The sequence below is a fragment of the Manihot esculenta genome, chromosome 15, assembly GCF_001659605.2.
Source record: "Manihot esculenta cultivar AM560-2 chromosome 15, M.esculenta_v8, whole genome shotgun sequence".
NCBI classification, from domain to species: Eukaryota; Viridiplantae; Streptophyta; class Magnoliopsida; order Malpighiales; family Euphorbiaceae; genus Manihot; species Manihot esculenta.
The window spans coordinates 4194485-4311565 of NC_035175.2; the positions used below are offsets into that span (position 1 = coordinate 4194485).

General features: G+C 34.0%; 14 protein-coding genes and 1 long non-coding RNA gene across 38 annotated transcripts; 6 read left to right on the forward strand and 9 right to left on the reverse strand.

Moving 5' to 3' along the window:
* Nucleotides 1-3409: 3409 nt before the first annotated feature.
* Nucleotides 3410-6524, reverse strand: LOC110602060 (elongation factor 1-alpha). Its single transcript, XM_021739487.2, has 3 exons — nt 6377-6524; nt 5350-5832; nt 3410-4531 (listed from the first exon to the last, which is right to left on the reverse strand). Exons 2-3 carry the CDS (start codon nt 5809-5811, stop codon nt 3644-3646), a joined length of 1350 nt encoding a protein of 449 aa, XP_021595179.1. The 5' UTR covers nt 5812-5832; nt 6377-6524; the 3' UTR covers nt 3410-3643.
* A 4511-nt stretch (nt 6525-11035) lies between these two features.
* LOC110601548 lies at nt 11036-20044 on the reverse strand. Its single transcript, XM_043951115.1, has 7 exons — nt 19893-20044; nt 18762-19235; nt 17500-18384; nt 17178-17351; nt 13075-13108; nt 12490-12956; nt 11036-12143 (listed from the first exon to the last, which is right to left on the reverse strand). The coding sequence occupies exons 2-7, from the start codon at nt 19221-19223 to the stop codon at nt 11256-11258; spliced, it is 2910 nt and encodes a 969-aa protein (XP_043807050.1). The 5' UTR covers nt 19224-19235; nt 19893-20044; the 3' UTR covers nt 11036-11255.
* Nucleotides 20045-21721: 1677 nt separating this feature from the next.
* On the reverse strand, nt 21722-26667 carry LOC110601709 (pentatricopeptide repeat-containing protein At1g04840). Of its 2 annotated transcripts, XR_002485860.2 has the most exons (3): nt 25235-26667; nt 23956-25144; nt 21722-22293 (listed from the first exon to the last, which is right to left on the reverse strand). XR_002485860.2 is itself a non-coding variant. In XM_021738961.2 (2 exons), exons 1-2 carry the CDS (start codon nt 26496-26498, stop codon nt 24312-24314), a joined length of 2097 nt encoding a protein of 698 aa, XP_021594653.1. In that variant the 5' UTR covers nt 26499-26667; the 3' UTR covers nt 23843-24311. The 2 variants fall into 2 exon arrangements, 1 of the variants encoding a protein (XP_021594653.1); XM_021738961.2 differs by lacking the exon at nt 21722-22293 and having other exon boundaries at nt 23843-25144.
* On the reverse strand, nt 21722-38688 carry LOC110601708 (pentatricopeptide repeat-containing protein At5g62370). 9 transcript variants are annotated; one of them, XM_021738957.2, is made up of 8 exons: nt 35159-38688; nt 35019-35065; nt 34895-34933; nt 34259-34433; nt 29124-29219; nt 28492-28570; nt 28054-28191; nt 27484-27901 (listed from the first exon to the last, which is right to left on the reverse strand). In XM_021738957.2, exon 1 carries the CDS (start codon nt 38256-38258, stop codon nt 35250-35252), a length of 3009 nt encoding a protein of 1002 aa, XP_021594649.1. In that variant the 5' UTR covers nt 38259-38688; the 3' UTR covers nt 27484-27901; nt 28054-28191; nt 28492-28570; nt 29124-29219; nt 34259-34433; nt 34895-34933; nt 35019-35065; nt 35159-35249. The 9 variants fall into 9 exon arrangements, with proteins under 9 accessions (XP_043807389.1, XP_021594652.1, XP_021594649.1 ...); XM_021738953.2 differs by having other exon boundaries at nt 34259-34438; XM_021738954.2 differs by having other exon boundaries at nt 34259-34480.
* Nucleotides 38689-39088: 400 nt separating this feature from the next.
* On the reverse strand, nt 39089-43605 carry LOC110600781 (alkaline ceramidase). The gene is made up of 3 exons (XM_021737648.2): nt 43451-43605; nt 40733-41058; nt 39089-39901 (listed from the first exon to the last, which is right to left on the reverse strand). Exons 2-3 carry the CDS (start codon nt 40981-40983, stop codon nt 39388-39390), a joined length of 765 nt encoding a protein of 254 aa, XP_021593340.1. The 5' UTR covers nt 40984-41058; nt 43451-43605; the 3' UTR covers nt 39089-39387.
* A 1926-nt stretch (nt 43606-45531) lies between these two features.
* On the reverse strand, nt 45532-52639 carry LOC110601635 (probable methionine--tRNA ligase). The gene is made up of 17 exons (XM_021738847.2): nt 52368-52639; nt 51991-52135; nt 51413-51566; nt 51097-51252; nt 50439-50669; nt 50119-50262; nt 49196-49286; nt 48937-49043; nt 48718-48832; nt 48088-48206; nt 47930-47995; nt 47683-47811; nt 47449-47589; nt 47171-47282; nt 46745-46980; nt 46542-46643; nt 45532-46026 (listed from the first exon to the last, which is right to left on the reverse strand). Exons 1-17 carry the CDS (start codon nt 52507-52509, stop codon nt 45796-45798), a joined length of 2421 nt encoding a protein of 806 aa, XP_021594539.1. The 5' UTR covers nt 52510-52639; the 3' UTR covers nt 45532-45795.
* A 1900-nt stretch (nt 52640-54539) lies between these two features.
* LOC122721987 lies at nt 54540-56744 on the forward strand. The gene is made up of 2 exons (XR_006348821.1): nt 54540-54898; nt 56451-56744. It is a non-coding gene; the product is annotated as an uncharacterized LOC122721987 (long non-coding RNA).
* LOC110602239 (probable sucrose-phosphate synthase 3) lies at nt 55110-62375 on the reverse strand. 3 transcript variants are annotated; one of them, XM_043951457.1, is made up of 13 exons: nt 62356-62375; nt 61226-61602; nt 60057-60289; nt 59343-59406; nt 58537-59235; nt 58031-58162; nt 57813-57944; nt 57549-57725; nt 57414-57467; nt 57261-57323; nt 56029-56982; nt 55819-55946; nt 55110-55579 (listed from the first exon to the last, which is right to left on the reverse strand). In XM_043951457.1, the coding sequence occupies exons 2-13, from the start codon at nt 61505-61507 to the stop codon at nt 55300-55302; spliced, it is 3198 nt and encodes a 1065-aa protein (XP_043807392.1). In that variant the 5' UTR covers nt 61508-61602; nt 62356-62375; the 3' UTR covers nt 55110-55299. The 3 variants fall into 3 exon arrangements, with proteins under 3 accessions (XP_043807392.1, XP_043807391.1, XP_021595396.1); XM_043951456.1 differs by lacking the exon at nt 62356-62375 and adding an exon at nt 61787-62000; XM_021739704.2 differs by lacking the exon at nt 62356-62375 and adding an exon at nt 61721-62000.
* A 2234-nt stretch (nt 62376-64609) lies between these two features.
* Nucleotides 64610-71025, forward strand: LOC110601144 (eEF1A lysine and N-terminal methyltransferase). Of its 2 annotated transcripts, none has more exons than XM_021738176.2 (16): nt 64610-65114; nt 65270-65371; nt 65455-65521; nt 65636-65817; nt 66279-66539; nt 67243-67326; nt 67396-67443; nt 67525-67589; nt 67819-67867; nt 68222-68474; nt 69032-69153; nt 69452-69532; nt 69646-69720; nt 69816-70015; nt 70112-70262; nt 70457-71025. In XM_021738176.2, the coding sequence occupies exons 1-16, from the start codon at nt 64704-64706 to the stop codon at nt 70652-70654; spliced, it is 2349 nt and encodes a 782-aa protein (XP_021593868.1). In that variant the 5' UTR covers nt 64610-64703; the 3' UTR covers nt 70655-71025. The 2 variants fall into 2 exon arrangements, with proteins under 2 accessions (XP_021593868.1, XP_021593869.1); XM_021738177.2 differs by having other exon boundaries at nt 68222-68471.
* A 510-nt stretch (nt 71026-71535) lies between these two features.
* LOC110601145 (RPM1-interacting protein 4) lies at nt 71536-74825 on the forward strand. Of its 9 annotated transcripts, none has more exons than XR_002485773.2 (6): nt 71536-71778; nt 72387-72523; nt 72667-73320; nt 73580-73771; nt 73960-74053; nt 74535-74825. XR_002485773.2 is itself a non-coding variant. In XM_021738178.2 (6 exons), exons 2-6 carry the CDS (start codon nt 72479-72481, stop codon nt 74554-74556), a joined length of 945 nt encoding a protein of 314 aa, XP_021593870.1. In that variant the 5' UTR covers nt 71536-71778; nt 72387-72478; the 3' UTR covers nt 74557-74825. The 9 variants fall into 9 exon arrangements, 5 of the variants coding, with proteins under 5 accessions (XP_021593870.1, XP_021593872.1, XP_021593871.1 ...); XR_002485772.2 differs by having other exon boundaries at nt 74538-74825; XM_021738178.2 differs by having other exon boundaries at nt 73960-73991.
* Nucleotides 74826-75500: 675 nt separating this feature from the next.
* On the reverse strand, nt 75501-89536 carry LOC110601450 (beta-galactosidase 9). Its single transcript, XM_021738592.2, has 19 exons — nt 89243-89536; nt 88605-88700; nt 88385-88497; nt 88115-88181; nt 87619-87711; nt 87104-87247; nt 86766-86854; nt 82965-83070; nt 82357-82444; nt 82096-82217; nt 80455-80658; nt 79779-80011; nt 79546-79661; nt 78848-78945; nt 77690-77800; nt 76950-77060; nt 76606-76814; nt 76104-76452; nt 75501-75888 (listed from the first exon to the last, which is right to left on the reverse strand). Exons 1-19 carry the CDS (start codon nt 89432-89434, stop codon nt 75754-75756), a joined length of 2676 nt encoding a protein of 891 aa, XP_021594284.1. The 5' UTR covers nt 89435-89536; the 3' UTR covers nt 75501-75753.
* Nucleotides 89537-93149: 3613 nt separating this feature from the next.
* Nucleotides 93150-96177, forward strand: LOC110601452 (uncharacterized RING finger protein C548.05c). Of its 2 annotated transcripts, none has more exons than XM_021738598.2 (5): nt 93150-93508; nt 94089-94368; nt 94464-94545; nt 94636-94724; nt 95638-96177. In XM_021738598.2, the coding sequence occupies exons 2-5, from the start codon at nt 94111-94113 to the stop codon at nt 95842-95844; spliced, it is 636 nt and encodes a 211-aa protein (XP_021594290.1). In that variant the 5' UTR covers nt 93150-93508; nt 94089-94110; the 3' UTR covers nt 95845-96177. The 2 variants fall into 2 exon arrangements, with proteins under 2 accessions (XP_021594290.1, XP_021594289.1); XM_021738597.2 differs by having other exon boundaries at nt 93151-93508; nt 95602-96177.
* Nucleotides 96178-97246: 1069 nt separating this feature from the next.
* On the forward strand, nt 97247-102884 carry LOC110601451. Of its 3 annotated transcripts, none has more exons than XM_021738595.2 (12): nt 97247-97420; nt 97516-97627; nt 97723-97786; nt 98008-98109; nt 98195-98259; nt 98567-98647; nt 99054-99133; nt 99434-99650; nt 99847-99902; nt 101215-101307; nt 101505-101688; nt 102529-102884. In XM_021738595.2, the coding sequence occupies exons 1-12, from the start codon at nt 97371-97373 to the stop codon at nt 102652-102654; spliced, it is 1230 nt and encodes a 409-aa protein (XP_021594287.1). In that variant the 5' UTR covers nt 97247-97370; the 3' UTR covers nt 102655-102884. The 3 variants fall into 3 exon arrangements, with proteins under 3 accessions (XP_021594287.1, XP_021594286.1, XP_021594288.1); XM_021738594.2 differs by having other exon boundaries at nt 97248-97420; nt 101182-101307; XM_021738596.2 differs by having other exon boundaries at nt 97406-97420; nt 97703-97786; nt 101182-101307.
* A 1311-nt stretch (nt 102885-104195) lies between these two features.
* On the reverse strand, nt 104196-106710 carry LOC110601260 (inorganic phosphate transporter 1-4). The gene is made up of 2 exons (XM_021738329.2): nt 106509-106710; nt 104196-105969 (listed from the first exon to the last, which is right to left on the reverse strand). The coding sequence occupies exon 2, from the start codon at nt 105906-105908 to the stop codon at nt 104304-104306; it is 1605 nt and encodes a 534-aa protein (XP_021594021.1). The 5' UTR covers nt 105909-105969; nt 106509-106710; the 3' UTR covers nt 104196-104303.
* A 5593-nt stretch (nt 106711-112303) lies between these two features.
* LOC110601549 lies at nt 112304-112891 on the forward strand. Its single transcript, XM_021738720.1, has 3 exons — nt 112304-112518; nt 112598-112719; nt 112806-112891. Exons 1-3 carry the CDS (start codon nt 112304-112306, stop codon nt 112889-112891), a joined length of 423 nt encoding a protein of 140 aa, XP_021594412.1.
* The last annotated feature ends 4190 nt before the right edge of the window (nt 112892-117081 follow it).

A 117081-nucleotide genomic window follows, 5' to 3' on the forward strand; every position in this document is an offset into this window, starting at 1 on the left:
AACTCAAATGAGGGACCAAACATACACTAACATAACTCTAAACAACTCCCCAAAAACCCCCTAAAACACCTTAAAATAATCATAGAAAACATGCAAAGGAAGGCTGAACAGGGCACTTTCGGCGGCAGGTTTGACGGCCGAAAGTCCCTCCAGAGCCAAAACTCAGCCACTTTCGGCGGCCGAAAGTGGTTCCAGAGCCGAAACTTGCCAACCTTTGGGGGCAGGTTCGGCGGCCGAAACTCCCTTCCAGAGCCGAAAGTCCAAACTTTCGGGGGCAGGGTTCGGCAGCCAGAACTGCCTCCCCAGGTAGGTTCGGCGGCCGAACATGGCTTCAGCAGCCGAACCTGAGTTCTTCCAGAATGGGAGAACTCAAGCCTCTCATGCACATTTTGCCTTCCAAAACCTTCCAAACTCAAGCACAACACTCCCAAACATGCATAAACATGTACTCAAGCATATAGGGGTCTCAAATCATCCTATACCCCAACGAACATCACATAGCAACACATTTAACATGCATTTCATCATTTAACTCACATAAACCCTAACCTTTAACAACTACTCTAATCATGCATAAAACCCCCTTAAAACCTCTCAAAACTTACACAAAACATAAAAGGAGGTGAAGATCTACTCTTACCTCTTGAAGATCAAGAGGAGAGGCGATCCAATCTTGGAGTTGTGGAGAAAATGGGCTCTGGGGTCTCCAAGTTTCCAAACTTCGATCTTTGCTCAAAGATCTTCAAAACCAAGATGAAAGCTTGTTAAAAGCTTGAAAGATTTGAAGGAAAACATCAAAACTAACCATGGAAGGGTTTGGACTCATCTTTGCCCGAAAATGGAGAAGAAAACTCGCCCATTTTCGGACATGGGGCCTTTTATAGGTGGCTGGCCAGACCACCTTCGAGGGCCAAAGGTGCTCCCTAAACTGCACCATGTTCGGCGATCGAACATGAGGTTCGACGGCCGAACCTGACTTTCCTTTCTTGGTGCTTTTCTTTCAAAAACTCAATTTCTTTCTTATCTAAAACCTTAAAACACATGAAAACAATTTAGAAAAACATATTTTACCCTTCTAGAGGTTTCCGACATCCTAGATTCCACCGGAAAAATAGGAATTCCGATGCCGGGGTCTAGCCGGGTATTACACCTGCCGTCGAAAGTCCTCTGCCCAGCCTTCCTTTGCTTGTTTTATGTGCATATTTTGGTATGTTTAAAGGGGTTTTTGGGGAGTTGTTTAGAGTCATGTAATAATTATGTTTGGTATCTCATTTGAGTCCATCTGTGTAGCATCGGACCTAGGAGACCGTAGAGGTCTTCAGTGAGTTAGCTGCATCATTGTTAGGCGAGCGTCAGCCAGAGGTGAGTAAAATTGAACTCTCTTTTTAAAGTAATCAAACTTTTAAGCATGTTCATGCATCACGAATGCCATATTTATGTATTAGGATGTTTGCATTAGAATTCACGAATATAATGCATTGCATAATTTACTGTTGATGTGGATGGATATTGGATGACCCACTAGCCATCGAAATGATATGATATGATGCGATACGAAAGTCCAGGTGAGGCCCATTCTACGCCCCTGGCATTTTGGATATGTTCTGTTATGTTAAGCGAAAGTCCTGAGGAGCTCCGTCGAGGGCCGAGCACATTAGAATATGTAGAGGGTTACTGGTGACAAGTCCATATTGATGTGAATTGTTTGTGTTGTGACGCATTTCATACGAGCATACGTTTATTAAACTGTTTTTATGTTCTGCTCACTAGGCTCTTGTAGCTTATCCCTTTCCCCTAACCCCAGGTTTGCAGGGTCAAAGATAGCTCGAGAAGTCGGCATAATAGCTGGTATAGTTTAATGTAATAGAATAGTTGTGGACATGTATTGTTTTAATGGATTAGAATTGTGCTTGGCCCTAGTTTTCTCTACCCTTGTAATCTCGGTTAACATGATCTTTATGTAAAAACTTTTAATTATGAGTTATGTTTGAACTAAGTTTGAAAAATGTATTGTTGACCATACTAGAGCATTTGATGAGGGCTCTAGTATGGGTTTTATGTTTTCAGTATGATACATGTACAGGTTGAGCTTGGTTTTATGGAATATTTAAGTTTTTGTGATAATGTTTGATTATGTATTGGATTTTATCAGGTACACAAGATGCATAGTAGGCTTGCTACGGGTTCCGGCGATCTCAAGTCGATCTGAATTCTAGCGCCGGTAGCGGTCCGATTTCCGGGTCGTTACAAATTCCATCTGAGAGTTAGAATTTTGACGCTGCAGTTTAGCTAGATATTACATTCTTCCCACCTTAAGAACATTCGTTCTCAAATGTTCAACCAAACAAACAAGCAAAACATGCACATCAAGAAGACACATAAAACCATTTTAATAACTTACTTCAAAAGAGATGAGAGTATTACCTAAGCATCGACTCTCTGATCTCTGCCTTATCTTCGGAGACCAGATTGCGTACTGGAGGACAAACTTATGTATTAGGTTTTGATGGGGTTATGGTCTGACTTTTCATTCATAGTCTGGATATTTAAAATTCAATAATTATGGATAAGAATCGGTATTACACAATTTAATAAGTTTCTTTATATTTTCTCAAAAATCCAACTATATTATTTCGTATTCACTCTATTTATTTTTTATTCATTATTCATTGTTAAAGTAAAATACACGTATTAAGTAAAACAATAAATAATAAAGAATTATAATTCTATTTAATTAAATTGTCTTTTAATTAAATTGTCCATATAAATATGATAAATCTACTTAATATTTTAAAAATATAAAACTTATTAAAAATTAAATAAACAATTAATTAAACACGTTTATTTATTCTAAAACAACAAATAAAAAAATAAATTGAGTATTTTTCTTTGTATTTTTAATATATCGGTTACTGCAGTTTTTTAACATGTTCAAACGGATAATAATGCTTTTGTGTAATTTAAACTAGAATTGGGTAATTTAGGATACCGTATTAAAGGAAATGAGTGAAAATTAATCATAAAAAAATGACCAATTAACATGGAAAAATTAGATAAAACAGTGTTCCTCCACTACCTGTTCATCTGCCCCCAAAAAAAATGACGAATTTGTCATCCTTGTAGGGGCTTCAGAAGTCAAACATTATTTTGTGCATTTTTATTCTTTTTCAAACTTGCTTATCAGATGTAACTTATTATTTGCAACTTGTTTTTTAATTTTCCACATCAGAAAAAAAAAGACATTTTAGAGCATAGATTTCTACCATGAAGTCAAAGAGGCCTCCTCTAAACACGAACATGAACGTCTGCCAAAAAAGTAGCCAAGTGAATAAAAATACTTGCCATTGGAACTTGAAATAATTTGCCAACATAAACATGAACTTAAAGTCTGCAAAAAATAGCCGCCTCCTTGAAATCAGAAAGAAAATCTCTCATACATAACAAAAAGTAACTAGAAAATATAGTTTCAGCATAATCACCAAAACATGGTGTTATCTACTGCAAGCCACTGCCACTCTTCCACCAAACATGGGTGGGACAGCAACTACCAATCTCAGACATGGCTAAATAACTGAACAGAAACAAAACTACACGATAAATAAAAAACTCCACGCAGTATCAAAAGAAACTACGAACCCTGCGTTCACTTTCCTCCCTTCTTGGCGGCAGACTTGGTCACTTTAGCTCCACTTGGGTCCTTCTTCTCAACACTCTTGATCACACCAACAGCAACAGTCTGGCGCATGTCCCTAACAGCGAATCTACCCAGTGGAGGGTACCCAGAGAAAGTCTCCACAACCATGGGCTTGGTCGGAATCATCTTCACGAACCCAGCATCACCATTTTTCAAAAACTTGGGCTCCTTCTCAAGCTCTTTGCCAGACCTACGATCAATCTTGGTCAAGATTTCAGCAAACTTCACAGCAATGTGGGAGGTGTGGCAATCCAGCACTGGGGCATAACCATTTCCAATCTGACCAGGGTGGTTCATGATGATGACCTGCGATGTAAAGTTGGCAGCCTCCTTGGCAGGATCATCCTTAGAGTTTGATGCAACAAATCCTCTCTTCAGATCTTTCACTGCAACGTTCTTCACGTTGAACCCAACATTGTCACCAGGGAGGGCCTCCTGGAGAGCCTCATGATGCATCTCAACAGACTTAACTTCAGTTGTCAGACCAGTAGGTCCAAAGGTCACAACCATTCCAGGCTTCAGGACACCAGTTTCCACACGACCCACTGGGACAGTTCCAATACCACCAATCTTGTAAACATCCTGAAGTGGGAGACGGAGAGGCTTGTCTGAGGGCCTCTTGGGCTCCTGGATCTGGTCCAGAGCTTCAAGAAGAGTTGGGCCCTTGTACCAGTCAAGGTTGGTTGATCTCTCAATCATATTGTCACCTTCAAACCCAGAGATGGGAACAAAAGGAATCTTATCAGGGTTGTATCCAACCTTCTTGAGGTAGGAGGAGACTTCCTTGACAATTTCATCGTACCTAGCCTTGGAGTACTTGGGGGTGGTGGCATCCATCTAAATAAATGATGGAACAAAGGCTTAAATGTTAGAAAAAACGATAGTAAGATTGTCAAATGTATGGCAAATACAGCAACTATTAAACAACAAAGCCATATTCAGTTCCCCTAAGCAAGAAGGCAAACTGTAAGCCAGAGAGGTTAGGGCAGGGTCATTTAACACAATAAACACTAACAGCAGACAGACCACTTGCTATCAATTTAAAGCAGCCGTGGTAAACTGTTTATCTCTGAAACTTGATTCATTAACCCAAAAGAAAAAGCAAACAAAGAAACAAACATAAAATATACAGGCAAGGAGCATGTGCTCATATACACATATAAGGCACAAAGGAAGCATATAAAACATTTGTAGAAAGATAACAATGTGAGAGGAAGTGACATTTCTAGAAAGATCCAATGTGAAGTAAGTGAAAGTGCAAACTAATATTTTTGCACCCCGTCCACTATGAAACAAGCATCTAACAGGAAAACATAAAATAACAGTGTTTGATAAAAAAAAGATTATCAAACCTACTATATTGACAAGTGGGGAGAGAGGGAATCGAACCCTCAACAGTTCAATGTGCATAACCACCGGTTTAACATCCGGAGCCATCCACCATTAGGCCATCTTCTCCCCCAAATAGACAACATCACATGTCTTCTAATAAAGTAAACACCCATCATAGCTCTGGACATTATCCATATATGCGTCAAATAGTACGAACATTTCAACATTGCATTTGAGCTAGATGGGTGCTCTTTATCAGAAGAGGGGCCATAACAAACAGGATAATAAACAAGAGCAGAAAGTGTCACAACGTGGAATATTACCTTGTTGCAGCAGCAAATCATTTGCTTTACACCAAGGGTGAAAGCAAGTAGAGCATGCTCACGGGTCTGTCCATCCTTGGAAATACCAGCTTCAAAACCACCAGTGGTGGAATCGATGATAAGGACAGCACAGTCGGCCTGTGAAGTACCAGTAATCATGTTCTTAATGAAATCACGATGCCCGGGAGCATCAATGACAGTGCAGTAGTATTTGGTGGTTTCGAACTTCCACAAGGCAATATCGATGGTGATACCACGCTCACGCTCGGCCTTGAGCTTGTCAAGCACCCAGGCATACTTGAATGACCTCTTGTTCATCTCAGCAGCTTCCTTCTCAAACCTCTCAATCACACGCTTGTCAATACCTCCAAGCTTGTAGATAAGATGACCAGTGGTGGTCGACTTACCAGAGTCGACGTGGCCAATGACCACAATGTTGATATGAACCTTCTCCTTACCCATTATAGATGTTTAAACACTTAACTGGAAAACGGAAAGGAATAAAAACGAATAAGAAGTTGTTTTAGCTATAAGCAGCCAGTAAGAGTCGAATTACAGAGACAAATCAGCATCGTTTCTCCTCATAAATCCAATAGAAAACAGACATAGCATTCACACTTCTTAGATTCACAACAAAAAGAGCACGAAACGAAGAGCTTAATCTCAAAATCAACTAAACGAAACAAACAAAATAAATCAGATCTACTGAAAGAGCAAATAGATCTGGATATTAAACAAAAGAAAACAGGTAATTAGAACAAAAGCATGACGAGCTAAATCACAAAATTCTTTGAAATCTAACAAATCTGTCTCTCTACATCAGAAAAGCTAAAAGCTAAAAACTAAAAAAAAATCGGATGCATCTATAAATCCTAGTTTTAAAAAATTGGTAAAATCATCAAAGATTATCGAGAACACCAAAATCTGGACCTTAAGATTAATGCAAAGCTTGATACAAGGATGAATCTACATCCATCCATAGAATATAATAACCTGAGTGAAGAGAATAAGGTTCAGATCCGATTACCTGAACGCAGCCAAGAGAAATCTACGAGAACCTCGCGTATACTGTAACGAAGACGCGAAGGCAGAGAGTGTAGTGCGGTGTGAGGCTAGCTCTCGTTATATATAGCAATAAGATTAGGGTTGCTGCTTCCTAGTGGACGGAGCAAGACCTCATTCAGTTTATTTACTTTTTTGCCCCTAATGAGCAAGCCAAATATTTGAAATAAAATTACTACTTGATCTATATCTATATGGTAACTAGTTTCTTACTTTTAAAAAATTTATAAAAATATTTAATATTTTTAAAAATTTATTAATTAATTTTAATATGAAAGAATTAATTAATAAATTTTTTAAAATTATAAATAATAAAATATTTAAAATTAAAATAACAGATGAATTGATATGTAAAATTTTTAAAATGTAAAAAATATTTTAATATATTTTTAAAAAAATAAACGATTAATTAATAATTTTTTATATTATAAAAATTAAATAATAACTTTTTTATATTTTATTTTTATTTATATATTATTAACAAGTAGTGATTAATTATTATACAACATATTTATATATTTATTGCATAAATAGTAATTAATTTTACATAATTAAATTTAATATATATATTTATTATAGTTATTAAACTAGCTTTAATAATTTCAGTAGCCTATCAAATTTAATATATAACAATATTTAAAGATCGTTTTAATTTTAATTAAATTGCATTTGAGTGATTCAATATATGGACAATTGAATTCAAATATTATATATTTAATTAGAATTATGTTTTCAATCATTAAGATTAATTTTCTTTTTAAATAATGCACATCCCTTTGTGTAGTGTTTGTCTTGTTAAAAAATCGAGTTTTGCTAGCATTGAATGGGCTATTGCTATGAAATGACCAGCTGCTGTGGCCTTTGGCTTTGGGTTGTGGGTTTGTGGCTTGGCTTCGGCTTGTTTTTTCTCTATTATTTAGCCCGCTGATCTTTTAGAATGGCACTGTAAATAAATAAAACGCAATATAGGCTGATAAATCTAAAAACTAGGCAAATTAATAAAAAAATAATGATAGAGGAAAAAACCTAAGTTAAAGATGGTAATAATAAAATATCCACAAAAATCACGAACGAATTATTATCTTTAGTATTTGCAATCCGTTCTACCCCATCTAATTATATATATTTTAATAAAGTTTATATAAAATCTATATCTCGATAATATTTTTTATTTTAGACATTCATTTCTATTATTTTATTTTTAATTAATATATATAAAATAAATTTCAAACATCATGGCACTGTTTTATATTTAAATACTTATTTAAAAAAGATAAATAATACGCCTCATACCAAAAATAACTCGTAAATTAATCAAAATCTTCAAAATAAATAATAAATATCATGTATTTATTCATCTATTAAAAAATTTGACACAACCAATTTTGATTTTAGTCCAGTAAAGACTAACATAATACTCACATAAAAAATTCAGGTTCAAGTCTTCTTATTTTTAATTCCCTACTAAAAAAATGACACAAATATTTATTGAGACTATACAAAATATAAATAGTTATGACTTGATCTCTCATATTCAATCAAGAAATTCTCACCAATATAAAATTATATATTTATATAATATAATAAATTATTATAATCTTTATCATAAAGCGATTCCATTGAATTAAAATTAAAATTATCTTATATTATTATATATAGATCAATAAATTAATATTAGTTCGTATTATTTTTCATTGCATATGAATCAATTTAAAATAAATTTAATTTATATTATATCAACAATAAAATGAGTTAATTGAATTAAAATAAAATTACTTTATCACAACTTTAATTTGATCTAATTGAATTAAAATCAAAATCATTTAAGATTCATTACTAATTAAATTTAATTAAAATTAAATGATCCTGTATATGAATAATATGAATCAAAATCTATTCATACTATACAAATCATAAAATGAGTTCATTGATAAGATCGGTTCACTTTATGTCAATTTAAATTAGGCAAATCAAATTAAAACTAATCTATCTTATATATATCAAATATTATTAAAATTAAATTAAAATAAATTTTTTTAAAGAAAAAATAAAAAATTTTATATTTATAGTGTACAATTGTTCCAGATGTGAGAGAAATATTTTCGGGAGTTTTATTTCAAAAGGAGAAAAATGACGTTACATTTTGTTTGGAAGCTTCATTGCTTCCTTATGTACCCAGTCAAGTCCACGTGAACATCACGTATAACTTTACAGATTAGAAATAAACGAATTAAAAGAAATCATGTTACATTAGCTCTAATATAACAAAAAGGAGAATATTACAATGCGACATATCTTTGTTATTTACAATTACACACTTCAACACTCCCTCCCCAAATTGAAACTGGTAAAGTAAAAAAATTCAACTTGCAGACCAAACTGGTATGGCGACATATTGGCAATGCCTTCGTGAAGAGGTCTGCCAATTGGTCTTGAGTAGGAAGGTGATTAGGCAAGATAAATCCCTGTTGTAGTTGATCTCGGACGAGGTGGCGATCTATCTCGATATATTTTGTGCGCTCATAGAATACTAGGTTAATAGTATTGTGCATGGCTGCTTTACTATCACAGTATAGTGATATAGGCAGTTGAGTTGGAACCTGCAAGTCTTAGAAAATATAACTAATCCAGAGAAGCTTACCCACAGTGTTGGCCATTGCACGATACTCAGCCTCAGTTGAGAACTTAGAAACAGTGGTTTATTTTTTTCATTTTTCAAGATATGAGGCAAGGGTCCAAGTAAATGCAATACCCAAAGAGATTTTCTAGAGTATGTGCAAGCAACCCAATCAGAATCACAATATGTATGGAGAGATAAATCAGTACTCACAAGAGAGTAAAGGCCTTTGTGTAAGGACCCCTTAAGATAACGAAGCAAACGTAAAACAGTCTCCCAACGAGGCCTTCGAGGCATGCTCATAAATTGACTTAAATGTTAAACAACATAACATATATCAAGTCTTGTTAGATTGATGTAAAGAAGTTTGCCAAGTAGCCTTCTTTACATATTAGGCCCAGGAAGAGCCTCTCCTGAATCAGGAGTCAAGTGCAATCCTTGTGGCAAAGAGGAAGATGCAGGTTTATAATAAAATATGCCTACATCTTTATGCACATCCAAAATAAACTTTATTTGGCTAAGAATAGTTGGATAAGAAGATCTAGCAACTTCTAGACTCAAGAAATATTTCATAAGTCTCAAATCTTAAATAGTAAATTTTGAATGCAAGGCAAGTTTGCACTTATTAATAGTGTCGATAAAATTTTTTATCAAGATAACATCATCAACATACACCAACGGGATCAAAACCAAAGTGTTAGTATGTTGTGTAAAGAGTCAATGCTCATGAGATGACTGCACAAATCCTAAAGTCTTAAGGAAAGCAATAAACTCAATATTCCATTGTCTAGAGCTTTGTTTAAACCCATATAAGAACCTCTTAAGCAAACATACTTGCTTAAATTGGGCTTTGTGATAGCCCTAGGGAGGTGTCATGTATACCTCTTCATTCAAATGTCCGTGCAAGAAGGTATTATTGATTTCCAACCGAAAAATTGGCGAATGTTTAGAGGTGGCCAAGGCAACGAGAATCATCGTTGTGATAAGTTCAGGCACATGTGAGAATTTGTCCTTGTAATCCAAGCCCTCTATTTTGTTGTAGCCTTTGACAACCAAACGAGTTTTATACCTATCTACATCCCCATTACAATCTATAACTCTCTTATTCTCAGACAAAGTAATAAGAATCCGAGTATTATACAACCAAACGAGTTTTATACCTATCTATATTTTCTTTACAGTCTATAGCTCTCTTTATCCCTAGGCAAAGTGGTCAGAATTCAAATATTATTTTTTTCCAAGGCATGAAGTTTTTGTCCCATGGCCTCAATCCAGTGAACAAGACATAATAAGTGCAACTTTATTATTGACATTGCAAATATATGAACTATGAGATGAACAAAAGAATAAGGTGGTTGTTTACAAAGGATTCACATAATCCTACAACTAAATAGGTGGTTATCTATGCCCGAGTCCTAGGTAAAGGACATTTCTAAGGCCATTATTTCTAGGACTGCATTGGCAAGGTTGCGAGTCAAGACGGTCTCAACCACAGGCATAAGGACCACATAACATTCAATGTCATTATTCTTTTGAGCCACAAGCTTTCCCTAAATAATAAAGTAGTTGTCTATACAAAGTGTATAGATATTAGTCCAATAAGTGATTCAGTCCTACAGCTCAATGTACAAAGAGACTCGATGAATACTGGCACTAAACGCTAAGGACCATGCACACATTTATAGAAGGCGTACCAGGAAGAAAATATGTCACCGAACAAAGTAGGAAGATAAAAACAATAAACCAAAAACCATAAGTAGAAAAATGAGGAAACGATACGTGGGCCTTTTCTAATTCAACTGAACCAAATAAAGATAACCACATGATACTACTCGTATTCAGTACTACGAACCATTTCGTTCTGACCTAGAAAATCCATTCTGAAGTTAATGTTCTGGCAACGGGACAAGCTTCCATAACCCTCCCACCACTCCAGAAACCAGAACACAATCCATCAAACCACCAAAAAAACAAAACCATTAAACATATCAACAAAACGGGGCAACATAGACAAAACTCTGCAACTTGATAGAAATTATCTCAAACATCCACAGCAAACGTAATAATATCGCCACCGCCTATCTAGCACCCAATTCTGGGTGCTGTACGTAGACGTCGGGCAAAAAAAGTACAAAATAGAAACACTACCAAAACAACTTGAAAAACTAAGATAAATATAAGATGTCCTCAACAGTAATATTAAATGCTCCGCGCTCCCACGCACAAATCATTTCCCTCCCTTCTTGGCAGCAGACTTGGTGACTTTAGCTCCACTTGGGTCCTTCTTCTCAACACTCTTGATCACACCAACAGCAACTGTCTGGCGCATGTCCCTAACAGCGAATCTACCCAGTGGAGGGTACCCAGAGAAAGTCTCCACAACCATGGGCTTGGTCGGAATCATCTTCACGAACCCAGCATCACCATTTTTCAAAAACTTGGGCTCCTTCTCAAGCTCTTTGCCAGACCTACGATCAATCTTGGTTAAGATTTCAGCAAACTTCACAGCAATGTGGGAGGTGTGGCAATCCAGCACTGGGGCATAACCATTTCCAATCTGACCAGGGTGGTTCATGATGATGACCTGCGATGTAAAGTTGGCAGCCTCCTTGGCAGGATCATCCTTAGAGTTTGATGCAACAAATCCTCTCTTCAGATCTTTCACTGCAACGTTCTTCACGTTGAACCCAACATTGTCACCAGGGAGGGCCTCCTGGAGAGCCTCATGATGCATCTCAACAGACTTAACTTCAGTTGTCAGACCAGTAGGTCCGAAGGTCACAACCATTCCAGGCTTCAGGACACCAGTTTCCACACGACCCACTGGGACAGTTCCAATACCACCAATCTTGTAAACATCCTGAAGTGGGAGACGGAGAGGCTTGTCTGAGGGCCTCTTGGGCTCCTGGATCTGGTCCAGAGCTTCAAGAAGAGTTGGGCCCTTGTACCAGTCAAGGTTGGTTGATCTCTCAATCATATTGTCACCTTCAAACCCAGAGATGGGAACAAAAGGAATCTTATCAGGGTTGTATCCAACCTTCTTGAGGTAGGAGGAGACTTCCTTGACAATTTCATCGTACCTAGCCTTGGAGTACTTGGGGGTGGTGGCATCCATCTACAGAGACATTAAAAAACAATAAGTGCGACAAAAAATTGATCTCAAAGCACATATACATATAGAACTTAACAATACTAATACTTATATTTCCCAAATAACAGCAACCTCATATCAATATAACCTCTCTCCTGGACAGATAAGATCCAAGCATATCATTTACAATCAGCCATCGTGATCCTAAACAACTAGAATTTTACAGCCAACAATCACTCAACCTCTCAGCATTGCATTCTTAACACATTGCTCCTATCTTTTCATTTTTCAACAAAATTATGAATAGGAGGATAACATTCAGCACCAACACGAATGCACAGCCAAAGCCAGCAAGTAATTAGGTTGTTACCTTGTTGCAGCAGCAAATCATTTGTTTGACACCAAGGGTAAAAGCAAGAAGGGCGTGCTCACGGGTTTGACCATCCTTGGAAATACCAGCTTCAAAACCACCAGTGGTGGAATCAATAATAAGGACAGCACAGTCAGCCTGTGAGGTACCAGTAATCATGTTCTTAATAAAGTCACGATGACCAGGAGCATCAATGACAGTGCAGTAGTACTTGGTGGTCTCAAACTTCCACAAGGCAATATCAATGGTGATACCACGTTCACGCTCGGCCTTGAGCTTGTCAAGCACCCAGGCATACTTGAATGACCTCTTGTTCATCTCAGCAGCTTCCTTCTCAAACCTCTCAATCACACGCTTGTCAATACCTCCAAGCTTGTAGATAAGATGACCAGTGGTGGTCGACTTACCAGAGTCGACATGGCCAATGACCACAATGTTGATGTGAACCTTCTCCTTACCCATTGTTTAATCTGAAAAGCAAGCATAAAAGAAATTCAGTAATAAACAAAAAAAAATTAAGTTAAAATAAAGAATAGTGACATACTAAACAGTAAAAAACCCATTGATGGTAGGCAATAAACATACCATACAGAAACGAGAACAAGACAAGATACTTGAACTATAGATCCAAGAACAAAAGACTGATTAAAAAACTCATATGAAAACATTTTACAAGGTCTATCAGAAAAATATCCAAACGGAACCACAACCCAAGTACAGAAAACTGATTGCAAAGCACAGACCAACTTTACGACGATTTAAAGCATAAAACGGGGAAAAAATCGATATGAAGACTATGAAATCGCAAAATCAACTAAACAGTCCAAACAAAATATATTAAACTTATAGTTATTGAAAGAGCAAATAGATCTGATGTTAATCAAAGAAAATAAAAGGTAATTAAACTATATCGAGCAGGAGAGCTAAATCACGACACGATTTGGAATCTAAGAAATCAGTGACTGACCTGGAGAGACTGAGGAGAAGGAGGAGGCAGCAACGGCGGCGGAGATTAAGAAAGGCTTAGGAAATGAGCACGCACTATGGCAGCGAAGAAAAGGGGATGCGAACTGAGAGAAGCAGAGGCAATATGCCATTATTTATAGCGCTAAAAGGGCTAGGGTTACTCGTTACTCGAAGGCGGCGAATATTTTATCTTACGGTTTTGCCCTTGCCCTAACCTTCATGCGCATGACAAAGTGTGACGAGTTTGTCCCAATTGCTTGCATACTAAGTGTCTATGCCGTTGCTATTAAAACTGCAAATTTAAAACATAAAAATAAAAATAAATTATAAAAAAAGAAAAACAATTAGCTGTAATTTTTTCCATTTTTTTCTTGTTCAGCAAAAGGATAAGGACAGAGAGGTAACGAGTTTAAACAACGCCGAATTAAATTAATTATTACAAATAAATTTACTTAAATTTAATAATTTAAATTTTTTATAATCACAGACTTAACCTGATGATAAGTGCATCCGAGTAAACCTGATAGATCTCAGGATCGAATCCCCCAATCCCTAATTCAAAAAAAATAATAATTTAAATTTTTTAAATTTAATAATTTTAATTTTTAAATGATAATATAATTACATCTCGAAGAGAACATTTTAAAATCAAATTTTTGTAATAATAAATGAAAAATAAATATATGAAATATTAAATATAAAACTTTATGTATTTTTTACTCTAAGTGATAATAAAATAAAATGAATTATAATAGTTAGTCATTGGGCGGTAGTAAAAAATACTTATTTTATATAAATATCAAGGGCAATGATATCCTTGCTGCCAACAACGGTAAAAATTTTCTTTTGAAAAAAATTGGAATTGAACCAAATTATGATGTGGTTTTTTATTTAGTTCATTGTTTATAGGTTTATTTGTTCAAAAATATCAAATTTTAGATAAAAAATTATAATTTTTAAATTTATTATAATTATAATAATTTTTTAAATTATTTTTTTTCTAATTTAAATTAATTTACATGAAGTACTATATATTATTATTTTTATCATATACAAAATTTAATTAATTTGAATTAAATTTTATTAAAATTTTAAATCTTTAATTACTTAAAATTTAAAATGAATTTCTTATTTAAATAATAAAAAATTAAATCTTTCAATTAGTTAATTTAAAAATTTCATATAATTAAAGATTTATCATGAAAACTAAAATTTGATTTCAGTTAATTAAATTTTTTATGCGTTAAAAATAATGACACATAATATATTATATAAATTAATTTATATCTAATTAAAATTAATTTAAAAAATTATTATAATTATAACAAATTTAAAAATTAAAATTCTTTATTCAAAATTAAATGTTTTAACTATAAATATGAAAAATTATAAAATTAATAAACTTTTTTATAATAATAATTTTTTTTACAATTGAATCTAGTTAAATTTGAGCACTAAATATTTTAATTTTATGAGATAAAGTTTATTAATTTGTGTTTGCTAAATATATTAATTTTAATTGAAAGATTTTTTACACTATTTAAATTTATTATACTTGAGTTTTAACATTTAAAAATCTATAGCTATTAAAACATATCTCAATCTCAAAACACAATATATCAAATAATAAATTTCATTATATATATATAATTGATGAATTAATTATTAATTTTATATTAATATATATTTGATAAATTAAATAAGAATGTCAAATATTAATATCAAATGTATTCTGCACAATATTAACGTTATGGCTTAAAATAACGCATGGTATAACAATGGAATTAAAAAAAAACATTTGATATTTAGAAAAAAAAAAAAACAATGTAATTAAAAATTCTTAATTTTTGTAACCGTTAGATAATAGGATGATAATAACGGGATGAAAGGAAATTTATAAATTAAAATTTATCGAACAAAAAATTTAAAATTTAAAAGTTAATTAAAAGATTTTAATTTATTTTAATTATAGATATTAGAATTTTAAAATTACTTTTAACAAATAAAATTTAATTTATAATTTCAAATTTTTAAATTTAATAAAATTCAAGATAAAAAATATAATTTTTTTAACGCAATTAATTCTAACCGAAATTTAAATTTAAGATTCCATAACTGTAAAATGGACTTTAATATTATTGAGTTAAAGTCTATCAATATGTTGAATGTTTTTTTTTTTTCATAAAAATATTGATAGCTTTTTGGATGATTTTATTTTTCACAAATAAAATTATTTATTTTAGTTGTAAATATAGGTTTAATGTTTTAAAAATATGATAATGTTGTTACAAAATCACAACTTTAAATTAAAAATATCATTGTTTATAGATTTGATTTAATTGGTTTTAAAATTTGGTTTTTTGTTTCAATATATAAAAGTAGAAAAGGGATGATATTCATACTTAAATTTAATAACATCTGATTGACTATTATTTTGATCGGTTAACAAATAATATTAAATTATTATTATTTTGAAAATTTAAATTTAATTAGTTAAATTGATTTTATATTTAAATTCAATTTTTATTTTACCTATAATTTAAATTAGTTAAATAATTTAGGGCTTATATAAATTTAAAATCGCCCTACTTATATATTTAAGTAAATTTTATTATAATATAATTTTACAAAACTATCGCTAAACTCTAAAACCTTTGTTTAAAAAATCATTATTTTATGCTTCTTTAAAAAATTATCAATTTTAATAAAATTAACTAAAAAATAGATCTTGTATTTTTTTTATTCTTCTGGGTTTCTAAAAATATAAAGTTGCGTTTTTTAATAAAATTATGATGTAAAATTTAAGGTTGTTCTAAATTTATGATAATATGCCATGAATATTTTGATAATTTTTAAAATAAATAGCACGTTTATAATGCATGAGGTTCTCTTGCAAATCTGAAATTTTATAAGACATTATTATCTTATAATTGTAATTAAATTGTGAAATAATTAGAAACTAAATATATCCATAAGCATTTTTATTATCTAAATTTGAATCCAGTTTAAAATTTTGATTTAAATTATTGCATATATAGTTTGGGTTTTTTATTTTTATAAATAATACAACTAAATTAACTAATCTAATTGAAAAATAAACTAATTGATATATATTAATATTAAATAAAAATACAATCAAGAATATCATAATTTACTTGAATTCTTTATGTTGCCATGTATTTTAATGAACAGCACAGATATTAAAATTTACTTGTAAAATAAAGTTAAAGAACCCAAGTTTTCATTTCTTTTCTCTTTTTTGACAAAAAGCTACAAGTTATGTTTACACTGGATTAGTCACTTTTAAGTGTATATTGTTTCCATTTCAAAAAAAAAAAAAAAGTGTATATTGTTTTGCGGAAGAATATGATTTTTTTTTTCTTTTACTACTTTTACTTAAATATGGTTCACAGAGAGAAAATTTCTTATATTTAATGAAAAATAGTTCCTTTCAGATAAAAAAAAAAAAAAAAATTCAATAGTTAGTATTTTTACATGCACAGCTAAATTTTGCCCAAAAAAATACACACACACACAACTAAACTTTACTTGATATGTTTTAGGTATTTTCATAATTGTAATTTAAACCATTTAAAATTTTAATTTTATCGTATTATTATACATGCTATGGTAGAAAATCAAATGTAAAAAAATATTAGTAGAATTAGGGACCTCAAAGAAGAAATATTAGGACAGACACCCCATCACCAAGAATGTAATACATGAAATAATAACTGAGAAATCATCAAAAACATATCAACAGAACGGTTCAAAAACATATCAACAGAACGGTGTAACAGAAACAAAAACTTTGAAACTAAATAGAAAGTATCCCAAACATCCACCACAAAAGTGGCGTTAAGCACAACAACCACAACAATATCGCCACCGCCTATCTAGCACCCAATTCTGGGTGCTGCAAATAGATGATGGACATAAAAAGGTCAAAATAGTAGTACTAACCAAACATCTCAAAAAGCTAAGATAAATATAAGATGTTCTCAACAGAAATATTAAGATTTGTGAGCTGCTAAGCACAATTCATTTCCCTCCCTTCTTGGCAGCAGACTTGGTCACTTTAGCTCCACTTGGGTCCTTCTTCTCAACACTCTTGATCACACCAACAGCAACAGTCTGGCGCATGTCCCTAACAGCGAATCTACCCAGTGGAGGGTACCCAGAGAAAGTCTCCACAACCATTGGCTTGGTCGGAATCATCTTCACGAACCCAGCATCACCATTTTTCAAAAACTTGGGCTCCTTCTCAAGCTCTTTGCCAGACCTACGATCAATCTTGGTCAAGATTTCAGCAAACTTCACAGCAATGTGGGAGGTGTGGCAATCCAGCACTGGGGCATAACCATTTCCAATCTGACCAGGGTGGTTCATGATGATGACCTGCGATGTAAAGTTGGCAGCCTCCTTGGCAGGATCATCCTTAGAGTTTGATGCAACAAATCCTCTCTTCAGATCTTTCACTGCAACGTTCTTCACGTTGAACCCAACATTGTCACCAGGGAGGGCCTCCTGGAGAGCCTCATGATGCATCTCAACAGACTTAACTTCAGTTGTCAGACCAGTAGGTCCGAAGGTCACAACCATTCCAGGCTTCAGGACACCAGTTTCCACACGACCCACTGGGACAGTTCCAATACCACCAATCTTGTAAACATCCTGAAGTGGGAGACGGAGAGGCTTGTCTGAGGGCCTCTTGGGCTCCTGGATCTGGTCCAGAGCTTCAAGAAGAGTTGGGCCCTTGTACCAGTCAAGGTTGGTTGATCTCTCAATCATATTGTCACCTTCAAACCCAGAGATGGGAACAAAAGGAATCTTATCAGGGTTGTATCCAACCTTCTTGAGGTAGGAGGAGACTTCCTTGACAATTTCATCGTACCTAGCCTTGGAGTACTTGGGGGTGGTGGCATCCATCTACACAGATTTAAATAACAAAATAAATAGATAATATGCAACAGGAAATATTCATGATCTCAAAGCACCATACATGCATAACTTTACAAGACTAGTATGTCTATTTTCCAAACAATAAGAAACACAATTCACTGCTAACACACATCAGCCCCAAACCATTATAACATCTATCCTGGACAGACAACACAAGTATTATCACTTCCAATCACCCAACCTATTCCTCCACTTTACTACCACCTACTAAACACCCTCACAGTATAGCATTTTCAATACAATGTTAAGATCTTTCATTTTTACCAAATTATGAAAAAAAAAAGGATAAAAATAAGCAACGTTGTAAAGGCACATCCAAAAGCAACAAGTTATTAGTTTGTTACCTTGTTGCAGCAGCAAATCATTTGTTTGACACCAAGGGTAAAAGCAAGAAGGGCATGCTCACGAGTTTGACCATCCTTGGAAATACCGGCTTCAAAACCACCAGTGGTGGAATCAATAATAAGGACAGCACAGTCAGCCTGTGAGGTACCAGTAATCATATTCTTAATAAAGTCACGATGCCCAGGAGCATCAATGACAGTGCAGTAGTACTTGGTGGTCTCAAACTTCCACAAGGCAATATCAATGGTGATACCACGTTCACGCTCAGCCTTGAGCTTGTCAAGAACCCAGGCATACTTGAATGACCTCTTGTTCATCTCAGCAGCTTCCTTCTCAAACCTCTCAATCACACGCTTGTCAATACCTCCAAGCTTGTAGATGAGATGGCCAGTGGTGGTGGACTTGCCAGAGTCGACATGGCCAATGACCACAATGTTGATGTGAACCTTCTCCTTACCCATTGTTAGTTTAATCTGAAATGGAAGCATAAACAAAAAAAAAAATCAAGTTAGAAGAAAGTAGTAAATAAGATGAACGATAAAATGACCAAGTGGAAAGCAGAACAGCGATTAGTAGACAATAAACAGTGTAATAATTAAATAATACCGATTAAAAAAACTAAAAAGAAAATATTTGATAAGGCAAACATTAAAATCATTCCAAGTTTCCAACGGACCCGCGATCTATGTGCAGAAAACTAGCTGAAAAACGCATACTTAATTTACAAAGAAGTAAATCTAAATCACGGGAAAAAAACGATATAGAAAGACTAACAAATTGCAAAATCAACTCAACAAAATACATCGATAAAAACAAAATATAGCTATTGAAAAAACAAATAGATCCGAATAAAACAGGTAATTAAAACTCTATCGAGCACGAAGAGCTAAATCACGAAATGCTTTGAGATCTAACAAATCTCTCTCAAATCTACGTAAAAGAGCTTACAACTAGAAAATCAGATGCATCTTAAATCCTAGATAAAAACAATAAACCAATAAAGATCATCGAGAAAACTAAAATCTGGACCTTTACATATGAAAGCTCAATACATCACAAAATTAGAAATGGATCCATATTCATAGAATATAGTAAATTGAGTGAAGAGAGTAAGGTTCAGATCCGATAACCTGAAGGAAGAGAAAAGAAACCTATGAAAACCCTGGCGTATACAATAACAAAACGTGAAGGCAGGGAACTGAGTGCGGTGTAAGGAGACTACTTATACTTATATATAGCCAAAGGGATTAGGGTTACTGCCACCAAATGGAGGGAGCAAGAACTCATCGAGTTTATTTACATTTTTGACCCTACTGCGCAGACCATAAATTTTATTTCTGTTTATGTATTATCGTAATTATAAACAGTTCAAATTTTTATAAAAAAGTTGATAAGAATAATATTGAATATTTGCATATTTATTATATAAATTTTAATAATAATGTTTAATATAGTTGTTAAATTCGCATTAAATCATGCCAGTAGCTTAGTTGATTGAATATTATATAAATAATTTTTTAAATTAAATAATTATCAAAATAATACTAATAATCTCCTATCAACACAAATACAACGTATGATATGATGATAATAAAATAATGCAATTCAAACACACAACAGGGATTATGTGGAAAATAATTTTAATATTATTCAATTAAAGTTAATTACTCACATATTTATTTAATAATATATAGGCTAATAATATAAATCAGCTCAGTTTGAGTGAGTGACCATTCACCGGAAGTCTATTCCTGATTTTATTCTACATGTTTTATGTTTTGATGCTGCTTATTAATATATTCTTTTTCTAAAAAATAAAATTTTCTTATCTATTTATCTAACAATATTCATTGGTGTATATACATTAATAAAAGAAATAATTTTAAGAATAAAGCAAATTAATAAAGATAAACGATAAAAAGAGTTAAAACCCAAACCTGTCCGTTTCACGTTTAGCGAGAGCAACCAGTTTCCAGACCTGCATCCGTTTCATTAGGCTGCAAACGCACCCTCGTTTCAACTTTTTGGACGTTTCCTCGTCAACAGGCTAAAAGTCGATTCTACCAATGGGTTAAATATTCCAAAAATCATCTTATTTGAAATATAAAACCAATTATTGTTGTCAATATCCAAATCCTTTTTAACCTGAATTAATTTTTTTAATCACCAACGCCTTTTTTAAACTCAATTATTATTATTTAATAATACAAATTTTGTTTAATTTTATATACTTTAATCAATAATCTATATAAAAATATATATATTTTATAAATAATTTTTATTTTTTAAAAACTATTTCTGAAAGTATTTAATTTTTTTAATAAAATATATACAAATTTAAAATATTATTATAAAATATATTTATATTAAATTAATTGTTTATATAAATAAATTTGAATATATATTCAATATAAAACAGGAGCTCAATTTAAATTCATTATAAGTATTAATTTTTAAATTTAAATTTCTTTAATGCATCATTCTAATTTATTTTAATAGAATTGGGCTGGATCCGAATCCGATAAAATACCGATCCATTCCGACCCTTAATCAGACTACCAGACCAACCACAGTAGTAGACTGAATTAATACACCAAAGTAACCGCCAAAATGTTAACGGCTATAGGTAGACAAAAATGAAAAACAGAAATTTTTATTGTAGAAAATTGTTTCCGACTTTCAATGACATTTCTCTTACCAATAATAATTTAATATTTGCTGGATGAAAATTTCAAGCCAATTTTTTTTTTTTTTTCCTTTCCAAATTTGAAATTTAAGCACTACCACTTCACTTTCGAAAAAAAGAAGAAAAATTCACAGATCCTTCCTTGCATTTACCAAATTAATATGTCATGATAAATGTGTGATACTACAGCCAAGAGGTGCCTGTTAAGCACTCAGCTTTTAGCTGCTTCCTGATAGAAATCACTAGCATGCGGTAGTTAATGGATGACCAGGGTATTGTGACACACAGCTTACATACACTCAGTAGTGCTGCTCCAATTACAAGTTTCAACAATATACAAATTCATAAATGGCTAATCAATCTAATAAACTCGCCAAAAAGATTAACCTTACAACTCTGAAAAAACTTTGTAATTTCCTAAGGAAAAAGAATACATGTTTCAGCACATGAACATTATTTGAACTCAATCTTCAATTTTCTCAAAAATGCATAGCTCCAGAACTCAATTTCGGTGAACCAACTCTATCCTGTTTAATGCAAGTCGAATTACATTTCATAAAAGAACAAATAAAAGAGAATAAAGAAAACTAGAGGTCATCATCAAGAGCAGATTTATGAAAAAAGAGACAGAGAGAGATTTCAGAAGGTGGTAATTATTCATGATCAAATTATCCCAAAAAAAAAAAGGAAGAAGAAGAAAATTCAAGATCAATTTAGCAGGGGACAGCCGTTGCACCTGGTTCTCGCATCAGCAAGCTCCTCTACATCCATTGGTGGCTTTGGAACCTCCAGACTGATTGTTTTTGCTGCCTCAGAAGTCTTCTCTTTGTGTGCAAATCACTTCTCTTCATGACAAAACAAAATCAAAACATCATAATCTCTTCAGCTGAATAACTATGAGGAAAAGAAATTTCTATGATCTCACATTACTTGGTTAAGGTTTATATTCTTGACAAGCAAAACATCCAACTTCGCATAAATTCACCAAATACTACATCAAGCTTTAGACTGAACGTGCCATATTTGAATATAACTTGCAAAAATCTGATTCCCTTTCAATCTCCCAGAAGTCCAATCCCCACATAAGATTACAACATTATCAGAAATTCCAGAATCCCAACACACACAAAAACACACAAAGAAAAAGAAGAAGTGTCGCAGTAATTCCTTATTAATTTCAAAAAAATTATTTACCACCATTTCCTCGTCAGGGTCATTTCTGAATATGTGAAAAAAAAGGTGCCAGAGTTTCATTCATCCATTGGACATACCTCATTCCCGGATCTAATTTAGCAAATGCAATTAGTATTGTTTTCAAAGCCTCCTGAAGATGAAAGGAATATGTAAGTCAGTCAAACAATCTAATTTCTGCGTCCCAAAGGTTTTGCAAAGGATAAGTCCCCAGAAAAGAAGTGCACGTCTGGTTGAGTGCATCTCACATCTCTATCAATTTGCTCTATAATATATTTTCTCTTGAACGAATATTTATTTTATTTTTTAATCACTTGTTTAATTTGAGCCCTCCTGACCAAAATTTCTGAATCTGCCACTGCATGCAGGACCAGGAGCATCAATTAGACTACTTCAAACAGACCTGACCATTTTGGGAATCAAGCTCATTACATTACATTGTAAAAAATGTGAGAAGTTTAGTCATCTTACTCAAGTGGAAAATTCATTAGCAAGTGACAAATAACATGATGTTTGAGTCAACCTCCATCTAACCTGACCCAATACACAAAGAATAAGATGAAGATATTCTTCTTGTTACATTGTAAGCCAAACACTCAAAATACAATGCTTCACAGAACCGTGGAAGTTAAATTCACAGGAAACGGAACACGAGTTATTGAGCAACATGATTCTGTTTTTTTTTAAATTATTTATTTTTAACATAGAAAATGCCTGAGGTTCAAAGTATCACATACTATAAGCATATAATCTGATACCCGGAAGAACTGATTCCAGATACTGGTCTTCCTAAGGCTCAAAGGATGCTCTCCATGGGTTATTTGAGATCTTGATTGCATACAACGTCTTCAATTTTTGCTTCATCATCTTCACAAACTGCGGACTTCTCCAACCTCCTTGTGATTTCTGACTAACTAGCCACGAAACTTAAGAGATCCAAAACTATCTATAGGAACAAAGTACTAAAACAAATGCAAAATAGATCCTTATTTCATGAAAGCGAGTAATTCATCATCCATGCTAGTATTCTACTTCTGACGGGTAAAGCCAACTCAATTAATCACACGCATAAATCCAGTATGCCACTTAATTTTTCTTTCTAAGAGCAGGCTTTTATGGTTTAACTGAGCTGTCAAGAACTTCTCATAATCCATGATTTGAGGAAGTTACACCAAGAGACAAGATGAAGAGAATACTCCAATAACAGGACAAATAGCTACATAGTATCATGAACGTACAAATCTTTAGTTTCATAGAGTTCTCTCCTAAGCAACAAATTTAGAACATCAAAGATAAACAAAATCAACATCACTTACAGGATTCACTAAAGGGTCCTCTTTAAATAGCTTGTACTGAGACATCTTTAACAATTCCTCTTCATCACTAAAATAAAATGAAATTCGCTGGTTGTTCGACAAGGGCCAATGAACAGTGCTATAGCAATAATGCCGGCAAAAATGAAAAATTCATCCTCAGGATTATGAACGTTTATCAATCTCCAAGAATCAGTATCTGATGATTAAATGTCCATTCTGTCCCCTTTTTCTTTACTAAGATAATCCATTAACCACTAAACAGAATAACCTTATAGTGCTGCGATTTCAAGGAAAAGAATGACAGTATAAAAATTATCAGGAAATGTTACTTTACAAGATCAGCATCACAAACAGCACTACCAGTAATCTCCACATGAACAAACCCCACCCTTGAAATGATGAAATCGCTTTATATCTCTCAATACAATCTCCCTTTGACTCATCTTACTAGCATATTTCATCAGAGAATGACAATCCCCACAAACTCTAAGATTTTTCACAATTCTTATAGTCATACCAGGATAAGTACGAAGAAGGCCAAAAGCAAGTGCCAACTTTTCACTATGTCTTCCTAATGCATCTTCCTTCTCTTCTTCTTCGATATTATGAAGCACCCACTCAGTTCCAGGCATGTATCCATGTTCCCTTGCACCTGCCACTATTTCTTCTAATTTCAAGTAGATATCTTTCGCATCCTGATGAATATGATCACCAGCTACAAAACTATGAACTTGACCCTCCACCTCTATATAACTCCATCCTGGATCTTTCTCTATGCCTTTATTCTGCATCAGAACTCTCACTCTCTCTACATCTTCCCATCTGCCTGCAGCAGCATAAACATTTGATAGGAAGACATAGCTCCCAGGATGCTTAGGTTCAAGCTCCAGGAGCTTCTTTGAGGCTAATTCTGCCAATTTGATATTTTTGTGAGCCCTGCAAGCACAAAAAAGTGCTCCCCATATCACAAAATCTGGAGTTACTGGCATCCTTTCAATGAACCTCAGAGCTTGCTTTAGCAGACCAGCCCTGCCTAAGAGATCTACAATCAATGCATAATGTTTCATGGTGGGCTCGATAGAGTAGTCAAACTTCATGCTGTTGAAGAAATTAAGTCCAAGATTTACTTTGCCAGCATGTGTGCATGCAGTTAGTATGGCAAGAAAGACAACCTCGTCCGGTTGTATACCTGCAAATGTAGCAAAGTTTTAGCTCATTAAAAAAAAAAAAGACTATCTGAAAGTTGAATAGAGTAACACAGTGTAGTTGAAAGTATCACCTGCATGCATCATTTGTTTGAAACACTGAATTGCTTCCTCAGAATGTCCATGGACTGCCCAACCCCATATCATAACACTCCATGTAAGAATGTCCTTATCTTTTGTCTCTCTGAACACATCGTTTGCAGACTCAATATTCCCACATTTTGCATACATATCCACCAAAGCAGTTCCGAGTACTCTATTCAAACGGAAACCATTATTTTTCAGATAGCTATGTATTCTCAGTCCTGCTTCAAGGGCACCAATCTTTGCACATGCAGAGAGAGCTGAAACAATGGTGAAATCATTTGGCTTCACACTCTCTTCCAACATCTTAGAAAACAAGGACAATGCTTTCTCATGGTCTCCATTCTTTGAAAACCCATTAACCATTGTAGTCCAGGAAACCACATTCTTGTCTGGCATTCGATCAAAAAGCTCCTTTGCTTTCTCCAAATCTCCACCTCTTAAACACCCATTAATTAAACAATTCCAAGACGCTGTATTCCTCTTTGGCATGGCCTCAAAGAGCTCCACAGCCTTACTCATATTCCCAACCTTACAATACCCATTAATCAAAACATTCCACAGCAATGTACTCTCAGTATTAAATTTATGAGGACTTTCATCAAACAGCTTCAGAGCCAATCCTAATTCCTCAACTTTTACATACATATCGACCATAGCTATTCTAACGAATGAATCAAACTCGAAGCCACATCTCAAAATCATTCCATGCAGAGATCTACCAAGCCATTGTAAACACAAACAAGCAATAGACTTAAGTATATATGGGTAGGTGAGCTGGTCAGGTTTAAAGTTCGACCTCAACATGAGAATAAAATGGGAGATGGAATTCTCAAAACGGGAATTATACGTGAGGCCACGAATCAAAGCATTGAAAAGAAACGAGTTCTTGGGATGGTAATGGTTAAAGACAGCGAGAGAGTAGCCAACGGATTTACGTAAAGATGACGAAGAGATCAACTGGGTACTGATGAGGCTGCTGGAGGAGAGATTGTGGAGGAGGATTTGTGCGTGGATTTGGTGGAGTTGGAAAGTGGTTTTCGAGGAGTGAATAAGTGATATGAAGTGGATTTCCGATGGACTTTGAGAGGGTGGATTGGAGAAGGAGGTAAGCTTTCTGGAGGACGAGGTGGCGACGGTTGTTTTAGCGGGAGAGGCTGTTGCCTTAACCAGGGCATGAACAGCTCTCATAGTCTTTGATATAATGCGTGAAAGAACCAAGTTGTTGTCCACTCTTCGAAGTATTAAGTTCATATCCTAGGGGCCGCGTAAGAATAGATGGGTTGTGGAGGTAGAGTCAATTTATGGAGAGATGGCATAACATGGCTTACAAATTCTTGGTTTTTTTGCCAATTTAGAGTTGAGGATAAAAAATTTTCAAAAAAAATATTTACGAATTTAAAATTTAATCAGACTCTACCCGCATTTTACAAGTCCGCCGGAATTTGACACATTTTAAAAAGCATTAGGAATTTTTTTTTTTTAAATAAATGCCGGCCGATATTTTAATTATAGCATGACGCTATTTGCAGCAGCGCCAGATTAAAGTTTAATTTTTTATTTTTTAATTATTAATATATTATAATAATATATTTATATTAATATTTAAATAAAAAATATAACATTTAATGATATTGTATATATTTATCTAATAATAAATTTTTTTAATATATTTTATTATTTTTAATATATATATTAATATAATAATATTATAATTAAATAGCATCAGTAATATTAATACACGTTTAATTATATAATAATATTATTTCATAATTTTAAAAATAATTATCAATTTAATTAGTATCAATTATAAAAATATTAGTAATATTGTAATTAAATAGTATCTATTATAAATATACTGATACATAATTATTATATTTTATGTATTTTATTAATTTTAATATGTAGAAATATTATAAAAATTAATAATAAAAAAAGGTATAGAAAACTATTTAAAATTATGTTATTATCTTACTATTAAAGGTGTATTGTCGTTAAGTATTAATATTAATACTTTGGCATTTGGTGGACATACTGCTTATTGTCGTTAAGTATTAATATTAATAGATACTTTTTAAAAATAAATTGAATTTATGTTGAAATACCATCTTCTTTTAGTATACTTGTGGAGGCTGTCATTTATTTATTTATATTTAATTTGTAACAGGATATTTGGGATTTCCAAGACAAACCAAGCTTGAATTTAAACGTAACAGGCTTGGAAGGAAATAGAAGAAAATTCTTGAGAACCACGTTTCCTTTTTTTTTTTTTCATTTTTAAAGCAACAAGTCTTCTCATTCTTGCATCTCGGAATTTACAGGAGCATTCAAGGAAAAATGAGGTAGGAGATTCTCCCAGCATGCTAGCCGTTACTTTCAACCAACATTTACATCTAGTAATTTACAAACGCCACATTTTTCCAACACAAAAACAAGATAGAGATGAAAACAAAAACTTGTAATAAAAATTAATTAGACTAATGGTTGAGCATGCAACTTGTTTGCAACATAAAGCAAATGGCTGATGTTTGTAGAGGGATAATTCAGGAGTAGCTTGAGACTAGAAGTGAAATACCCTGCTAGTAAATGCCTCCAAATGAAAATCAGTCACCAGCTGCTAGACACATACGGGGAAATTGTTGAACCTGGTTTAACTCCTACTTCCAAATTACCAGCAAGAGAGAGAGAGAGGGGAGGAGAAAGATTATCATAAAGTGGTAGTCAGATCTCAGATGTCAAATGAGAGTATATAATACTTGTAGCCTTGATGAACACAAAATACATGAATATCTATACAGAAAGAGATTACCTCTTCTGGAGTCAGAGAGCACTTTCCAATAGCCCTCCTCTCACTCTAAACAGGTCTTTTCTCAGCAAAGTTTTCCTTGTGATACTTTACTCATTCTGGCGTAACAGCAGGTTTAGGAGCCTCAACTATGGTGTTAATCTGGGCAAAAAACATTCACAAAATTTAAATCAGAGAGAAGAAATGTTCAATCAGAAGGGGGGTGGGGGGAATGGTTTATATATATATATATATACATATATAGGCATGTATGATGTAACTTATGACTTCAGATTTTAACAATCTAGGGGCTGAACTAAATTGATAAGAAATTATTTGCATATAACAACTGAAGGTGTGCACGCAAAGGCACATACACGTGGACATAAACACTAAGGATGAGGTAGAAAAGGAAGTGAACAGGGAGATGCACATAATGATGAGAAAATGAAGGAAGAATACCATATCAAAGGCATTTCGTCTATGTCTGGGTCATTCTCAGCTCAACTATCCAATTTACTGCAGCTTTAACACCACTCGCCTGTCGAAACAGAAACCCAAATTGCCATAAAGGCTCTCAGCTTGTATTGTGATCGAGACAGAGCCATTCAAAAAAAATTCCAAAATATAGGCCATCTCTTCCCTCCCTTTTACACATATAGCATCTCAAGTGATGCTTAGATCATATGGAGTGGACTCATAGACCTTATCATTTCCATCATCAGCACCTAATTCATATGACTATGGATACATGATATAGCTATGAACAGACAGTTTAACCACCACAACTTGGGAGTTATCTTCTAAATATTTCTCTGGAAATGTCTCTTTTCACAGTATGAGTGGGTACTCAGGGTATGTAAGCAAGTGACAGTTTGGATTTTCTGATAATTATCAGAAAAATTTTCAAGGCATTGTGGATTGTTCTGAATTTGCTTTCAGTACTGAAAGTATCAAAATAAACAAACCCATGAATACACACACGTATGTATAAAAGACACATTTTTTCCACAACAGCCATACATTTTTTCCACTACAGCCATCTACTTCTAAATTCCAGTGAGGAGGAAATATCAAGGTAGTAATGGACTTACCAGAATAACGAAGTGCCCAAGTTGCCCGTGCCTTGGGGAAACCCATTCCTTCCAGTTCCTCGAGGAGCTTTTGGTCAACCTCTGGAGCAACCATTTCTAGAGATTAAACAGAAATGAACATCAATATGTTGCATGAAGCTAAACAAGTAATTAAAGAGATTATGACACTATAGTTAAAATGGCACCAAGGACAGACCAACAATATACAAAAAAAAAAAGATTAGCAAGAGAATTTAGAAATTCCAAAACATCATGAAAATAAAAGTAAATAATACACCATCAGCATAGCAAATTAAGCCATCCATATGTAATAGTAAAAAAGATAATGCTTGTCCTTCAATTGCACTTTTACTTCTTGCACTCCACGTCAAAATGATAGTGAGAGGTATCAAGAGTACTTTGATAAAAAAAAGAAAAAAAAGAGAGGTATTAAGAGTACAGCTCTTTCTTGCCTTCCCTAAAAGTATAAGCCCTGCATTTTTCTCCACCAAATCAGACTACAGCAACCTAGCCAAGGGCCAGTTCAGAACCAGTCAAAATCAGATTGATAAAAAGAGGGCTTTGAAACCAGACCTAAACCAGCTGTTCAGATTCCAGGCAAACTTTTTTTTTTCTTTTGAAAAAATTAACCGTTTGATTTATGTCAAATTGGAATTAAAGTGGAACTGGGCTAGACCTGCCCTTTGGCAAGGTCTAACAACAGCATTAACAAAAGTGTAGAAAAGATTAAGACAAAAAATTAAACAGATAAACTCAAAATAAAGCAAAAAGAAGGCTGTCAAAATAAGGGAGATACAAATAACCAGAACAACACCATAAAACCCATAATTGATAGTGAAGATTTTTGGAAGAATATTTAGTATTCTTGTATTTCACTCTTGATTTGTACAATATGTCTACATGGCTATTTATACACAAAGAATCATATCTAAACAGGAAGCAAATAATCAAATAATAATTACAGAGATAATTAAGGATCCTAATCAAATCAAATCAAATCCCTAGAATCAATTAGGATTAGCAAATAAGTCAACACTCCCCCTCAAGTTGGTGCAAAGATGTCACACATGCCCAACTTGCAAATCAGATTATGATAGATCTTGTTGTTAAGCCCTTTAGTAAACACATCCGCAAGTTGCTCAGTAGAAGTCACATGAACTAGGCTCAAGACACCGTCTGTTAATTTTTCTTTAATGAAGTGCCGATCAATTTCAATGTGCTTCGTTCGGTCATGTTGGACTGGGTTTTGTGCTATACTTATAGCAGCTTTATTGTCACAATACAAGGTTATCTTGTCTCTCTCGGACAATCTCAACTCTTCCAATAACTTCTGCAACCATAATAGTTCACACACTCCTTGGGCCATTGCTCTGTATTCTGCTTCCGCACTTGACCGAGCAACAACACTTTGTTTTTTGCTCCTCCAAGTGACAAGGTTTCCCCCCACAACTGTGCAGTAGCCAGATGTGGATCTCCTGTCATCGAGAGATCCTGCCCAATCTGCATCTGTAAAACTTTCAACTCGGAGATGACCATGTTTGGAATAAAGAAGCCCTTTCCCTGGCGCAGACTTTAGGTATCTCAAGATGCGAAGTACAGCTTGCATATGAGTCTCGCGAGGGTCATGCATGAATTGGCTGACTAAGCTAACAGCATAGGCTATATCCGGTCGAGTGTGTGAGAGATAAATCAACCTTCCTACCAATCTCTGATATCTTCCAATATCCACGGACTCACCAGTTCCTGCTTTCAGCTTGTAGTTACTTTCAATGGGAGATTCTGCTGGCTTACACCCCATCATACCAGTTTCTTTCAAAAGATCCAGAATGTACTTTCTTTGAGAGATGAAAATTCCTTTTTCTGATCTGGCCACCTCGATACCTAGAAAATATTGCAGTTTTCCCAGATCTTTGATTTCAAATTCCTGAGCTAACAACCTCTTTAGTTGAGCCATTTCCTCTTTGTCATCACCTGTCACCACTATATCATCAACATACACAATAAGAAGGGTGATCTTACCCTTATGATGTTTGATAAACAGAGTGTGATCAGCATTGCTTTGTTGGTAACCGAAGGACATCATGGCTCTGCTAAACCTGTCAAACCAAGCTCTGGGAGATTGTTTTAGCCCATACAAAGCCTTTTTTAACTTGCACACCTTTCCTTGTGTCTTCTCATCAGCGAACCCAGGAGGAATTTCCATGAATACTTCTTCCTCTAAATCTCCATGGAGGAAAGCATTCTTCACATCAAACTGTTGCAAGTCCCAGTCCAAGTTGGCCGCGCAAGATAACAGAACTCTGATTGAATTCATTTTTGCAACTGGGGCAAATGTCTCTTGATAATCCACTCCATAGGTTTGGGTGAAACCTTTAGCAACCAATCTGGCCTTAAATCGTTCAATTGTGCCATCAGCTTTATGTTTCACTGTGAATACCCATTTACAACCAACGAGTTTCTTCTCAGGTGGAAGAGTGACAAGCTCCCAAGTTTCATTTTTAGCCAATGCTTTCATCTCTTCAATCATTGCTTTCTTCCATTTAGGATCTGCAAGAGCTTTCTTCCAATCCTGTGGAATAGACACAGAGGAAATAGACAAGGCAAAGGCTCTATAGGAAGGTGATAAAGATTCATAAGAAACAAAGTTAGAAATAGGGTGTTTAGTGCAAGATCTGACCCCTTTTCTTTGTGCAATAGGTTTATCTAAGTCATTGAAACATTCAAGAGTTGTGGGTAACTCACCAGAAGAAAGAGTTGTGGGTAACTCACCAGAAGAAGATTCATGACTAGGTAACTCACCAGGAGAAGATTCTTGACTCTGAGTAGACTGCATAATGGCTTCTTCTGCCTTGTCTCTCCTTAAATACCTTCTCAAATCTGGTTTGTCCAAACGACCAGTTCTCTCTCCCTGATTGGACATCTCCCCTGTCTACTAGAACTCAAACTTTCTGGTTGAACCATATCACTCAAAATCACAGAATTCGGGATCACCTCTTCTTGCTCATTATTCTCCCCCTGAAGAGGTGAGGGGTTGGTACTGAAGTAGGGTTCAGTTTCTCGGAAGGTAACATCCATACTAACGAAGTATTTCCTAGAGGGAGGATGATAACACTTGTATCCTTTCTGTGTTGGAGAATATCCAACAAACACACATTTAAGGGCCTTGGGATCCAGTTTTCCTGCCGTCCTAGTATGGACAAAGCAAACACACCCAAATACTTTTGGTGGAACAACGTATGAATTCTTCCCTTGTAAAACCGCCAAAGGACTCATAAAGTCAAGGTTCTTGAGAGGCATTCTATTGATAAGATAAGCAGATGCAAGAATTGCATCTCCCCAATATGCTTTGGGTAGATTCATGGTGAACATAAGAGATCGAGCTACCTCCAATAGATGCCTATTTTTCCTCTCAGCAACGCCATTTTGAGCACTAGTATAAGGACAACTAGTCTGGTGTATTATCCCATTATTCTCCAAATAAGCAGAAAAGCTACTATCCATGTATTCTCTTCCATTGTCAGTTCTCAAAATTTTCACCTTAGTATTAAATTGAGTACAAACCATCTTATGAAAGGATTGAAAACAAGAAAAGACATCACTTTTAGCTTTAATCAAATAGACCCAAGTCATTCGAGTACAACAATCAATAAAGGTGACAAACCATCGATTACCAGACAATGAGACAGTTTGAGTAGGCCCCCAAACATCAGAATGAATAGTCGCAAAAGGAATTTGACTTTTATTATGACTCAAAGGATAGGATGTTCTAGTGTGTTTAGCATACTCACAAGCATCACAAAATAGAGAATCAAACTGAGTTCTAGCAAACAAATTAGGATAAAGTTTTTCTAAGGCAAAGAATGATGGATGTCCTAACCGTCTGTGCCACTGTATTATTTCCTGATTGACATCTTTATTTTCTCCAAAACAGGCTTGAGATATCGAAGAACCTGGATCACCCTCCAACATATATAAGCCATCATGCAGTCTACCATTGCCAATCCTCTTTCCTGTGTGAAGATCCTGAATAACACAATGATCAGGAAAGAATTCAATTTTACAATTAAGGGCATTGGTGATAGCACTAACAGATAAAAGATTGACAGGAAAGTGGGAAACATGGAGGACAGATGATAATTTAATATTGGATGTGCAAATAACAGAACCTGTTCCGGATATGGGAGTAAAAGAGCCATCAGCAATTTTGACACTATCTTTGGTTAGGGAAGGAAAATAATTGAGAAGGCCTTTAGACGAACCTGTCATGTGTCTATTCGCACCAGAATCGATAATCCATGGAATATTATGGAGAGATGAAGTATTACCTGACTTTACAACGTCAGATGTGGCACTAAAGAATGAGGAATCAGAGTTAGGAATCGAGATTCTTGTACCTTCTGCTATCGACACCCTTTTACCTTCTGCCATTGACACCCTTTTACCTTCTGTCATGGTAAAGGTTTATAAACGGTGACAGAATAGGAGGTATTCAAGGGTGTACACACAAGAGAGCCCAATCGATTCACCAAAAAGACCGGGTAGCAGCACGGGAAGGCCGGAAAGATGATCGGAATCGTTGCCGGAGTGATCGGAGCAGCAAAGCAGTGGCAGATGATGGGTCACGCGCCGGGAAGCGCCGGGTCACGCGCCGGGAAGAGGTGGCGCGTGAGCCTCACGTGCAAGCTTTTCCGGCGTCGGGGCTGGTCGATCGGCCGGCGGCAGTCCGGCGGTTCTTCTGGTGCCGGCGGTGAGAGAGTGAAGGGCTCCTAAATGGGTTAGTACCAAAAAAGTAAATTTAGGGTTTTGAAACCCTGAAGAGGAAAAATTGAATTTGAACCCAAAAAATCAGGAAAAAGGCTCTGATACCATGAAGATTTTTGGAAGAATATTTAGTATTCTTGTATTTCACTCTTGATTTGTACAATATGTCTACATGGCTATTTATACACAAAGAATCATATCTAAACAGGAAGCAAATAATCAAATAATAATTACAGAGATAATTAAGGATCCTAATCAAATCAAATCAAATCCCTAGAATCAATTAGGATTAGCAAATAAGTCAACAGATAGATTCAATCAACCATAACTGATAAAAGCTTCTTAAAACATTAGGGAAAAATAAAGCAACCAACCAATTGCTTTTGCATGACATTAAAAATGGTGCCTTCAGGCTGGTTAGTGGTGCTCACATCAGCAGGCTCCTCTACATCCATTGGTGGCTTTGGAACCTCCAGAGTGATTGCTTTTGCTGCCTCAGAAGTCTTATCTACAAACTCTGTATGCCCAGTTCTCTTTGTGTGCAAATCACTTCTCTTCATGACATACAAAATCAAACAATCTCTTCAGCTGAATAACTATAAGAAAAAGAAATTTATATGATCTGACATTACTTGGTTAAGGTTCACATTCTTGACAAGTAAAACATCCAACTTCATATAAAATCCACCAAATACTACATCAAGCTTTAGACTGAATGTGATAATATTTGAAAATAAGCTGCACAAATCTGATTCTCTTTCAAGCTCCCATAAGTCCATTGCCCACATAATATTATATCATTAGAAATTCTAGATTCCCACCATACACACACACACACACAGAGATAAAGAAAAATCAAAACTTTCATTCTCTAAGTGTCAAACTGAGGGGAAAAACAGAACGTAGAGCTAAAAAAAGCTACCTTTTCAATCTGAATGCTGGGAACATAGAGCTCAGATAATTAGGACAAGCAATGAAATTTATTTTGGCAAAAGAAAAGGTTCGCTTACTTTTTGCATGTCTGCATCTTCCAGAAAGCCGAAAGCATCCTTCACAACAAATATAAGTTTTAAAAATGTATAATGAGGCAAATTAAACCAAGTTTCTAAGTACCAGGAAAGTGAATGAGCATACTTGAAAATAGCATATGACTGGCCACTCTGTCACAGATATATGTATGGCTGAAAGGAAAGAAAAAGAAGAAGTAAGATTAGAGTCATCAACCCCATATAATAAGGAGAAGCACAAATAAAAAATAACAGAAGTTAACTTACAAGTATAAGCAATAAAATCAGCTAAGCAAGGGGGATAGCTCTGAGAATGCAAGGATCCTTAATTGTCTCATTCAAACTTGGAGTCTTTGAGCTAAAGAAATTTTGGTGCCATTTCTGGGGCATTATCAAGATAAGATGCTTGAACCAAGATCCTCCATGTCAATGCATCAGGAAAATTACCTCTCTTATGCATCATATCCAACAATTTATGGGCTTCATTCAGCTTCTTTTCTTTGCAAAGGATGCAAAGCAACCAGTTAGCACTATATCGACGAGGTACATAATTATGAGCAAACATTTCTTCAACTATGTTGAAGGCAGGAATGCTCAAGTAACAAGCACAAAAACAACGGAGTAAAGTTTCATAAGAGGCCTTGTTTGGGAAGAACCCCCTCTTTCGCATAGCAAAGACGAGAGACAAAGCATGTAACTCTTTACCAGCCTTGCAAAGGCCTCTCAATAAAGTGTTGTATGCAACTTTATCAAGTTTATAACCATCTGCATTCATCAAATTAAACAACTCTATGGCTTGATTAATTTGACCAGCTCTACTGTGTGCCTCAATAAGAATAGTAAAAGTCACTTCATTTGGGCATATACCCTCTTTCTGCATTAATTCAAACTGATTGTATGCGTCCTCAATCCTATTTGCCCAACACAATCCAGAAATTATACTATTATAGAGGGATAAATTGGGCATAAACTTGGTCTCTTTGATTCTATGCATGAGCTTCAAGACAAAGCATTTTATATGTTCAGAAGAATCAAAAGAAAATCGTAAAATGGTTTCCCTAGGCAAGAATTTTCTTTGAAATAGCAAATGGAGCAGCATTTCTCTCTCCCTGTCAGATTTTCGGTTTATCTTGCACCTTTTCTTGACACCATCAATATATCTGGAAACACCACTAACCAAGGCAATGTAAAAGACAACATCAGGTTCAATCTGGCTTCTGTCCATCAAATCAACAAGCCGAAAGGCAAAGTCAAACTCTCCCTTCCTCAAGAAGTGATAGATAAGAGATGTGTGCAAGACAACATTTGGCACAAAACCATCTCCCAACATCCTGTCAAGATACTTGCAACCCTTACCTGCCATGTTACTCTTCACCAAACCACTTATCAGTACAGTGTAAGTGTATGAACATGGTTGAATGTCATGTTTTATCATTTTTTCAAACAATTGGTGGGCTTCCAAAGCTTGTCCATTCTTGAAGTAGCCATTGATCATTGTCATGTAGACAGTTGCATCAAGATCCACACCAGCCTCAAGCATCCTCTGAAACAAAGTTTCTGCTTCAGACATTCTCTTTTTCCTGCTTAGACAACTTAGAATGGAGTTATAAATAGAAACACTAGGTTTCAGTCCCCTCTCCTCCATTTGATCCAAAACATGGAATGCTGATGTCAGATCCTTATTTTTACAATATTCATTTATCATTATCAAATAAGTTGCCAAGTCAGGGACTATGCTCCATTCTTGCATAATATCAACCAGAGGTTCAAAAGACTCCAGACACCCATCCTGGCAAATGCATTTGACCAAGGAGTTGAAAGTAAAAGGCAAAGGACTGCACCCAACATCTATCATTTTCCTTAAGCACGACAAAGCAGCATCTAGGTTTCCTCTCTCACACAAGGCAGTAATATAGATACCAAATGCCACATTAGCTAGATTCAAGTTGCTTCCTATAATTTTCTCAAGAAGGAATTCAATTTCTTGCTCCAAATTTATCATAGGATCTATATTAGTAGAACCTGAGAGCAAAGTGGGATTCAATCCACACCCATGCTTCAGAATATCCTGCAACATCAACAGAGAAAGTTGAAGCTCATTCCCTCTCTTGCTATTCTTCATGAGAATAAGAAATAACACATGGTCCGGAATGACCCCATGGTTCAGCATACTTTTGTACAATTCATCAACTTCAGTTAACCTATTATCCTTGTATAGTGCAGACATTAAAGCTGTATAACTGTGCACACTGGGAATCAAATTGCAGCAAGCCATGTTATTCAGAAGTGTTGTAGCACAAATGATTTTCCCTTCCTTGCAATAATTACTAATCAGAATATGGTAAGTGACTGCATCAGGTAGCATCCTGGATTCATTCATTTGACTGTACAAAATCCACCCTTTATTAAAATAACCCATCTTGACAATCCCCTGAATCAAAGCAGTATAAGTAAAAGTATCCGGTTCACAACCCATCTTTAGCATCCTCAGAAAAACCATCACTGCCATTTTTATCTTCTTATCCTTGAGATACGCATTCATAAGGGAAGTATACATTATCTTATCCAAAAAGAAACCACGTTCTTCCATCTCTCCACCAATCGACTCTGCCTCCACAACCCAACCTTTCTTACAAAGCCCATAGAATAGCGACTTATAATTATGAAGAGTTGGCAACAATCCAGTTCTTTCATGCATTATATCCAAGACTTTCATTGCTTCACGTACATGCCCTTTATAACTCAGTCCATCAATCAAAAAGTTATAATACCGCATGCCCAATTGTATCTTAGCCTTGCTTATGCTAACCAAACAATCAAACGCATCCAAAAGCATCTCTTGCACACAAAACTCTCTAATAACAGCCATACAAGCAGCGTGACAAGGCACAAAGCCACTACCAATAAGCTTATCAAAAAGTATACTTGCATCCTCTAATTTCCCCAACTTAACCAAGCAAATAACCATGGAGTTAATAATACTAGAGTCCGGGTCAATACCTTTAGCAATTACATTATCACAGTAGACTGCGTAAGCCAGCTTGGACTGACCCAATTCTATCAATCTCCTAATGAAAACACCATAAATACCAACACCAAGCTCCATCCCACGACCAGCAGCGAAATCAACAGCGGAGATAGCATCAGGGACGGTGGGAGAATGAGCAATAATTCTCTGAATGACTTGCTGGGCCAAGGATACGCGGCCACGACGAAGGAGGTCATCGGCTAAGGAGAGGCGGAGAGAATTATGATCGTTTGGACTATTGGGAGTTGGTGGTGTTTCTAGAGGGACAGTACATGTTACCATCGCTCTCTTTCTGGTTCTGAAGTAGAAGTAATAAGAAGTAGGTCTCTGTTTAATCATGGCGAGACGAGACTTGACATTTTTACTATTACTCTAGTTCCAATAACTGAAAAACGAAGGCTGACCCCTCAAACTAGATGGCAGAAGTGGATGGACTCAGCACAAGAACATCCCAAATGGCTTCCACTCGAGGCAAAAGGCATGAAGGAGACAACGTACATGATAAAGTTTTCTCCCAATGTTCCTCTAGATATCAGCTCAAACTGCCCGGCTAGGGCTAAGACAAACGACTGCCACGAAGAGAACTCCGGCACGCCAGCCGACCGACTAACATAGATATGTAGAAGAAAATCGAAGGCTTAGAAAAACCAGAGATGTCCACTTCACTGAATCAAAACTGCCTTTGGGTTAAGGCAGGGTTCTGCGAATTGAAACAGTAATACTAGTAAATGGGCCGCTTTGACGGTTAACTGATGTAAGCTCTGTAAATGGGAAACTGTAGTCAAATATAACTTTTATTATTAGTATTGAAATTTTAATATTTAAAAATAGCATATTAATACAATTATATTATAAAATATAAATATCACTAAAAAGTTAAGTTTTTAGAAGTAATATGGTATGAGTAGAGATTTACCCTAATTATAATAAATGAAGTTCATATTTATTATATATATATTATGCGGATAAGATATGTCAATGAAATGCCTATGGCTAAGGCACAACCTCAACCCACACTTGAGTTGATAACCTTGCTTTGATCAATCCATAGGAAAGTTTAGAGAGTTTTATCTTTAAAAGCCAGGGAAAAAAAATGTAATATATATATTTATCATTCTCGGGTGGAGTTGATTGAATTTCTCATATGGGCACATTCACACTAACCACGCTTTTTAATCACAAAACAAATACATTGAGCATACATTTTCAGGTTTACAGAATCATGGACCTATTTGATCTGAAAATAATATATGGTACACAGACCATACATTTTCTTTCTAAGCAAAACCACTAGTTATACAACTTAAATCAACCAAAATCCAACTCAAGATCTCAACATTCAACTATCATTTACATCCACTTTGAAGACAGGATGGAAAAATTGTGGCTGCTACCGCTTGTTTATCTGCCAAAACCATATAGCTACCTCCAAATGAGGCGAAACAAGACTGGTTAATTTCCAGCAATGTCACTTGGTCTTTGGTTTTCGAACTTTAACATATGGGAAAAAGCCCATGAAGTGGACAACTTTTGGATCCCATCCTAACTGCTGAGCACGACAAAACATCAAGAATGTGTTTGCAAAATATGAATTGAAACCCATGAAGACATGCCATAAAGCATGCCCCTGGGGGTTGAACAGCCACTGAGAAATTTCATCACAAAGTACGCGATCCAAGAGCCAACATAGACTCCCCAAGAAAATGGTGCCCACATAGAACTTTGCAAGCCGCTTTGCGGACACATCATTTGTGTAAATGAAATATTTGTACATCCGTGGTATGCAGAGAAGACACAGTATAGCATAGTGCACCTTAAAGCCAATTCCAAATCGAACCAATGCATGAACAACTGCAAATGCAGCTCCATAGAAGAACAAGAAGATGGGCATTGTACTTCGGTAGTGCCAATCGGGTGAGTAAAGGATGTAGAAATACAAAAGCATTTCCCATACCATTGGTGTTTCATCACCTTGTTGTTGCCTGGAGGTAGGTCCAAAAGAACACATCTTAAAAAATCAACTTAAGTTGACCAACAATGATAACAAAACCATATAATGAGGTATGAATCAGCTAAAATACCAAGCCCATGATTACTCCATAGGAGCACGCAAGCACAGATACTAACACGTCAATTTCAAATTTCCATTAAAAAAAAAAGATTCTTTGACAAGCCAATGCAAGCAGAACAAGGAAAGAGTGAACTGATTCCCAGATTATCTCAACATATTTGAACTAACACTTCAAAGGCATGTCCTAGCGTCTATAAAGAGTTACTAAGTCATCCGGTCATCATTGTCTAAACTCTTCCAAATGTAATATATAAATAAATAACATTTTCAAGTATAATACGTTTTGAAAACGAAGACTCTCCTCCCCTCCCCCAGCATTCCCAACCTTTTTGCATATATTTTCTGTGGGCGAGGAAGACATTTACCTAACGAATGGCGCAAAAAAAATGATCTAGTTATGAACAAAAAGTAATACAATTATCTCTTCAAGGGTAAAAATCTAGGGGAATAACTTAAATTACTGTTCAAGCATTTTATAAATGCACTCTATCTAAAAGGTATCAGAAAGAGCAAGATTTAATGGATGCCATGTGTGAACCTAGAATCAACTGATATAACGAGTAGCTACCTGGAAGCATTTCTTGTACCTTCTTCACAAACAAGGAAACTTAATATATCTTTTCTAATTCCAAGCACATAAATAGATAATTTTAATGGACCCCTAACACCAAAATAATGAGTAAAGCAGTTCAAAGAAATTGAAGAGAGTCAGAGATATCAAATTATACAGAAGACCTCTTACATATGTTGTAACGTGCTGTGGTACAGTATGCTTCCAATAGCAAGTATCATATTAGATATGTTAAGTACACTAAACCTCTTCTCAAACCGTTGTCTCAGTGCATTTGTGAGGCCAACGAGAGCCAAAAGAATACTCGGGATATTTGATATGGTATTGAAAAACTCTGCAATATAAGAAGAATAGACATAATTTTTTTCACACCAATCAACAGAGGTTACAGGACCCCAAAAGCTTGATATTCCTTCAGCCATTCTTCAATAAATATGCACAAGGTGTATAATAAATCAACTTATGCACCTTCTGCTAGGCTTTGCTGAGATCATAACCTGCAATAAATGCATTGCAAAGGATGAGATAATAAACTTCAACTGGAAGGAACAACTGTCACCTGTCACTCACTTTTGCATGTTAAAAGAAGTGTTTATTTTGCTATAACCATTGCCAAAAAGGAGAACAAATTCGATTGCACTTGGAACTTGACCAAGGAACAAATGTCAATAATATAGAAACTACAAAGGAAAAGGCTCAGAACAATGAATTAGAACACCATATGGGATTAACCATCTAAACTCATCAAGACAAGTTACACTAAAAGGAATAAAAGAAAATTTGGTCATCTCACTAAATGCACCAAAATGTGTCATGGAAGTCTCTTTGTTCCCAACTTCTTATCTATGTTCAGACCAAAAAAAACCCTTCTTATCTATGTTACCAATATCGCAAACACCCAAAGAATGGGACCAAAGAGATAATTCTCATTCTTGACTTCTCCTTCTAGATAACCACACAACCCGTACAGGGCATAAAGGAGTCCCAGCAACAACAAAAATAAATGAATTAGTAACAAGTTAGAGAATCCTAAATTTTTGCTTTTAAATGGCAATTTCCTTTCATGGTCTCAGCTAAAAAGTAAATGATGATGTTTGTTACGACATCCATATATAAACAACTGTAGAACTGCAACATAATGAGAAAACTTCCTCATGAGAACCATGCTAACAATGAGACAACCAAATTATTGGACGTAGGAATAGGTCAACAGAAAATCTGAAAACCAAGAATAGAAGAAGATATCAGCTGAATGATCATTACTAATCTTCTAGCAATCATAATAAGAAAGTTGAGATTGTATTTCTCCAACAAAGAAAATCCTATTTCCAGCTCCTTCTCATTTTATTATACAGGGTTAACGGAATTCCTGACAACTGACAAGCTTCCGTGCAAAATATAGAACTTCTGCAGGGACCTTCGCCTTTCAAAGCTTTCAACAAATGTGCAACATGTGGCATTGTTACATACAAGAGAAAGAGATTTAGAAAGACTCAAGAATTGGAGGGAAAGACTGTCAAAGATAGTTAGATAGTTACAAGTCAGTCAGTGTATAACTACCTCACTTCCAGCTCACTATAAAGACTGGTAGCTAAGTAGTAGGACATCTTCTAAAGATCAATGAAGAATTATCTCTCTCAAATACTTCTCTTCTTCTCTCTCTCTCTCTCTCTCTCTCTCTCTCTCTCTCTCTCTCTCTTTCTATTCTCTCTTTTCTCCCTAAAACTCTTCTTCTTTCTTCTAATTCTATGGTTACCGAGACCCACAATTAGGGTTTCTGTGACAGGCATCTCCAATGCAAAATCCCAAATTACTACTCCAGTCTTACATTAGAACAATTGCCAAGGATAAATAACCCACGTTGTAAAATCCTAATCCCACATCAGTGTGATAAGGAAGTTTTAAAGGATTTATAATACTAACTCAAACTTACTAATTAACTTGGTTAACCATTTTGGGTCAAATGGAAAATAGATATAATTATTTAGGCAGTTGGAGTTGTGTTCAAACTTCAAACCGACGCACTGCAACAAACTGATCAGTTCGGTTTGATTCAGTTCTTCACTTCTTCTCTTATTTCAGTTCAGTTTTGGTTGAAATTTTTTATAAATTTGGTTTTATAAATTTAGTTCAGTTCGGAACCAAAACAATCAAATTCTCACACCTATACTCAATAGTACAGTTTTCCACCACAGATCTCCATAATGCTCTCAGAAGAATAGATACTAAGGCAGACAAAACGCGTTCATAGAAGGCTGTCTTCACAAGTGAAGAAGTTTGGAAACTATGAACTAATAATTTAATGTCTGATGAAATATTTATTTTTTAATATTTGTGTTGAACCTGTGATGGGACATTGATTAGTGTAAACGAATCAATTTCACAGGGAATATTCAAAATGGTAAACATCAATCAGAAACAACGTAAACGAGGCAAAACGAAGATCAAAGAAAACATAATGATAAGCTTACAAAGAAAAACGAACATCTTTAGAATCATAACGACGTCCCCAGTCGGCAGACAATTAGAAGCAGATTTAACATAAGGTACTGGCAATATCTATTCAGTCCTACATACATAGACTACGCGTATTACAAGTATTAGCACCACGCAAAGTTATGCCAATAAAAAAGCAACTACTACATCAACTAAAAGAAACTATATCATTCGTCGATTAATGCAAAATAAAACGGTAATCAATGTACTTCCAAATCAGCCCACGGCGCCGTCGCCGGTAAACTGTCATCATCATTACCACCGTAACTTCCAAACACAAGGCCGAAAAAGAAAAAAAAAAAGAGAAGCTATGAAAAAAACACGCCACTACTCGCAAACATCAAAAATAATCATAAAAGAAAAACAGAGAATCACGCTGAGAGAGAAACTAACCTTTCGAGATCAGATCTTTTTCTGCAAAAGGTATATAATTTTCTCTGGTTTTTTTCCACCCTTGGGGTTTTCTCTTTCCTACAGTAAAATAGAAGAACATAGGGCAATACGATGAGGATTTGTGAACGGTGGAAATATTTTTAGGGCTGTTCACTGTTTAGCGCGTGGAGAAGGAATTTATGGTTCAAACGTGCGAATGTTTGGAGAACGTGTAGGAGAACTTAATCCGTTGGATTAAATTAGCGAGCGGTTGGGATTGTTTTGGTTAAGGCGTTTATTGGTTTTATGCGTGGTGGTCCTCAGTAGGACAATGAACTTTGAGATTTATTTAGCATTGTTATTAAATTTATCAGTATCAAAAATATACTTCTAAATATATAAAATTAAAAATAATTTTAACTTTTTATATTATTTTCAAAACAAAAATATAATGAGTCTCACATTTTTTTAAATATTATTTTTTTTAAATCAGTGGAGGATGTTGAATCATATATACAATAAATCAATATATTTATGTAAATAAGAATACAAATTTTCTATCATTTCTGAAAAAAAATAATATAAATTGATATGTCTATTTTAAATGCTTGCAAGAATTGTCCGTTTTATCATTGCATGAGTAGCACGGGACCCAAGCCATCAACCAACTAGGCACACAGATCTATGAATTTGTTAAACACGTAATCAACATATTTAAACGGCAGAAGCACGAGAATGAAAACGACCTGTCGTCCAAGCGAAGCAAGTAGAAAGAAATTAATGTCAACGGCATGAAAAGTAATTTTTTTTTTTTTTGAATTTGTTAGTCTAATCCCCTTGATCGTTTGAAATTGAAATGCTATCGTCTCCTTTATAGGGTTTCCTTAGTCCAAATCATTGTCAAAATGGGAAATCCTCAGTGCTATATAAATGGTTATGATCATATGAAGTTGAAGAAAAGAAAACCAACGCTAAAGGCCATAGATCCTGGTGGTGATGATGAAACGTTAAGGGAGTTCACCGTTCCTTGAAATTTTAGTTTTTAAATATCTAAATCCTTTGATCTTCTAAATGTTACTATTGCGTCAGCCATTAATTTAATGGGCAGTAAATATTTGATGTCCCCGACAAAGTTTTTCAACTTATTTGTAATCATGAAGATTTAGTGAGAGACTTCAAATGCATTCTGAAAGTTAAAGGAGAATGAGAATATGAGGAATTTTCGTGGACATGACCAACCTACTAGCAAGAAACGTTCTGTCGTTCTGCGAAAAAGTGAGGATAATTTTACATTTAAGATGAGTAGTTGCCATTCTTGAAGGGCATGTGTTAGGATTGGATTGAAGTAATTGGGGAGACCTGTCCGCGAGATAAGGTTTTGCCATTTGCTGCGACATCATCTCAAGTTTCTAGTGATTTTGATCACTTTACGGACATATAAGAGGAGGAGAAATCCAGTGCTTCAGGAGTTTTCAAGTCAAGGAAGAATCCAGCGAGAGGATATGATTAAATCAATTCAAGAACTGGACCTTTCTGACTGTTAAAATTGCACCCAAGCCACTGGGTTTTGCCACAGGACTATCCCCTTCCTCAAGCAAGCAAAAGGACTAAACTTTTTTGTTAACTAGGTACTGAATGGTCATTGCTCAGTTGGTTTGCAGACTTTCAATTCTGCAAGAATACTCGCTCAAACGCAAGCGTCAAAATAAACATTCAATCCTTTTCAAATGTGAGAATTACAGAGTGTGAGCTAGGCAGCATGGACGCGGTAATCGAATTTTGGAGTGGCAATCAGTTGAAGTCCAAGTTCAGAAAACAAGGTACGCATATTACGTTTAGGGCGAGCCGCGGGGACCTACGAGAGAAGGATTTTTTTTTTGTGGGGGGGAGGGGGGGGGGGGGGATGTTGAAATAATGGAGCTCTATTAGAGTTAAGTGTTACAAATGCTTGAATCTATGATTGTTTTTTTTTTTTAAATTATAAATTGAGGACTTAACATAGTATGCAAAATTGGCCGTCATACCACCTGACTGCAAACTCTACAAAAATAGTTCATAAAACAGAAGGTTAAGCTGATGCTAATTTAGGTACATTGCTATTCTGACCACCAAATAACATAATTTCATTACTATTTGAAATTTGAGAATTTTTTTCCTTACTAACCACAAACAGCGAATTCAAGTATACCAATATAAATGAGGCAATACACGAAGCACTACATGGTTGCCGTTAGCATTTCTACACGGTTCATTATGAAGAGAAATCATTTTTATATCAAATAAGAAATGAACTGACAAACTAAAAGAAAAGCAACCTAGTCAAAATCTGGGACTTTCTGGCGTGACTTTCCAATAACTTGTGTTATTTACCTTATTGATCCACTTTGGATGGATGCAACCTTGCACACACCAGCTGACGTGGTAAATGGAATATCTTTATAGCAGGCTACTAGATCTGTGTTGGAATGGAGATCCACTTGCAGCGTCTCCCAGACCTTCTTTTTAGGGTTTAGGACATCATCAGGCTGACCTTCAAATCCAGGAAATGTAACTCTCTCTCCCACAGCAGCGGATTCGGGTGGATCAACCAACTCAACCTGAAAGAAATCCAGGGCTCATCATTGACAGCAGATTCAGACCTTTTACATAATCATCAACATCTATGACGTGCTATCATGTCAACATTGAAATCTGAAACATCAACATCTACATATTATGCTAAAAGATCATCACACATCAAATACGTTTATTTTATGACTGGTTTAACACCGTTATCTGAAATGCTGCATTCTGTGAAACATGGTGACACTAAGCATAATCTTTCAATATAAGGGTGTTTAATACAAGTATACAACAGACTTTATTGCTTGAAGCTATCAGGTTAAAATCCCTAGGAATCACTAGGTACAGAGAGTAATCACCAATACCAGTTTCACATGTGGAAATATCATGCATTACTCCCACCTTCAACCCAGCATATGAGAATCATGTAGTCAACTATTTAAGCTTACATACATACAATACAATTACAAATGATTTCATGCTTAGAAACACGTCTTCTTTAACATTTGCATAGATGCAAACACAACTGCAAAAGCACCATTTCAGTTACCTTGGTGTGGTCGCTGTTGGAAGCAGCAAGAACCATAGCTTGTGACTTGATACCCCTCATGGTTGCTGGCTTTAAGTTACAAAGAACGCAGACCTTCCGGTTCTGCAAAAGCAGTCATAATCATGAACAACCTCATAAAAGGCACTTCCTGACAGTGGAAAATGGCATCACAGTGTTATGATCTATAAGAAAGAGATAAGTACCTGCATCTCTTCTAGAGGTATATACTTGACAAGTCCGCTAACAACTGTTCTAGTCTCTCCTCCCCCCACATCAATTTCTTCCACATATAATGAATCAGCATCAGGATGCTTCTGAGCTTTCTTAATTAAGCCAACACGAATATCAAGTCTTGTGATGGAGATTTCTGGCTCAACAGTGCCCTTTGGTTTTGCCTCTGCAGAAGGCTTTTTGGTCTGTTGCTTCTTCCCACTAACATCTGTTAAACCCCACCCCACCCCAAAAAAGAAGGGTTCTATTTGTGTAAGCAACTATTTAGAAACTAATAACCAATGACCAACCACTATTACCTAGTCATAATAAGCATTCAAGAGCTAATTAGCAATTGCTTCTGCGAAATAGAATAAAATTGTTAAAGTGAGAAGAAAAGGACATGAACAATTAGTGACCTGAAACTTTCGTCTTCTTCAGCTGCTCAGCAATTTTTGCTGCTTCAGCTTCTGCCCTCTCAGCCTGACTTCCAGCAAATTTCTGCCTGAAGAAATCCACTTCTTCATCTTTCTGCACATCAATGAATATTAAAATAAATTAAAAAAACATGATAAAAATAGGACCAGGCCCCACCAAATATGCCCACTCCCCCATTAACATCAAAGGCATGCACATGTGGATACCGCCCACCAATCAAGACATGCATGCTTAATGGATAAGCTACACAAGGACATACCAGTTCCTTGAACAATGGCTCTGGTGTCCCAATTTTATGGTTGGTAGATAGATATTCCCAAGGTTTCTTTGCCCTGTCAATATCTCCTTTTTCATCACAAAGTGAAGCCTTTTCAGGTGGCAAATTAAGCTGCTTGAAGACCTTGTATAGCAAAAAACATGTTTCAGCTCAAATTAACTTCTGACAAACCTTCCATGACTGCCATTTAGGTAATTTACAAAGCAACTAAATTACCTCAAGAGAGAAGGATGGCATAAAAGGTTCTAGCAAACATGCAAGAAGGTATACAAGTCCAACAGCAGTCCTCATAACAATATTACATGAAGATTGGTCTTCCTTGTAAAGCTTCCAGAATTGACTTTCCTGTAAAAGAGATGGAAGAGAAATTAGTTTTGCAGTAATCTAAAAACATCAAAACCATAACAAGATGCGCAAGTAACCAAGCTTCTGTATCTGAGTGATTTCAGAGTTTTAATTTTACTTGCAAATATGCATTCCCTTCACTAGAAATGCTCATTGCAGTTTTCAGTCCCTGCTTTAATTTGACCTGGAAAAGAAATTGCAATTATGAACATGAGAAAATTTCAAGTAATAGCATTGTGGAAATGTGGAACAATGCTATTTTAGTAAAGCTTATACCTTCTCCATAGCTTCAACATATTGCTCCACATATTTATGAACTTCTTCAGCCAATTTCTTTGTCAGGGGATGTGAATCTGCATTTGGAGCATCTGGAATAATGGAACCATATCCTGCTCCTGTAGATTAAAATTGTCAGTTTTCCTCAACATGCCAAATGCAACAGCAATCCAAAAAATCCTGTAACTTATGAATATTCAAAGGTCAAAGCACTTCAGACTGATGATTGGCCCTATCACAGATTTCTGCAAAGGAAAAAATGCATGACAGTTGAATCGTGCACTAAGAGCATCATTTTATGAAGGAGATATTTAAATTAAGAAAATAAAAAAAATAAAAGATGCTATCTCAATCTCAGTGCAACTGAAGTTGAAAAGAATTGAAAAGGGAAGGAAGAAAAGAGAAAGGAAAATTTTCTGCATTAAACGAATTAAGAAACGGGGGAAATGAATTTTTCCAGCGGTGAACTCAAAAATACTAAACCCTCATTGTGAACAGAAGTCTACACTCTACAACTCCTTTCCCACATTCGTAAATAATGTTAAGATGCAGGAGTTGCCAAGACCAAAAAATCCATCTGTCAAACAATAATTCAGAAATCTAAGGCTGAATTTCAAGCAGTTCATGTACCTGGAGGCTTAGAAATAAAAGCTAATACTCGATTGATGAAGTTGCCCAAATTATTGAGCAACTCACTGTTAAGTTTTGCTTGCAAGTCGGACCATGTAAATAAAGTGTCAGATACCTGATTAACACAAGTCCAAATAAATTTAGCATTTTACATATTGAAAGAATAGGATGAAAATTTTAACTACAGAGAGAAAATAGGACAGGAAAGAACAGGATTACCTCTGGCCTGTTAGTCAATAAATAATATCTCCACACTTCTACAGGAATTTTTGTATCCTTTACATCATTACCAAAAACTCCTATGCCTTTACTCTTGGAAAACTTTCCTGCAGTAAAAAAAAAACAAATTCACAATGCCAAAGGCAAAAACATTCATTTCCTTATAAATTGGGTTGTCCTCATAGTTTCTTTCCAGTTAAGCATGATAATTCACCAATTATTTCATCTTGGTGAAATCAATATCACATGGTTGACTAACCTGCCTCGTAGTTTAAGTATTCAGTAACACTTATGGTCTTCATCAAGGTCCAATTTTCACCAGTTCCCAGAAGTGTAGAGGGAAACATCACCTGAAATAAGATTAAGGTTACAAGAAATTATCAGCTCCCAGAAAAGTGCAAAAAGGCCTGATAAAGCTCAATTGCGATAACAAGTCCTTTCGTGTCTCCAGCTTCCCAAGCAAGATGTTGAATATAGGAACATTAATAAAGAAAAGTTGGCAAATCCTTAAGGAGCAACCTTAAGTTATAAGAAATATCTCATTACATTTAATCTTTTTTTAGGGAAAACAAACATCATAATGCTATTCAACTGCTAAATACAACATACTCTGTTTACCACAAATGTCTGTACAGCAAGCTAATGTTGAGAGAAGAACACAAAAAATAAAATATTAAAGAAAATTCAAGAGAAGGAAGGTCTCTACTGGGTCTGAATTTTTTAAGAAATAAGAAATCCAGCCAGTCAGATCAACTGACATCTGGCCAGACAAATGAAAGTAGTTATAGTTCAAAAGCTGATGAGAAGGCGCAGCAGACCACAAACCATACAGGCAAACTTCTTCTGCTGAATAAAATTAAAGATCCATCTCTTTTACAGTTCTAATTATGACAAAGAAAACAACAAAAATACTTTAATCTTGATATTTAGAATATGCAATAATTTCTCAGATGCATCTAGAATGAGCCACAACTTTACTATACTGCAACTATTACCCAAACAGAAGAAAGCAAGGAAAAGAGAGGACAAGAACTATGTAGACTTTTAAGCCCTGAAAGAAATGGCATAACCACGGATATAAATAAAACATTTACACATATTATATGAAATCTATAGTCTAATTTTAATACTTGATATCTCCACATAGGGTGTCAACAAAAACCTAAAGAATAGTATACTTACAGTGTGGAATGGCACATTATCCTTTCCCATAAACTGATAAAGCTCCACATTTTCAGGATTCTTCCACCATTTCTCCCAGTCAGGTGTATAGCATGCAGTGATTGAGACATATCCAATAGGGGCATCAAACCAGACATAGAAAACCTACAAAAAGTGTAATGGAAGCTAAATGAATCCCAAGTAGTGAAACTGACTACAGATATACCATTATTTACATGGAAGAAGAAGAAAAAAAGGATAGATCCATTAAAGCAACCATTCGACACTTGCTAGGACTTGTAACTGGAAGCAATGGCAGCATACTAAATATGTTCTCTAACCTTATCCATAAATTTCTCATGCGGCACTGGGACCCCCCACTTCAAATCTCTAGTAATACATCGTGGCTTCAACCCTTCTTTCAACCATGCATTTGTTGCTTGAATAGCATTCTGGCTCCAAGATCCAGCTATTGACATGCTCTCAATATATTTTCCCAGTTTATCCCTTAGCAGAGGAAGCTCAAGAAACAAGTGATTTGTCTCACGAATGTGTGGAGTGTTTCGACAAACCTGTTCAGGTAGTAAGGTAAATGCAAAGTAAAATAAGATATAGTAACATTTGTTGTAACATTATTGCTACATGTGAACAAAAATGTAACTACCATCACTAATCAACTTGAAAATTAAGGGGTGTGAAATAAGTTCACAGTGAGGCACTAAGTTAGCCGACCAGCCTATATTTGCGCTTCCACATTCAAGTTACTGATAAGATTATTAAGCATCATTGCCAATATCCTAGTATAAGGAAATTCACCTTCCACATGGATAAAGAATTGAGAGAATAAAAATTATCCAGTGTGAAGTGGGTCTTAAGATATTTAGGCTCAAGGCACTATGTTATTCTACACATTTTAGCCCATATATAATAATATATCATGCTGAATTGCTGATAGAACCATGCAACCGAAAACTACCAGAATGTCAGACACATCAATACCTTGCACCTAGGATCTTTTAACTCTGTTGGATTCAACAGCTTTCCACACTTTTCACATTGATCACCTCGTGCAGAATCATAATTACAACCTTCAGTAGGACAATTACCCTCTACAAGCCGATCAGCCAAGAACCTTTTGCAAGTATCACAGTATAGCTGAATCATGGTAAGAGTTAGTAAGACAAGCCAAGATCACCTCAAACATAAGATAAAGTAGGTAGTTGACAAACGAAACTGAATATAACAGCCAACTGACAATCATGCATAATATGAGAGCCATGTGATGTCACATTCAAAGCAAAATATGAATCCATACCTGTTGCATTGCGTTCTCAGAAAGCCAATTGTTCTCTAACAACTTCTTAAAAATTGCTTGGCAAACTTCAGTTTGCTGTGGAGATGATGTCCGTCCAAATTCATCAAAACTTATATTAAACCATTTATAAACTTCCCTATGAATTGCATGGTACCTAAAGAAGAAGTTACAGGCAATTATAAGATATTTAGCACCTAAACATTCAGCTGGATAAATTATTTTGTTGCTTAACTCTATAATGAAAGTTCAAACAAACTAAAATTGAAATGAAACAGAATGCAAGTTCATATCTACATATTTTGAGGACACGGAAATATCAATAGGACATGTGTGTGTGTGTGTGTATTTGAGTTTTATGTGTTCTCATCACTGGGAAAATGTCAAATGTCAAAACAGTGAGGCTTAATATTCACGATCCACTTCATGATAAACACATATGTACCCTTAATAAAAATGCTAAAATATCAAACCATCCATTAAAGCAACATAATAGATCCCTCAACATTAACAAATATTCATTAAACAACTAATACTTGCAAACATGTCAAGGAGTTGACTGTTGAGTGAAAAAAAGTTACTTGTCGCAAATCTCTTTTGGGGTGCAATTCTCCTCCAAGGCCTTGGTCTCTGTTGCCGTTCCATACTCATCAGTTCCGCATATGTATATGGCATTGTAGCCTCGAAGCCGGCAATATCGAGCAAAAACGTCAGCGCTCAAAACACCTGCCAAACAAAAAAAAATGTATACAATGGATGTACTAGCATACCCACCACCAGAGTTATAAAAATTAAACAGTTTTTCAAGTCTATTCATGCTTTAAACCCAAAAACTCCAAGTGGTTACCAAAGAAGTAACTACACGAACATAAAACCAAAGTATCTCTGCAAAATTCTAGACGAAAAACAAAAAGAAAATGCAGAATTCTCTAAAATTGCAAGGGACAGAGAGAAATACATCCGATTATATTGCCAAGGTGAGGAACGTTATTGACATAAGGCAAGGCACTAGTGATAAGTATGTTTCTCTTGCCAGGGATCGGGACCTTCGGGGCTGTCCGACCATCACCGGAGCTATTTGTGGATGAGAGATCTCCCATGGCTCCGGCAACTTCCTGGCTAGGTTTCTAGAACTCAATTCAAAGACTGGCGTTCTCTGCTAGCTTCCAGTTGTCTGAGGTAGAAATGACGAGAGAATGAGAGGCGCTTCAATTCTAGGCTTGGTAGGGTTAAGTTATCGGTCCTTAAATACCCTCTTTTTCCCAACTCAAGCTTCAAGGCTGTGTCCCTTTTTATTAAGTACTCCACGCTCTTTCAAGGTAAGTGTGGGTCACTTTTCATTTTTTACTTTTACCCCATCTCCACAATTAATTAATTAATTTTTTTTTAATTTGTGAATTACGTAATGTTTTTTGTCCTAATAATATTTCTTGTTTGTATAATTTATTAATATAAAGTTTACTTAATTATTTTAATGTAATTTAAATTTAATCTAAATTTAAAATAATTACCTACTTTCTAAAATTAAACTAAATTTTCATTTTAAATTATTATTAATCATTTTATTTTAAATATTTTTTGTAATAATTTAATAATATTACATTTTTACAGTATATTTAAAAGTATAAAAAAAACTCTCAACTTTATAAATTATAACAATTTTATCATAAACTTAAAAAAAATCCCAAATTATGGAATTAAATGAATTTATTCTCTGCTATCAACTACTTCTAAATTTCAGAAATGTTAATTGAGTTGTTAAAAAAATACAAATATTAAAAAAACAAAAATCCATGGCCTAATTATAAAAATTGAGATTTTTTTTATCATTAATCACCAATCATTATAATTTTCTTACTCTTTTATATTTTTTAATTTTTTTCTCAAAAAATAATTTTGTTACCATATTTATATTTTATATTTATTTTTAAGCAGAAAATTCATATTTAATAAATTTATGTTAATTTTTTATTCTTCCTTTTTATGTTCTCTTCTTTTCAAAATAAGAAAAAAAATGCATGTTGTTTTACCTTTTTAGAATAATTAAAAGATTTTTTTTATTTTAAATTTAATATAGATTGTTTACTTATAAAAGCAAAGGTTATAATGTTATTTATTTAAAATATATAAATAAATGTAATAATTTTAAAATTAAAATTAAATTTTTATTTAAAATGTAAAATAAATAGACTAATGTCAATACCTTTTTAGTTAAAAAAACATAATAATAATAATAATAATTATATTTTCAGAATATCAAAAATAAAGAAATTAAAAGATATAATGAATTTACTATATTAGAAAAAAAAAATTAAATTTACATTTTCTATAACTACACCTTAAATTTGTGTGTTTCTTAATAATTATACTTAACCGTTAACGAGATTGTGGCTGGTAAATTATTCAATAACTCTTGAATATAGTTATTAAGAAAAAAAAATTAAATGTAATTTTTTTCGAATAATTTAAATTATAATTATTAAAATCAATAAAGTCTGAATTTTTTTTAGTTATTATTTATAATTCAAATTACAACAATTATATATCATACATTTACACATACAAATAAATATTGCAATTTAATAATAATTTATATTATTTTACATAAAATGTGGGAAATTTCATTTTTTTATTATGTTAAAGTTTAATTATCACATACCATATTTTATATTTTGAAAAATATTTTTTGTAAATATTTTGTAATGAAATAATTTATTTTTTATTATTTAATTTAAAAATAAAATATACTTAAGTGTTTTAAATATTATAAAATATAAAAAATATTTTTCTTAAAAAAAATAAAAGTTTAGACTCTATTTACGTATTGTATTTAAAAAATATTTTTTATGAAAAAACATTTTCTATAAAATAATTTATTTTTATCATTTAATTTTAATTTAGAAATTAAATTAAATATATTAATAAATTTACATATAAATATGTTAATAAAAATTTTAAAATATAAAAAACTATTTAATTTGAAAAATATTTTCTATTAATTAATTCTTTAAATATTTTAAACATTAAAAAATATATAAAAAAATATTTTCAGTAAACTTTAAAAATTTTTTAAACTATTTTTGATGTTTGTAAATTAAAATTGTTAAGTTATAAAAGGTGGATAAAGAGAAATATACGAATCACGAAGTTATATAATTTAAAAAAAAAACATACAAAATACTAAATCACGCTCACGCGCTCTGCTCTGCAGCGAACCATATATCCTCAGCAGAATAAACGAACGCTTTAAGCGTCAAAGCCTTTCTATACGGCGAGTGCATCTGTATACACCAGTAAAATTAAGACACACAGATGAAGCGGTGGACGGCGACTGTGGCGTCTGCCTGACTGAATCCTCCATGGTTAGCTTCGACGGCCAAATTCCGGCGCTCGCAGTACACGTAGAAACAATTCACGCAGTCTGATTCTTCAGTTCGAGTAAAGTGAATCAAAGCTTTTTACGCCTTGGATTAGGCTTGGGTACTTCTGGTATTGCTTCACCTTTAATTTCCACTCATTATATTTTATGAATTTCTATTTTGTCGAAGTATTTTATGGATTATTACCGTTCAGGTTTCTTGGATAAATAAGTTAAAGCAACCAGGACACTAAACAAAAGAGCTTATTAATACTAGGATGATATAGGAATAATGAACTCTACAGTCTTGATTATCAAGATGCAGTGAAAGGGGGGGCCGGGTGGGGTTGAATTATTGCAGACTAAATTTTATACAGTGCAAGAAAGCAAATTGCTATAGTGGAGTGTCACTGTATGCTACATTGTGACACGTTAGAAAATGGAGAGGAATGGGAAGATACCATCTTTGTTTTAATAACAAAAAGGAATACAATAAATTTCACATAGAAACAAATATGAACTGCCATGCATCTCACATCCCAGTAGCTTTTGATACTTGCTTCAAAGCTTCAGCGATCTCACTGGCTGATGATTCACCACTCAAATGTGCAATCAAGCGACTCTCTTTAGGAACAAAGTCATCTTTTAACTCCATGGATCTTAGCAATTCTTCAGATCCTTTTATCACCACACCTTTCATTATTATGGTCTTATGAGCCCCAGCTACCATTTGCTCATAGTCAGTGTCTCCAGTTTCACCAAGAATTACATACATGTTTGCAACATTCAACCTCCAACGGACGAAAAGGTACCTATTAATCAGAAGCAAATGGAAATAGAAACAAATCCTCAACTTATTACAATCATTCTGTAGGACTCCTTAAGATCTGGTGGTTAAGGGATTTGGTTAAACAACAAGAAGCCAATTAATCAATGATCAAGAATTAGTATCAAAAAAGTTACATGTTAAGTCATGAAACTGCATTCCATAATTTTAAAACGTTATCACATAACAGGCCAATTTTTAAAAGCACCATTTATCTAAAAGTACCTCAGCGCCTGTGCTCGAGATGCCAAGAGAGGAATGATTTGCATCCTTGTTGAGCTCCTGCAGTACATTGGATGACAACGAAGACCCCGCATCCTTAGTTTTTGCCTCAAATCATGCACTTTCATAACCTGTAAAAGCACATCAGAGTGAAAATACATGTATAAAAACAACCCTTGTTAAATTAACCTCAAGAAAAATATCTTCTTTTACCTTTTTGCGATCCTTGATCCAGTATGCGACGCAATGGGCATTGCTTGATTTTGAATCTAACTCGATGAGGCTGGATGATCCTTTAGATTGTTCTGCACCTTCAGTTGTGTTTATTAGCTTCCAGATGGTTTTTTTAAGACCTTCACAACCCCAGCGGTAGTCTATATGTGATGCATAATCTGGATCCGGTAAAAGTTCTCCATTCTCTTCAGTATAAGTTCCAGGGTAATACAATTCACTACCACTGCTACAAATCAATGCATCAAACTCATTTACTTGAATCTTTGCCGATGCCAAGAATTCTACTGTTTCTGACAATGGCATAGCTGTAGCTAAAGCAATCCCTGATGTTCTTGCAAATAGTGAGTCTGACCTAACAGCTTTAATTACATATTGCACAACTTGAATCATCTTATTTTCAGGAGCCCCTTCAGCGCCATAGCAGTCAAGAGCTATTACAATCAACCTTCGTCGCCTCCTCAACATGGGATACTTGCTCATGCCAGTCTCATTCTTTCCACCTTCAGCATCTTTTGGGCCAGCCTCTGGTTTCTTGATCTTCCTCATTACCTGGTTTACTTGAGCTTGTATCTCCGGGTCACCTGCAGCTGCTGCTGAATAGTCGAGTGATTCATTTAATGAAGATTTATCGCCATCAATTGAGAGCCTAAGAGACATATCTTGCACATCCTTCAGGGAATCATTGAGAGATGACTCTTCAGCAGCCATCTCATCTCCTGGAGTATCAGTTTGCCACTGTGGGTGCCTCATTCGGCATGCTGCTACCCTAGTCAAGTAAGTGCGGCAGTGTTCTGGCCATGAGAAAAGGTGTATATTTTTCCAACCATTCTTTCTGCACTCATGCCATAGATTCTTCTCTGATACCAATGTAAGTAGTGCATCAGCAATAGCTTGCTGATCATGAGGATCCACAAGTAGACCGTTGTTCAATGCCTACCAATCAAATCAAGAATAATAAAAACTTCAGATTTTCAATCATCAAATTCATAGTTCCATTACATCCATAATAGCTAAGAAATAGGAGAGTGAGAAAAAGAAAATAAAAATCCTACACAAATTTCCAACAAACCGATTCATTCTAAAGTTTACTTTTATTTCATCTGGCTATCATTCAATCAGATGGGATAGACATAGAACATGAAAATAAGACTAAAGCACATCCAAGAAGCTGGCAGTCTATATGCTAGTTAATAGATGGGGATTGTCTTTACTCGATTGATGTCAACTGGGCCACCATTTTTAGTTGCCACCATAGGAAGCCCGTGTGCAGCAGCCTGAATTTTTTGAAACCAGTATCAAAATATCATTATTTGAGCAAAGGAAGATGAGAACATGAAAATTCTAATTTACTAAGATAAACTAACCTCAATTAAGGTAAGGCCAAAAGGCTCGACCAATGCTGGGTTTATGAAAACTCCCTGGCAGATACCAAATCACTTAATCAATAATTAATGTGAGTTTCATATAGATTTACTTCTAAAACAGTATTTCCAGTAAACCTTTGTCTTTGCAGCAAGCCGATAAATATCTGGAACTTCGTATTGCTTGTGATGCTTTGGATATGCAACTAGCCCATAGAGATCATACTTGTCTATCAGTTTCAATACTGTCATGAGAACACTTGCATTTCCACCTGTCATCTCATCTATATCGTCCCTGTTTCCCATGATTAGTGTCTGCATCATAGAATATTAGTTTTCTTAAGTGTACCATATCACCATGTTAAAGATTACTTTAACTGCCTAGTTATAAAATGTTCGTACGAGATTGGCAAGCTCTCTTAATGGACGGCACTCTCCAAAGGCTTTCAGTAACGTAGTAATATTTTTCTTTGGGTCAGGCCTTGACAAGGCCAAAATCATTGGCTTGTGAGGATTAGTAAGGAATCTCATCACCTGCCATAAGAAGATAGCACAAGGCAACAATAGTTCATACGCTTAATCAAGTGGAACAACAATCAACACACAAATGGGACACTCACTTCAGACCATATTGCAGGGATTGCTTTTGGGGAACCATCAGAACCACCAATAAGTGATGCAAGTTCCCCATCAACTTCTGGAGCATCTTCTTGAACCACAACATTGCTGAAGTCCATACCAGGAGTGATAACCTGTAAAGAAATTTTGCTTCATTATTCCAACAGAAGGTCCAAAGGATAATTTTGTTGCATTCATGATATATTTTGGATTATAATTTACTGCTTAGACAATAAAAACAGAAAGCTAGAAATTAAAGTGGCAGTAGGGAACAAAAATGATGCTAGCGTAGCAGCCTTAAGCAGTCAGAAAGGAAACATAAAAACTCTAAGTTTGTATGCAAAGGGAGTTCTGTACTGTGTGAGCAAGAACATATATTGACATACAATTTTCACATTACTTTCAACATTCCATCCTATATATCTATTTACGCTGATTCACATATAAACACGGTAAGGCAGCACAAAGCCAGGGAAAAACAAACTGAAAAGAAGAACCACTGTCTTACCACCATCCTTGGCATGTAACGGCCATGGCAATTGACACCTCTTCTAGAGCGAGCACGCAAAACCTTTTCAAGCTTCACATCAAATCCATCATAAAGTCCCCATTGCTCTTCAATCTCCTGTTTGGTACTTGTGATCACTAGTTCAGCAGCATCAAGTGCGAGCTCTTCTGCTTCTATCCTCCTCATTATTTTATATGTTGAATTGATGTCTTCCTTTGATTGCCGACCCTGCTTAAGAAGCTGTTCAAGCTTGTTTCTTCCAAGTGAATGTCCTGTTAATACCATTGGCACATTTAAAGCACCTGATAAAAGTGCAGCACTATCGCCTGCATCAGCATAATGACCATGAATGACATATGGCCACACAGGGCCATCCCCTCCAATCTGCTCACCCAAAACTTTTGACATATTAAGAATATGAGCAAGAGCCCCATCCACAAATTCCTGAATATAGGGCCAAAGTAATTCTTTCCTGAGGTACTTATCACGGGGACCAAAGGGAATCCTAATAATATATGCCCCACTGCTTTCTCCAACCTCATTGCCATCAGCATCTTCAGATCCTGAAGTTAGCATCTCTGTTGGCTCACCATAACTCCAGTCAACTTCATGAGAGGAAACTTGGCGAGTGAAAAGGTCTACCCTATACACCCCAGGCATTCTAGCAAGTGCTCTAGCAAGTTCTACCACATATTTGACCTGATAAATCATAAATGATGTATAAAAGCCTAAGACACAGAATGAAGTGATAACAGGTGCACTACCTACAAGTTAACAATTCAATGACATTATAATGCAGCATCTACCTGTCCACCAGTGTCAGAATCTCGACCAAGCTCCATATTTTCTCCACGTACCAAACCATGTAAACTGGTCAAAAATCATATAGCAGGAATGAATCATCAGAGGATTCTTCCACTTAAATATAAATAGATACGCATTGAAGGAAAACAAGGTACTCTATGTATAAAAAAACTTGCAGCTGAAGTTCAAATTTCTCAGTTTACCTAATTGACACATTCAAATTCTCATTTACCTAAATGACACATAAGTTAACCATCAATCCAAACAAATTAAGTAAAAGAGCACTAAAAATGTTCATTCCATAATCATGCCACAATTGAATTAACTAACAAAAGAAGCTATCACCTATTAAGCCATTTCAAGATCAGATTGTCAACAGCATAACAAGCTAGAATTCCAGTTCAATCACTGAATGTGAATTTTTTTTTCTTTTACTTATAATGTTTCAGTAGCCTGAATGACTCCAAAATTTTTTTCCCTTCCCTCCAACTTCACTATATTGCAACAAACCAATAAAAGGAGACAAAGAAATTTGACATAAAGCCTGATTTTGAGATGATAATTGAAGTCATCATCCCTCACCGTCACTCCCAAATGCAACCTTAAAAATTTTGTTGCTACAATTGAAAGCCAAATGAAAAATTAAACTGAAAATAGCTGTCACATTACATTTATATGCATGTTCCAATTGTAATATTCTGCTAAAAATAAGTAACCTGATAAGGACAATGTAGAGTTTCTTTTCATTTTTGTCCTCCGACCAAACTTCCAAGTTGGAAAAGTTTCTCTGGAATTTTTTCCTTGGGGTCTCACTTAGCAACATCTCTCCCACGATATCCCCTTTCTCTCCTTCTGACAAGTCCTCTGACAGATCTTCGGTTGCGTCCCTTCTTCCTTCTTCCCGTTCCCATCTTCGACTTGCCTGTCTTTGTTGTCCCTCCCATTCCAACTGTTCAAGAATCAGAAAGTATTAACATTTAAACCTTGGTAAATACATAATAATAAAAAGAAAAACAGATAAGATTATCATAATTGGTTCAATAGCATGTCGAGTGATAGTAAGGACGGCAAGAAAGCCACATTATACCCTTAGGAAGATTCTGTATATTCTATGACCCAAGAAAGAGAAAAAGCAATATAGGTTCTCACTCAAATTTTACACACCATAACATCAAGTGCTTGAAATGAATTAGGAATAGATGGCAGGGAATCCATATTATGGCTGATTTTGACAGGGCAAACATAAGAAGCAATAAAGTTAAGGCATTACTCAATAGAAACATAGCCCAACTTGGTGACATCATTCAATTTCATGAACATGGTAGATCCCATTCGTGTCCAAATGATGTAAAAAATTAATATAAAGAATTTCGAAAGGCAACTATCTGATTCTCGGTCATGACTGACTGACTGAAAAGGCTCATTTAATATTCATGAAAATTCTCTCTCATGACTGACTGCATCCACATTGAATCAATGAACATTGATTCTCGGTCACTAAACAGAAAAGAAACAGAGACTAACAATAATAATAACTAAAAAAAAAAACAAATATAATATGAAAATGAAACTAAACCAATCGTCCATGAAAACTACAACATCTTAACGAAACTCGAAGCTGTTGAATTTTTATTCAATCCTCATCACCCATTGATTAAAATCAATATTAGTCTCTAAACTGAAGACACGTAATATCACAGATGACGCCTACCTCCAAAAATCAATTAGCATAAGATTATGTATACACATATAAGCATCCAAACAGAATTTGCCAATGTTGATTATCCGAAAACTAGGACTTATACTGATAGCGACCCATCAATTTGAAAAAGCAAGAGTTACCAAATTTTACACACACAGAATTACACATATATACGGCAGTGACCTGCTTCTTCTTGCGAGTGAGGTGCCAAATACGCCAGCACATGTTCTCGAGCCTGGAGCTTCGCTCGCGGGTGTTGCGGGTGGCAACCACCTTAATCCACGTCCTGTGCAGATCAGTCTCATCGACTCCAGTGACCACCTCCTCCACAAAGTACTTAGTCGGATTAAAATGCCCCCTGTCGCTCAGATTTACAGGCGGCGCCGGCTTATGCTCTTCAATAGCACCCGCCCCACTATCCAGTATCGCCTCCAGGTACCCATTAATCCATTCGTTTCCGGCCATTATAGCACAATAAAATCAGCCTCGGCGTATCCTTTGTATTGGTTAAGCGTTATAGGCAATGCTAAACGGATTCTTTAAATTGGTTAAGCGATGCTCTGTAAAACAAGAAAACAAAAGCTTTCTATATCAAACAAGAAAGAAAATATCCATTTTCCCGGAAAAAAAAATTAAAACATATATATATTTCAGGGGGTTGTTCATGCAAGTAGAAACCAAGAAAGTAGAAACCAAGAAAGTCGTCCTGTTGGCTATGGTGGAATAAAAATTCCGTTTTCTTGCCTTGAATGTGAAATTAAAAAGAAAGAAAAAGTTGGGATTTTCCAGGAGAATTTTGTTGCGTTCTTGGGATTTGAATACAATAAAAAGGTCAGGCTACGGTAGGAGCGTAGAACTCTGCGAGAAGTCCTGATGAGTAAAAAAATGAAAGAAGAAGGAAGAGGCGCAAGAGGAGGGAAGAGGAGGGAGGAAAGAGGTGGGGCATAATGTGGGGTTAGACACGTGTAAGAAAAATATAGTAGTAGTCATGGGTCTACTTCACACTTGGAAGGCAAGGTGTGGAGGAGATGATCGTTTTTCTGGGTCATCTTTTTCAATGCTTGTCCGCTTCCCAATGCGAGCTTACGGTTTGTTTTGCCTTTCTTCCAATTAAGCCTCCGCCTCGTCTCTGTTACTCCTCCCTATTTCAGCGTTTATATAAACAAATTTTTTTTCTACCAATTATGATATAGAAGTTAAAGATTAGTTTCTTAATAAATTTTTATTAATATTTAATTATAGCCCCTTAATTTTGAATAATTTGAAATAACGAGGATTTATATTGTATCTTGAAATGTGGGAGATATCTTTACCTCATACGAACGTCTGATTTGTCATTCGTGAAGTGTTGAGTTTTACACTTTTACGTGAGCCTCCACTTGCCACTTTGCTCGCTTGTTCACATGCGTATATATCCGCCGGGTCCGGAAATATATATAGGGCTCGTACAATGGGTCTTTTGCTTCTGGTTGCTTCTGGTTTTGCTTCGGTTCCAACCAATCCCTATTCACAATCCAATCGTGACATTATTTATTTAAATAAAAACTATGCCATCCATCGAATTATTTTTATTCTAAATTTTATTAAATATTTTGATAATTAATGAAAGATTATTTTTAAAATAAAATATAATTATAATAATTAATTTATATATTAATTATATGGCAGCAAACCATCTATTTTAAAAAGATTTATTTTTAAAATAAAAGTGTATGGCAGCAAAGCCATCATCCCACATTGTGCTAACCACAATCGACCAAACTTTATCCCTTGCCAATCTAATTTTTCTTTTATGCCTTAAAAGATCAAAATATAATACATCTTTTTCACACAAGTAGCTTTCCAAGTTTATAATTTTGTTAGGAGTTGCATGCAAATGCTTCAATTTGGTGATTGCTTGACGCCTTCTGAATCCAAACAAAAACCATGAGAGTGGGCGCATCTAGCCAGCTCAATATTTTTGTGTCATATTGGCTTTCTATCACCTGTTTCTCACTATACTTTTTAACACTTTTCGCAAATATTAACTGTTAATTATTTTAACAACCAGTAAATGATTTAATAATAATAATCAATAAATATAAAAAATAATTTTTTATAATTCATACTGTGTTATTTATTAAATAATAATATTTTTACAACATTAAAATACTAAATACTACTTTTAATTTAGTATTAGAGTTAATAGCAAAAAAAAATAATTATTATTTTTAATTTTTATAATTATATTATATATTTTTATGATTTGCCAATTAAATTTTATATTTTTATATTTGTTTCAATTATATTTTAATATTAAATTTTATGTTAAAAACTAATGAAATTATCATAACACATCACTATGCCATATCAGTGAAGTTGAAGTAGAATTAATTACAATTTAAAAAATTAAAGTTTAATTGATAAAATTTTAAAATTTATGGTGTAATTATACATTTTTTTAAGGGTTAAATTTTTGTTATTATTTATTTTAAAATTAAAATGTATAGTATTAAAAAAATAATTTATATTATTATTATTATTATATTAATTTTTTAATTTTATTAATAATTTAGTATATTAATTTATTTTAATTTAATCTAAATTCATCCATATTCTAATTTTGAAATCCATATTAATTATCATTGTAGTTTAAAGAATATACGATTAATAATATATATTAATTATATTTTATAATGTGAAATATAAATTATATTTTACATAATTTATTTTTAAGAATATAAAATAAAATAATTATTTTTAATATATTTTTTAAAATAATATTTTATTTACTTTTAATCATATTATTAATTATATAATTTTTTAAATTATAATAATAATTAGTTTGGCTTAATTTAAAATTAAACTAAAATAAAATTAATATACTAAATCATTAATAAAACTAAAAAATTTATAATAATTTTATAAATTATTTTTTAATATTATCAATTTTGGCTCCTCACATGAAATCATACAAAGAATCCCTGCCCTGGCCGGTAATACGGGAAGCAGCCTTGTATGTATTTATTTATTGACATATACAAATGAATATATGAGCGGAGCGAGAGCGACTAGAGTTCACGTCAGGTAATGTAATTGTTGATGTAGTTGCTTGTGCTTTTTTTTCCGTTATATCTTCGAGATTGGGTTAGTCAAAATTCTGTTTATCAACACCCGGCATTCTTTGACTTTAACACCGATGATACTTCTTTCTAAAATAATTAAAATATTTAATTTTTAAAAAAATTTTAATTACCCATAAATTATAAAAATTTATTAAAATTCTGTTTATCAACATAATAAAATGATGTATTAAATCACGTAATAATTCTGTTAATTTTTAATGATAAATTTAATGTTAAAATGTAATTAAAATAAATATAAAAAATGAGAATTTTAATTGATAAATTATAAATAAATAAATAAATAGTGTAGGATTAAAAAATGAAAAAGAACAATTCTATTACAACTCAGAAGTCCAAATCCAGATGTGGCCAGACCTACCTACTGAGTAATAAATTTTCTCAATAAATATGGGGCTCATATTACTCATAAATTGGGCTAATCATGGGCCGGCCGTTTGGATAGTTGCATTGTTGATTTGTGCGGACAAAACCTCTGCCATAAACCCTAACGAGAATAAACTAACTTCGTTACGGAACCAGTGTAACCTCAATCCAAAATGGGGAAGAGGGACAAACAACCATCGCAATCATCCTCCGACGAGCTTCTCAAAACCCTAGGAGACTTCACTAGCAAGGAAAACTGGGATAAGTTTTTCACAATTCGGGGCACTGATGACTCTTTCGAGTGGTATGCTGAGTGGACTGAGCTCCGCCAACCACTCCTCGCCCTTCTTGATGGAGCTCCGCCCACTGGAAACCACGACACTTCTCTTCATCCTAACTCTCCGCTGCAGATTCTCGTGCCTGGTTGCGGCAATTCGCGCTTATCGGAGCATCTGTATGATGCGGGGTTTAAGGATATTACGAATATTGATTTCTCGAAAGTTGTGATTTCCGATATGCTGAGGAGGAATGTGAGAGAAAGACCTGGCATGCGTTGGCGGGTCATGGACATGACCGGAATGCAGGTTTGTTTTGAAAATGTTCCCCCTCCCCTCGTCTTTCTTGGATTTAGGAAATTCTTCGAGAAGTTTTCTCATTTTACGAATGGTTATACTTCGTTTGTTTGGTAAGCTCTTGTTGATTTTACCTTCCTTTCGGTAACGGTTACTATGTTCACCAGTTCGCAGATGAGACATTTGATGCTGTTCTTGATAAAGGTGGATTGGATGCTTTGATGGAGCCAGAGCTTGGGCCTAAGCTGGGGACGCAATATTTGTCAGAGGTTCTTGGAATTTATTTCAGCCGTTTTGTGTGCATGATAGTCTAGTTTGATTGGAATTTATTTCACCGGTGGATTATTCTCAGGTGCAAAGAGTTCTGAAATCTGGGGGCAAGTTTATTTGTCTTACCCTGGCAGAGTCTCATGTTTTAGGTACCATTTACTAGTTCTAACTATACACATTGGACATGCTGTTTCTACTTGTATTGACCTACAGTTTTCTGCTTATGGTCGATATTATATGTTAAAACAATTTGCCCTTTTCAGGTTTGCTTTTCTCTAAGTTTCGGTTTGGGTGGAGGATGAGTGTTCAGGCGATCCCACATAAACCATCTGCCAAACCTAGCCTTCGAACCTTTATGGTGATTGCTGAGAAAGATATTTCTACTAATTTGCTCCCGATAACATCATCATTTGATCATTGTTCTCTTGATTGCAGTGGAAGCCAGGTAGCACCAGTTATTTCCTTGTTTATTCCTACATAAAAGATTTTTCATTGGCAATAGTGTAGGGGATACTCTATATCCACAGCTACATTTTCCCTATTTTTTTTGGCATTTTAATTCATTATTTACTTGATAGGGAAGGGAAGATGTTTGTTGCAAAAATTTTGAAATGTAGTTATATCAGTCGTGTTGATAAAATAAGGGGTATAGTTGCCAATGTATTTTATCCTACATTCTAAATCTGGAAATGTGCAATCCCCACTTTCCCAGCTTCAACTAAGGGATCACATTTGCCCCAGATGGGGAAATTGGGGATTCATTGGAGTGTGAGTTTACCAGGTATTTGATATCATATGTAAGCCACCCACATGCCAATAACCTAATGAACATTAGTGTAACCTTTTATAAGTCTTGGTAGAGAAGTCTGATAGGTGCATGACAAAACTTAATGGATACATTTTTAGGCTGCTGGTCTGCATGAAGCTGTTGAAAATGAGAATCAGATTCGTAGAGAATATTCAAGTGGTTCTGACATATTGTACTCTCTTGAAGATCTGCAATTAGGAGCTAAAGGGGACTTGACAAAGCTTAGCCAAGGTCGTCGTTTTCAGCTTACTTTGGGTGGGCAAGGAGGCTCTCGTTTCACTTACAGAGCTGTCCTTCTAGATGCCAAGGACAATTCTGTCCCATTCTCATATCATTTTGGTGTTTTCATTGTGCCTAAGGTGTGGCTACTATTTATTTGGTTCATATGCATTGCATGGATTATTGGCTATAGGTTAATCTATAATAAATTTGCTGTTTAGTTGCTTTTGTAAGAATTATTCACAAAAATTAAAATAAAAAATCAAAGGAAATTGGTGATGTTTTGTACTTTAATCATCATGGCTTCTATAAGAATAATGGCTTATGCCAGTCGGTGGTATCTGTGTCCAACCGTATTTAATTTATTCTGAACTTTTATTTCACATTATTGTTGTTCAACATCACCAAGTTTATTCTATTAGTATGGTAATCAAAATTGAGAAACATTTTTCTTGACTTTCTTGTCATTTTGAAAGGACGAACTGTTCCCTCCCCCGAATTCTTGCCCAAAATACAAAAAAGTTGAATGTGGCTTGTTGTATTAATTTTTGGATTCTTAATGAGCCTTTTTTAAATGGATCACTGCTTCCCACTTTTGCCAATTTGCTTTGGAGTTATGTTATTAGCAAAGGTTGGCAGCATTCCCTTTTATTGGTCAACAAATGATAATGGGGTAGATGAGTTGCCAAATGGGAAAGAGAAAAAGTAAATAATTAAGTCATTGTGTGTGATATAAAATTGTGTTCTACTTTCTGTTGCTCCTTGGTCTGTATGCAAACATGCATGTGTAGATATAAATGTATTTGTAATATAGGATGCATTCTTAAGCCTATGTTGTTTCAGACGCGAGCTCATGAATGGCTGTTCTCTTCAGAAGAAGGACAGTGGCTGGTGATTGAAAGCTCAAAGGCAGCTCGTCTCATTATGGTATTTTCCTTTGTGTCTGTAACAATTATATCTGTTACATTTTCTGACCAATTTATATCCTGAGTGAAGGTTATACTTGACAGCAGTCACGCTAATATTAGCATGGATGATATTCAGGTAATGCTTTATCTACTCTTAATAAACGTATTCGGTTTTGCAATTTTTAGCAGTGATATCTAACATCTGGTTCTCTTTCAGAAGGATTTATCTCTGCTGGTTAAACAGTTGGCACCTGGAAAGGATGACAATGGATCACAAATACCGTATGTTATTCATATCATTTATACCATTCTTATTCACATCATTTACTCCCCTTAATAACTCTGTCACTATGTCATCTTGACCAAGATGTGGCAAAGTTGTTATCTTTAGTTTATAAGTGGAAAAGAATTGTTATCATACTAAAAAACTCTACATGTAATGTGTGGCATTTTATTTCTGTTTGACTCATAGCCTCAGTATGTTTTGTTTAATGGGATATTTTGTCTACAGTTTCATGATGGCGGGTGATGGAATCAAACAACGGCATATTCTGCTCAAGGTTCGCACTTCGCACTCTCTTGTGATGCTATTTGAATCTTTCTGAAGTTAATACCCCTTTGTCGCATTTAGCTTTTCACCAGAAACAGTGGGAATCCAGTGGATACTATGTAATATAAAAAATGCCATAGATTGTCTTGTCTTAACTATTTGGTTTGGATAAGTTACAAGAACTATCCTTTGTGGTTACTATTGTTTATAACTTGACTTTGGTGGTCAGATATTAGTATTGCTCCTTTAATTGAAGAGGATAGGGTCATGTGATTCCACAATTAAATTACTGTTTTACTCATTTGAATTGCAAAATTGGCATATTTTATTCTTATCCACTTCAGTTGTTGCTGGCATTTGTTAGGTTACATCTTCATTAACTGGCACAATAATTGTTGAAGATGTGGTTTATGAAAATGTTGATGGTGATGTTAGTCGGCTTTTTCCATCTAAAGATTTGATATTCCGTCGTCTCATCTTCCAACGAACTGAGGGCTTGGTGCAGTCTGAAGCTCTTCTTACCAGGGATGAATCTTCCCCTAAAGCTGTTGAAATGGAAAGGAAAAAACCTTCATCTTCAAAATCTAAGAGAAGAGGATATCAGAAACGAAATGGTGGTATCATTTGATCTATTATGATATTCGAATTTCTGAATCATTCTGATGCTCATTGATTTTACCTGAATTCTTTAATCAACTTATATTTGATTCTTTTATTTATTTGGCTTTGTCTGTATGCTAGATGCTTTTGTTTGAATAAATTTTCTGATGCTTGATTCCATGGCAATATTGGTTGGATAAACAATCTTCAGGCTTAATAGTTGAACAACAAGCCTTGCAACAAAAAAACTTTTTTCTTTGCATCTAATGCACTTTTTTGCTATATTTGTATTGTATTCAATTGGTGGTTGCCAAATACATGGTTAGAGTGACTGAGAAGATTTGGTATTCCCTTCATTTTCGATTCTCGAGGTTTTCTTCTAGGCGTCTTAGTTTGCTCTTTCAGTAATGGTGCAATGTACTCGTAATATTTTGATTTCACTGTCCAAATGAAAAATGCCTCATAGTTATTGTTCTTGTGTATCACCTGTCCAGATAAAAATGCATCATCTTTTGTAGCTTATATTGTGGCATTTCATTTACCTCTTCCTTTAATCTTTCCCTTAATACTGCAGAACCAAGCAACAGGCTGAAGGTTTATCATGACTATTTGGCAAGTTCTTACCATACTGGGATCATTTCTGGCTTTATGTTGATCTCATCATATTTGGAAAGTGTGGTATCAGCTGGAAATATGGTAAGAATCCTTGTTCTTTATTTTTCCTTATAATGTTTGTGGTTACTTACTAATGCACACTTGAAAGATTTTTGTTTATTTTAATCATGAGCTGTACTTCAATGATGTAGGATGCAATGCAAGTGCATTTATGAATTTGTAAGTCTGACTGGGTTGCATGCTTTAAAAGGAACTTTAAACAAATGCTTTTGTGCTGAAGCGAATGCGTCTATGTTTTTCTGATAAACTGCACGCCTTCCATCTGTGAGAATATCATGATTGTTCTTGATATTGCTGAAGTTTAATAATTTGTTTTCAGGTTAATGCGGTTGTAGTAGGTCTTGGGGCTGGTTTATTTCCTATGTTTCTCCACGGATGTATGCCTTTTTTGCAAATTGAGGTAACTATAGATTTTGAAAGTGGTCCCACCATCCTGTGAGGGGAAAGTGGAAATAGCATATATATTATTTGACCTATTGTCAAGATTGATTTGGTAAATTATCCAATCCATAGGTGGTGGAGTTGGATCCCGTGATACTTAATATAGCAAGGGACTACTTTGGTTTTGATGAAGATAAATACTTGAAGGTAGTTTGCTGGGAACCCATAGGTGATATATCTGGATGGCCCGAGTTCTGAATCTTCCCACTTTATTTTGTTTACATTCTTATATGAAACTGCAGGTGCATATTGCTGATGGAATTAAGTTTGTTAGAGAGTTTAATAACCATGCACCAAGTGATAGAATACTCCACCAACATGAGGATACTTCAGGCATTTCAAAGTCATCTTCAAAGGGAAGTTGCATTATTTCTCATGCAGATGGCAACATGAGTCCTGGGCTTGATATACTTGTTATTGATGTGGATTCCTCAGATTCAAGGTACTTGCAGATATTGTATTTTATGCAACTGAACGTGGGTATTGAGTGACTAGGAGTCATAATTGGATAACTTTCGTTTATCTGGTTTATGAACAGCTCTGGGATGACCTGCCCAGCTGCAGATTTTGTGGAAGAGTCGTTTCTCCTAACTGTTAAAGATTCCCTTTCTGAGCAAGGTCTGTTTGTTGTTAATTTGGTCTCAAGGTCCTCGGCTATTAAAGATATGGTTATTGAAAGGATGAAAACGGTGAGAAAATTAATTTTGTTTATTTATTTATTCATCATATTTATTCACCAGATCTTCATTTTTTTGACCTGAAAATTTGTTTGATGTTTTACAACTGTTCTTTTCTCTCAAAATTTTCATTAGATAAATAAATTTGATGCACTTTTTTCTGAAATTCCTAGTTCCTAAGTGTATATTGTTGTATTCATCTTTAGGTCTTCTCCCACCTCTTCAGCCTTCAGCTTGAGAAAGATGTCAATATAGTCCTTTTTGGTCTTTGTTCAGAATTTTGTGTCCAGGAGGACTCCTTCCCTGAGGCTGCGCTTCAGCTTGAAAAGCTACTGAAATTCAAGCACCCAGAAATAAGTAAAAGTATTATAGAACCCTCAAAGAAGATAAAATGTTTGAAATGATAGGCGTCCAAGTAGATATTCCCAATTGAAATTCCTGTCTAAAGATGAATATGAATACAAACCAAAGTTTTTTGGTTCCGGCAACAAGGTGACGGGGAAGGGAAGTTGTCGTATGGAATGGAATGGAATGTGGACCGTCTGATTGATTCCTGGAGGGAGGCGGAAGAAGTGGAAAGAGTATATGCAGTGAATCTGATAAAGATTGGTATCCTTTTGTTCTTGGCGTTACAGTCATGTCTGAGAGATGATGGATATATACTTGCTTGTTCTCTGTGGTTGTCTTTATTGATAATTTAGTTTGAGTGGAGAATGTTATTGATGACTTTTTTTAAATTTTAATTTCATAGAAAATGTCCTCCATGCTCTTGAAACCTTGTAACAAATTTCTTCGTGTTTGATGAGAAACAACCTTCATGGTCAAGCCATGCAGACGCTATTCAAATAACTTGGTCAACACTCAAGAGCCTCCGCTGGATTGCTTTGCACCTTGATTGGGACCGTGCAACTGCATATACTATAATAATAATAATAATAATAATAATAATAGAGATTGACTTGTTTCTGTACTCAAGTCAGAGGAGAAAATTTCATAAAAAATTAATACTTAATAATAATACTCAGGAACATAAATAAATAACCTTAATAAAGTAAAGATACGCCTATTAGCTTCCAATGTGCGTCAATTGATAACCATTCGATCAAACTTGATCGGATGGTTAATAATTCGTGCGTATAGAACACACTTTCACATCAAATTATTTTTTTAGTAAAGTATTAATATTTTATCTAAATAATTAAATAATATAAAGGAAAAAGAAAAATTCAGAAGTCAAGAACTATCGTAATGAAGGAATGACGCAGGTAAACTATTAATGGTCTGTATATCCTTTTTCTTTTTCAATTTTTTCTTCTTTAAATTATTTCTAAATTTTCTTGTTAAACTCTTTCTCGGCGTTGCGAAGGAACTTTCCAAATATATTTTTGTTTGCCGGATTCTTGGAGTTAAAAGAAGAAGCACCTATCAGTATCACTCCTCCATCTTCTTGCTAGCAAGTTGTCTTTTTATCTTCTGGGTCTGCATTTTTCCAATACAATCTCATAATCTAGTTTGAAGACCAATGGAAGTGAGTTCTTCTCTCTGTTTTCAGCTTGTTCTTGATCTTTTTTTTTTTTAAGAACTACTTAATTATACATATGATTCTTGTCCTGTTTTCATGGTATGTGTACAGTTGGGATGAATTTGGACTTGTGTACGTTTGTTTGCAGCTTTCCTTTGTTTTTGGTACTTTATATATCTGGGTTCCTCTGATTTGCATCCTTTGATCTGTTAGTGCTATTTTAGTTTCAGTGAGTATTTTGATAATCCATGGGTCTGAGAGAATTATTTGGATTCCATTTCTTGCAAATGGATAATTTAGGAGATGCAGCCTTCTTGGAATAGTTTGCAATTGCATTATAGTGGAGGCAACAGTAGCATTAGTGGAAAGCCTAGTCGTCCTGACTTTTTTTTTTCCCCTTCTTTCTTTTTGGTAACAAAGTGGAGCAAAAGCTAAATATCCCTTCTGAATTTAAGACATATAATTATTGAGATGAATTATCTTTCTTTCATCAGTTGGGATCTGGGTTGTATTAGTCAGCGTTTGCCTGAGTGAGTTCTTTGGGGTAAAAAAATTACATGGGTTTTTGGCTGATCGTTGATCACAGTCTAAAATGATCTTTCATGCTAGAAAAGTCATGGATGGAGGGATCAAAGGCGGATGGGTAGAGTAAAAAGATTAAACAGAAAGAAAACTGTGTAAGACTGACATATTCAGTCAAGGGGATATGGTAATTCCTTTGGATGGAGGGGATCAGTTCCAAAAGTTTAAGGTATTGTGCTCAATCATTGACAATTTTTGACAGGTTGAGCAAAGTATTGAATTCTGGAATTGCTTGTACATGATCCAAAATTGTAGTAGAATCTGAGCTGCCAATGATGTGCTAATTTTTCATCTCATAATTTATCCTTGCAGCAAAGCTCTACTGTGCCCAAGTTTGACAACTGGGAAAGTGAAGAGAATGTGCCCTACACGGCCTATTTTGAGAAGGCGAGGAAGGGAAGAACTGAAGGCAAAGTGAATGGAAGTTACTCTGAAATAAACTCTCAAATTTTAAATACCAAGCCTCAAATTCATGCCTCCTCTTTCCAAATGAAACCAACAGATGTGCTAAGAGCGCAAGAAGCCGTGAGGTCAAAGCATGAACATTTAAGCCAAGAAGAGTTTGATTTAAGGAGATCAAATGATGATGTTGACAAGATCGATGGCGCAAAGGTACTAAGGGCAAATCATGAACATGGGGAAGATGGTGAACAGAGGAGACCAGCAAATTCTCCACTGCGCCATGATAATGCTCAGAGGGTGGCAACTGACTCAAATCTTCACCATTATGGTGGTGTGAGCTCTAGCGACACCCATAAAAGGTTTATGCGGAGGAGTGCAGCCTCTGATCTCAGCACTGAACAGCCACAACTACACCCACATAACCAGGCAAAAATTGGTAGCAAAGGTAATGTAGTATCTTCGCCGACGTGGGAAAGAAAGGGTTCATCAGAAGGTACTCATGGTCTAGCTCCCATGACCCCTGGAAGATCCCGATTGAAATCAGTCACCCGAGGCAATGATTGTGTAAATTTTTTCTCAACTTCTTGTTATATTTTTAGATTTACATTTAGAGTAGTCATTAAAGAACCATATATATTGGAAAATGCTGGAAGTTTTAAAGTAGTTTAGCTACCAGTGATAAAAGAAAAGAAAAGCTCAAGTATATTAGGTTGCTCAAGTAAAATATATGTTATTTTATGGCCTGCCAAGTTGTATAGGACAATTACCTTTAGTATAACTCAAATGAAATTTCTGAGATCATGTTGTTATTCTGATGTGGCAGCCTGATGACAGTGCTGCTGTTCCAAAATTTGGGGAATGGGATGAGATGAACCCCGCATCAGCTGATGGGTACACTCACATTTTCAACAAAGTACGAGAAGAAAGACAGGGTGGAGTGGCAAAGGTGCCTGTCCTACCGACTGAAACTTCTCATTCCAATGGGCACAAGCAGTATGGCAATGAAAATTCCAAGGTATGTTGGCCATTCCAGTCAGGTTTCAGCTCCCCTTGAGTTTTTGCAAGACAGATCAGTGATGTAAACCACACAACTTTTGTTAATAGAAATGTCTCAGTCATCTGCTAATTACAAGATTAAAGGATCAGAACCTTTTATCTGGAACTTTGTTTTCTGAAATATTCTCTCTCTTTCTCTCTCTGTAGCAGAGCTGTTGCTGCTTTTCCTGGGGAAGAAGGTGATGCTTTTTGTCCATTTGATCAAATAGAGTGCACAAGACACGTCATATATGTATTTATGGTAAAATGCATACTTGCATAGTACTTTAGTATTTTTACCTATCAAACACTTAACTTTAATAAATACCAAAATTTTTAAAAATATTACTTTTAAATACTTAATTTTTTTAAAAAAATATTTAATCTACTTTTAAATACAATTTTAAAATTATGTATTTAAAAAATTACTTTTGAATCCAACTTTAAAACTATGAATTTAACTGTAGATTTGAAAAAAATTACTTTTAAACACAACTTTAAAATCATGAATTTAGTAAAATAATATTTTTTAAAATTTAAGTGCTTATTAAGTCAATATTAAAGTTAAGGTATCTAATAGTGTGAAAGTATACATTTAGGCATGTAATTATAGTCAAAGTATAGAAATCGTAGGTGCAAGATTTTGCTTACGTGTTATCTCTATGATGAGCAAAGGATGATGTTAGAGAGGCAAACATCACTTTTTTATATTTCTGGTGAACTATGTACCTTATTTTATATAGCAGCAATTTCGCCAGAAAGTGATTTTGGAACTGTCCAGAAGCCGAAACAGGAGGCTGAAGAAATTTGCGTGAGCTGCTGTGGACTTCTGACATATTTTACCACCTAACTGTTGTATGACTACCTGTCATTTGAGGACAGTTCAAAACTGTCGATGTAAGGGGAAAAAAATCTTACAAGATTCACCGATGTTTACCTCCTTGAGAGACATTGGATAGATTTCTATTTATTTGAACTTCTTATCATCTGAATTCAAGAAATAGAAGGAGCACTGACATGACAGACTTGAACCATGATAGCTCCTTGGAAAGAAAATTTCGAGATGCACGACTTTTAAAAGTGTGACGAGAGCTGCAGGCTTAATCAGAAAGTTTGATATGGAAATTTCATCCTTTAAGGGATTAATTTTGCATTTTAATTACTTTTTTGAATATTTTAGATATTTTAGATATTTTTATAATTTCACTTATTAATGTTTTATTTTCATTATAAATAGCGTCTCTTGTTATTGAAAATTCACTTTTTTTTTATGAATTTCAATAAAATTTAGTTTTTTAGCTTATATTTTCTCATATTTCGTTTTAGTCAAATCATATTGGTTAAACTTTTGACGGAATTTAAATAGTCATTTATCAAGTCAAGTTTTAAAATGTAAGAAACATATAGATTTTCTAATTTTTAAAAATTTTTTTTGAGTGATTTTGAGTTGGTATCTCTCCGTTCAAAACCAGAGATTTTTATTTTTTTTTTCTTTTTTCCGAATGAAAAGGCGGGTAATGTTTTATGTCGTGTCCTCTGATAGGAAACCTTTCCCTTCCCTTCCCTTCCTCTATATAAGTTTACGTGTTTACTGGAACGACCAGTCGTTTCCTGGTTCAACTCTGTGTACGACTCCTCATTTGGGACTTGGGGGTCATTTCCAGAAGATGACACAGAAGCCAACCTGATATAAAAGGTACATGATTTAATTTGATCCAAAAATTCTCGTCTGAATGCTAATATCTTTTGAGATTAGTATTAAATTGCGGCTCAGATCAGATAGTGGCAACTCGGAACCATGTATTTAATACCAATAAATGGCTTCCTTGTTAATTTTATGGAAAATTACACCTATACACGCCTCCAGTCTCGGATAATCCAATAACGTGGCAGCATGAAAACATTTCTGTCACCAATTGACTTGAAAATTCGACAGAGCAGATACAACGACAGCGTCTGATGTCAATACTCAGAGATATTCATTGATGAGGCGCACCTTGCCTCAACAGCCAACGTTTTAACAATGCCACGGCAAGGATCATCTACAAATACTGCATTTGAAACTGTAACATTGCATTTGTTTCGTCCTTGACAAGCCTGCAAAATGTAATAAAGATATAAACCAGGTGGTAAAAGAGCTAGGCCCCTAACCTTAAACAATGTACGGTAATTCCATTTCATCCTAGGAATTAATGTTTCAGAAGCTGCAAAATGTTTGTCTGCTTTACATATACTCACCATGAAAACTAGTTTTTCAGCACCCCTACGTAGGGGTTGTTTGGAAGTGAAATCGAAAAGAATACTACACTCACCTTGGCCACAACAGACAATGAATCGGGTGCATGGCAATTTCCTTTAGAGAACTTTCGACAGCTCCCTTGAGGAGTTCCATAGCTAGCAAACTCTATGGATGAAATTATATGTCCATCTTGACACCGTAACTGCATTTCAGGTGTCATATCTTTAACTGAAATACTTCCATCAATAAAATCTTGATGGACCCACTTCTCAAGAGGTGGATAGTGGGTTTCTGATACTTGAGCACAGATTACACTGTCCGAACGCAACTTTACTGAAATATCAAGGGGATTCCCTCCTGTCTCCTCAAAGATGACAAGCAAATTATTTGATTCCAGTAACCATGACCGTGGGACGTGGTACCTGGACATTGATCAGCAGCAGCAAGTGGCATTAAACATCTCTTTTTAGTGATCATTGTGTCATAGATCAAAGAGTGGTCTAATAATTCATGTAGAGGAAGCAAATTGAGCCAGTGGACAGCAAGCATGTGTGAATATGTGAGTGGAAGTATACCAGGTTTGTGTAGGCTTCCCACAGTTTGTTGTACATTTTCCAGAACTGTAAGCCCCCCGATAATCACAATTTCTTTGGCATCCATCCTCAGGAGCAACCAGAGTCCAGTATCTTCCTATGTGGTGGCCATTGACCCATGCCTGACCCTTTCCCATGCTTCTCAAATCAAGAGCAACTGGGTCAGCACCACCTGGTGCTCCAAAGTATGTCTGCATAAATTGGGAGAAAATGCTTCATCAAAACAAGGCTTTTGACATCACGACTCCAAAAAAAATAAAATCTGTCATTTGCAAGTGAACTACTCTATAAGCAACAGTTTTACCTAAATGAAAAATGGGATTTACCTTGTACCATGTAAATGTTGATGGAATATCATCATGTGTCAAATCAGTCCATTCTACCATCTCACTATTTTCCTGTGTGTATATCTTTAGATACTCACCCAGAAGTCCCACCTGAAAACAAAAGAAAACATCTCTCTGAAGAGAAAAAAACCATCTGCATAACTACATAATTAAGTAGAAATACAGATAAATAATGACCATAAATTTTGTTACAAATCCATTACAGAGTACACACAAAGAGACATAAGAATTGGAATTTTATATTAATTCATCAGAAGTATTTGAAGTTTTGAAACGTTAGATTTTAGGCATCAGTTCTCTCTCTTTCTCTCTCCAACGCAGCTGTCCCCTTTCCTGGAGATTTCCTGTTGAGCTCAAACTTTAATAGTAACAACAGAGAAAATAGAAAACAAAGTATAACAACTTCCCACAATGATGTATTATAATCCCGTATTTCAGATGGAAACCGGAATAGGCTCTGACACAGATTGCTTTCTTTTTCAGTTCAAACCATAAGCATAAGCCTGAAGCTTGTTTTCCAGATTTAGCTGCTTTTTGATGTAAATTAATTTCAGAGGACATGTGACACCAGGCACACACCCTAGGTGTATTCAGCAATTCCTTCAGATCCCGCTTGTGGGGGGGGGGGGGGGGGGGGGGGTGAATAGCCCACTCCATGATTTTACCATGACACCAAGAGAAAAATCAGAGGAAAATAACTTAAATTCTCAAGGACAAACCTGGTAGGTCCATAATAATTTCGAGAGGTCTATATCCCCGTCCTTAAATCCAGTAAGCTTAATTTGGCCTCTAAACCCTGCTCCGTCTCTTTCTAAGAAGGCACCACCATTCTGTATCGTTGAGCAGAGTATGGAATCAGTAATTACCAAGTAAAAGGCTACAAAATAAAACTGGACAACAGACGGTTACAACCAAAAAGACCTAAATCATTGTTTAGGACATTTTAACATGAATCAATAAAATGAGAATCTAGTGAAATTATGCAGAATAACCATTAATGAGTTGATATTTATGGATAAAACTCTTGAACTGCAGAAGCAAACAAAAATACTTTCTTAACCTCTTGTTATGCTTTTATCCAACAAACTGAAATAAATGATTAAAGGAGAGTTGCATATTGATTTAGATTGGAAATTGGCATATGGCCATCTGGCAGATACAATGAAGAGGGAAAAAGGAGTTGAAAGGGCAAAGTGTGACTAGAGTAGCAGAGTATCCAATTCTAGGTTGGTAGGGGTAATGGGGACGCATGAAATCGTTCAAGTTTAGAAGACCAACCTTGCTAACCATATCGTCAAACAACATCATTCTGATGGATATTATTCTGATGTTTCAGAAAAAAAAAAAGCCACCAGCAATGAGAGAGAAGACAATTTCAGAGATAAACTTTTTTTTTTGGCTTTTGTTGGAAGCTCATCACTTTCTTGACAGCATCCTATATTACCACTGAACTAGGCCATATCAACAAAGGCAGACTTTTTGAGAGAGGTGCTCTGAAAAAGTTAGTGGTGGATTGCACTTGTCAGGCAGTAAAGCAGCAATCTGATCCACAGCTTTATCAACAGACTTTTTTACAATCCAGGAGAAAAGAAATGTAGGATAGAATTGCCAGGTTGAAAACTGTCCGTAGCATCAACTTCACAACCATGATCATTTGTAATAAGAGGCAGTTTATTATTGATTCTTCCCTTGGCATTGGAAAGACCTGATAAAGAATCCTTAGATAGGGAAATGTGCTACAAGGAAGGTTTTCTGTTTGTAGATAACTCTTACATTATTTGACTATTAACAGAAGATGATATTCGAATTTTGGCAAGAATATTAAACCTTTTACATGCAAACCCACTGTATGAGACAAGAAGACTTGAATCTTTTACCTGCAAACCCACTGTTTGAGATAACAAGACAAAGTCATTATATCCCTTCTGAAACTTAACTGGCTGCACAACCTTGTCCCACCGACCGATCATACTGCCTAGACTTTCAAAAGAAAAGAAGCATAAAAAAATAATGAGGATTAGTATCTCTTTTTTTTTTTCAGAAAAAAAGTACCTAAATTTAGAAGACAAAAATGTTCTCTCTTTAAGGGAGAAAACGGCCAGCACAACAGTCATAAATACTGAAGAAACAGGATAGCATTTGATTCTCACATTATGACAACATTCTCATTTGTGTCTAGAACATAAACCATAAACAGAGGGAAAGGAGGTAATTATGAAGAAAGACAACAAATGGAGTGCACCAGTTTACACTAGGGCCACGCAATTTCAATTTCAATAAAGAGGTGCAAAAAATTCTGAAAGCATTATTCTCAAATTAAGCATTTTGTGAATACAAAATTTAGTTGTGTAGCCTCTTTCTTTAGTTTATCTAAACAGGATGTGTTTCAAAAGCACTTACCATCTCTCTCCAAATTATCAACAAACACGGAAAGGTCGAATGGGAACCCAAAAGAAAAAGTCCACAACTTTTTAAAAAGCAATGCATTAAATGTTTATATACTAGAAAGCAATTTCATTTTTGAGTAGTCAAATTTTACTGTCACCTAAATAAGAAGAAGAATCTGAGGTATTACTTGTAAGTTGGCCGTTAATAAATATATGTAACACATCACGCATGCTGTCTATTGAAACTGTGGGTCTAACTTTGTTTTCCTCCCAAAATGCAATGTCATCATTTGAAACATATATTCTGCATCCAAAAAGAGTTATAAAATGCAATAATATATATAGAAACAAAGAGTGAACCCATTAATTTCTTAATACTTTTGTAATTTGTAGCCATGTCCAAGACTGGATGACCGTGTACCTGGTGAAATACCAAAGATAGTCTGATTGATCCTTTGTCACATTCAAATGCTCCAGTATTCCCTCCACTGTAAAATTGTTCTCACTCCAAATACTAAATGGCTCTTTTACAGCCAACCAGGACAATTGTATATGGGAGTCTTCATTCTGAGCCATGAATTGCTGAGGTGCAGAAACATCTGAGATATAAGGCAAAGCAAGCTCTATAGTTTTGATAGAAGTCTGTGCTGCAACCTGCTCTCATGGAAAAAGATGGGGAAGACAAATAAAAAAGGGAAAAAATAAGGCATCCCAAACTAAACTCCTGGAAGAAAAGGAAAACAATTAAAATCTCACCATTGGCTGAAAACTAAGCATTTATAATCCACAAATGAATGTGTGTGCTTGAGTGAGAGCGAGAGAGAAAGAAATTGACAATTTTTCAAAAGCCACTTAGTAAGAAAGGAAGTTGCACATGAACATGTTTACATCTATACATTGCTAAACGCATATTAAACTTTCTGACAACAAATAAAGGTGTAACTTTATAGTAGGCCTCATATTAGTATTTCAGACTCCGGTAATCACAAGAAAATAAAAGGAAAAGCCATGTGCATAGTTTCCAGGCAAGTATGTGCCCCATAAAGACAAGTTCCATATTTCCCATAAAGCATAGTATTCGAAAGTTGGAACCATACCTTGGCAGTGTTGAACACAACATTCCTGCAGTCTGGCAATATACTCACTGACCATGGTGGTAAAGTATATGATTGACCAAGAAATCTCACAGTAGCTGCTTTATGTTCATCGATATTCGCAAGAAATGCAGAGCACCCACTTTGACTTCCATGCCAAGTTGAGTTCAAGGCATCAGTGTGAGCATCTGTACGGTAAACATGAGCCTGGCAACAGTAATATAAAAAACATGGTTAGACTTAAAAAAATGATATCAATTAGTTTTTCTTTTAAGAAGTATTTTTTCTTTTTTTTTAGTTTCTTTACGTCCACATACAACAAATGTCAATAAATAACCTTGTTTCCCACTTATAAGATGACTATGGTTATGTCAATAGCTATCTTAAACTCATTTGAATATCAACTGTCAGTCTTGTTGAATCCCACGTTAGGCACTCCTCAGCTAGCTTTTGGGATGAGTTACGCCTGCCCCAAATTTAACATATTATCATACTTTCACTGATATTGGACCTCTCATAAATACGCTTCAATCTACTTAAATTCCACATTGGTTTGGAAAAGATAATGTGTCCTTATAGGAACCTAGACACTCCTACTCTTCAACTAACTTTTGGGTGAGTTAGATTTGGTTCAAATTTAACATGGTATCAGAGCCTCCATCGATGATGTTAGGCCTCCATAAATGTCTCCAGTGTACTACTAGGCGTGAGGCGTGTATTGCATGAGGGTGTATTGAATCCCACATCGGTTTGGAATGCGTGAGGAGTGTATTGAATCCCACGTCAGTTTGGGAGGTCTAGTTTGGAATGAGTTAGACCTGGTCTAAATTTAACAAGCCAAAACACTCTAAATGAGATACTTCTGCCAAGAGAGATTCAAACACCCCTTCAAGTTTTTAGGGTGGATAAAATAGGCCTTCGAAATGGTGTAAGAATTTTCTTTAACTTCAACTCTCAGTTAAAAAAAAGAGCAGGCTCACATTTGAAGTATACTTAGTAGAGGGTGATGATCGTTGCAATACTGCTCTCTCCCACTTCTCTTAAAAACTTTTAGCGACATAGATGAGCAACAGAACAAGGTTAAGGCCAACATGAAAATAATTTTCACCAGAAAACATCGACACAAAGCAGAATCTCTTGTAATTGCCTTACTGTCTTAATGCAATCAAGCTCAATGCAATCAAGCTCAATGCAATTTACAGAATAAATTAAAATTTTCTTTGTTTAGCTAAATACATTTAAGAAACTGATCTTGCCAAACAAAAATAATAGTAAAAAAGCACTGGAAAAAAAATGTCAAAAACTCTTTGATTATAAATGATGAGAAAATATGTTTTCTTAAAGCAGAAGAGAAAGGTTTCAGTTAGATTTACTGTTTGATAACGATAGTAGATGGGATTATATTAAAGAACAATAAAACTTTCATATAAAGGCCATTGAGAAGCACTAGACCTATAAATGTTTGTTTTTCAGTTCACACTGGAAGCAATGGCATCAAAACAAAATGAGTAAGGAGATCAAAGTTTGCAAACTGAAGTAGCCCCACCAGCAAGAAATTAACATGCCATTCAAAATATAAAGTCCAGGAAAACATCAACCTTGAGAAAACTTATATTGTAAAGACTTAGAAAATACAGGACAAACCTCTTGCCTGGATCCCAATTTTATGTACTGAGGTGAATCTGAAGCAACTAGAGCTGGTTCACAAAGCTTTATAGCAGCATGCAGATCTTTCAAATGCCCCCACTTGGGCTCACTTAGTAGCCCTAGATGAAGAAGGAGATTAAGAGATTCAATGTTATGTTATATTTTGACAAAACATGCATAGGCAAGAACCGTGTGCCTCAGACTGATGTTGATTACAAATTAGGGAAAAAAAAATCATCTGAGAACAACTTCACCTACCATATTCATCAATTGGAGCATCATAATCATAACTAGTTATATAGAATGGGCCTCCAGCAGTCCGACCAAAGTTTGTTCCACCAAAATACTGCAATCAGTCAGGATGCTTGTCAAAATAGCATGGATACATCAATGGGCTATAATATTATTGATTGAATCTGACATATAACCTAACTAAGATGTTTTCTCCAGAATATAAAGATATTTGATGTAATAATATTACATGCCACTCCCTGTTAAAAATAGTTCATTTCAGCTTCTTTGATCAAATTATGTAATTCATCAATTTTGTTCTGCTCCTATACTTGAAAAAAGAAATTATGTCAGTGAATAACAAGGGAAATGAATGGATGGACATGCTGAATTACATTAACCCCGACAACTAAAAAACTAAAGATCTAAAATTTTCTCATGATGATACTCCACTGGGCCCTTTGTAAAGTTTTCACTACTAACAATTGAAACCAACAGGAATTTGAACCATGTATCTAACATACACCAGCAAAATCACACAAGCAGTAGAATGTCATAAGATTTTGGACAGGATTGTATTACCATGTATATTTTTATCAATCAAAACACGCATTCATTTCAGCAATCTACTGTACCATATAATAATTCTGGAAGCTCCCTCCACGTTCAAAAAAACGTGCAACAGCAAAGGCAAGGTCTTCAACAGGCCTATGAGGCAGTCTTCCACCCCAAGTTGTAAACCTTTAAAAGCCAACTTAAAATAAAAATCCTTTTGATAAACTTGCAGCACGATTTCCAGAACAGGAAAAAAAACACAAGAAAAGAGATTATTCAAAACAAACATGCACAAATGTCAGGAGATGAAAGCACTTTATCCTACTAGCCTAGTGAGAAAGAGTTGTTCTGGAGATTAGATTGTCCTCTTTCACAAACACATTGTTTAATGAAAAAGGTATCATAGAATGCCTGTATTAAATATACCCTCCTACCCCCCACCTCACCCCCAACAAAAGAGAGAGAGAGAGAGAGAGACAAGGACATAATGCACTACAATATCGAGAAAAAAGTGATAAACAATTGACAAGTCAAGCAAAAGACACAGAAAGAGATTCTAGCAGGAACAGATTTATTGCTGGCACTCAAAGCAGTGTCCTGCAATTACAATTATTGTAATACTTTCTAAACAATATAATATATCATGAAGTCCTCACCAACATAGTTTCACGTTTAAGATTTTTACCTTATAAACTAAAAATATAGTGAAAAAGTGCAGAATTTTATGACCAAGGAATAAAGAAGTGGTGGACTAGTCTCTTCAGTCAGTTGTAACTGTAGAAAGTAGTTATGGGACTCAAAATAGTATAAATAGGAACTTACTTGTAAAGTGAAAGATATCCAAGATCATTAGCAATTAAAGATAAAACTCTTTCTCCCTATTTCTGCTCTCTACTCTTCTCTAATTCGCTCTGTTGAATCCCACATCGACTGTGGAAAGGGGTAATGTGCCCCTTATATGGGCCATAGGCACTCCTCCCCCTTGAGTTAACTTTTGGGTAAGTTAGACCTGGCCCAAATTTAACATGGTATCAGAGCCTCCCATCCGATGTTGGACGCCCTATAAATGTGTCACGCACCAGTAAAAATTCTGGACGTGAGGGGTGTGTTGAATCCCACATCGGTTGTGAAAAAGGTAATGTGCCCTTATATGGGCCATAAGCACTCCTCCTCCCTCTTGAGCTAGTTTTGGGGTGAGTTAGTCCTGGCCCAAATTTAACACTCTCTATTACTTCTCCCCTTTCTATTTCTTTTCTCAACCCAATCTACTTCTATTTCTTTCTCTCCCTATTTCTCTGTTTCAAAGGGAATTACAGGTTTGCTATGCAACAAGTGGTATGAGATCTCTATTCTGACCTGGTCTTCCTCCAATCCTTTCTGCTGGCATTGCAATCCTGAGCAGATTTATGGGATTCTTTCAAAATTTCCAGAATTTCAGGTTTCTCTTTGTTCTTCTCTTTTTTTCTCTTCTTTCCCTCTATTCCATGTCTCTTTCTAGGGTTTGGACTTCTATTTCTTTGTTTTAGGCTTGACCAAAGATAAAATTCTAGATAGAATATTAAAGGCACAAGAGTTGCTGGAACAAAGAATTGAAAACCTGATTCAGAAAATGGAAAGATTGGATCAAAAAATTGGAAAAATGGAGCAATCCACTCAAAGACAGAAGATTGCAGTCTTTGTTCATGAATATCAACTTTTTGAAAACCATAGTGAAGAACAAGATACCTTATATGAAACTTCCAAAATGAAAGACAAGGGTACTGTATTGGAGCAGAATTTTATTGCTGATTTGTCTAGTGTAAATGAGGCCATCTATGAGAAGGAGAATAATAAAGATGGTGACGACAGAAAATTAGAATCTGCAATAGGGAAAGCAGAAGCTACAACTGGAATTTTTGCTATAGAAATTAGTGGGAATGTTCTTGAAAACAAGAAAGATAAAGGAGTTACAAAAAGTGTTAATATTGTAAGCAATTGGCAGAATTTCAGAAAACAAGATGGGGAATTCAGTTGCTGTAATCCTATAAGTCTCTTGGAAGATGAAACGGAAATATCAAGAAGGGAAAGGAAGAAAGTTCAGCCATCAAATGGAAATGTGATTTTTAAAGAACAGGCATGGGAAATTTGGAGAAGAAGAAGGAAAAAAAATTCCTTGTCAATCAAGTCCATACTATCACCTACAACTTTAGCTCAATTCTCTGGAACATTTCAGCTGAAGAAGGTGCTGGAAGTTAACATTTGGGATTCTAAATTCAGGGGATTAACTGGCCAGAAAAAGGTGCTGTGTGGAATTTTCACATCCTCCCGACCAAGTCTGAGGAAAAAAGCACCAGATATTCATTTCAACTTTCAGCATTTTCTTCATTCTTGAGGACAAGAATGATTTCAAGGGGTGGGGAATGTTATGACCAAGGAATAAAGAAGTAGTGGATTAGTCTCTTCAATCAGTTGTAACTGTAAAAAGTAGTTATGGAACCCAAAATAGAATATCAGGAAACTCTTTCTCCCTATTTCTGCTCTCTCTTCTTCTCTAATTCTCTCTATTACTTCTCCTCTTTATGTTTTTTTTCTTTACCCACTCTATTTCTATTTCTTTCTCTCCCTATTTCTCTGTTTCAAAGGACAGGTCTGCTATGTAACAGATCCTAATGAAAAATTATCGACATCAATGACAGAAACTCTAACTTTGAAGAACAATATGCAAACATAAACAAGATTTATAAAATTTGGCAAAAAAAAAATTATAAAATATGAAACAAAACCCACAATTTAGAAACTGTTGAAATCTAGAATGAAAGAAAAGATAGAAGAAAATAACAAGAGAAGCATTTGCATGGTTTGGGTATTAAGACTCAAGAGCCTGCATCCATGGGCATAAAATCTCAAACATTTCATTCACTTGTGTGCTTTACATAACATATAAGAGTTAGTCCATATATATAATGGAAGATACATATATGGCATGATATTGATAAACCATGAATCTCTACTATTTTGCTAATGAAATCATGATATTCCCATAACCATCAGATCCTTCCAATATGAGACATACCCCATGAATTAAAAGAAAATGTCATCAATTCCAAAAGAAATAATGAGATAAAGATTTGAATTAACATGATCCATTATATTAAAGTACAAAGAACCTCAAAAGTGAGGATATTTGGCACAAGCAATTAAAGAATCATATGCAAAGAATTTCATTTTCTGATGAGTTGGGTTAGGCAGCCTACCCTAAGCTAACCAGTAACCATGACTATCACAGTATCACTACTATTTTCTAACACCTTCCTGTAAAACCCACTTTCACTTGCATAGCACAATAATGGACAATATGGTAAGTACCATTTATGGCCAAAAGGATTTGGCTGGAGGACCTAATATTAATCTTTAATTTCTAATTAATTTTAAGATTTATTAGTTTCTTACTTTTTATAACAAATATCAAGATATCAACAGTATCTCTATTCCCACTTCAAAAACTCTTCTTTGAGTTCTAACATTTTGAAGCAGATGTGCAATGAGACTTGAAAAAAGTACTTATCCAAAATACCTGTTCTGTGCATTGCAGATGCAGATCCCCTATGAGTTTAGTACTCAATTTCACGTTCAATTCCAGAACCATATATGTTAACATCAAGATTGAATGGGAAAGGAAATATCTAGCACCTGTGCATCACCCTCTCTAAACTTTGATTCTAAGTTCCAGGTTAATTTTTTAAAATACTTCTAATTGGTTTACAAACCTCAAAATGCCTAAATTTTCAAGAGGTATCTACATCTTCTGGGCTAAATGCACTAGAAATTTGAATACTAGGGGGTGGGGGGGAAACTGTAGAACTGGCTAAATTGAATATGTAAATCATAAGGCATTGCCATACCATCCATCCCAATCTTCTGTCCAAAGTATTGGTTTATTATGGGAATTTGGCTTAAAACCGTCACAATAATATGCATTGCATGTGTCTATCTGCAAAAAAGGTAAGCACAACATAAATGAACGACAATTTAATGATTCAAAACTCAATGAAATGTAATTGAAATTAAGAATTTTAAACCAGATAAAATCAGTAAATTGTTTCACACAAAACCTATGATTAATATAAACTATTTTTCATTATCATTTATATACAACACTTACCAGAATTTCGCATGGAAAAAAAAATCATAGCTAAAGAAACTTAAAGGTCATGTCATACGTAAAAGGTAAAGACCTTACAATGTTTTCAGGAGCATCTGTTTGCTTGCACATTATCCAAGGAACCCCAGCTCCGAGCCCTAAAGCCATCCTGGCAGCCCACTTAACATATTCCTTTCCCCCTGGCCCAAATGAGTGTTCAACGTCTCCATATTCATTTTCAATCTGTCAAAATTTTCTTCTAGTTATACCAAGATTTGCATCAAAGAATAAATTTCATTCTAGTGTTTAGATCTATGATGTTGGTTTGGGAGCCTGAGTCTGCAGTATCAAAAACAAGAGAAAGAGCATGTGATGCAAATAGAAGAATGAGAGTCCAAATTTGAGCAATTCTCCTTTTCATAGAACCTCCACAAGGTGCAGGAAATTGTGAGAATTAAATGGAATGGAATGGAATGAAATGTGATTCTAATTCTATCCCCTTGTGTCTTGTAACCAAAATCAAGCCATCAAAATCTTAGCTAAATAATTCACCCTCATCTAAAATGGCTGATCTAAGTTAGGTACAAAATTAAATAACAAAGTTCTCTTACAACCTGCAACAAGATGATTGGACCACCTTGCCAAGAGAATAGCATTTCCTCTCGCATTAGATCCACAATCCTTTTAACAAACCGTTGCATCTCTTCCTGTAAACATTAACCATCATCAGGGAGTCATGATCACCTCTACATAGTCTTGACACCCTAAATTTGGGAACCTGGACACCCTTGGCTCAATTTCAACAATAAGTTTGAAAAAATTTCAGTTGTCAGCATGAGTAAATTACATAGATTCTGACATCCATGGAGGAGTTTTGCAGCAAATATAGAAATAAACTTCTGGATTCTAGTATAAGGTGATATGATCAAACATGAAAGTGTAAGTCCAAAATAAGATTACTAAATCTGTATTATGAGTCCATATACTTGAAAATATTCAATAGTATTAAATAACTTTAAGAACCATAAAATCACCTATTAAACGTGCATATCACAACCAGAAAAATAAGTGTGCAAGTGCAGATGTCCATTCTCCATAGGCCCATTATACCTTAAAAGGAGCATTATCTGTTCGAAATACTATGCCAGGGATGTCACGCAACCATACTGGGAAGCCCCTGCAACAGTGTTGGCCAAAAAATAAGGAGAAATTTTGAAAGATAGCCATCTTATAGGCAGAGCTCAGAGCAAATTCCATAAAGTAATTGATTCATTGATCAAGTCAAGATGTTCTGTGTCAGAATAAGGAGCCGTCATTGTCTAGATGGAATTACAATCAGAAAAGAACTACAAAACTATAGAAGGAAAAAGAGGGTCAGACCCAAAATTCCATTCAGCGCACACATAAGGACCTATGCGAAGATGAAGATAGAGTCCAGTAGCTCCCACTAGCTTCACAAACTTGACAATATCAAATCTTCCTTCAAAGAAATACTGAAAGCAAAACAAGAAAAAAAAATTGATGTTTGAGGAAATTAATAATAAGTGGTAAATTGCAAAAGCTAAGTAACTTTTGCCAATTTTCAGCTAAAAATTTTCACCTGTCCTCTAACTGGTTCATGCCCATTCCAAAACACATAAGTTTGGATAACATCAACCCCACCTTCCTTGCTCTTTGCAATCAGATCAGGCCACATCTGACATTACATAAAAGATGTAAGACATGAAAATAGGATGACAGGAAGACATGAAAAGGGATGAAAAGCCACCAAGCACGAACAAATAGACTAACATGAACTGGACACATTCCTAGAACAAAGGAAGCAAGCACATAATCATGGCGGTACTGAAGCTTAGTTTCCAATAACCCAGATCGATAAAGAACAAGTCTCGTGATAAACGAAATTCTTATATTGATTTTGTGATTTCCTGTGTAGTTCTTTTAGTAAAATTATTAGGCCAATTAAATCAACATATCACTATAATAAAATTAGTTCGATAAACATGTTAACTTTTCTGCAGTGATCACACTCTCTACACTTCTATGAATCTCCCGACCATTGTGAGTGGAAGCCAAAGTCCTCAGTCCTCGGCCATCCCAAAGCCGACGTCCTTATTGATGTTACCAAGAAGTAAGGATCATCGGGAAGACCAAAAAATAACACAGAAGTCGATAGTAGAATACTGAAGCTAGTAAGCAATGATCGAGAAGCAAAAGAAAAGAGTGAAAATCAAGAACCTCAGGAGTAGCACGAGGGTAGTGAATTCCGCCGGAAATGAGCATGCGGCGGTGGCCATCGATGATCAGCGCGCGGTGGTCATACGTAACGTTGAACGGCTTAAAGAAGTTAGCAGATGCGAGCAAAAGGTGAATTGCTATAAACAAAGACAGACGTTGAAGCACAAATTCTCCTCTTGCTCTTGTAACCATTCTGTTTTTTTACTGGAGAAGGAATGAGTGATAAATTAAAAAAAAAAAAAACGAAATTGCTTATATAGACAGGACGAAGAAGGGACACATTTCAGTGGGAGGAGGGGGAGAAGAGGACTGAGTTTGTAAGAAAGCAACCAACGACCAATCAAAACGATGTGTTTGGACAGTGATAGGTTGTCCGTCGGGTTGTGGTCCCAATATTTTTTTTCCCCGTGTCACGCCATCGAACCGCAATCGGGTTTTTTGAAAACTGATATGCAGTACCCGCCAAAACCGTCGAGCAAAAATAAATGTGTCCGTTTTAAGCTAACCGGCATGATCTATGTCTATGTGGTGTCCTTTTATCAATTTGGGTTTTTAAACTTTCCTGATACATTGAATTTTTAATTTAATTACTTTTAATTAGGCTAATAAAAATAAAAACTTTGGGGGAGGGGGGATTAGGATAATAAAACAAATCTTTTTCAGAATTTGCATCCTTTTATCAAAGTGGGTTTTTAATCCTTCCAGATATATTGAATTTTTAATTTAATTCACTGTAAAGCACTGCATGTTCTAAGAAATCTGTGCATCACCTCTTAATACAATCTCTTATGAAACTTCCCACCATTTCAATCTGGATTACAATTGATACCAACTGCCCTTCTCCCTCCTGATTCTATAACTTATTATAAATCTTTTTTCTTCTTGGCTCCCTGATGAGTCTAGTTTTCCTCTTGATCTATCATATGGGTCCATCAAATGGGTCTCTCAATATTTTATTTGACGAAGAGACCTGCAAAATAGAGAAAAATGGTCAGGGGTTTATCGGGGATGCCCCCGATGAAGACCCTCCGACGTTCAAATCAGATTTTACGAATTAGAGTAGTATGAATAAGCAAGAGTTGCCGAGAGAAAATAAGAAAAATGGAGTTAAGGAAGAAGGAGCCGGGATCCCCTTTGTTCCCCTTGCCCGTGATATATACATGTCTCTATGTTATAATGCTAACTGTCTCTGTCACCCAGCTCCGTACATACAGATGTGTCAGACACTTGCTCCATGCGTAACGGCCATTTAATTTACTCGGACACACATGCGAACAGGGTTGGTGGGTGATTGGCCTACTCCCCTACTGGACTTGTGCTCGTATCTGATCCGGATTGCCCTGAGTCGTTTGGTTCAGACTCGTAAAGTCGGGCCTTCTTTCGAGCGTACGATCTGATGGGTTTTGGACCTGTGGCCTTCTTTTGAATCTGACCTTATTCCTGACCTAGGAAAGATCTGGAGGTTATTACTTTATAATTCATTATGGATTTTAAAAATATGAATCTTAATGAATTAAATGAAGATGGACCTTATAATATTATAATTAATTATTTGGTGAAGATGGACCTTATAATATTATAATTAATTATTTGGTGAGATTTCATAATGTACAAGTGTCCAAGGCTCTGATAGAGAACTAGAGATAGAAATAGAGGTTTCTTTTCATAGTTGCATATATGCAATTTAATGATCTCATGCACATAATAGCTTCACATTAGTTTAATGAATTTAAAAAATAGCTTTTTTTTTTTTCCTTTTGTCACAAGATAGAAATTTATTCATTAAGAGAGGGCCAAAACCCATGGATTAAGTATAAGAGTCTCAAATGGATCAAATATATAACAGTTCAAAAATAATACAATCCTAAAAATCTAAAACTCTGGTGGCTCATTTTTTTCCACCGAAAATTCGTAATTGCTTCTGTCTATGAAACCTTCAATGGAGTGGATTACTCTTCAAAAATAGCCTAAACTTAAAAAATTAACTGAAATAGTAAAGAACAAGATAACAACAAATGAAGTATTATCAGAAAGCTTCCAGAAAAATAAGAAACAATATTAAGAACAAATAAGATACATACAACTCTAATTGGATAGAGACAAAGAAATCAAACGCATGCACTTCGAGGTTTAGCCTGGTGGAAAGTACATCATTATAGTTTTGAGAGGTCTAAAGTTCGACTCCCCCAATCTCCTATTTCAAAAAAAAAAAAAAAGAAATCAAACGCATAAAAGAAAAGACATTAAATTAATGACTCTTGAGCCAAGATTAAAACCTCCGGATTACAAGCCAATCAGAGAGGAGAGAAAAGAAGAAATTCACCCTCCTTTCCCATGATTTCTACATGTGTATCATATTTGAAAATTATCACTTAAAAAATAATAAGAAAAAGGAAAATACAATAAAATTAAAGTGAATTAAAATAAAAACTCTGGCACTTGAAGTCTAATTCATCCCAAAATTAAGAAAAGATAAAAAAAAAATTATATATAATCTCACCTAAAAAGGAGAGACAATTCACATCCAAGTGAGAGAGGAAGAGTCACCCATCCGTAAATAAGTTTGTTAACTAAGAATAAGAAAACCATAAAAATAATATCTCTCTAAAAAATATAGAAAGAGTATAAGAGCTTTAGACCAATTTAAAAGATGCAACTACATGTAACTTAGCTTGCAATATTTGTTTGATAATGAAATAATAAATGAATTTTAATAAAATAATACACAATTTTAAATTGTTTATTATATATATATATATATAAAAAGAATATCAAATTCTAACAAAAACAATTTCGTATTCCGGTGTCTCATTTGTGTCGGCGTCACTGTTCCTCTGGTGCTGTAGATCGATTTCTTAATGAGCATCATTCTTACTCATTTCTACATTTGCCTTTATCAACTGTTGTTCATAATTGTGGTGATGATTAGCTTATTTTTTGGAGGATTAATTTATCATAATCTTGATATTACAAAATATAAAATATAGTTAGCTTCTTAATCATTTATCCACAGTGTACTAACTCATTAAATCAAAGTATTAAATAAATCTATCTTAGCAATTTAGTAATATTTCTAAATTTTTAAATAAAAAAAATGGGAACAGTACACATTAAAGTATGTATTTTATTTATTAAACAACTAAATTTATCGTTAAATTATAATTTTTGTTCATATTTTTAGTTTTAATTATTTCAAAATTATTATTATTATTATTTATATTATAATAATATATACATTAATTTTTATAATTCTATTTTATTTTAAAAAAATTTTACAAAATAATTTTTAATATTTAATAAAATTTAATATATTTAAAATAATATAATTAAAAAATTAATAAAAAAAATTATTTTTTTAATATATATAAAAAAATAAAATAGATAAAAATTATAAAATAAAAAGTATTAAATTACGACTTAAAATTTAAATTTGATGTATAAATTATCATTTAAAAGTTAAGACCTTCATCTTTTAATATTTATAATAATATTTATTTTCTTGACTAAAAAAATATATATAAGAGATGCGGACATCCAACAAAAATTAAATACTTATCAATATTTTAAAATATGAAATATATTATATTTAATATATTTTTTTAATAATAACTTAGACTAAATTTAAACTAAAAAATAAAATTTAAAATTTTTCATCACTATATAATTTAAAAATAAATTTAATTTTTTTCCTTTTAAAAATCAAGGCATCTTATCCACAAGACTTTTTTTTAGTAAATAACATAGCAAGTAATGGGCAAATATCAACCCTGATATCTTATTTAACATTTTGAATTTCCGAAAAAACTAAAAACTAATAAAGGAAAAGCACGCACGCAGAGTCTCACTACAGTAAAACGATATCGTTTGCGGTCGGGAGGGATAAAACGGAAAATATGTTTATAAGGAAACAGCAAAAACAGCAAACCAACATCAGCGAGGCAATGGCAATCAAAATTGGCGGCAGAAGGAGCAAGAAAGCAATGGGAAAAGGAAAAAAGAAAATTAAATCGAAACTAAAAAGAAGGGGACAGGACAACGATTTTAAAAGGGATTTGGTTTCCAAATAAAAAGAACAAATAAAATTTTTTCTCGAATAAAAATGGAAACCCGGAACGCTCTCCCCAATTCGATGAACCATAAGATCTTCAATTTTGTTTTTTACACTCTCCATTTCTTCTCCTTCTTCTATATATTTCCAGCCGCCAATAAGTTCATTACTGGTTCACATCTCAGAGCATCATCCCCAGCTCCAGATTTTCTCTGCAGGCGCGTTCTCTTCCTTTTCTTTTTGCCCTTGTTTTTAATTTTGATCGAATTGTGAATCCAATTTTTTTTTTTTTTTTTAAATTTCTGGTGTTGCTGACAGAGAAATGAGAACTTGTGCTGTATATGTTTATTTATTTATTTTTGTGTATATAATGATTAGATGTTGCTGTTTGGCTATTCTTGATATCACATTGAGTGCATAACGGGGATTTGATAATTGTACTAATGCGAGTTCTAACTGTTAATTTACCAGTCTTTGAAAGTAAAAAATTTTCTTAGGCAGTAATTTTCTTTTACCAAAAAAATTTCACATACTGCTTTGCCTGCATTTTGATTCCCCGTTTCAAGACGATTCTTTCATTTTTCTTGAGTAATTGCATGTTGAGCTCAATTTTTCCTTCTTTTTCTACCTCAAGCTCTTATAATGCAGGTGCCTCTTCGTGTTTGTATGTGTTGAGATAGTGGACGTGTTTCAGTTTCTTGGTTTCTTGCTCTATTGGCGTGCAAAGTGCAGTAATTGAAATAAAGGTTTTTCTTCCATTCAATAATGGCATTGACATGTTCTTTTCATGTTATTTAGGTTTGTTGTGCTTTGATGTAACATGGATTCATGGGGACTGAACTGTTTAGAAGGGAACATGACTAACTCTCAGAGAAGAACATTGGATCTAGATTTAGATCTTAACTATCCCCTTCCTCCTCCAATGAGGGCTCTTGACTTATCACTTGGGTTATCCATTCATTCTAGTTCTCAAGAAGTTCAAACTCAAATGCGTGGATGGTCTCATCATCAAACTACAAATGTCATCAGGGCCATTGATGATGAAGTTACTATAATCTCCCCAAGGACATTTTCTCAAGTATGTCATTGTGGTCACTATTGTATATTTCATCTTTTATAACTTAAAATTTTCTTCAACTTGTTCGCAGCTGATGGTTTCACCTATTTTGCTAGGCGAGGGAAAATTCTGAAAGAAACCATTCTCATGGAATGCATGAAGTGATTGTTGAAGATACTGTAACTGTTAGGGAAACAGGTAATTGGCCCTCTTATGCTTTTATTCAATTTGCCTATTTTTCAGAAATTTAGCTGTAACTTATGCTTGTATGTAAATTGTAATTAACAGCTATGACCAGTTTATGCACCGATTGCAAAAGAAGATTATCTGATGGATGTGATCCTTACTTGAAACCAGGAACAAGTAGCAAGAAAAAGGTCTTTGCAGAAAAATTCCCTAAGCTAATGATGTGCTTGTTGCTTGGCCTTGCTGTTTTTACCTCTTAATTTGTTGTCATTTCATGACATATCTTCTCTATAGGCTACTTCCTGATGGTTTGAAATCTCAAATTATTTCAGTTATTGATTGCTCCACTGCCTTTTCCTCCAGTGAGATATTTGTCTAATTGACTTCCCTTGGTCTTTCATTATAAAACACAGATGGAATATCAGTTATTTAAGCTTTGACATTTTCATCCTTGACACAGGGATTGAGTAATTTAATAATATTATTGGTTATCACTAGTCTGTTTCTTTTTGTCTTAAACTAGTTGGTGATACTTTTTTCCTTTATTGTTTGCTGCTTGGCATTTCATTTCTCTGTTCTTAAGTTGCTTAATTGGTTCTGGCTTTAGCAACCATGTAACTGCTATTGTTTTTCACAACCTGTTATACGACATCCATTTATTCAAATTTTGTTAAATTAACTCTGGAGTCATTCATATGAGGAGCTTGGTTTTCTGTCTATTATTGTCCCCCCAACCCCCTCCTTTTTTCATACTTGTTCTTTTGAACTTCCTTCCCTGCTGGCTAAAAGGTTCATTTTTACTGATTCTTTGGTTACCACAAATTTGTTGAATAATTTGACTTTTGTTTGAGCCTTGTGAGGAATATTTTATTCTTATACACTTTTTTATAAACTGATAGTACTCTGCTTTTTGGGGGGCTTTGAAGTTCTACTTTCATATTTCAAGCTTTGAGACAAAGCAGTCAAGTCCCCTCTTTTGGGCATGGTGACTGAGTGTAGCTATTTTCATATTCTTAAGAAGCTTTTATTTTGTTTCACTGTTGAACTCTTATGAACTTTGTTTGGCAGGCAACTAATGTTTCTATGATTCAAAAATTGTCCCAGTCTGTTCCTATGCCTGACGAACCTACATTCAGTTGCCCAATATGTATGAGCCCCTTTACTGAACCAACTGCAACAAGGTGCGGCCATATCTTCTGTAAGGAGTGCCTCTTGAAATCGCTAAAATCATTACATAACAAATGCCCAACCTGCCGGCAAAAGGTTGGAAAGCGAGGCATCTTTAGGATTTACCTTCCTTCAACCAACTGATTGAATTTTATGAAGGCGTTAGTTATTTTGGCTAGCTGTAAAAGTGCTTCATCATTGTTTAGGTAGATATTACCTTTTAGGTGATCCTTTTTATTTTTATTTTCTTTTGCTGGGTATTGTGCTCGAGTATTCATCATCAATGGAGAAGGTTGACCGTTAGTCTGGCTTACTTTGTAAATAGTCTGCCTGACTTGTAAAAACTTCTCCTTTCATATAGGTTATAGGTAAGGGAGATTTAGGAACCTGGGGAATTTCTATTGCTTTGCAATATAAGTAATAATGAAAATTCATGCCTCTGATAGCATATTTAAGATGGTGTGCTCCATTTTGATCGATTTTGTTATTATTTTTACATAATTTAATTGATTACTCTCCTACGCTAACCGTTGTACTTATTCTGTTCCATACGTTTGGAAAAATCTTGTGAAGTAGCCTATAATTTTCCATGGAAAATCCTTAGGTCGGTCCACTAAATCCGAAACAACAAAGTGAGTTTTATTTATTTTTTTTAACAGTAAAATCTATTTATTTATATTTTGAAATCTCTTGATTCATAATGAATTAAATAAAGTAAAATTCAATTTGATTGTTTCATTTAGCCTGTTTTAATATTGGGCCGATTGGATTTATTTTTAGTGATTCTGGTGTAATAAGTAGTCTTCTCATAAGCACATTAATTTTTTGTGGAAAGAACATATATATAAAGAGATTTAGGAGCCATCTTGCTCTTTATACTGGTTCAAAAAATATATATATATAATTCAGACTTGTATATTTATAACAGCTATTTTTGAATCCATATAATTTAATAGTTAACATTGTACAGGAAATATTTTTTTAAATAGCATAAAAAATATTGAATGATAATATAAAAATTATAATTTTAATAAGCTATCAAATTATTGAAAAAAAAAAGAGCGCCAGCTTTTTCTTATACTCCTGTCCCTTTGTCCATTCACAAAGTTGGGTATAGAAATAGCAAGAGGAATTCATCGGATGGAAAATGCATATCAAAGTAAGAGATTCACTATTAGTTGCTTAATTTTTTATTTTTAAAAATATATTAAATACGTATTTTTTAAGCTGTTAGTTGTATATCCAATTTATTTATTGAGCTGCGAATACATGTGAAATTATTAAAATAAAAATTGTATAATTAGTAACTATAATTTTAAAATAAAAACTATTTAATTATTACAATTAATGAGTTGATTAAATAATTAACCGTTTAAAAAAGATATAAATTATTTAAATATATTTTTAAAAACATAAAAATTGAACAACTATTCTTAGCGCAACAGTGTCACAGAGTTGGGTTTGGCCCACATGAGCCAACCTATTACCATTAACCGCGAGGCCCAATCCGCCATTCCTCATTTTAAAATTTTCGTTCGAACTTATTTACGCTGATAATATTTTCCTGTCAGTGTGTACTCGTCTCTGTCACTGTCACTGTCTCTGTCACTGTCACTGTCTCTGTCTCCCTCCATCGCATCGCTTGAGCGGGAGATTGGATTTCGCCAGAGATGGATTCAGTTCCCTCTTCAGAACCTCTTGATCTCGACACCATTCGCAGGTCTATTTCCCTCTTCTACCTATAATCGAGTGTTTTTTTTTTTTTTAACAATTTTGTATATGATATGGATTTTACTTTTTCTTTTTCAAATTCAGTGAATTAAGAGAGCTCGAAGAAATTCGCAATAATTGCAATGACGATATGGTTTCTGAAATGTGCCCTTCAGATTCAGACCAATTACTGAAGGATTGTGCTCTTCAGCTCGAGGTAATTTTGAGATCCTCAATGGTTCCTATTCCAATTTTTCCATTTTACTTTTGTTTTTAATTTTTGGCGCCGTAGTGAGAATTTTGATTATGCAGAGCAAAGTTGAGCAAATTATGTGTGATTGCTCTGACTTCAGTTTCTTGGGAATTGAAGATTTAGGTAAGTACCTTTTCATTTCTGTTTCTTTCACTAGAAAATGGAGTTCAAAGTATAGAAAATAAATACATATACTGTGAAACCGAGCCTGTTTTGAAATTTGTATTCTGTTTTAGTATGGGTATTTACCGTTTGTTGGATACTGACATCTTATGCTGAAATTTTTGTTACCCGCATGTTTACATCGTGTAATTCTGATTTTAGATTTGTTCATGCTCATGCAGATGCGTTTGTAGAGCATCTGAAAGAGGAACTCAACATGGCAGAGGCTGAGAGTGCTAAGATCTCTAGTGAAATTGAAGTTCTTACTAGAAACCATGTGGAAGGTAAGATGTTATTGTTCTGACTTCTCAAGTATGGAAAAGCGTGCAGAAATATTTATCCAATGCCTGGTTCATTTTATTTTTCCAGATTTTACAAAATTGGAGAGCGATAATGAATTGTTGAATTGTTCGTTGGATTTTATGTCATCACAGGTTGGTTATCTATTTGCTAGAGATGTTTGTAATTTTCAAGTGAAGCAAGAAGGGTCTGTGACCAGAGCTGGGTTGTTGGATTATAAGTTTGTCAATATTAAATTTTTCTTAAAACAAAGTGAGATAATGTTCTCAACTTGTTTCATTATTTTATGAAGGGAAGATTTAATTTAACTGCAGCAGTCAGAAACTGAGAATCAGAAATGAATATGAACTTTTGACATCTGTGCATTGCTTTCTGGGTTTTCTTTTCTGTAACTTTTTCATGAGGTCTTTGGCATCCCTTTTTTCTTTACCTTTTTGTTAGGATGTGGAGAAAGGAAAAGGACATGCTTGCAGAGAAGAACAATTAAATTCAACAAATTCACTTGGAGAATGTGAGTTTGAGGTATTTAATTTAACATGGTCCTTCAATTTACTATTATTTTCACCCTGGGTGTTGTTATAGTAAGCTTGCATGAACAGATTCATAATATTTATATGCTTTGCTTCAGGTTGTTGAATCATATGATATAACAGAAGCTTGATGCATATAAATAGGAACTAAAGTTTAGTTGGTTCTGTATGATGATTGTGTTAGCAGTTGCACTATGACACTGATGTATAGGCTGATGTATGCATGTGTGCATGTCTACTATTGTATTACAGTTACAAGGCCATTATCTAGTGTATCATGAATGTAATATAGAAATTATTTGTTCCATACTTGCCAATTATCTGAATTTTTTTTTCTTGAGTTGTTTGACTGAGCTACTGTTCATACCAGTATATGAGATTGTTTTTACACCTTGCAGGTTCTAAAACTTGATAATCAGGTCGAGGAAAACAAAGTAATGTTGAAGTCTTTACAGGACCTTGATTCCATATTCAAAAGGTAACTGAGTGTGAGTGATATTACACTTATCTAATTTGCATAGCTAAAGTGATGCATTTTATAGTCCTTGTCGTAGCCGTAGCCATAGCCTGAGTCCAAATTGTGTCTCAAGCTTGTCTTGATTCTTGAAGAGACAAGCATCCTTGCTACATTTTTGCTTCTTTATATAAGATTGTAGCCTCTACAGGCATATTTAGTTTTCTGCTGAATTAAAGTGTTTTGGTTATGACAACCTAGGTTTCTACAGCATAATGTCTTTTGCATGAGTCTCTTTAAATACCTTTTCATTGTTATTCTCAGGATTGATGCTGTAGAACAAATTGAAGATGCATTATCAGGCCTAAAAGTCATTGAATTTGATGGGGTCTATATTAGATTGTCATTGCGGACCTATCTTCCTAAACTAGAAGATTTATTGTGCCCACAAAAAATTGAAGATGCTGCTGAACCTTCTGAAGTAAATCATGAATTGCTGATAGAAGTAGTTAATGGATCAATGGAGCTTAAGAATGCTGAGGTATGGAAACCTTTTTCGCCCAAAATATATTTCATTATTCTTCTCATTCATCTTTGGAAAAAAAAATAGTAAATTGAGGAGAATAAAAAGGAAAAAGAATAGGATACCTGATGGTTCGTAGGTCCTCTCTTCTCTCTACTTATTACTATATGATAGATCTTGGGATGTTTTGCTGACACTCTTACATATTTTCCAGATTTTTCCAAGTGATGTGTACATAAATGATATTATTGATGCTGCAAATGCTTTCAGGTTTGTTTTTATTTGTATATTTCCCTTCCAGTGCCAAATTTGTATTTGCAAAAGTAGTGCAAGGAAACTCTTTTCCCATTTTGGATAAAACTATTCACTAATATTTGATATGGTTATCTGCATCTTTGCAACTCTGCTAACATATCTAATAATTTCATGGACCTATTTATATAATCGATAGTACCTGTATCTTCCCTAAGCCTAGGACTGTTTCAGAATACTGCTAGTGCTAGGAACTATCTTGCTATTTTCCACTCCTAATGCCAAAAGATGAACTATGTTTTTTTTTTTTAAAAAAAAAAAAAAATTATGTACATTCTTGGAATAAGACACGTCTAACAAGTTACTATCTTTTGAAACTATTTTTAGATATTGAATCCTATTCTCTATACAGGCTGCTGATTAAAAAGAAAAGGTTTGTCAGCATCTGACAATTATAGCTATGAGGTGACATTAAGTTAGTGAAGAATTTTCTGTTGTAAGCTGTTTCTGTGATGTTGTGGAGATGAAATGTGATATAACTTTTCATACGGGACAGCTTTAGGATACAAGTTGAGGGCAGGGTTAAAACTTCGTAACTTTTTGCTACAACAGGTAGCATTCTGCTTCTTTATGTAATTAGACTATGAATCTCCACGAACCAGAGCAAATAGACCAAAAAAGTTACGTATGTCAAAGCATGATTACCCTTTAGTCAAACTTATACTTTAATTTCCAAAAGAATTATATTCATTCATTCCTCCTTCAGATGGCTTAGCTGATGGTGGTCATAATGTGTCTGATCATTGCTTGCTTTCATCAAAATATGATGGGATTTTTTTCGTCAAATCTTTCTTTTATTGACTTATCAGTGGGGGAGTAAAAATGGCCATCTAGAGTTGCTTCAAGATTTGTTGTTCATTTTTGTGCTTTGCTTTGCTTGTGGGGAGTCCACTGTAATCTCAATGCCATATATTTGTCCTTTGGAAGTTTAATCTGTACTTTTTATTGCATGCAGTTTGTTTCAGTATTTTCGTTGCTGTCCTGATTGTGCAGCAGATATCTGTAGTAGCTTTGTGATTGATTTATTTTATGTTTGTTATGCTTCAGAAATACTGGTTGCTACATTTACATTTTTCTGCAAAACTTTCTTATCTCCTTTAACCATCTTCCAGTTATACTTCAATGTGAAAACTTTCTTATGATTATGAGAACAAGTTGATTATCCGAGACTGTTATATTTACTTCGCAATGCCATTGCTTTAGGTTTACAGTAGATTATTATTTTCCAATGTTGCAGACAATTATTTTCACACTCAACTATGGAAACCAGGTCTTCATTGGAGTGGTTTGTGAGAAAAGTGCAAGATAGAATCATTCTGTGCACCATGAGACGTGTGGTGGTGAAGCATGCAAATAAATCAAGGTAGCCTTCCATGTTTAAGGCCAACTTTTCAAGTGTTGACTTTCTGAAGTTGACACTGATCTATGTGATATGAACAGAATAAATTGATGCAGAATCCCAGATACATGATAATCTATGTGGAAAAATGTGATTAGCTTTCAAAATAGCGCTTCTATTCTGAATTTGCAGATTCTAGAATAACTTATTTCCTAATGCAGGCACTCCTTTGAGTACGTGGATAGGGATGAGACAATTGTTGCTCATTTGGTTGGGGGAATTGATGCATTCATAAAGCTAAGTCAAGGTTGGCCCATAGCAAAATCTCCATTGAAGGTTTTGTCCCTCAAAAGCTCAGATCATCATTCAAAAGAAATCTCATTAAGCTTTCTTTGCAAAGTTGAGGTGCGCATTCATATCTACTGTCTTGCTTTTGGATAAACTGAAATGGTATCCCATGTTTTTTTTTTTTTTTAATTATAAATAGGTGCCTTGGAATATATAGTTTTCCAAGTCTTAGTGAAAATAATGAACCTCCAGTCAATATGTTCTATTGGCGTATCTATGCTTTAAGAAAATCATTTAGATTAAGGGGCATAAGTCAGTTGTCGCTTGTCAAGGTGGGAGTTATATATGTGGGTGGAGGATTTTTCAAATCATTCGGCTAAGATTCTTTAATTAATGCAGATGAAACTGTGATGTGTAACTTGGAAATTAGTATTATTTAAATTATTGTGAGAGAGTTTTAAATCTAGTCCAGTGAATTTACATTGTATAATCATGAATAAAAACATCAGGTTGACATTGAAGACCACAGATTTTGCTCAATTCATTGACATTTTGACCTGGTGATGGAGATAGTTTATACCATGTATTTTTCATTTTCTTTGAAAATATTGGTAGCTAATTGTCTTGCAGCTAGTCTAATTTACATTGATAGGAAGTCTTGTTACTGTGAGAACAACCTTATGTGTGCAGGCACATCTAATCACATTAGGCTCATTTAAGTGATTATGCTTCGTATTATCTTGAGTTCTTAATAAAGAGATATAAGAAATACCAATAAATGAATCTTAAAAGCATGATAAGAGAAACTTTCAGTGGCGATGTATGCATGTCTGCAGTTAACATTCCCATAAGTATTTTTGTTGGAATGTCTTGAAAAATGCTTGTAACAAGGTACATATATGATGGTTTACGTATTAACCTTTCCTCTCCTTCGGTTATGTAATTGCATTTCATTAGGAAGTGGTGAACTACTTGGACATAGACGTGCAGCTAAACTTGTTGACCTTTGTGGAAGCTATCGAAAAAATACTTGTCGAACAAATGCGCATAGAACTGCATTCTGACAGCACTTCTAAAATATGACTATAGCTGCTCTATAGACCGCCATGGGCAATTATAGTTCAGATTGTATGGCAGTTGGTCGAGTTTAACACGATTATGTATATATTTTTTGAAAATGTTATCCTGCTTCAGATTACTTTGTGATGTAGCAGAATGACACCCTGACAGCACCATTTTGATTGGGATTTTATTTTAAATATCACAGTTCATTTGAATTGAAATAGTATTAATTTTGTTGATGTTGTTATTGATGATGATTTGTCAGAATCTGGCATAAGGAACCCTGACAGTTAAAAAGGTTTTGCTTGCTTGCACGAAACCTGCGACATTAGCCGGTTCTTATTAAAGAATCCTTGCCCCTGCTTCAAATTTACTGTTTTGATTGTTGAGACATGGAAATTAATGATATATTATGGATATCATTATGGATTGTGTATCATATTTTATGGATTATTTTATTTTTTTTATTTTTATTAGAAATATAAATATGAAATATTTTTCCAAGTGTAATTTGAAAATTTCACAGCAGTGGATGAATTACGTTAAATCTTCATTTTATTTTTTAAAATAAAAATGATAATTTTTTTTTTCTTTTTACATGAAATTTTGGATCCATTATGGAAAATTCAACTGAACTCACAATTCAACGTTGCAATAACTCACAATACTTGTTTATTCGTACCGAAAGCCGACTAAATTCACAGTTTAAAATTTTGTAATAACGTAAAGAAAATTGTACTCGCAAGATATATATGTGTCGGAAGTAGGGTTTCAACCGACGGATAATGTGATTTTTTTTTAAAAGCATCAAATCCTCGAAATTTGAATCTACCTTTTTTTATAATATTTACTAATTTTGTGGGTGTTGTTTTTTTTATTATTATTATTATTTACTATTAATTTTAATACATTTAAATTCAAAATTTCTTACATCTAAAAATTACAATCAATATGATTTGGATTATGCATTTTTAATTTTCTTAATTTATAATTAAAATAAGAAGTTGATTGTAGCACCTAGCACAATTTCTCCAATGGGCATTTAGGGCCAAATTTTCTCAAGTTAGGTTTACGTCTTTTATTCTTAGATCATAGATTTGGACCAAATGCTATAAACATCATGCCTAAAGACTATACATATTATAACTAATAAAAAATAGTGTGACGTATTGACATTGTGGGATCAACTTCCAACAACTGCCCTTAATTTTCAATTGAGCAAATTGGTGTAGATTTCTCTGACCATGCCCACCTATATAGCCAATGACAGTATAACAAGTGTAAATCGAATCCAAATTAAATTATTATTGAAATATTATTACACAGGGAAGGTTGCTGGACCTTGCTTTATTGATGAACCTTCCATTGAAGTAGTACTCATTGAAGCAACTTTCCACCTCCTAATCTTTGTAAGATATATTATTTTCCTTGCTAATCACTGTTATGAAAATTTAAAAAATTGTTTTCTTATGTGATTACCTCTGCAACCTAATTTCAATACTGAAGATCTTGTGTAGTGCGTTATTTAAACAAGGGCTTGATTAAAGGAAACTTTTAAATATTGTCAATAATTATTTATTACCCTAGAATTTAGAACCATGCTTATATTATATTTCACAAATTTTCTTACAACATAATTTCATCTGGTGAAGTTTTTTTGTGAAGCCAAATCAGGCTACCGGCACTGTCCTACTCCAAGAGGCTTCTTGTGGTTCATCTTCATTTTCTCCTGTAAGCTCTTCCAGGGACTTTCCTTTCGATTCTGGAACCAATAAAGTGAACAAGATTCCAAAGAAGTTGATCACACCGAGCACAATAAGTGAATTTTTCACTCCAATACCTGTTGGGTAGCCAGCATCAGTCTTTGCCGGATCTGTGCTCTGTGCAGCATACAGGAACCCAAAAGAACCGACAATAGCCCCGGCCTTTCCACAAGCTGCAGATATTCCATGGCAGGTTGACCTTAGCCTTGCAGGGAAAATCTCTGCTGGAACAACAAATGTGGTGGCATTTGGTCCAAAATTGGCGAAGAAAAATGTCAGTGAGTACATGATCAGAAACCCAATTCTGTTATCCCTCAATGTCCAATGATGGTAAGGTATTGCCAGAGCAAACATAAATACAGTCATGAAGAAGAAACCCATCACTTGGATGAAAAATCTCCCTATACGATCAATGAGAGCCACTGTGAACCAATATCCAGGAACTGTGCCACACAAGGCGATAAGTGTTTGTGCTCTGGCAATCACATATACTTCATGAATTGCATTCATGGTCTGTGCAGGTGGAATCCAACCGATTGCGCTAAAGATATCCTTCTGGAAAAGATTTGAACTGTAATAAGCTATGTCTAGTAAGAACCAGCACACGGTGGTTCCAAGCAAGTGAACCCCATGTCTGCGAGCAAATTCCTTACTAAAAAGTCCAAATGAATTGGATGGGTCCTGAGATATCTGCTCTATCTTGTGCTCTTCTGCTTCAAGCTCAACCTGCAGTACTCTAGACATGTCTGAAGCTGCTTGCTTCGCGTTCTTCGCAACGAGAGCTGTGTAACGAGCTGTCTCAGGCATCTTCATTCGCCAGTAGTAAGTCATAGCTGCTGGTACGGCTCCAAACATCAAAATGATTCGCCAAATATAGTCTGCTTCCGGCACTGTTGAGCCTAACGGATCAACTTCATAAGTAGGGGCACTGTAGGCATGATCAAAGGAAGCAGACACAATCAGAGCAACGATCCCACCAGCTAGAATCCCAAATCCTTGCATTGCAAACACTGCGGCGATAAATGCCCCACGAGTCTTTTTATTAGCATATTCAGACATGATTGTTGCAGAGAGAGGGTAGTCACCTCCAATGCCAAAACCAAGCCAAAATCTGAAGAAACAAAGTGTGGCTATAACACCCTTTGCAGAATGTCCAAATGAAAGTCCTGAGGCAACAGAACAGACCACCATAAGCATGAGGGTCATTCCATACACTTTTTTCCTGCCTAATTTGTCACCAAGCCATCCAAAGAAGAGCTGGCCTGCTAAAGTACCACAAAACGCCACACCATTAACTGCAGCTGCAACGTTGGGAGGCAGCGTGCCTGGCTTTGGAGCCCCATCGACATGATAATATATGCGGCCAAGTAATTTAGTAACTAGTGAAATGGAGAATAGATCGTATGCATCTGTGAAGAAACCCATTCCAGCAATTATGATTGCAGTGAAATGATACCATTGTGTCTTTGCCACATCAAGTGCATTAAGCACTCCCAGCTGGTTCCTAGCCATGGCTAGATAGAGTTTCACAATTAATTCTTGTGCTGGCCGTCTTCTTCTCCCAGCCCAACTACTGCAAAATAAGACATAGAAAGATATGAGTGATCACATGATCTTGTTGATCATGGTCAATTTGTTACTTGATGAACCTGTGATGAATAGCTTTTTGTAAAACAAGAAATCAAAATTCTAGAAAAGGTGTACCTACTATTCACCAAATAAAATCATAAATTGCTACCATTCAATGATTTTTTATTTCTTTCCTTTTTTTTTTTTATCAATGATCTTTCTGAAATCCAAAAAGAGAATTCTGCATGCATGGATTTATTTGGTTAAAAAGGAAAGGACAGATTGTCATCATAAAGTACACCAATTTATTAGTGTCCTCCATTCATAACATTACTTTTCCTTTTTTTTTCCAGGAAAAAAAAAAAGAAACTTTTCCCAGAATGTTCTTAAAAAGCAAGCAAAGCAGCACTAACAAGGAGCTGCCTAACTAGCAAAATGAATTGTCCTGGGTAGCAAGGAACTGACAAGTATCATTTGGGAAGCAAACAGTAGTAGTGGACTAGTAACTATATCAAACACTTGTTATGCAAGAGAGAGGCTTACCTCCTGAATTGAAGAAAGAGGAGAGATAGAGAAGCAGAATAGTTGGGTGAATAAAGGTGATGGATATCTCCTATTTATGTGAAGAGCCCATAATTGTCTCTGGCATCTAATGGGGATATCATAAAGCATATGCCTGTCTGAAGTCCTCTCTCTAATATAGTAATATGAAGTCAATGGCTTTGATGTTTCTTTGCTTCTTCGATCTCTAACATTAATGGCGTCCCACCATCTTAAACTAGCTCATCATCAATATGAATGTAATTTTCACTTACGTGGATAAGTGGGATTCTTTAATGAAATAGTCATCACCTTAACTAAACTACACGACTAAGAAAAAAGTATTAAGCATTTATTTAATTAAAATGTTTTTACTATTTGTTCAAAAAATATTCGTTAATTCATCTTATTATTTTAAAAATATTAAAATATCTCTATATCTCACAAAATCTATTAAATAATCCTTTCATAAATTTTAACCAATAAAAAAAAATAAAAATGCTCTAGATCATAGAAATTAATTAATAAATTTTTTATAAATAAATTAATTAATAAATTTTTTTAAAGTAAATGTACTAAATAATAAAATAATTAACGAATTAAAATTAATAAATATATTAACTCGTAGACTTTAAAATATTAAGATCATTTTATTATATTTTCTAAAATTGAAGGGTAAATTAATGAAATATAGAAACTAAATAATAATTTTTTTAATTAATAATAAATTATAATTTAGTTCGGGCATTCTAAATATTAATTCTTATACTTTTTAGAAAACAACTATTTATTCTTTATAATTTTCAAAACCAACTTATAAATTTATTTATTCACTACTATAGTTTAAATATATATATATAAAAAATTAGTCCTTAAAATAAGAAATAATTTATTGATTTTTTAAAAAAATATAGATCACTAAATAATTAGTTTTAGAAAATATTAAAACTAATGTGTAGGGTTTTATTAAACTGCAACAGCTAAAATATAAAATTATCCTTTAATTGCATTAGAAGTCCATTATGTGTTATTCATGTTAATAAAAAAAAAAAATTCATGATCATTGCTTCAGCAGTAACACTTTCAAACTTTTAGAGTTTGAATTAGCAATTATTAATTATTCTCCATTTATGAACTCTTGATATCATCTTCAGATTTTTTTTTAAAACTAAAACATAGTCAAATTAAATGATTCAGTTGATTTTTTTTTTAAATTAATTATTCCATTGAATTGCCTAACAATTAAAATACATTTTTAAAGGAAAAAGGAGGATTCAAGATTTGCATAATGATGACGGACTACATGATGTAAAACTATTATGATATGAATCTATTTATTATTCAAATCAAATTAAAATATTAATTTCGCTCACAAGTTTAATTCACGATACGTGTGTTTGAATAAATAGGAGAAATTTCAAATTTTACTCTTTAATCTTTAATTTTTATTTTAAAAAAAATAAAATACCAAATAATAATAACTTTTTAAATTAAAATAAAAAAAAATGAAATTAATTTAGATTATTGTCATAAACATCGGCTCGGCGCAATGGTGTTCAATGAACCAGCTAGCCGAGCTGATTTTTTTAGTGAATTGATGCTTGCATCGATAGCCCTTTTTTTTTTTTTTTGCCAGAAAACGACAGCCCGTTTGACTTGAAGATATTGACACTTTAACATTTAAAATATTGAAAGTAAGAAAAAATTAGTAATATTATTTAAATTTGAACTTTTATAATATTTCGTGTAAAATTTAAAAAATATTAATGACATTAACCTAATAACTATTTGAAGTTTAATTTTAACAATAAATTAATCAGATTTTATTCTTCGCCCTTCACTCAAATTTGGAGGACTTTTCTGAGTTTGCGTTATTATTTCGGATTGTAAAGATATTCTGCTTTTTTGTCCAAATATTTCATTATGCTGGATTAGACGTAGTGCGAATAAGGCCGCTCATCTGTTAGAAAGACAGTCTATTCGTTTTGATCGTTTTAAACTCTGAGTTGATATGTTTGAATATCTGTTTGAGCATTATAGTTCAAGATAATAATATTTATTTTCTTGACTTAAAAAAAAAATTTTAATTACTAAATTTATTTATTTAGAGTGTTAAATATAATTAAATTGCCAATTGCCTTCTAGTTTGATGGTTACGAGCATCACGTTTAATCTTCCTCAGGTTTGTGCCTTCCCTTCTTAAATATAATATGATTTCTTCTATACCTATCATGCCGTTTTAATTTTAGGACGATTTTTTTTAAGAATTTAAATTAAAATTAAAAGTTAACTTTTAAAATTAAAATTAAATTTTAATATAATTTTGGTATGATTTTATGTATTTTTAATTTTAATTTAATTTTAATATCGGTTCTTTTTTATTCTAATTTTTATACAATTTTTTACTTTTATAATAAAATTTAAATTTAAACGAAATAATTAAATAATATTAATATTAATTATTTATATTAAATTAACAGATTTTCTAATTGTAATTTTAAAATAATATTAAATATTCACAATATTATATAATATTTTTATTTAAAATATATAAACACTAAATAATCAAACATAATATAAATTTTTTATTTATAATTTTTAAACTCTTAAAAAAAATATTTCAATAGAGTTTTCAAAAATTTTGTTGCAATATTTTCATAAAAAATAAATTCTATCTAAATAAGTTTTTATTTTTTCTATGATATATTATAATGGTATTTAATTTTATTTCTTTTTATAATAAATTTATATAATTTAAAGTAAAACTATATAGTATCTAAAATTATATAGTTTAATTTAATATTTTTTTTAAATAGTCACAATTATTTTATTTTAATTTATTTTTAATTTTATCAAATTATATTTTATTATTATATAATTTAATTAATAATTATATAGATATAATAATAATAATAACTATTACAATTATATATATGTAATTAATTTTAATAATTTGTATTCTATTAATATAAATTTTATTAATATAAAAATAGTGTATAATATAATCTATAATAAAATATAATTAAGGAACTAAATTAGTTAAATCATATTCTTTTTTTTTAATGGTAATTAAATCATATTCTTATAAACCTTTAAAAATTAATTAGTGATTAAAATATTTAACAATTATATATACATATTGTTATTAATAACAATTATAAGTATATATACAGCATGTCATTTTATATATAATTATTTTAATAATTTATATTTTATTAATATAATTTTATTAATATTAAAATAGTGTGTATATATACTCTATTTAAATAAAATAAATTTTAGTTAATTAATTAAATTATATTGTTATAAATATTTAATAATTAATTAATAAATAAAAGATATAATAATTTTATATTATTATTTTTTATATATATATATAATTTATATTCTCATAGTATAATTCTATCAATGTATATATTATGTATATTTAATTTATTTAAATAGAATAAATTATAATCAACTAACTAAATTAACTAAATAAAATAGTAAAAATTATTTAATAATTAAACAATATAATTTTATTAAAATTATATAATATATAAAATATTTAAATATAATTAGTTTGAAAAAAAATAAAATAAAAATAAAAATTTAAATCAAATAACTAAATAAATTTAATATAATTCAATTTCTATACCATCAATTTTTTTTTTAATTTCAATTCGATTCAATATAATTTTTCAACTTGATTCAACGCCTCCGACAACCTGCATACCTATTCAATATAATTCTTTTTAATTTTAAAATTTACCTATCATATATATATATATATATTATCTTTCAAAATAAGATAAAACAAAGGCCCTTCTTACCCAATCTCCAGGCCCAAGCCCATTAAAACAATCAATCCTAAACCTAGATGCAGGGAAACTCACCACCGTTTCCCCCAAAACCAAACGAAGCCGAACACAGCAAGAGCAGCCAGCTCTTGCGCGATCATTGCTTTGTTTTTTTTTTTTCTTCTTTTTTTGGCTGGAAAATGAAGGAGTATAATGGATAATGGATAATGGATAAATTAGCCCATTGCCTACAATTTAGCAAAAACGATATAAGCTTTCAAGGCCCCCCTAAAAAAAACCAATAAAAGAAGCCTAAACTCTAGATACCAAATAAGACTGGAAATTGACCTATAGAAGGAGACCCATTTGGAAGCGAAGCAGTCTCCTGACTTTATAAACGCCAACGACAGCATACAAGTTCAGGTGGTTATTGCCGGAAAAACTCCTATGTGGTAACCCTGACACCATAAACAAATAAATTGAAGTTCAAGGAGAAGAAACGAAAATATAAATAAGCTTCACAAACCCATATCCAGTATCAAAGCGAGCCAAGGACCACTAGATGAAAGGGACCTGCAACAAGCAAAGAAGACACTTAATGCTTCTCGCATATTATTTTATGCACTTGAATTATCACTTTGAGATGCTACATTAAATTAATGTTGCTATATAAAATTTATAACTTTATTAAAAAATAAACGGTTAATAATTTAAATTTAATTTAAAAATAAATTTAATTAAACTCATATGCTTTTACTCTATTGTTAAATAAGTTCAATTCAATTTTTTTTTTATCAGGTAAATCCCTATATCTTAGCTAATGATTAAATAAGTCCATACTTCAATTTTATTTTTTAATAATAAAATATTTTTTATAATAAAATTTCATTTTATGATTTTAAAAATTATTACTATTTTATGTATTTTTTTAAAAAAAATTATAATACTTAAAATACTAAATTTTTATGTTTTAAAATTATATATAAAAAATATTTTATTATTAAAAATAATATTATATTAAATTAGAATTTATTAAAAGTAAAAATTTAATTGATAGAAAATTAAATTGGACTTATTTAGTTATTAAGTAAGGTGAGCAAAGTAAAGAGATTTAATTGAATTTTATTTTATTTTAATTTTCATATAAGATATGACTATTTAATAATTGTGTGGATTTAATGGATGGTTTTAAATTATATAAGATTTTATTGTAACACTAAATTATTAGTGTATGATCTGATTTCACGAGAGCATCCAATAATTTGGGCCTTTTCCATTTGCGTCATTTTATTTTATTTTCTGCTTCTTTTTATCGCCATTATCACTGGGTGCATTTACAGTTTGCCGTTTATCTATTAAAGATAATTCTTCTTATCTATTAAAGATGCTAGAAAATCAGCACCAGAAACTCGCAAGTAAACAAACAGAGCTATGATTGCATAAAAGGCGGTTGATTCCTGACCAAGCATCAAAATATAACTTAGGAAAAAAAAAAGCATCAAAATATAACATGTAAATACTCTGCAGCTCCAGGGGACAACCCAGGCCTCATACGTTTCAGATGCGTATTTATCATATCTGATCCTCAGTTTTCGAGCTTCAAGGAAAACAACAATGTCAACTGCCACTGTTTCCTCCTCTCTCTCTACTTGGTCTCCATGATCAGTAGACTTTCGAGCATCCTTTGATGTTAATACGTATCTGCCATGTCGTAATAAAAGTTTTCATGTAATAAGAAGGGTCCTACCCAGTTTTGTACCAAAATTCAGCGATCTTGTAATGGGCTCTTCAAGACAAAACGAGAAACTTGCGGAGTAAGAGTGACAGAAGCAGATTTGTATTAACTTCAAATTTGATGGATATGGTGTGTCTCAGTCCGTCACTATATTCTGCTGTTAGTGTTGAATGCAAAATGTAGTGAAGCATTGTGGACTAGATAGTCCAGATTCTTTCAGTTTCCCCCGTGACAGGTTTCTTGAATGTGCTTAACAAAGGATGTTGAAGTTAATTTGGACTATGATGGATGACGTTCACTTTGGAATTCTGGAATCTTGTAATGGCCTGCTCTATTTACTTGATGATTATCGGAAGCAAGTTATTGGGAAAACGATCCTGGGTAATTGCCAAAACCCACAAGTTCCGCTCTGGCTTTATTACAAGTTCTCTACTGATGATTATGGAGGGTTATTTGGCAAGAAGTTTACTGATAATGATTCTAAAGAATCTACATTTGAGTTTTTATACATTAGAAACAGACACCTGGAGAAGGATTGGAAGAGATTGATGTAGTTTATCAATCATTTGGAGGATCAGGAATCTTTTGGAATGGTTGGGAAGCCTTAATGAAGTTTATGTACTTGTTGCATTTGATATGGTGGAGGAAAATTTCAAGGAAGTTCTACTATTGCGGCATCATTTCAAACCTAAAACTCATTGTAAGCCTGGGGATGTCATGATATCACTTGTGAACACTGACGAAGCAGTTTTGAGACATTGATATTGAATGTAAATGGCATTGCAGCATCTTTGACAAGATTGTTCAGTTTACCTGACAACAGACTTCCTGAATATGGAAACAAACAATGGACAAGTTTTCATGGACTCTAATGGATGGGAAATATAAGTGCACAATCTAAAACAAAGTATAATGAGGAAGGCAGGGTTTCATAATCAGTCATAACACAGAAAGTCTAGTTTCACCCAATAGTTAAGAGACTGCTATGATGGATTGATTTGCGTTGCCCCTGCCAATACCAAAAAGAATAATCATAGGAATTTTTTTTTCCTCCAAAAATTAGATGCATTTCAAAGTATCGTGATATTGGAATTAAAATAAATTTGTTATTCAACACAACCTTTTTGAAGATCATTCAGCACAAGCATAACCCTAACCAGAGGTTAGCTAATTTCTAACCGCAATCATATTTGCCTCTATACACATGTTGGAACTCCAACCTTTATTCTTTCACCCACCACGTTCACTTTTCTGTTATGGTAGTAGTAACAAACAAGAGAGGAAAAGAAAAGAAAGATGTACACATAAATCTCAACATCATATTTAGAAAAGACTTTATTTATGTTTAACAAATATACTTTACATGAAAAATGGAAACAAATAAATATTTTCATTATTGACTAAAATTTGCGCTAAAATGATAGATATACAAGCATATGTAATCACTAATACATGGTAAAGCAATTAATAATCTGACCTTTACACATTACCATCAGAAACCTGCCAGTATATCATTGTTAGTTGAACTCATCAAGCAGATGATGGTGGTGATGATAAAAAGACATCATCCATCAACAATAAATTGATCATCTTGGTTATCTCCATCAACCCTGGTGTCTCCATGTACCATACCATTCACATGGTGCAAATTCTGCATCATTTGTGAAAGATAATGGTTACTAGCACCAGTATGATCAGAGAGGGCAGTCGGATGACCAGTCCACTGTGAAACAATCCCGAGCAAATGGCTAGTAAGGTTCTGTTGCTCATGAAGAATTCGGGTCTGAATCTGCCCCATTTCTGCTCGGTGTTGATTTAACATCCCATCAATCCTCTTCTTCCATTCTGACCTTCTCCTGTTCATCCTCTCCTCCCATTCTTTCTCTTGAATCAAATTCTCCTCTCTTCTTCTTCTTTCCCTTTCTTCATTCTCCTTTTCCATCGCTTCCCATTTTTGATATCTTTGCCATCTCAGCTTTTCCCTAGCCTTTTCCCTTTCTTCCCTCTCTTCCAACTTTTGTTCCCATTCTTGCTCCCTCTCCATTTGAATATTCTCCCTCCTCTTCCTTTCCCGCTCTCTCTCCGCTTCATGTTGCTCAAATCGAGTCTCCATTTCCCTCAACTGCCCTATTTGGTTGGAAAGGAAACCAAACACCCTCTTCTCCAAACCCTTCAACACCTTCCTCTTCTTCTTCAAATTTGACAAATTAGGGTCCACTTCTTCATAGATGAAACCATCATCCACTTCCTCTCTTACTCGATCATTATTATTATAATTTTCCCCTGCCTCTTCCCCTTCATAATCAAAACCCAAACCTAGCATCTCATTCTCACCTCCATCAATCCCAGCAAAATCTCCATCTGCTGAATTACCCATTTGCCCAAATTCTGCAATCTCCATCCCCCTACCAGGGCCCAACAACCCTACACCATTTTCCCTATCCTCATTTAAGACTGCAGTTAAATCGCTCCCATTACTACCATTCGAACTAAATGCCATGGGAACATCCCCAAAAACTTCCTTGTACAGCAAAAAATTCGACCAATGTGTAAGCCCTTCCAACCAGTCGAACTCATCCCCATTACCGCAATCTCCACTACCTGAATTCTCCACTGCAGAGAGCTCAGGCTTCTTGATCTTTTGCTTAACAAGCAAGTATTGGTGCCTCATATTTTGTACCTTAGTGGACACATCTTTCCAAGTCCACTGCCAAGGGTAGGTAACAGGATCCCTAACATGGTACACATAATTCACATATACAGCAATGGGTTTATATTTCTTCTCTCGAGTTTTCATTTTTGCGAGGGTCCCATCAGAGACCATCTCACCGTATTTCTCAATTAGGGTTTTCTCTTCTGCTTCTGTCCATTTCTTTCTTCTCGGTGGCACCATTAGACACTAATAACAAAGCCAAGAATACCAACCCTACAACTCAATTATTCAATTACGGGAATACCAATTTACAGCATATCAAACCGTGTTGCATAGAAGAAAAAAACCCTCGGAACAACCCGGACGACGAAGCCATACGAAATTGAGCAATAGCAGAAAGGACTAGCGTCTACCTGTGAGGTGAAGATTGCAGAATTATCGACCGGGGGGGGGGGGGGGGCTGAGATGGGCTTTCTGCAAGCTTTATGTAGGGTGATTTTCTCGGGAAAATTTGGAGAGAAAGAGAGGGAATCTTTGAGAAAGTGATATGGGAGATTTTTCCTTCTTCTGTTTCGTACAGTTCAACAGAAGCAAGTTCCCAATCATTCTCCCCCCCCCAAAAAAAACAAAAGCAGGGGCCACGGCAATGTGAATTTTACTGCAGTAATTTTTTATTAAGTTTTATTAATAATGTTCTAATTATACTCATGTTATAAAAAAGTATATTGAAATAATATTAAGATTTATTGAAATAATAAAATTATTATTAATAATATATGATTTGACTTAAATATTAAGAAATAATTTAAACTTTCATTTCAAAATCATAAATAATTAATGAAAAGTTTTGTTAAAAATAAAATAAAATTAAATGTATTATAATAGTTTATTTATAGTTAATTATAATATAAAAATGAAAGTCGGTAATATTTTAAGATAATTAAAAAATAAAATTATGAAATGAATAGAATATTAATAATTAAAATATAAAGATTAAATGAGTAATTTTTTTAACATAAAAAGCTAAATAATTTAATTTTAAGAAATATGTTACAGTTTCATAATATTTAACACAATAATAAATAAGGAAGGATTACTTTTGATTTTATTTTTAAAATAATATATATCCTTTATTTCATGATTTTCTTTTAAATTTTTTTAGTTGTCTTAAAATTATTTTTTATTTTTATTTTTAAATTATAATAATATATAAATTTATTATTATAAGCATATTTAATTTTATATTATTTTCAATAAATTTTTTAAAATATTTTTTAATATTTAATAAAATTTAATATTTTTAAAATGAATATACTTGAAAAATTAGTAAAAAAATTATTTTTTAATATATATAAAAAATAAAATAAATAAAAATTATAAAATCGAAAGATCATAAATCAAAATAAACTGATTTAAATTAATTATCATAATTTAGGTTATAAATTGAACATACAGCACACTTTTCTCTCCACTTTTAGTATTATGCTAATGATGGGCATCCAGCTATAGATTTTTTATGCTTTCTTCTTTGAACAACGCTTCACCATATCACAATGGTTCCTTTGTTGATACTCATACACCTCAAATGGCATAGTGATTGGTTTTTGCAGGTTTTGTCTAAACTTTTTATCCGGAGATATTTATATAATGCGTTATCGATTCTGTCTAATTTGATTCGTCGTGGTTATGACCATACTTCTACTTGTCCTATTTGTCACTTAGCCTATGAAATATTGGAACATATATATATATTTTTTTATGTCAATTTGCTCTTCTTATTTAATTTGCTAATCTTTGTGTCTTCTCCCCATAATTTTCTTACTAACCTTGTTTGGCGAAATTTTTTGCTATTTAGTACGACATCTTGGATATGATAGACCCTTACTTTTTGTCTCTGATGTATCTTTGATCAAATTCTCCCTAATATTGCTACTGTTATTTTTACTAATCCTTTTTACCTTTTAATCAGAATAATTAAGATTTAGTGTAATATTGTTTGGAATGATCAGCTTCCTGTGCGGATGTCTATGCTCCTTATCAACCATGATAATTTACTTGTATACAATATCCAAACATATATGATTTACCGGTAAACCTTGAACTCTTTTAAAAGGACCGAAATCAGTGGTTATCGTAGGTTATTTATCACTTTTTTATTAGACACATTCCACTTACAGACTGTTCGACACTATCATCATTCCAACTATAAAAAAATTTAGACAATATAATTATTTTATGTAAAATTTTTTAAATTTTAATATAATTATTTGACTATAATTACCACTGATTAAAATATTTTCGAGACATTCAGCAGATTAAGAAACAACCTTTATATTTCGAGACCAAAACTCCACTTTAATGCATATATATTAATTTTAGTGTGATACATTGTATCCGTAACTAATAATC

Excerpts from the sequence above, each read along its gene's own strand:
- LOC110602060 (XM_021739487.2), bottom strand. The coding sequence starts at position 5,811 with ATGGGTAAGGAGAAGGTTCATATCAACATTGTGGTCATTGGCCACGTC. Across the intron at positions 4,532-5,349 it reads TGATTTGCTGCTGCAACAAG|ATGGATGCCACCACCCCCAA; the intron begins GTAATATTCCAC and ends TCATTTATTTAG.
- LOC110601548 (XM_043951115.1), bottom strand. The coding sequence starts at position 19,223 with ATGGGTAAGGAGAAGGTTCACATCAACATTGTGGTCATTGGCCATGTC. Across the intron at positions 18,385-18,761 it reads TGATTTGCTGCTGCAACAAG|ATGGATGCCACCACCCCCAA; the intron begins GTAACAAACTAA and ends AAATCTGTGTAG. Across the intron at positions 13,109-17,177 it reads TTTCTCAGTTATTATTTCAT|TTCAAGTATCTTGTCTTGTT; the intron begins GTATTACATTCT and ends TTGGATCTATAG.
- LOC110601709 (XM_021738961.2), bottom strand. The coding sequence starts at position 26,498 with ATGAACTTAATACTTCGAAGAGTGGACAACAACTTGGTTCTTTCACGC. Across the intron at positions 25,145-25,234 it reads CAAACAAATGATGCATGCAG|GTATACAACCGGACGAGGTT; the intron begins GTGATACTTTCA and ends CTACATTTGCAG.
- LOC110601708 (XM_043951454.1), bottom strand. The coding sequence starts at position 38,258 with ATGATTAAACAGAGACCTACTTCTTATTACTTCTACTTCAGAACCAGA.
- LOC110600781 (XM_021737648.2), bottom strand. The coding sequence starts at position 40,983 with ATGGCTGAAGGAATATCAAGCTTTTGGGGTCCTGTAACCTCTGTTGAT. Across the intron at positions 39,902-40,732 it reads CACAGCACGTTACAACATAT|GCAACAACAAGGTGATGAAA; the intron begins GTAAGAGGTCTT and ends ACCTACCTCCAG.
- LOC110601635 (XM_021738847.2), bottom strand. The coding sequence starts at position 52,509 with ATGGGAGATCTCTCATCCACAAATAGCTCCGGTGATGGTCGGACAGCC. Across the intron at positions 51,567-51,990 it reads CCAAAAGAGATTTGCGACAA|GTACCATGCAATTCATAGGG; the intron begins GTAACTTTTTTT and ends CTTCTTCTTTAG. Across the intron at positions 50,263-50,438 it reads ATGAGAAATTTATGGATAAG|GTTTTCTATGTCTGGTTTGA; the intron begins GTTAGAGAACAT and ends CACTTTTTGTAG.
- LOC110602239 (XM_043951457.1), bottom strand. The coding sequence starts at position 61,507 with ATGGCCGGAAACGAATGGATTAATGGGTACCTGGAGGCGATACTGGAT. Across the intron at positions 59,407-60,056 it reads CTCTACATTGTCCTTATCAG|TTTACATGGTTTGGTACGTG; the intron begins GTTACTTATTTT and ends ATTTTTGACCAG. Across the intron at positions 56,983-57,260 it reads GCCCAGTTGACATCAATCGA|GCATTGAACAACGGTCTACT; the intron begins GTAAAGACAATC and ends TTTGATTGGTAG.
- LOC110601144 (XM_021738176.2), top strand. The coding sequence starts at position 64,704 with ATGGGGAAGAGGGACAAACAACCATCGCAATCATCCTCCGACGAGCTT. Across the intron at positions 65,115-65,269 it reads TGGACATGACCGGAATGCAG|TTCGCAGATGAGACATTTGA; the intron begins GTTTGTTTTGAA and ends TATGTTCACCAG. Across the intron at positions 69,154-69,451 it reads TGGTATCAGCTGGAAATATG|GTTAATGCGGTTGTAGTAGG; the intron begins GTAAGAATCCTT and ends ATTTGTTTTCAG.
- LOC110601145 (XM_021738178.2), top strand. The coding sequence starts at position 72,479 with ATGGTAATTCCTTTGGATGGAGGGGATCAGTTCCAAAAGTTTAAG. Across the intron at positions 73,772-73,959 it reads ATGGCAATGAAAATTCCAAG|CAGAGCTGTTGCTGCTTTTC; the intron begins GTATGTTGGCCA and ends CTCTCTCTGTAG. Across the intron at positions 73,992-74,534 it reads TGCTTTTCCTGGGGAAGAAG|CAGCAATTTCGCCAGAAAGT; the intron begins GTGATGCTTTTT and ends TATTTTATATAG.
- LOC110601450 (XM_021738592.2), bottom strand. The coding sequence starts at position 89,434 with ATGGTTACAAGAGCAAGAGGAGAATTTGTGCTTCAACGTCTGTCTTTG. Across the intron at positions 77,801-78,847 it reads CTCAAACAGTGGGTTTGCAG|AATGGTGGTGCCTTCTTAGA; the intron begins GTAAAAGATTCA and ends TCAACGATACAG. Across the intron at positions 76,815-76,949 it reads CAACATTTACATGGTACAAG|ACATACTTTGGAGCACCAGG; the intron begins GTAAATCCCATT and ends CAATTTATGCAG.
- LOC110601452 (XM_021738597.2), top strand. The coding sequence starts at position 94,111 with ATGGATTCATGGGGACTGAACTGTTTAGAAGGGAACATGACTAACTCT. Across the intron at positions 94,369-94,463 it reads CCCCAAGGACATTTTCTCAA|GCGAGGGAAAATTCTGAAAG; the intron begins GTATGTCATTGT and ends CTATTTTGCTAG. Across the intron at positions 94,546-94,635 it reads TGTAACTGTTAGGGAAACAG|CTATGACCAGTTTATGCACC; the intron begins GTAATTGGCCCT and ends TGTAATTAACAG.
- LOC110601451 (XM_021738594.2), top strand. The coding sequence starts at position 97,371 with ATGGATTCAGTTCCCTCTTCAGAACCTCTTGATCTCGACACCATTCGC. Across the intron at positions 97,421-97,515 it reads GATCTCGACACCATTCGCAG|TGAATTAAGAGAGCTCGAAG; the intron begins GTCTATTTCCCT and ends TTTCAAATTCAG. Across the intron at positions 99,651-99,846 it reads TGGAGCTTAAGAATGCTGAG|ATTTTTCCAAGTGATGTGTA; the intron begins GTATGGAAACCT and ends CATATTTTCCAG.
- LOC110601260 (XM_021738329.2), bottom strand. The coding sequence starts at position 105,908 with ATGGCTAGGAACCAGCTGGGAGTGCTTAATGCACTTGATGTGGCAAAG.
- LOC110601549 (XM_021738720.1), top strand. The coding sequence starts at position 112,304 with ATGGATGACGTTCACTTTGGAATTCTGGAATCTTGTAATGGCCTGCTC. Across the intron at positions 112,519-112,597 it reads TCTAAAGAATCTACATTTGA|GAATCTTTTGGAATGGTTGG; the intron begins GTTTTTATACAT and ends TTGGAGGATCAG. Across the intron at positions 112,720-112,805 it reads TTTCAAACCTAAAACTCATT|CATCTTTGACAAGATTGTTC; the intron begins GTAAGCCTGGGG and ends ATGGCATTGCAG.